The 144,179-nt window shown below is 39.5% G+C and overlaps 4 protein-coding genes across 22 annotated transcripts; 2 read left to right on the plus strand and 2 right to left on the minus strand.

Moving 5' to 3' along the window:
• Positions 1-9,880: 9,880 nt before the first annotated feature.
• ITGA6 (integrin subunit alpha 6) lies at positions 9,881-58,867 on the plus strand. Of its 2 annotated transcripts, none has more exons than XM_080620519.1 (25): positions 9,881-10,454; positions 31,294-31,421; positions 31,824-31,903; positions 33,707-33,962; positions 35,234-35,365; positions 37,718-37,928; positions 38,374-38,567; positions 38,712-38,800; positions 39,536-39,663; positions 41,387-41,482; positions 41,963-42,024; positions 46,629-46,786; positions 48,330-48,485; positions 49,181-49,296; positions 50,232-50,421; positions 50,524-50,607; positions 50,769-50,848; positions 50,993-51,070; positions 51,173-51,275; positions 52,370-52,543; positions 53,511-53,609; positions 53,981-54,091; positions 54,175-54,273; positions 54,696-54,821; positions 57,722-58,867. In XM_080620519.1, exons 1-25 carry the CDS (start codon positions 10,294-10,296, stop codon positions 57,878-57,880), a joined length of 3,270 nt encoding a protein of 1,089 aa, XP_080476645.1. In that variant the 5' UTR covers positions 9,881-10,293; the 3' UTR covers positions 57,881-58,867. The 2 variants fall into 2 exon arrangements, 1 of the variants encoding a protein (XP_080476645.1); XR_013957147.1 differs by having other exon boundaries at positions 10,205-10,454; positions 54,696-56,064; positions 57,722-57,849.
• Positions 37,702-64,913, minus strand: LOC308222468 (uncharacterized protein). 17 transcript variants are annotated; one of them, XM_080620534.1, is made up of 8 exons: positions 64,774-64,913; positions 61,903-62,022; positions 60,973-61,121; positions 60,792-60,894; positions 59,831-59,966; positions 58,997-59,053; positions 57,648-57,773; positions 42,458-46,263 (listed from the first exon to the last, which is right to left on the minus strand). In XM_080620534.1, the coding sequence occupies exon 8, from the start codon at positions 45,363-45,365 to the stop codon at positions 43,821-43,823; it is 1,545 nt and encodes a 514-aa protein (XP_080476660.1). In that variant the 5' UTR covers positions 45,366-46,263; positions 57,648-57,773; positions 58,997-59,053; positions 59,831-59,966; positions 60,792-60,894; positions 60,973-61,121; positions 61,903-62,022; positions 64,774-64,913; the 3' UTR covers positions 42,458-43,820. The 17 variants fall into 17 exon arrangements, 16 of the variants coding, with proteins under 16 accessions (XP_080476652.1, XP_080476660.1, XP_080476655.1 ...); XM_080620529.1 differs by having other exon boundaries at positions 64,718-64,854; XM_080620528.1 differs by having other exon boundaries at positions 60,973-61,384; positions 64,718-64,854.
• A 170-nt stretch (positions 64,914-65,083) lies between these two features.
• On the plus strand, positions 65,084-79,491 carry PDK1 (pyruvate dehydrogenase kinase 1). Of its 2 annotated transcripts, none has more exons than XM_080620537.1 (11): positions 65,084-65,394; positions 69,363-69,504; positions 70,983-71,054; positions 71,682-71,866; positions 72,171-72,260; positions 72,699-72,776; positions 74,791-74,867; positions 75,559-75,657; positions 76,609-76,719; positions 77,902-78,015; positions 78,148-79,491. In XM_080620537.1, exons 1-11 carry the CDS (start codon positions 65,217-65,219, stop codon positions 78,286-78,288), a joined length of 1,287 nt encoding a protein of 428 aa, XP_080476663.1. In that variant the 5' UTR covers positions 65,084-65,216; the 3' UTR covers positions 78,289-79,491. The 2 variants fall into 2 exon arrangements, with proteins under 2 accessions (XP_080476663.1, XP_080476664.1); XM_080620538.1 differs by having other exon boundaries at positions 65,084-65,334.
• Positions 79,492-82,732: 3,241 nt separating this feature from the next.
• On the minus strand, positions 82,733-125,004 carry LOC308223096 (neurabin-1-like; the record flags this gene model as incomplete). Its single annotated transcript, XM_080621742.1, has 18 exons — positions 82,733-82,900; positions 84,264-84,452; positions 89,092-89,208; positions 94,875-95,070; positions 95,657-95,728; positions 96,118-96,202; positions 98,767-99,100; positions 99,853-100,004; positions 100,848-101,031; positions 101,112-101,208; positions 102,825-103,054; positions 104,822-104,875; positions 106,732-106,875; positions 107,350-107,470; positions 107,661-107,765; positions 108,272-108,392; positions 108,858-108,990; positions 123,400-125,004. The coding sequence occupies 18 exons, from the start codon at positions 125,002-125,004 to the stop codon at positions 82,733-82,735; spliced, it is 4,107 nt and encodes a 1,368-aa protein (XP_080477868.1).
• Positions 125,005-144,179: the final 19,175 nt, after the last annotated feature.

Here is a 144,179-nt window from a genome sequence, read left to right on the forward strand (position 1 = left end):
GCTACCTCCTCAACGCCTCCACAATGGGCAAATCCCTGCAGAGGGTGATTTGTGGTAAAGGTAATGCAGTCTGTCTCTTTCAGGGGTTAATCAAGAAATCTTTTCTTACTTTCTTCACAGGCCGTGCCCCTCTTTCTCAATGGATCTTGATCTTTGGGATAAAAATAAAGAATGGTGTAACACAGCTTGCCAACATCTTCCTTCTCATGTGAATTGATTGTGGAGGATGTGTGTGGGCACATGTTCTAGTCTTGATTTACTAATCACATTAAAAATCAAACTGCAGCTTTGTTGAAACTTGTCTTGCAAGGTACTAAAAGCTGCTGTTGACTTACTAATAATAATGAAAAAGGAAAGAAAGATCTGGCTAAGTATTAACCTCATGCTAACCAGAGTAAGACATTCCCTGAACTGAGAACTGAAAGTCTTAAGTTTTGTGATGCCAGAAAAATAAAGAGGCTCGATACTTGGATTTTTTATTTTTATTTTTTTCCTGACTCAGGGTGCCCTTAAAGTAAAAATTTACGCATAGGGTTATCTTAAAGTATTTTATCCAGGAGGCTGTTTGTTAGACTGAATTGGTCGGTTTGAATTTTGTGTTTGTTCCCCCCTTCCAAAGTGTTTTCCAAAGTTTCCACAGCAAAAAGTTCTTCTATGGCTATTAAAAAATTATTAGGAAGAAATCAAATTCAAAGGACTGCTGTGCTTGTTCTGCAGGAGAGTCTTACTAGAGATGTTATTTCTTTTGAATGTGTTCACATTCAGTTTTATATCCTGTTGATCCAACTTTTTTGTTTATGCTGGTCTGACAAAATAATGCTCCCAGTCTTCAGGCTTTTCTGCTCCATTGCCTTGCTGTTATTATATCACTATATTATGATGATGATATGACAGCAAACAGCTCTCCAGCAACTGTTCCATAAAGTCACTGACATAGCCCAGTCTGGTTACATTTTGGAGCTCTGAGTCACAATGTTTGGACTTCTGGCTTTTATACTTTTTGTATATTATTATATACTTTTTATACTGTTTGAAAGTATTGCCCTTGCAAGTGCCCTGTTGCGAGCATTACCATGTGAGTCTATACGAGGCCAAGGTGCGTACATTCTGCAGGAATAAAAATCATTCAGGCGTTCCAGGAAGGATGCGCAAGGTTGGATAAAGAAAAATATTAGGAAATGTGACAAGAGCTGTGGCAGCCTTGTCAGAGCTGCTGTTTCTCTGCAGACCACAGTCCCATGCTGGCTGAGGTACACCAGCAACATTCAGCTGACAGTGAGTTTCCATGCCCCTTAGGAAAAGACACCTGTGGCCAGCAAAGGAAGAGAAAGCTTCTGAGGGATTCACAGAGGGCAGGTCTGTTGTTGGGTGGAGATACTTAACATACCTTCATGACCTAGACTGAGGTACAGGAATTAGGGCTCACCGTAGCATCTGTAAAGATATATATGTATATATTTATTGCCACGGTTGGACTGGTTTTAGGTACCTGAGTTGTTTCAATACATTGTGTGATGTTATCTGCAAAAGATGAAAGAACTCAGCTACTTTACATATCGAGTGTGTGTTAAAATAACTCTCACAGTGGACTGTGGCATGGGGCTTTCTTTTCTCCTTTGTACCTCAAAAAGCAACAGACTACATGTAGATGGGGAGCAGGACACTGTAGCTGAAGGTAGCAGATCACCTTATGATTATGTACATGAAGCAAGAATTGCCAAATAACACAATAAATACACTGAAACTATGCAGCATTGCCTTTCAAATTTCAGCAAAAAGCTGCTGTTGAAAATGAAGTAAATCACAATGAAAACAAAAGTGGAATAAGGCTATGCACCCAACAATACTAAGCATGTATAACAAATTTATCAAGAAGTAGAACTGCTGCTAAGCAATGTGGCAATTTGCTATTAAGACTACATGATGCTATAAGACTTATTTCAAATGTACTTCCAATTTTATTATCTACAATAGAATATTTTTATGTTCCTACTTTACCACAACATTTTGTCTTCTAGATAGGGCCAGTCTGTTACCTACACATCTAGGGAAGCCTTCTTAATTGACTTAAATATTAATTCCTGTGCTTCATCCATAGTTGTGCTTGTGAATCAGAACATGGTTAATGGTTATGCATAGCTCCTTTCCCGACATGAAACAGATTATTGGGTGATGCAAACTTGCCCCATAAGATTGATACCCGAATTTTTCCTTCTCAAAGCAGCTGTCATTTTGGCATCCAGAGGCTGAAATAAACTTGGCATGCAGCCTCAGGAACACAGGATCCAAAGGGCTTGCAGTCACTGCTGACAGACACAGGCTTGTACCATGACCTGATCACACTGCCATGTGCAGCTGGTCAGCAAGTGCTTGTAACATCTGTTGATTGTTGTTTACTGTCTGCAGAACACTCATCTGCTCAGATTTCTTTTGTCGTTGTGGCACACCTGGTGGATCTGGTAGTTGTACTCCCACAAATAACAGGCAAAATCGGTTCCTTCTCCTAACAATGGGCAGCGGGCTCCAGGGGTGACAGTAAAGGGTTTGAAAACTGGCATGTTGAAGGTTGGAGTGGAATAGAAAGAACTCCTGGAGTCTTTAAAGCTTATGTGAAAATCAAGTGATGAGGTGGAACAGCAGGAATTTTTTGACACTGAACACTTACTCTCTGATAAGTACAGCTGCAACCCACACTGTACTGCAAAAATTCCCAGAGATGGAGAGTTGGGAAGCATCATGAGGGACATTAGTGCTTACCAACAATGAAGCATGTTTTTTACTAACATAGCGTGTTACTCACAGCATGGGAACTGTCAGCCAAATATGCATATGTTCTGGTGTCCCAGCTCAGCAGCTGATAGCTGTGCAGAACCCAGCTTGTGAATTTTCAGATTTAGATGGGGCTTTTGTAACAAGGCGGCAGCGGAGGGAGAAAACCAGATCTGTCTGGTTCTGCTGCAGCTTTCCTATGTGATACTGGAGCACTCTTTTGCCCTGTAGTGGACCATCAATCTTTTCTGCTTGGAAATGGAGATTATAACGCTGCCATACCTCACAGGGGAAGAGTGAAAATGCCTTGAGATAGTCCTCTATGTTCTGCATGGAAAACACATCATTATTGTAGAACAACTGCATTTTATTTGATTAATGTTAAGAACCGATACACAGTAAAATGGATCAACGTACCTTTATTTGCACTCAAGAAGCAAATAAACATGACTTGATCTAACTGCCACTTAGGTTGCTGAATTGCATAAAAGTGGACCTTGATCCTTGGAGATCCTGACTGACTTTAGGAAAAGCTGAGTAATAGCAACTGATGCATGCATGTCACTCAGTGTGGTCAGAAATTCACAGAAGTTCACTTGCTTGTGTGCTGGAAAACATACCGCTTGGTATGTACTAAACACACACCCACAAGTGAAAAAAGCAATATATGTGTGCCATGCAAGAAACGATATGAAAGGTACAGTCCTAGTGAAAACTGAGAACTCCTCTCCCTGGCTGCGTCATCTTACATTCCTCACTTGTTCATGTTCCCAGATGTAGAGATATGAGCTTCAATAGGTTTTGGGTCTTCTCTTTGAGACTGCTGGTGTGAGATACATGTAAATAAACACGGCAGAGAACTCCAGCACATACATACAAGGACTGTTGGTTGCAGCTGAAGAAAATACATGTAATTGTTAGAATGTGTGTTTTAGAATAGTTCCTCTTATCACATAAAATAAGGCTGGGCTTGTTTAAATGTGAATACTATAGGAAAGATCAAAACCTGATTTTTAGAACTCTCAGACAATTTCTCCTGACAGAATCAAGTTGAAGAGAATGACCAAGTAAATGATGGTCTGGAAAGAAACGTTAGAGTAGTTACAACATGTGGAAATTTGTTTGTGCCATAAATCTTTCACCAATTTATTATGTTATTGGAATAATTATTTAAAATTCAGTGCCTTAATTCCTGATTGCCTACAAGGCACAAGTTATTTTGCCTTTTCTAGGAAGGGCACTTGAAGTTTAGATGTATAGAAATATGGGGAAAAAATAGTGAGAAAAATGAATACACAGTGAATAGAAAATTTAAAACTACATTTGAAATATTTCCAGTATCATACAAAAATTTGCACTTCTATAATTAATGAATGGCCTTTCCTTCCTTGCTCTTGATTTTAGTTGTTTACAACAAACGAACTAAAGAACAAATATCTTGAAGTCAGCAAAGCCAACACAGCAGCTTCCATAAAACCCTTTGCCAAACTGATTAGATTTGCAATTCACCCACTAAGCCTACCCGGTCATGGCAGCATCACGCAATGAATTTTTTCATTGAATAAAACTGGACTTGCAGAGAACTATTGTATTTTCTTTTGTATGAATACTTCTGTAGTGCTTGTTTAAACATGAAATTAACTCATGCGTGAGCAGGCTTAGTCTGGAATTGGAAAAAAATCTTCCTGTTAAACTTAATGTAGTTGTTTAATAATTAAACAGAAGCAGTTAATTGGAAAATGGTGCATATGCCGGCAACCCTCAGTCTTTTTCCTTTGAATGTAAATGGCTAATGTTAGTGGCTGGCTAAAGAAGTGGTATTAAAAAAAAAAATCTTTGGATAACAGGTTTTCTTAATTTGTTGATTTTTGTAATTTGTGGGACTAAATAAGAAAGTATCTGACAGTTTTTGCATGTAAAATAGCAGTACAAGTAGACTGGCATAAGGGTAGAAGAATCCTTTGTTTCTGTCTAATAACTTATGGAGCTCCAGAAACTAAAGGTTGCACTGCTCAGCAGGGAGCTTATGAGAACTACAGTGTGTCCTCAGCCTTCACATAACTGCTATTCACATCCAGGCAGAGCAGGGAGAGAGAACAACCTGATTTTCGTTCAGATCCTGGGTGGATTGGCCTTTTACAGACTTTATTTAGGATTCTTTTTTTACAGCCTTTGCATAATTAATATTTTCAGCATTGTTAGTGAGCACATCAGCAAGTGAGACTTACTATAACAAAGGATTGGATTTGTTCATTATGAACTGATTTATAAGACTAAGATTAATTAAAACGATATATTGTCCAGAAAATAGCTATTTTCAAAAAGAAGACTGTGCTCAGTTCTACCTCATCCAATTTGTTCTTGGGTTAATCTAAAGAGAAAAGTGAATACCTTTATTAGATTATTTTAAAAAGCCTTCTATTAACAAACTAAAAGTGAAGAGCACAGAGGAAGAATCTTTCTGAGGCTGCTAACTTTAGAACTTAACTATGGAGCAGCCTCTGCTAACTCTGTCTACAGTGTCCTGAAAGCCATGTTTAAACATGTCTTGAACACAGGTCCTGTTGAATCAGTGGCAGACATGGTTTAGTTGACATGTGAATGAGGTGGCTGTAGTGCCAAAACTGCAAAACTGTCACAGACAGTGACTACTGAAAAACTTAAATCTATTAAAAATCAAACACAAAAGTCCAATTTCTCTGCATGGTTCTTGTCAATCACTGGACACTCCTGTGCTGAGTGACTGGGCTTTACCTCCTCCATGGAAGCAAAACAGCTAGGTCTGATCCAGGACCTGATGGGGGGAGCAGGTGTTACAAGTCTGGTAACAACCAAGCAGCTGCTTCCACTAATCTGCTGCAAGGGGAGTTGGGGGTCTCTGTCATGCCATGCTGTGCTGTTAGGATAAGCTAGGTAGTGACCTAGTGACAAGATTCCTGAAGTGACCATAATTCCTGGTCTTGTGTTTTGCAGACTCTGTCCCAGGGCCAGGTCCCCTGTGTTCAGCATCCTGTGCAATGCTTGGAGGTAAGTGCTATCAAGGTTGTGTGGAGTTGTGCTTTGGGCGATGGCCAAACGCTATTTAGTCAGAGTCTGTGTGAGCCAGGAGAACAAAAGTGTTTTGTCTTGGTCAGTGATTGTTTTTGGCTCTTGATGGAATCAAAATGTTATCCCATGAAGGTTTGCTTTGCTTCCTCAGTTCCTGGAGAGAATTTCTAGGGGGATCCTGTGAATATCTTGCTTGTAAACCTCCTCTCTTCCTGCCCTGCTCCCTGCTAGCACCTCCCCAAGAAATACCTTGCTTGCTGTTTTAATCTCTTCTGCTAGTCTATGAGCAATAGTTGGCTGCTTTGGCCCAAATTGTTTGAAAGATGCACATATCGACAGACACTGAGGGAGTGTTGGCTCAAACTGCACAAAAGTTTGTATGGGGTGTTGGGTTATGTCTCTGCCCTGGTGAACAATGGTACAAGACAAGCAAGGTTTCACATGCAGGATAGTGTTGCAGATCAAGGACTATGCATGATATAGATGGGTCTGGGATGTTGTCAGTGCTACAGGTTTCACCCATGGTGATATAAGAGATTTGAAGATATATATGTCTGGCTGACAGCGCCACAAAATGGGGCTGCAAAGGGGCATGTGATGTGTATAATGATGTTTAAGCTTAGGCTGCCCTTACAGAGGTGTATGTAACTAGTGAATTGGAATACAGGCACATGTTAAAGATGACTGCAATTTTATGCCTTAGGAATCAGTAATTTTGAAGGAACATCCTTAGTTCCTTCCACAGCAATCCAAACTATGCGTGTTTAGTTCCCATTTGTCACCAGCATTTCTCTGATCTCTGCCTAGCTACGCTCATAAAGTGCCTCCAAGTATGTTTACAAAGATGTTTACTCTCCAAACCCTTCAGGCTGATCATTCTGAAACTACTTAAGGAATGTACCTGCCAATTTGGCTGGAAAAATACTCTATGTAAAAGACAAAGAGCTGCTCTGTAACGCTGGTTGCAATCTTCACCAAAATTCCGAGTCTGGATTGAAATATTTCTTTCAACTCCTATTTTTTATTTGTGTAATACTTCGTATATTATATAGACACATTAAGTTAAAGCCATTATACTAAATGTTAAATGCTCAGATTTAAAGACTTCACATCTAGAATATTGTGTCACATTCTAACCAATTTGTCAACAGAGGTAAAGTATTTTTACTTTGCGAGCCAGTAAAGAATGGCAGAATGGTGTCTGTAGTTGTTTTAGACATCAAAGAGAAAAATGAAAGTGTTAAGATGGCAACATCTTCCTCTGGAACTGCAGTTAATCTGATCCAGATATAGCCACAAGTGAGAGCTGCATTTTAGTCGTCTTTCTGAAAAGATAGTAGAGAGAGAAATAGCGACATTCTTCATTCAGTTATACAAATACACTGAGTGTCAGTTCTGTATAATTCAGAATACCAAGTGTGTAAATATAAGTATTTTAACACACTGGCTTCTAGATTGTTCAGAGCAAAATATTTTCCTTACATGGGGATGAGTAGTTTGTCTCCCCTACCACCGTAAAAGCCTTTATCTTCTGTGCTGCTGTTCTGCTAGTCCTAATGTCATTGTTAACAGAGAGCCAGGAGCATTCAGAGGATATATTGGCAAAAATAGTCTGACAGCACTGGCTGCATAGAAGTTCAGCTGTTTATTGTAGCTGTTGAGATGCATCCGTTCAATGAATGTAAATTTGGAGAACATGCAGTCCTAAAAATGGTATGTGTATTGTGTTGAGGAGGAACATCCGGAAGGTTGATCCAGGTGACTAACACTTAAAACTAGTTTGTTTCTGAACTGAAACACCTCTGTAGCTTTAGACCTTGCACAGTGAACCAAATGGTTTTGGCCTGTATTATTTTTTCATCTGGAATTACCTCAATTATAACATCAAGCATTTTTTTTTTTTTGTAATGAAATGGGACGGGGATGTTTAATATTTTGGCTTTTCGGGACCATTTAATGTGCTGCATTAGAGCCGCACAGCTGAGCATCCACAAGTTGTGTATTTCTTTGCGTAGTATGTTTTGTTCATATAAATGATAAAAGTTCAGAAACGTAAAGCATTGTGCCTTGCCTTCCTTCTAGGGAAAGCGTAAAATGTCTTGCCAAGCTCTAGCTTTTCCATCCCACCTCTTCTTTTTTTCCAGAATTTATTTTCTTTTCCTTTGTAATGAACTACACAGTTGTATGGAGGAGGAAAGTACTGCTGGCACTAAGGCTTGCTCAATGTAGACACAGCAGGCAAACACCTTGTAGCCCTTTGGCTGAGCATCGACACACCATTAATAAGCAGACAGCTTGAAAACTCAGCAATAGCAGAGCCTTTGTTCCAAAAAAGAGAGACAGCTTTGATCTGGCCATCGCCTTACTTGGACTTGCTCTGTTATTCTACATAGCAGAGCCTTCATGTTTAATTGGTCATCATACCTAATCTTGGTCCCCCTTTATATAGGGGTAGTACAAAAGAGGAATTCCCAAAGTACATGTTAGTTGTAGATAACCCACAGCATGTTTGTTTTGGAGGAAGAGCAAAGGAAGGAAACTGACTTTTTTTTTTTTTTTTAACTTTTTTTTTTTTCTCTCTCCTCATCTAGAGCAAATAGAAATAGTACAAAATCATGACAGACCATCCAAGGTAACTCTGAGCTGCTTGTGCGTGGTTCTGCTCTACCCTGTATACGGTCTATTTTTGTTGTTCCTGCTGTGGTCACCTGGGACAGGTTTTAATATAACTATGTCTTGGAATGCTTGTTACTGCATCTGGAGATGAGAAAACTCTTGTCTCCCCTCAGCACCCCCTGTGGGTAACAATAAAAAGGTACAACATGCCCAAGCAGCAAGGTTAGAGGGAGGGAGAGGAAGAAGTCAGATGAACCTAACATGCCAGCATCATTCAGATGGCTCTGAATGAAAGTATTTCTGTGATTCCTTACACAAGCTATTGAGTACAAGCATTACTTAAAATAACTATAGTTACTATAAGAGTATTACAAGCATGCAAGTTTCAATGGTCCCAAAGGGCAAACTGCTAAGATTTTTTTTTTAGTACAAACCTCAATGCTATTTTCAAAGACCTGTTTTCAAATCTTTACTAATTACTGTGAAATACATGGCTTGTAGCATGCCTGTTGGTAATTAGTCTGGGACTCTTCCCTCTTATGGGTCCTTTAGTTAAACTAGAGTACGGTGTTTATGCCAGTTGGGTTTTCTGCTGTGGCAATGACTGTGAAGTGACTGAACACTAGATTAAGACCTTGAATGAGTTGGGCATGAAGAGCAAGCAGGGAAGGACTCTATTAGCAATAAGTATCTGGGAGCCTAATTTAACAATGTTTTGTTTCCACATTAGATGCACATTTCTGGTGTGTTTTCTCCTCTCTTTTGATCAAGGGTGTTGTGTTTGGACTTGAGCCGATGACGAGTCTATACACGGAGTTATCCTAGAATAATTACTCAGGAAAAAGTAGCCTGGATTAACTCCATGGGAGCAGAGTATTGTTCCAGAAGGAGTTACTTGGAGTACCAACATATTTGAGTGCTCTGTCTCAATTGCTCTTTTCTCACTTTCTCTGGAATCTCTTGAATGAGAAAAGAAGCTTCTGTCTTCATGTTCTGGATGTCAATAGAAAAGAACAAGGATAAGGTCATGCTGCTTGGCACTTGTGAGGTTTTAAAGGCTTGAATCTTCTTCCCTAAACCAAAGCACTAAACCAAGATTCTGTTAAAAATAGACCAAAACCTCTCTCTTGGGTGGACGAAGTGCACTAAGGTATGCTAGCAAATACCCTTCTGGAGTTACGGGTGCAATAAGCATTAGACAAAAAGATCTGGGCTCCAAACCCATATGTTGTTTTCAAACCATTAAAAGGTAGGGTTAAGGAATTCTCAGATGTATTCAGAGATAGGAAATGCTGGAGGAGGCTCATGTAGTCTTGAGACTTCTGCCCTCATGTGCTGTCTTGAAAAGTCTGGAAAACAGAGATACATATGCACTGGGTTTGGGTTTTTCTTCTTTTTTTTTTTTTTTTCTTAGGGCTGTGTTGTTTGGGTTATACAGACTGAACGCTGCGGGGTCACGCCACCGTATCACCCAGACAGTACCCAGTATCAGTACCCAGACAGGTGCCAGCTCTTATCGTGCGCCGTGGGGGGATCTCTTCCGCTTTCCCCCTCGGCCTACGGCCCAGCCCTCACCTGCGCCCGTGCCCGGCCCTCGGTACCGCTTTGTTTTCGCTCCTGAAAACAGAGCCCACCGCGGCTGGGGTTCGCGGGAGGCGGCGGCCCCTGCTGCCCTTCCCGGGGCCGGGGGCCAGGCCCCAGGGCACTGTGTGCCGGGCGGGGGCCGGGCAGCCAGCGGAGGGCGGGGCGGGGCTGGGCTGGGCTCCGTCACAGCGCGCGGAGCCGGCAGGGCACAACGGGCGCCCTCAGCGCTGGGAGCGGCGGCGCTCGACAGCAGGTTCCTGCGGCCGGCGAGAGCAGATGGCGGCCGCGCTCCTCCTGTACCTGCCCCTCCTGCCGGGGCTGGCCGGCGCCTTCAACCTGGACACGGACAACGTGATCAGCCGGCGCGGGGAGCCGGGCAGCCTCTTCGGCTTTTCCCTGGCCATGCACCGGCAGCTGCAGCCGCAGGAGAAACGGCTGTAAGTACAGCCGCGCCACGCCTGGCCCCGTCCCGGGCCGCCCGCGGGGACCCTCCTCCCTACCGCCGCCGGGGAGCTTCTGCGGGCTGGGGCCGACAGTCCCCCCTCGGTGTCCCGCTGGCGGCGGGGAGGGGATCAGAGCCGGGGGAAGGGGAGCTCGGAGGGGCGGGCGGCACCTGCCGCCGCCCGCGGAGTGCTGCTGCACCGCAGGCCGCCCGGAGGCAGCGTGCGTCGGGCGGAGCGGCGGGGACGTGCTGGGAAGCGAGGTAGCGCCCCGCCCTCCTCGGTGGCCTGCGGGGGCCTGATCGACGAAGGGGGAAGAGAGCAACAGCCCCGCCGGGAAACCTCCCCACCCCAGCCGCGACAGAGGTGTCCTGCGCCGGCCCCCCGGAGGGAGCATGGGGAGGCTGGAACATGGGGCGGGCTCCCGCGGCAACGCTTACCTCCTCCGCCCGTGCCCCGGGGCTGCGGGTGCCTGTCCAGGCTTTCGGGTTTGTTCTCCATGCGCATACCCGGCTCGGGTAACGCCGAGGCTGCTGTTCAAGACGGAGCCTGTCCGGGGTGCAGGTGGGAGGTGGTAAAGGAAGACGGGAAATACAAATCAGTGTTGGTGGCGCATGGGTGGAAACTAGGAGCTTCTCTTTGAGAAATTCGGAAAGTAAGGCTCCTTTGTATCTCTTCAGGGTCCTTGCCTCTTCGTGACCATACCTTAGCATTGCCTTGCCCCACCTAACCCGTAGCACTAGATGAAGTGTGTCTTGTGTCAAGTATTATTACCAAATAGATGTGTCTTCCCCAAATATTTATTTTTAATTAAAGGGAAGACAAGCCCATAATTCATACAGAGTTAATGGGAGAAGGAAGCTGGAAAGAAATTGTATTCTTTATAAAGTTAGCTGAAAAACTTAAAAAGTCCTGTAGCCCCTTTTTTGCTAACACTCACCTTCTGTTGGTTTCGTCAAAATTAGTGTGTAAAGCAGTATAAATCTCAAATGCCCACATTCATTCTTCCATCTAGTAGACTAAATGGCTAATGGTATCCTGGAGAAGGAAATAGAAATCTGTGAAGTTCTTTTCAGAACCTCAGAAGCCTTTATCTTAATTCTTGGTGAGATTACTCCTAACATTGGTCTCAGTTCTAAGAAAGTGGTGCCTGAAGCTTGTTAGTTTCCCACTGTATTGTCAATGCTGGTAGAATGAGTGTGTCAGAGTATGCAGACAGCCAATTAGGAGAAGTCAGTAGAAACACAAGTGCGGTCACAGTATTCAGGCTAGTCTGAAATATTTGGCTGAAATGCTTCAGAGATGGCTGCTATGAAAGTTCTGTATTGTATGTATAGCAAGTGCTTCCTCAGGCAGTCCAAATCTGGGGACAGAGCAGAGCCAGATGATATCTGCCCTGACTGGGCTTTCTGAATCCAGGCTTTCATGAGAAGCAAGTGTCTCTGTTAGAGACAGAACCAGACTAGAGAAACTGCAGTTTATGGTGTTGTGCAGTTCTGATGTCTTGGCCATTTTAAAAATGTATTCATGAGTTTTAGCATAAAGAATTTGAGTGTTACCCTGGGTAGCTGGTGGGTAGTGCCCTTGGAATGAAACCATTTATGTCACGCAGGCGTGTTATAGTCACTTTGAGCATCATTTTTCCATCTGTAAGAGTAGTAGTGTGTGGCTGTAAGAGCACAAGACATTAAACATGCTGAACTGAAACTATCTTTCATAGGGACGGAGGTGTGTTTGGCTCATTTTGCGTAAGTTCTGTCTCATGAAACAGATGGGAGTTTTGAAGGGGAAACTTGAAGTGAACTTCCTATATTAGGCTGCCTATTTATATTAGATAAAAATGAGTGACACTGAACCAAATGATATTAATATGAATATGATAATAATATGAATATGATATAAATATAAATATAAATATATAAAATATAAATAAATATAAAATATAAATAACTATAAATATAAATATGAATATAATATGAAAATGATAATTAATATGACACTAATACCAAATGATCTGTGTTTCTGTTTCATGGAAATCATGTGCAGTTTCTAAATAGCTTGACTCTTTGTAAGTGGAACAAATGGTGTCTGCTGTCCAGATACTGGTGAAGGTGGAAAGTTACGGGAATGGAAATCATGTCATATCTGTACTGCCAAAGTGGTTTTATGTACAGCTATCTTTTAGTTAGAAGTATTTGTTTTACCCATTCTTCTTGAATGGATGCTAACTTAAAGGCTCAGTTACAGTCTGAGTGTGAGCACTGTTAAGTAGTTGCCAAAAGTACACAGACCCCATTTCATCATTGAAACTTAATGAAAAATTATACTTGAGTGCTCATCTGGCAGCAACCCCCATTCCAAAAACCCTGCCAACCTGAGCGCCCCTATACCCCTCCAACATGTTGCAACAGGCATGTGCAAGATCAGTCAGTCCTTGGGAAAATGAGCAAATGAGAGAAGGTGAAATGCATGAATTCTTCTTAAGGCCTGTTTTAGTCTGTGGCTTAGAGCAAGGCTTGGTAAAGCAAGCTAAATGATGTATAATTTTTCTCTTGTCTTGCTTAAGTGGTTTTTAAGTGAAATGGTTCCCTCTTCCTTACACTGGATAATTCAGTGTTAAGAATTACGAAAATCCTCTATAAAAATGAGGGTGGAGAATGCCTAGGAGGTGTGACAAATACAGGTACAGCTGCAATAGCCCTTGTTTAAACATGGTATTTGCTTTTGATCACCTTTTTCCTTAGTCACAGGATACTGTGGATTGTGTGTTAGCTTTGAATGGCAATCTTTTAATTTATTAGCATGAACTACTAATGCCACGTTTGCTAACAATGAATTACTTAGCTCCTATGGGTACTTCATTCCCTATGGGTACTCTGTGGGTAGATGACTGTTCAACTGGTGCCAAGTGTAAGGCTATGGACTAGTAACAGGATTTTGTTTTTGTTTGTGAGCATCTTCATGTGAGAAAAGTTGGAATGTTTGTCAGTTGGAGAGGAGAAAAACTGTATTAATTCACAGTGACTGAAAGTGGACTGCTAAAGGCATGTGGGTGTGAAAGACAGCCAAGCACAATCTTAATGTGCATCAGGGGAGCATTAATGTTGGCAGTAGTAAGTGCAGCCTGCCTGGATTTCTGTGTACAGTTCTGGTTCACTGTCAAGCACAGTGAATCAGGTAGCAGAAAAGCCTAATGGAGCTCTAAGAGAGCTGAGCTTACTGCCCTGGGTAAGATTGCTCTGCCTTTAATCTGTCAATATGACAAAAGTCTGGTTCTGTGAGGGGATGGTGGCACAACAGCAGTGTGTTTTGTTGGCAAACTGGGAAAAGATTTGTAACTTGGAGGGGCCTTAGGCTTTGTGACAGTGTAGCTGTACGAGTCATGTGGTTAAAGCTTAAGTAGTCCTGTGATTGAGAATGTGAGTGTAGCTAGATTTGTAAATGGGGACTATGCTCACTGTATATGTATTAGCTACTATATATTATAAATACATTATGATTATAATGAAGATATTATTACTAGCTATTCACTTTATATAGTGACTGTAGCTACATGTATAGTTTTATAGTATATAATATCTATATAAATTATATGCAGGTACACCTACTCCAAGTAAGATGTCCAACATGTCTGTTCCAGTTCTTTTTAGTTGTAATTCACACTGATTTAAGCACGTAATCTTGAATTAGAACACAAGCCCCAACTGGTATATAACTATTACTGGTAAGTAATTCTGATACTATTTTCAGTGGAAGTATGGAGCTGAATTCATGTAGGCTTCTTGGTATTTAAGGCAAAAAGGATGAAATTGTAGTAATCAACGTTAAAGATCTAATCAGCTGAAAAGCTGTGTGGTTGAAAGTTGTGGATAGGCGCTTTATGTGAAGACTGCGCTGCCCATTAGCAGCCACAAAGTTCTAAAAATTGAAATATCTTACTGTAACTTGTGACAGATTTTGCTGATACTGCATGTGTCTGCTGTGAGCTGTTATATCAATACATAACAAAGTTGCCTTAGGTCAGCAGGACTGCTGACATTGCTGTAGTGCATCCTTAGTGGTATTGAGCCACTGCTTCTGTGTTGATTGGGGGCTTGTGCTCACATACGCTTTGCTCCAGCAACAAAAGAGATGGATTATGCTGGTCTGCAATGGAAAATGACAATTTCTGCTTGCAGAGGTGGTGTAGAGTAATTCGAGCTTCAGGTAGGAAAGGAGTTTGTCTATGTTTGAGATTGATGTCCTGTGGCAAAGGTCAGAATCAAATGAAGCTGGGAAGGAGGGAGGAGTAGTTTAAAAGTTTCCCTGTAGTGCTAAGTGGAAAGAATTTTGAAAAGGAGAGGATCCATCATACTAACATCCTGGGTGAGAGAAATGGGAAGATTAAATCTACATTGCATAAGGGGGAAGAATGTGGAATTTCTGTAGGTGGAGTCAAACTGCAGAAAGCAGGCTTTTTCCCAGTGCTGTTTGTGTTGTGCTGTGGGCAGAGACAAAGCTGACAGGTTTGCAAGCGAGGTGCCCAAAAAATTGGGAACTCTGTCATATGTCACTATCTAACTCCATTTTTGCAGGTGTAAAAGAAGAGGTCAATGTTGTTGTTGTTGTTTTCCTCAAAGGAACAGGGAAGAATTGTGCACTTAGTCCTGCTGAACTCTACCAAGGCAAGAAAAGAAGCATTGGGCTGGTACACACCAGGAAGTTAACACTAGTGTAACCACTTCCGTCAGTGTAGAGAAAGGAGCAGACTCTGCAAGCAAGGCACTTGTGAAATCGCAGGTCATATGGCAAAAACATGCTTCTGATGGCCAGTTTAGTCCAGGTGGCTCTGAAAAGGCTGTGTCAGAAAAGATATGATATGGTACAGTCCTTTGTTAGCTGTGTGAGTTGACAGGTTCAGCTTCACTGCCATGTTAACTGGTGTGACAGACGCTCATAGCGTAAAGCTGGCCTTCCCACATAAGTGGGAAATCTCTTATCCCAGTCCTCCATCCCATGAGAAACTTGCTCTGAAAGAGGTCATATGCTTTTCAGATAATGTTTTGGTTTTTTCTAAAGTTACCTGTAAGTACAGAAGAATGTTAAATAACCCTGTGGAAGATGTGTTATTTTTCTTATGCTGGTGTTAAGAATTAATAAAATTCATTGCTGTGCCTAGTGTGACCCTTCATGAGTAAGGACTGTATCATATGCCCTCTGTCAGCAGGGATGATAAATGGCCTGATGTGCAGGCTACAGCTTTGAGTAACAGCCTAGGCTGTCAGCTTCAATTACAGCTCATAAAATTGTTATGCTCTTACTGGAAGATGCTTGTACCTGATACAACTCCTTGGTTTCATAGCTTTTTATTTTTACTTACACCGAGCCTGATTGATGTATCAGTTTCTAATGTAAGAGGTACCATGTCTTTGATGGGGTTACTAGAGCATAATATTTACAGGGGGAGGTGATGACAGCTTTAGAAGCATTTTGGCTTAGGCTTTCTTTCTTATTTTTAAATATCTCATTAGATGTGAATGGAAATTTGTGGAGGCACAAATTCCTCTCTCTTCAGGCTTGTGCATTTGGAAAGAGAAGGCTGTTCCGAGAGCATTAAAATGTAAGTGATGGCTCAGTTAACCAGAATTGCTTTAAGTTTCTCTCATTCAAGTCTGTTGTAGTCACCCCTTTCTAAAAGGATAGAATTTATACCAGGTAGTTCCTGGTTAAATAATATTAGGATATAAATCAACCCTGATGAACACAGCATATGCTAGGCCAGTGAGTGCTATTGTGGCCAAAGTATTAGAAATGTCTTGGAAAGAGAGAAACTAAATCTTGCATCCTCTAAAACTTGTAAGGTTAAAAAAGTGTAACTGGAACAAAATAGCACAGTGCAGACAAGGACAGACCTTGATCTCAGGAAGGAGAAGGCTTTTTGTCTTACTAAAGTGAACAAAAACTAATGTACTGCACAAATACGAGTTAAGGACAAAGGAAGAGCATTCTTTTTGACAAGTTGTGTTTTTTAGCAGGGGCTGTGGGTCCTGACAGCTCTGCTTAATGATGCTTATAGACTGGGCAGAAATCATGTTTGGAAAGACTGGCAACTGTTCTCTTGCTTTTCAAACCAAGCTGGTGTAGACACACACAGATGGGTAAAGTAGACCCGTCTGTGTGCGTGTCTGATGTAAAGCCTTCAGTGAAACTGTCCATTGTGTACTCCATTGTGGAAAGCACTTGCGGTCATTAACGGGGTTTGCTCTAAATACTGGGGCGGGGGGAGAAGTCATTCTATACCATCCTACCCTGACATATATTTCAGTTTGAGAACTGCAGTTGTAAGTTAGATGGGCTAAAATGTGTTTGAAGAGCATAAGCCCTTACATGCAGAACCTGAGGTGGAAGTGAGCTGGAGAAGCATTTCTTTATGCAGTACCTTTGATGCAATGCGAGGTGGGCTCCTGGAGTGCAGACTGCGGAGTGTGTGCTGTCTATGCGCTCTGCCTCAGTTCTCAGCTGCGTGGGCTGGGGCTGAGTGAATCAAGGCTCTGTGGCACTGGCATCCTGAAAGCCTCTGCTCACAGACAGCTGCTTGCAGCTCATTGCTGCCATGATCTTATGGACTGACTGGCACAAGCAAATTTATGGTGCTGTTCAGACTTGAAATGTGACCACATCAGCTACAGAAGGGTAGAAAGTGAGTGAGTTAGAGAGAATATTGATCAAAATGCAGGGGTGTAAAGTGAAGCATTCAGTCATCTGAAGTACGAAGTATGCACAACACAAGGCCTGCTTTCTGTGTGCTGCTTTGTTCCAGCAGCAAGATTTGGAACAGAGGGACAGAGCAACGACCATTATCTATGAGCTGGGATCTTAAAATATAGCACTTCTATTTGAGGGTATAGTTTTCTTTTGGTTTCTGTTCTAATTTTCTGGCTTTTCTGAGGTCTTGAGAGCAGCAGAGCTTTTGGTAGTGTTGGTCTTGGAGGCACAGCTGTGTCAGAGTTATTATTGGAAGATGTGCTACATTTCTGTATCAGTTTCACTCTTGTGCTGGTTACCTTGATGATGAATAAGGCTCTTTAAGGTGGCATATACTTTAAGAATAAACCCAGGCAATGCTACCATCAGGTACGAATCTGTCTTCATTCAGATGTGGAGTTTCATGTACTGCCTTGTCTACCTTTAATAATTTAATTCACCCATGTAGATAGTCCTAATTAATCCCTCCCTTCTTTTTATTGTTGCAGTCTAGTAGAAAAATGGCTTTTACAGGGGTAGGAAATAGTCTGTGTTGTATCTTCTTCAGAAATGCTGGCTAACCCTGTCAGTCTGCGCCTGAACTGTTTGATCAGTCCTATCTGTAACTGTTCAAGACATGTAAATCTTCATAATGTGACTCTCAAATTAAGTGTTTTTATTTAATTAAACATTTTTATTTACATTTCTGAGAAGTCTTTTTACTCTTGACTGCTCTCTAATAAATATTTTGCAGTTGTGTAGGCTCTTTCATCCTAAAATCTCAAGATCATAGAATCATAGAATAGTTAGGGTTGGAATGGACCTTAAGATCATCTAGTTCCAACCCCCCTGCCATGGGCAGGGACACCTCACACTAAACCATGTCACCATGGTTTAAATGACAAATGACAGACATATGATTTGGAACACAAGCCCATTCTCAGGTCTGAAAATAAAAGTGCCTCATTTTACAAAGATTTAATTAGAATAAGCCGTCACCCTATTAAAATGATCACAAACTAGCAGGGGTTTCTTTGCTACTCCCTGAGTGTTACTTAAGAATTGTACTGGAGAATAAACATGTAATTTTAGTTTGACCTTTCTGTTTACTTTATCTCTCATAGCACACTACTTAGCATACTGCATAAGGCAGACGAAGGTATTCACATTAAATCTGGGCTACCTAGTTTTGTTCTAGCCTCCTGATTTATTACGTTAAGCACTTCCCTGACATCAGAATTAAATGAGACTATCAATAGCTGGATTTGGTATTAATGAAAAAAGACATGATCTAGGAAGACTTATCTCTTACATGTGAACATATCCAGCCTTTGGTTCAAGCTTAACATGACTAGAACAGCGCTCTTAACTTCCTACCATCCTCAACTCTCCCTGTTACTTCCTTTCTCTCTTCCCATGGTACCATTGCTGTTTCTGCATTGTTTAAGCATAATCCTCAGGTTCTTTTTACCAGACTAGGTGTAAAATCTTGTAGGTTCTTTCTAGGTAACACTGAGATAGAGACTATTCTATCAACTGGTATGTAAATCTCCTGTTTAGGCTTTCATTAGCTTTTGCTGTGATTATTCAAATAACCTGTTCCCTGGCCTTAACAAAACCAATCATTTTCTAGCCAATGGTTTGGGCAACTTAGACCTGTCTTTGCAGTGCTTCCCTCTTCTTCCTTGACTTCTGCCTCCAGTTTCCATTCCTCTGCCATGTCAAATTTCAGTTGCTCATCTTCATTTTTCAAGGCCACGCCAATTTTATTCAGTGTATGTGTCAACCTCGTGCAGGTATGTATGACTGGCCAAGGAGACCAACTTTTCACCAGTCAGATCTGCAAGCAAATAACTCTTCTTCCTCCCTCTCACTGCTCATCACGGTCATGTATCGTGATACTAGCTCTTTAACTGTAAAATAGGACTGAAAAGGAGAGCAAATCACTGTTAATGGTGCTTGCTAAGATGAGTGCAATTTTCTGTGTAATATATGTTACTAATGCTGCTAATGTTAATTTGTAAATAACAGAGAAAACCCCAGAAGCAGGACAGGTGGGTTGGCTTCTCATAAATGTTTTTCTTAAAGGATATCAAGCAGAGAAGAATGGTTTACTGATCTAATTTGTTGCTGTCTGGATTCTCCACAAAATAAACCAGAACATTTCCCCAATTAGTATACTGGATTGCCTGGCATGTTACAGCAGTAAATTGTTCAGTAGTCTGCATGGGCTGTTTTTGCCTCTGTTAAACCCTACTCACAACTCTTTCCGTGTGTGCCAGAGCAACTGCCAGTTTTGTAAGGCATGCAATCTGTTAAGTTGTCACAGGAGATACCTGATTCATTTCAGAGGAAATGCTGTTTAAAATCAGTTTAAATGCTTCAGAACCAGCCTGGGGCTGGATAAATTGTTTAGCCATAATTGGAAAAATGGCCACATTTTGGGGACATATTCTGCAGAATGGACAAGACAGAGATCAGGCTGTTGGGCAAGTGCGTATTTAAAACCAAGCAAAAATCTCTACTACTGAATGGGCAGATGGTCTGTACTGTGAAACATTAGCTGGAAAATTAACACCTCATAGTGGTATTTAGCAAGGGTAGGTACAGTAACAGGCACACAAATACCTGAAGAAAGAACTATATAGAATTGTCTGGAAAACATTGAATAATTTATTAGCATTGGATATCGTTGATTGAAATACGTGTGAGGAAGTTGCTGCTTTGAAAGTAATGGCATGAGAATATAACCCAGAAAAGCAAATGACCATGTGAAAATAAGAAAATCACTTCCATTTTTGATTTTTTTTTTTTTTCAGTATATCAAAAATAACTGGGTTAATAAAGCTCCTTCTACAACTTCAGCATAAAATGTACTGTGTTCTTGGTAGAAAAACATTTCCCATGGGTTTAAGGTATCGAGAGTATCACATTTTCTAGAACTATTTTGAGAATTCTATAACTTGCTTTGGAAAAGAGAATTGCATTTATGTTGTTTTGAAAAGCAGGTCAGATGTATTCTGCTGTGAAGTATCTGAGATTAGATTTTGGTATCAAAATGGTAGTAAAAGCCAAAAAGTTCTGGTTCTTACACTGTGATTTTTGGAGCATTTGCTATTGTGAAGTGACCATTTTCGGCTCTGGAGCACTGACTGTTTTCCTTTCTGACAGAACTGCATCTAAAAATGTCATTTCCTAATACTGATTTCCATTAAGCAGTTGTACTAATTTATGTGAGGATGTTTTGACTGTGTTTGAAGGTCTGCACTGTCAAGAACAAAAGCAAGAGGGGTTCATGGGATGCTCCCTGTCTAGATGCTGTTCACAGCGTAAAAAAGTACCCTTCCAGGTACATGTATGGATCCTGTGCTGAGTTTCTCTGTCAGCTAGCAAGCTTCTGTTAACTTTTCAGCTGTATTCTTTGTGTTTGTTTCCCACTTTCAAGGAGCTGAAAGGAGGAATGGCATACCTTATAGAGCCAGAGTGGTGTTTCCTTTCTAGTGAAGATGACTGACAATTTTTTCAAGTGAAGCTGAATAGACTTAGCTCCTGCCTGTTTCAGCTCCATTGTTATCCTCCATCAAAAGCAGGTCTATAAAATGTATCCTTAAGAACCAAAGGAAACCAGGATTGCAGATATGCTGGGAGCAACTCACCCCTGTAGTGCCGAGGTTGTTTGCTCAGCAGCACACGTGCGGGTCAAAGGTCTGAGGGAAATTCATGTTTACCCTGGAAGTGCTCAAAAGTGGCAACCAGCTGTTGCTGATGGCAGGAACATTATTGTTGTGTGTAGGTGAATTTTCTGCATCCTTCTTTTCTCATAGCACTTTTCACATTACCCTTGCAAAGGAATGACAAAAGGTTGGTTATCCTTGCGCTTTGTCATAGGTGCTGACAAAGCTGCATAGTGGTTAAATCTGGTGGCTTAGACCGGAGTGATACGTAGCTGAGTCTCTGAAGAGAGATCAGAGCTCATAGTTAATTATCCATGTTTTGTTTAGCGTGAAACAAACCTTAGGTGAAAAGTCAGATTATTTTCTTGGCCAAAGATGCTAAAATCCATCTGGCAATTTTTTTCTTGTTCTGTAGCCAACCCCTGTAGCTGCTGCTACAAATCCAGCACAATCTCTGTAAGCTTTTCATCCACTCAACTTACCTTTCTGGCACATCAGTGTTTGATGATTATGTAGGGTGGCCGCAGAATACTGCTGAAGAGGTAGGTTTCTTCTGTGCTCCCAGTCAAGCTGTATTCCTCCATGTAGTGGAAGAATACTTTAGTTGTCAGATTAAATCCAGCTCTAGTAATAGCTGCAATACTGTTCACACAGCTTTCAGCCTATGGGAACATAGGGTGTTAAAAATACTTGGAAACAAATAATTCCATGTTCTGCTCAAGTGAGAATGTTGGGAGTGGTGAAAGATGGAAAAAAATTACTTGTGAAGCATGTGTACATGTGGAGGGGGAGCAGTGTATAGTGGAAGAGAATGCAGTGGGTTTCTTGGCATAGTCTCAAGTAGAACTTATTTTGCAAACAGAAAAATGTTGTTCTTAGGTTTTGCAAACTGGTTGAAATTCTCAGAGTTTGTATATTCCTACTCCATAGAAAAATACAATTGCTTCTTCTTCCACAAGTGTGTGCATGGAGACGTTTATTGTGAATATATGTTTTATTTCTGTTGATCTGTTTCATCACTGTTTCAGTAGCTGCATGAAACATAAAAAAAAAAGGCTTCTGAAGTGTCCCAGCTGCATGGGCATTTGTATGACTTGGTTCTCCTACGAAAATACCTCATTGGAGGGATGTTTTTCCAAGTGATTTGAATGTGTTTTCAGTTAATTTGAAGGAGTGAGGGGCTATGTGTTAGTAAGTATATGCAGTAACACATCTGCTTTTGACATTCATGGCCCAAGGAAAAGTTCACTCAGACTGTGAATCCTGGTGTTTAAGCAGGACCATATGGTTTGTTGTGGTTCAACCATGGTTGGCAGCTAAGTACCATGAAGCTGCTTGCTCACCCCTACCCTGCCTGAGTGAGATGGGGAGATTGGAAAAGGGAAAACCCATGGGTTGAGATCTGAACAGTGTTTAAGAATTGGGGGAGGTGGGGGGGAGTAAAATATATTCACAACAATAATAATAATTAAAATGGAAAGGACATACTGTGCATGATGTGCTGTGGTATTGAATATCAGGTTAGGTGTCCTGTGTCTGCTCCCTCCCAGCTTCTTGTGCCTGTTCTCAATGGCAGAACATGGGAAGTGGAAAAGTCCTTGACTTTTGATAAGTGCTACTTAGCAACAACTAAAACATCAGTGTGTTATCAATGTTTTTCTCAGACTAAACCCAGAACAGCACTGCATCAGCTACCAAGAAATAAAAAATATCCCAGCCAAAGCCAGGACATGGTTTTAAGACTAAAAGAATAATCTGAACTGTGCAAGTGACTTTCGGCTGTTGAGGTGTGTGTTTGCTGGCTGTTCGTGTACTTGTTCTCTGAAACATTCGTTAGGGCTTAGGTATCAAGAAGGTCCATGCCTTTCCTACAGGTGTTCTTCAGCCTGCTTGCACAGGGTACCTCTCTGTGGTGCCATGGGCTTATGTTGGCAGCTGGGAGGGCACAGCTTATCTTGGAGTGCCAGTGTTGGTGTGGTGTGGGTGAGCTTCCCACTGGGGCTCTCACTGGTGCATTCAGTCTCAGCTGAATGTGATGAACTTCTCTTGTTCAGATGGTCAGATGGTGAGTCCACTGAAGTCGCAGTTTACGATTTCTGTGGTTGTGCACTTAGTGCGGGAGGTTTCTCCCTGTCTTGTTTTTTCCCCCCTACAATTCAGAGGGAGAAGGTGTTAAGTCTGGAAAAAGAGCAAGTCTTATAAATTTGATACATGGGTGAAGAAACTACAGCTTGGGTTAGTTTGGGGAGCAGTCACTCTTCGAATACTGAAGGGCTGTGGGATTAGTTGCTGTAACATGTTGTATTGCCCATTGATTCTACTGTGAAATGCCTGTCCCTCTTACTGTACTTTTTTCATGCCTTTTAATGGTTTAATTATAGTCATAAATGAAACTGATGTTCTTCATTCAGTGAAAGAAAGAGAGGAATGACATTTCAACACAAATATGTTTTGTGCTGAATTAAAACTGCTGCAGGTTTTTCTAAAATGGCTTTTGGCATGTTGATGAACAGTATACGCCTGTTGGTTGTTACCTTTCTAACAAGTAATGCCTTCAAATACTGACTGAGAGCACTGTGCTTCCAGATTACTACATTGGGGGGTGGGGGAGGTAGGGAGAGGGAAGTCTGATCAACTGTTTCCATATTTGATTACTTCTGTTTGTTCTCTAAAGCATGTACCTAGTAGGGATGTGATACTCCTTTCATTTTTCATGAACATCAGACGGAGATGGCATGTGTAGTGGGGTACAAAGACAAGCCCTGCAAATGTGAAGAAGTTTAAATTTGAATTCAGAGGTTTTCTATGGCATGAATGGCCAGCATCCCAGGTGCAGGAGACTGATTCCTATTCCTGATTTCTGTCATGCACTTGCTTACTTGAGCCTTAGAGTGAGCATGTCTACAGAACAGCAGTCAGCACTGACAGCAGCGGGGATGGGCAATTCATTCTTTCTGTGCTGGCAGGCAGCTGAGACTGTTGGGTCACCCCTGCTTTGTTGCAGCCACCCTGTCTCACTTGTCCTGCTGCTGCTGGGACCTGTGCTTTAACCTTCAGTGGAGAGTAATTGGGTTGTGCCTGAATGACTGGTGGGACTCACATGGTTTCAGTGAGCCCCATGCAGACAAGGTGGTGTGGGCAGGAAGTACAAGGGCCTCAGCTCCCAAGTTTGTTTCTTGAAATGGTGCATTTGTCACTTCTCCAGTTAAGCTCCATGTTAAATCCTAAAAGGATTTCATGCAGTAACAGGCACTGCTGTGTTAGAAAATGTGAGTGAAAATCCTTTTACTGTTATTTCTTCATGCTTGGGTCTTTCTTTTATATCTGAAGCAAGCAGTGTATAGCTGGTAAGGCAGAAATTAAAACTGTACGTGTTATACAGGTTTCACTTGCTATTTGGCAGTGTGAAAAATGTGTGAAGTATCTCCTGGTTAAAGCCAGAGAGTGGTGCCTGAAATGGAAAACTTCAGTCTGAAACATGAGTTTGGAGCAGACTGTACTGTTTCTTGTAGGAAAAATGCTTTCTACCAATGAAAATGAGACCTGCAAAACCTATTTCAAATCTGTACAGGCTGGGCTCTAGACTGTGATGGGAAGGGGTTTGTTTTTACATGGGACTTTTTCAAAGGCAGTACGTGGCCTTTCTGGAACAACGGGTATCTGTCATTCAAGTTTTACTTTGTAGTAGCTTGCCCTAGTCCTTGTGCTGCTTTTGGCTTTTTTTTCCCAGCCTCTCTCATAATCCACTTCCCAAAAAGACTGAATGAATAAGATAAAATCTGTCCTTCAAATGCCAAGCCTCTAGGCGACAGATTAATGGTGTACTTGGCCATGGCTTTGCACTGGTAGTTGGAAAATACAACTGTGGAGTAGCAGATTAGGAGAATCATCAGTCACTCAAAATAGCTGCTAACAAACAGGCTGGTAGTGATGGGTATCTCTTTAGAAAGCATCGAAAACAAGTTCCCTATTGACATAGTTACTGGCTGGATTTGACTGGGAGAGGGTTGTTTTGGAGAAGCTGAGTCCCATGATCCAGCTCCAGTTCCCAATAGCAGCTGAAGTGCATGGAGGGACAGTCTCTCTGTGCTCGTTAGTCCGTGGTTGTCCTGTCGTGTGACTTGTTTCTGTGGTAAGAAGCCAGATCTGGGCACAAAGCAGAGGTGGTGCCACCAGTATTCAAACACGGTGACTGTCCCATTGACCAACTTAGTTATGTTTAAGTATTGTGGGGGTAGAGATGCTCCCATCCTCCCTGCTCGTCAAGTTTAAAACGTGTTGAGACCAAACCAGTGCAGAGGACTGAAATTACAGCTCCCAGGAGGGCTCTAGATGTCCATGCTGAGATCAGGGCTCTCTGCCTGCAGGCTGTAAACATTTGATAGTCAACTAGTGACTGTGACTGGTGATTTGGTAGTAAAATCTAATCTAGATATGAGATAGTGGTAGTTACTCTAATTTCTTCATTTTGTTCAATGCAGTGAAAATCTTTGCAAGCCAGTACCGGGAGTGTGAGAGGAAAAGGATGCCGCAGTTTATCTGTCTAGTCAGAAAGATGTTTCATAGCACTTAGCTTCATCACTTTCCAGATTTTCACACTCCTTGGTGTGTATAGAGTCTTTCTGAAAACACAGTGAAGTGCCAAATCTGCAGTGGCAGCACTGTTATCTGAGAACAGCAGCTTTAAACTGGACACTTGTGCTCAATGAAGGTTGCAAAATCGGGAATTACTTACGCCACTGACTGTTTTGTTCTGCCTGAACATGGAAATGGCTAATGGTTCGTTACCCAGGAAACACTTCCAGTGGTTTCTGCTCCAGTCTGTTCAAGCTCAGAGCTGGCACTATTGGTGCCTTGCTGTTAAAGAATAGTAAAGATGTGCCTTGTTTGGGGTAAAAGATACCATGGAAAAGGAAAGAATTTAAGGAATGAAGGAAGCTTTGGGAGATAGCAAAGTGTGAGCTCAGTGCAGACTGTGGTATTTTTTGCATTTGTTTAAATCAGAATGTAATTTACTCAATGGAAGCCTCTTACTTTGAACAGGATTTGCTTTCAAGAAAATGTTGAAGGTACTCTCCCTCCTCTGACTTGATTTCTTTTGATTGTTTATTCCAAAATAGAACTGTAATGAACTGCTGCTGCTGGTTTTGTTCTCTGAAGTATGTTGTAAAAATCCTATGCTGCTGTAGACAGTTCCAGGATGTAAGCGAGAAAAAGAATTTCACTGCAGAGTGGGGGAATACTTCCAGGAGCTTGGAGGCTTTCTGGGTTTCTTTTGATATGGTTTTCCCATCTTAACTGCAACATTCCTTTTGGAAGCAACCAGGGTAGTTTCATGAGCAGTGTTGGAGGGAGTTCAGATAGCTGTGAGCTCCCTGTTGTTTCCATTAGCTGAGAAGGAGCCACAGACACCTACTGAACTTCTCAAGAGTTACCATGGAAAGCAGGGAGGGTTTTAGAACCTGCACCCCACTGCTTAATATTCTGCAAAAAATGGGAAGCCATTTCTGTTGTATTTTGCTTTGGATTTTAACAACTCTTTAGGGCTGCTTTTGATTATATTAACTTAGAGCCTTCTTGATGTTCACCCGCCTGATCTTACTGAATACTGGTCAACAGCAGTCGACAAACTGAGGCCTGATTCCTGCCTGACTGGGCAGTGAGTTCCCACCTCCTTCCACTTCTTGGAAATGTGTGGGTTTATAAAGAGTGTTTTCTGCATGCAGTTATCCACAGGGCTGGTCCAGCTCTAGATGAAGTCAGTAAGATGTCTTAATGCCTTTTCTGAGGCTTGAGTGGTGCTCGTCATAACTGATGAAATGGAGTTTCTGTTGCCTCAGCTGTTCTGGTCAGGGGTGATGTAATACTACAGTGGTGTGGCTGGGATCACCTGCATCTGTGCAATGCAGGCACCATCCACCTGAGCCAAAATTGCGTCTCACCGAGGTCAATTAAATTGTCAATACATGGCAGTCCTGGAGCTCTGATCCTATAGGATTATCCCAGGTTTGGCCATGAATCAGGGTTATAGGAGAGTAAATCTGTCCCTGGAAGCCAACAGATGCTCATAATTGGCAGTGGGACATCAGTCATTATCACGTATCTCCAAGAAGTAGTTAAGAGAAAGCAATAATTTATCTAACTCTTAACTAATAGAGCAACAGGACTGATGGATTTGGTTTGAAATTGGAATTCTAGTTTGAAATTGGAAGGCACATGCTTCAGTTACGGGATATAACTGGAGCCAAAGAGCTTTGGGGTTTGTGCCAGGGTATGAGAGAATTCTGATGTTTTTTTTCCAACATTATGACTTGATAGACGCTTCTTCTAATCTACAGAAATGTAACATAACGCACTATTAACAGAAGTTAATGTAACACCTGTGCAGTCTGATTGGCTCAGGGAAAACCTCGTCAATTTATAGTACATATTTAAGCAAGATGAATGAGGAAATCAGGATTCAAGTAGCACAAAGCATCTGATTTGTACATGAGGAACAGTAATATTTTTTTGTCTGACATTTAGCTCATGTTAAACATAGATACTAAACCATCATAAATAATGGATAGCTAAGGCTCCATCAGGAACAGATGCTCAGGCATGTTTGTGCTTTGTGGGCTGTATGGCTGAGCCTCTGTTTTCTGCACAGGAATAAGGCAAACCTGCCATGGGATAGAAGGTCAGTAAAATGTCCACATGTTGGAGTCTCTGGGGTTTAATCTCTGATTCTGTAGTCTTGACATTGGGGCATTATTTTGGTATCTAAGTATGGATTCTGGAGCCTGACTTGGGCATTCAGACCTGCATTGACAGTAGTGACTGTAGCCCTTGCACACCTTCAGGAAGAAGACCCAGTGAATAAAATGCTGTGATCATGGGTGGAGGGAAATGAAGAATTTGCTGTGGTCAGTTGTTGTTTGCAGAGGAAGTTCTTGGGTTTTATGTCAGTGTTTCATCTGCCGATACAAGGAGATAGCGATAGCCCGGAGAGCACCTCCTTACCCCCCCTTCCTTTTGCAGAAAGAGGTTTTCCTTGCCACTGAGAAAGCTAAAATGGAACATGCAAAAAAACCTGACTCGCTTTTGGCATAATGAGCTCCAACTTGATTGAAATTCTTCTATTAAAATGCAGGCAAGTAAGTAGCTGTACAGTAATGACTGCAATGTGTCGTCAGTATGGAAGGACTCTGTTGAGCACGTCGCACAGCTCAGTGTACAGGCTGATTCATTTGGACTGCTGCAGTCATGCTGAAACTCATCCTGGTACATGCTCTGTGTCACACTTCCTTAGTTAGGTGCACACTTTCATTTTAAATAAGTAATTTGGCTTCTATAATAGAATTCTGATTTTTCAGACAGACCTCTTGAACAGTGGGCAGTGAGAACAGCAGCTCTGTTGGTCACAAGTCACAATGTGCATGGTGCAACATGCATGATGTGTTTTGCTTAATTTATTCAGCCAGAGACTAGATGCACAAACTTAAGTCCATAATAATGTTGATGATCCTCATAAACATTTATAATCCTCATCGTCTTTAACTTGCCTTGCAGAACCTGGAAGCAAAAGTTTAATCTTCTCTGCTGTGGTCTTTAGGGCAGACAATAGTGGAAAAAGTACAGAGGAGTTACGCCACTTTTTAACGGGTATTTTCACTACTACTTGAAAATACATTTCAGGATTTACCATAGTGTCCGCCTGAACTGTTCTAACCCTTTGCAAGCGCCTGCTCATGGTGTGTGCTAGTGTGCGTGTACTGTGAACTGTGTTGTAAGGACTTGCAGTGATGCACCTGACAGGATTCAAGACTTTTGTGTTTGATGAGCCTTGAAGACAAGTGACAGGATTCCTGACACAAGTTCTTTGAAGTCTGGAGGGTTTTAAACAAGTCTGTCTTGAAATACTTCATTTACAGTGGAAAGTAACTTATGCAAGATATGGTCAGGGGGCATGAGCACTGGGAGGGATGTAAGGATGCCCGTTTCCTTTGAGGTCATGTTGGATTGACACTTTCTTTTCTTCAAAGAAGTCTCTTTAAAGAAGAGATTAATGATAATTAATTAATTATTTAATATTTTAATAATTAAATAATTAATTTTAATGATAAAAATCATTTATTGATCTCATCAGGTGCCTGTTTGAGATGCCACAGAACATTTGGGGCATCTTATGGCAGGTGGCCCATCTTTCCACTCTGTCTTCTGTTGGCTGCACTGTTTCTTCCCTGATGCTTCCGTAGGTGTCCCCTCTGGCTGAATTGCCATCAAGATCATGGTATATTATAGAACATCATATTTCAGTTGATCTGGAACCACTGCTGTCAGTAGTATGCAGATGGGTGGATTAAACCAGATTAAGTATTTCAATTCCAGAAGCCTTAGTTGTGTTCACGGTGTTGAAACAAAGGTTTCTGATTCAATTTCTGTAAGTGAAATTCAAGAAATGATTTTTACCACCAAGCTTGGAATGAAAAGGTAGAAATAATAAAAATCTTTATAAGGGAAATCAGTGCCTCTAGTTTCTTAAATTTATGGTTGTTAATGTAAAAAACCCCCAAATATATATACAAATCTCATTGTCTTTCCCTGGGGCATAACAGAACTGAGAAGAAAATATATCTGTTCCCACATCAGGACTATCTCAGAAACAGATGCTTTGTGAAAGAGTGACTGTAGGAGATTACAGTTAGATGCACTGTTGCCAAAGTTAGAAATGGAGTTATTAAATGGCCTTTCTGAAAGCGTGTTGTTGTTTGGGTTACAAACTCTTGTGATGACTGCTTCGTTTCTGAAGAAACCTTTGAAAATGATGCCAGGCATATGTAGGGGGAAGAGAAGGAAACACTTTAAACCAGAACCCACCCACATGGTGTGCCCTGATCTTATGCGTGTACCAGGCAAAAGTGAGTGTTTTACCTGAAGGTTTCACCCTGCAGGGGTTTACCTTCACAAGGGCAAATTATGGATTGTGGGAGCATGTATTTCTATGAAAGTGGTGAACACTTGGCTGGTGTAACTTTCTGCTTATAAAAAAAGTGTGTTTTCTCATAATACATCAGTTTAATTTTGTGTCTCATTATTCAGTGACACTGAATAGCAACTTCATTGTTTTCTTAATAACAAATTATGTATTGATCATAACTGATGCAGTCTTAACTGTTAGATATGAATAAAAGTGAGTCTTGTTTTTAGTAAGAAAAGCATTCTGAGGGACAGCACTGTGCTGTAAAACATGCAGAAAAGCTTTTCTCTCAAGCAAAACTCTATAGCTGAAGCTTAAAGAGGGTCAGAGTTCATTTTTGAGCCTTGTGGATCCTACTGTAGTCCCAGATTGTCCCTCCTTGACAGGATAATGTCAGGCATCTCTTCTGTCAGATGTTTTGTACCAAGGACAGGAAGCACATGGAGTTTGGTCCATCCATCCATCACACCTGCTGTGTTGCACCTGTCCACATGCTGTTCTCATCCTTGTTTTTTCAGCTGAGTGTGATGTTTCTTGTTTCTTCACAAACTGTTGCATGCTGGTTGTTATTAATTTCAGTTATCTGCTTGAGGGACAGCTGTGCTTTGTGTGTGTCACTTCAAAAAAGCATAGGCAATGTAAGATCTTTTTGGCTGAAACCCCTTATTTTTCAAGTAAATATGTCTACTGGTGATTTTGTGATAATGCTCGTGGGGGATGATGCTCATGGGGATGCAGGAAAACAATTTGCTTTATTCAGTTTTTAAAATGAGAACCTTCCCATTTGATTACCAGAAACAGTGTCTAAGGAGGGCTTGTTAGAGTGGCCTTTTTATAGGAGAAGTAAGTCCTTTGTGGAATGGCCTGTTCTTGATGAGACGTTTGTTGAAGTACATTTTCAGCTTCAAAATGGAGTATCTGGCTAAAGGAGTGAAGAGGGGAAGTGCATGTGTGTACAGAGCCAGCTCAACGAACACTTGCTTGGGCCAGGAGGGATCTTGCTTTGCATGACGATACTAAAGTGCCTGTAAATTCAGCCAAACAGTAGCACAGGACTGGTGTAAAATTAGAAGCCAGCCCGAAAGCAGTTGTATTCACTGTGTTGGGGGGCTGTCGTCATTTAAGTAACAATACTTTTCCCGCCCTTACCAGCAGGTACTATAAAGGCAGAAGACCCCACTGGGCAAACTGACAGAGGAGGATGGTTTTCACACAACTACTTTTGTACAGTTGTTATAAACTGCTCCCAGTGAACACTGTCACAATAACAGCAGCAATAACAACACATCCACTACTTTGCAGGTCCAGTAATCACACAACTGTTACTGCTTTACAGGCTTCTTTATTTTTGTTTCAGGAACCATGCTGTGATGTAGCTTTTGGTCCATCTTCACATGTTTGCATGTCAAACCTCTGGCAACCTGGTGAAAAGACTATTCCCTCTAGCAGATCCATTGAAGTTATTTCTCTTTCCCTGCAGATTGCTGGTTGGAGCTCCTCGGGAAAAGGCCTTTCCAGCCCAACAGGCCAACAGAACCGGAGGGTTGTACAGCTGTGACATCACATCTCCAAATGCACATTGCACTCGTGTCATATTTGATGAGGAGAGTAAGTTCTTCAGCACTTTTAGATTGAAACAGTTGTTTAATTCCTCTTATCTGATGTGGTCCTTTCCAAAGGCATCAGTTGTTTTGATGGATTTATACGTAACGTTTTTCGGATCCGAATAAGTTGTAGCTTAATTGCTAAGATAGTAGCATGAGATGCTTAATTCTGGGTAGATTTGGATGTTCTTACTCTTTCATAAATTGATGTGGCATGAAGTGATAGTCTAGAAGTGTTTAACAAAACTGGATGCTGTCTGTGATGAACTGTACGGACGCTGCCACCTGCAGGCTGTCCCATGTACTGTACGGAAGGCCTGTCACGACAGGGACTGTTAAAAGAAACAAAAAGGAGAATAAAGTATTTAACTGTTAATATCTGAAGCTGTGTTATGAAATTCTGCAGCTGATCCGAAGATGGAGAGTAAAGAAGACCAGTGGATGGGTGTAACTGTTCAAAGTCAGGGGCCGGGAGGAAATGTGGTGGTAAGTCCAAAGGTCTAACGTAAAAAAACCATTCTTAGTCTTCAGTAAATGTTGTGAACGGGCTGTGTTCCTATACAGCTTTCTGAAATGTAACTTCCCGATGTTTGCTCCTGTGATTTCTTCTAAGGAAGGACTTGTATGTCTCCCCAGCACAGTAAGACACTTGAGGTTGTAAAAGCTTTAAGTTATTTTTCTAACTGTGAGTTAGCCTTTCTTTATAACCTTTGTAACAGCCTAGGGTGGGCAATGCATTTTCAGTGTGTCCACTTATGGTTTGTTTTTTGTGATATGTACCTTGTTTCTTTTAAATGCCACTGGCTACAGAAGTAGGGAGAAATAGTGTAATGAGGTTGTAAAAGTAGCAAGATGTCCTCTGTTTTTTAGGATGATCAGCCTCAGTTTAACTTTCACCAGGAACTTTGAGTTGCTCCTGTGAACTAGTAAGTCCATTGCAGTGCAGTAAGAACACTCCCTGGTCTTTATTTTATACATTACAGAAAGATTTTATATAATACAGAGAGAAAAAGCTTTCAGGAGTTACCAGAGAATGTTACTTTCTTAGCTCATTCTCAGTTAAATAAACCTCTCCTGGTACTGTGGGACACTGGCTACATCATGACATGGTGTGCAGTGAGGCTTCCCCATCTAATTATGTTCTTGCAAGTTAATATCTGCAAGATATTTGCTTCCCAAACTGGAGGCAAACAACTTCAGGGTGTGAATCTGGAGTCCTTTAATGATAGAGGCAGAAATAACTTGCCTCAGTCTGCTTCAGAACCCAAAGAGAGAGAAGAGCAGACAGAGTTTCCTGCTCATTGAATAATTAATCATCAACTGATGCGGTCTTTGTAAATGGTAAGTGGGAAATGCACTTACTAGATGAGGTGTGGGCAGCCTGAAGGTCACTGTGCAGCAGGGCAGTACTGCAGTGCTCTGAGAATGGAGCACCTGGACACTTGCTTAATATTTAAGCCTTAATAGGAAATGGAGAAAAGGTGCATCAGCTGAGAAACCTGGTTTGCTTCTGCTTTTCACACACCTACTGCATCTGGTTCTGCAAAAAACACTGCTGGCAAAGGAGTTAGATTGTTCCATCTCTTCTTACAATGGTTTGGTGTTTACACCACTTAACCCAGGTCTGTTCATCCTCTGTGTTAAATATTTGATTAGTATTATGTTCCCAGGTGAATAGTCTAAAAGGTTAAGGAACAAGTTGTACTCAGTGCTGCTGCTCTGTCCTAGTGACAGTTATTCTGTAAGTGGAACAACCAACATAGGAAATAGGAACAACTTCCTTCCTTTTCATTGGAAGAGCTTTCAGCCTCTGCTTTAGGGCACTTTCCTGGCAGGGGTGTGTTTTAGGTAGTCTCAGGTAGATGGTGGTTGAACCAGCTTCTCATGTTCTGCACAAGCATGTACATCATAACTCTGCCAGCTATGGAGAAACAGACACTTCTTCCCTTATGAGAGAGAGTGGTTCCCTCCTCACTTCTTGAAGGGGAGGCATTAGGTATCAGGGAAGGCTTTAGGGCTAAACCTCTGAGGTCCCACAGAGAAAAGGGATTTAATCATGTGGCCTTACTTATCCATGAAGGTGGTTGCTCTCACTTGTATCCATAGATGCCCAACTTTTCCCATGCATTGCCCATAGGGAACAGTGAGCTCTCTGCATTGCAACATGGATGTGTCTACAGATGACTTGCAGCACTGCTAGTATGAAGTATTGCTAAAGGAGTCCAGCCTTCTTTTGATGACTTGCATACAAACATACAGAAAGCATCACTTATTTCTTCTATCTTGCAGACATGTGCACATCGCTATGAGAAGAGACAGTATGTAAACACAGTGCAGGAAACCCGGGATATCATTGGAAGGTGCTATGTGCTGAGCCAGGATCTCACTATTAAGGATGATATGGATAATGGAGTATGGAGTTTTTGTGATGGTCGTTTAAGAGGCCATGAGAAGTTTGGTTCCTGTCAGCAAGGTGTTGCTGCTACTTTTACTAGAGACTATCATTATATTGTGTTTGGTGCCCCAGGCACTTACAATTGGAAAGGTACGAGCTGGCTTCCTTCCTGCATATCCTTCTCATTTCCTTGCTCACAAGGGTTGCATCCTCAGTTTTCTTTTTTTTTTGGGGGGGGGGGGGGGGATAACAGGAATCTAATTATTTTATCCTGTTTTCACAAAATGTATGCTTCTGTATCACAAGTATTTACTGATATTCCTTTCAATATATTTATCCTGCAATAGTCTCCATTTTGTTCTTTGTGACGTCTGTAGAAAATAGGACTTCCCAAAGTACATACTGGAGGATTGCAGGAAGATAGCTGAACAGAGCCATACTACATGTATGCATATCTGAATCCATGGATAATCTGTCTGATTAAGAGCCAAGTACTCTCTATCATCTAGGAGATAATCCAAAACTGAAGGGGGAAAATAACCATGGTTTTTCTGTTGGTTTATATTGAGAAGCATCTAAATGGCCAGCTCTGTCTGAAAGCGATTTTTCCTGTCACACTTCATTAGACCAACAGCTGTAAATGTTTCCCTCTTTAGAACAGCTGATCCTTGAACCATTATGGTTTTCCCTCATACACCTGTGCCTGCTCTGTGAACCGTGCAAAATCTTTGAGTTAAGCTCTGGCACAAGGTGTACTTTAGTGAAAACTTAATCTTCCCCATATCTGTCAACAAAACCTGACCAAGCTGAAACAGCATATTGAGTTCACACACTGCTTGGCTTCAATTGCAGAGCCAGTGCTATGACAGTCTGTCAGTCATAGGAGTACTCTTATGTATCACGGAAAACATGCTTGTGCTTGCCAAAATGTTAAATACTCCCCTTGATAAAAGGGGAGCACATATTCTATCAACCAGTAGCTCTTTTCCTCATAAATAATGTTTTCTGAATACATCACCAGTGATTGTCATGGCTGAACAGTCATTTTTAATTATTTCTTTCTTTAATTCCTGTGTATTTACCTCCCTTTTAAGAGAGACACTGAGGTTAAGAACTATGGGATGGGGATGGTTCCTGACCATGTTAGTGCCATGTGTTTGTTGAGAATTTCCTTAGTGTCCCATGTTTTCCAGATCATTGCATGGCCTCCCTGGAGAGCAGCCTGAGTGGCACACAGATAGAACGCAGAAATTCATTGCCTTTTGAAAACGCTGTCACCCAGTGCATTATTCTGTGTTTGTCCCATTTAAACAGCCGTCACTATCTCATTCATTGTAATTAACGTTGTTTGGGAACCATTTATCTGTTGTTTTTCTCCTTTACCATTCATTTGCTTTTATTTTATCATTTCATCTCCCCAGGGGTGGTTCGTGCAGAGCAAAAGAATCAGACATTTTATGATCTGGGTATCTTTGATGATGGGCCTTACGAAGTTGGTGATGAGAGCCGCCAGGATAAGAATCTAGTTCCTGTTCCAGCTAACAGTTACTTAGGTAGGATTAAGTCCATATGGTGAATCTCTTCAGGCATAAGTGTTTATTTGTTATCCCAGCCTGGTGTGATGATACGAAATGGGAGCAGAAAATGCTTCATTTGTGGACCCTGTAATGTGTTAACCGTTTTGGCTAATTCACATCTCCCTCCACGCCCATGGGCCAGTTTTGAGTGTAAGGTGATATTCTGCTGAGGTATTTAGAAGAGCTGATAATGTAATGAGAGGTTTAAGAGCTGTGGTGAGGACCTACAGATTCTCAGGGAGTGATTATAATCACTCTGATGGTTAAGTACAGGGTATGGAGCTGTAGTTCTGAGTCACAAGGCCTTTGCCATGTAGTATTAGAGGTTTATAAAAATAGGAGTTTCTGGGTATAAGGTCAAGACAGTGGCTTCTCCCTCCTGGTAAGTGCGATGTTTTTATTCTTCCAAGTTTCTAAATCTCCAGTGGCCTGCTTACAAGTCTTTATAACACCATAATATGAGTAGTGTTTGTATGTAAAGTGTGTGTGTGTTGCAGGACATGAGTCTCTTGCACTTTGTGCATGCATGAAAGCAGAAATATGCCCTTAGGCCAGTGGACATTACTGCACACCAGTGAGGTACTTCAGTGCAGAGAAGAGGCTGCGCTGCATTTTTGGAAAGCTCTCAAGCGTGAAGGACCTTTCTGTTCTGGTGCAGGTTTCTGTGGTGTCCTGACCCACCGCTTCTGGCATTTGCAACAAAACCAGTTTTGGCAACTTGAAAATGGAATTTCTGTGTGAGTGGTGGAAACTGAACAGGTGGGAAGGGCATTGCTCATCCAAAAAGCAGAAGCAAGTCAGAAGAGCCAGCTTAGAGCTATGTATCTCTTAGAAGACACAGAACATAAACTTCGTTAAATATCAGCAGTAATTACTGGGTGTAAAAAATTAAACTCATAAGAGCTTATGTTAGAAAGACAAACTGCCAGCCTCTGCTGGTGAAACAGCAATTGGTGCGGTGAGGAGTGCTGCGGAGGGTCTTTTGCTGTGAACAGAGCAATAAGGACTTTTTGTCGTTCCCTAACAAATGCATTTATCTCCTACATGTAGATGCTGCCTTTGATGTGTCACAATCAAAACCACTTCCAGGCAAGCCTGCTGTGTACTGGCATTGCTATTCCTTCTGTTTAGACAGTAAATAAACACGGTTATAGCTGCTTTGCTTAACTGCTGTTTTTTTCTCTTCAATCTTTTCACTTGTGTGTACAGGTCTTCTGTTTTTGACAGCTGTATCTGATACTCATCCAGATCAGTTTGTATACAAAACACTGCCTCCCAGCACACAGGTGGACAACTCAGTGGATATAATGATGAATAGCTACTTAGGTTTGTGACCACCTGAGGTGGCAGCATCTGGTCAGACATAATCTTCAGACCTGTGACATGATCCTTTCCCTTCCATCCCCTCCTCATGTCAAATACATTGCAAGTAAAGCATGTAAACATTGGGATTCAGATGAAGAGGAGCTTGCAAAATAACATGGTTTCAGAGAAACACTGATTTGTCATGCATTTCTCCAAACCTCTCATCCCTCCCCCGGATGGGACTCCCTGAATTCTTCTGAAACTGCCTCATTGTGAACTGCTGTAATTGAGAATTTTCATGGTAGTGGTGAAGTGTTTCAGAAGGGAGATTTCTGTCTGCTGGCTGGTATCTTCCTTGCAATGACCGTTACTACTTCATTTTTTATTGGATATGTTGGCATATGCAGTGTGTTAACTCTTTTATCAGTTTTGATACATTTAAAAATGTATTGACTTCTATAAAGAAGACGTAGAACTAAATCATTTGAATGTGTCCTTTAGAGCTGCTTACATCAAAATTGCCCATTTCACCATTATTGTGTAAGCAGATTCTCAAATACTGTGTACATCTTTCATGCGAGATACTGTGCTTGTGTGGTACATTGTGCATGTTTGCAACAGAACAATACTGACTTGTACTTAGCAAGGTTTAGAATAATTTTGCCAGAGGTGAACCATTTGTGCTATATTCAAGTGGTAAGGCTGGTGTTCAAGTTCTAAGCTGGTACGGTTAAAAATGATCTTGTATTTGGTGTCTGCGAAAAGTAAATCTGGGTGAGCAATGCAGTAATATGTTTTGTGGAGGAAATACTTAGATGTTATGTGTGGAGGAGTGTAGACTTGTAAAAATGGATCCACCAGTCCAAACAGAAATGGAGAGTTCCCAGTACATTGTACTCTGTTTTAGGCAAAACTTCCATGATTCAATATACCACTTTAATATAGTAGGAGAATTTATTTTCCCTGTCAGCAGTAAAAGCTGTCAGTTTGTTTGTTCATATTTTATTTCTTTCTCTATTAAAGGTTTCTCTTTGGACTCTGGAAAAGGAATTGTCTCCCAAGATGAGATGACTTTTGTGTCTGGTGCCCCAAGAGCCAACCACAGCGGAGCAGTTGTTCTATTGAAAAAAGAGAAAAACCAGAGAGCGCTGTCACTCGAGCACATGTTTGAAGGAGAAGGTCTGGCCTCCTCCTTTGGCTATGATGTTGCTGTTGTGGATCTCAACAATGATAGGTATGGCCTTGGTAACTCCTATAATGAAGGATGGCAATCTGGTCTATTTCTGCTTTGATTTTCCACGTTAGAAATACAAGGAATGCCAAATCCCATCTTCCATGTTTTGCTGAGGGAAATGGTGGGCACTTCAGAGAACCAGTCAGGATACAGTCTACATTTCTAATTACAGAAAAGAGTTTTATTTAAACAATCATTGAAAACACAGAAGGAAAAAACAAATCCTATACCTGATGAAGCCCTAGAAGATCCTCGTATGTCATAAAGGGAACATGAGCAGTTGGTAGTATCGGAGCTGTTGTTGCTCAACAAGCTCAATGTACTTTTCAGCCCTTGTTCAGCAGCTCTTTGGCCAGCTGACCTTGAGACCATGGTCCCATCAGTTGATCAGTCATTTTTCACAGTCCTGTAAAAGCATCCTTTCCTTTTTCCCTTTAATTCTAAGGTGGCAGGACATTGTTATTGGAGCCCCGCAGTATTTTGACAGAAGTGGAGACATTGGTGGTGCTGTCTACATCTACATTAACCAGCAAGGCAAATGGGACAGAGTAAAGCCCATTCGCTTAAATGGAACCACGGACTCCATGTTTGGTCTTGCAGTTGAAAATGTTGGGGATGTTAATCAGGATGGATATCCAGGTGAGTGAAACACAACTGCTGTACAAATATATGGCACTTTTTTGCTAATGCCAGACTTGGAACACCCCGTATGTACCTTCAGCATGATTGCAGGCTGCAGAAAGAGCACGAATGATTTTAGATATCACCACTTATTTTCAACAGATATTGCAATAGGGGCTCCCTATGATGGTTTTGGCAAAGTATACATTTATCATGGATCCAGGAATGGAATAAACACAAAACCAGCACAGGTAATGAAATAACCATTACTATACAGAATTAGTCTTGCACAAAATGAATGTCAGGGCTATCCTCTTCTTTTCCACTGCTTTTAGTGGGTTGGGGACATGCAGAAAAGTCACAGAGCCCTTGCATTACTGACCAGAAAGTTTAGGAATGCTTGATTTGAGTACACATTCTTGCTTCCTGGGCAGTCCTTTGGCAGTAATAACATGTAGAGAAGGAAAAAGGCGTGTAGATGGGTAAGTCTGGTTTCTGTGAAAGAAATTCGGGGATTTTAAAATAATTGGTGTGTTCATTTCCTCTTGCACTACTGCTCCTTCACTTTCCTTTTTAAGAAGAAATTTTCATGCCTTTTTCTTATTTACTTGAGGACTGCTGTGTTCAGTTTGCAAGGTGAGAATGGAACTTGATTACGCTTCCTAGAATCCTGTAAGAATATTTTCTAGATAATTTTTCAGTTTCAAGTGCCTTACTGCATAAATGCCATAAATAAAGATAAGCTAGGTTACATTTCTGTGCGAACCAGTAATTTCTGGTACTTGCTGCTACTGCACAGTAAGTTCTTGGAAGAAAAGCAAACCTTGGCACTTCAGTTTATTTACCTGAACACAGAGATCCCATTTCCTTGTATCTCTCTTATTTTTTTTTTTCTCCTGGCCATGAGTCAATGATGTTCACTTGTTGCTTATTTTGCTTTTAGAGCTTTTAAATGTCTGAATTCCCTCAATCTGTTTGATCTTTAGATTCTTGATGGTGAAAAAACAGGCACCAATTTTTTTGGTTACTCTATTGCTGGAAACATGGACCTGGACAAAAACTCCTACCCCGATATTGCTGTTGGTTCCCTTTCAGATTCTGTTTCTGTGTTCAGGTATTATATACAGAACTGGTATTATATGCAGAATAATACAGAACTGGTGTTGTATACAGAACCTACGTTTTAGGTTTAGTTTTTTTTAAAGACCAGACTGCTGAGAAGTAACACACAGCTGTTTGGCCTGCAGTGCATTTTTTTCTTCTAGAAGTTGGAAATTCTGGAGGGAAAAAGATCCATAAATTGGTTTGTTATTTTAGCCCTTTCTTCCCGTTGAGCAGCTTTACAATCAATACAGGATAAGAGGGTGAATGTGGACAGTTACTGTGGAGCGCTGATGAGTGTAGTATATCTGTACCCTAGCATTGCCCAGTGATAACTTACTTGGATGCTGATGTCCTTTGATGGAATTAAGGGTGATAAATAATTCTTTTGCCTTAAGAAGAAGAAGTTAATGGGTACATTTGCTAGAGCTTTTGTTTGCTGCTGTTACAGATCTAATCTTGCTTTATCGAAGACAGAACAAAACCAAACCAAACCCCTCTTTCGTAGCTGAAGATCCAAAAGCAGCGAGGCATACGGCCTTCCTGATGTTGCACTGGGTCCATGAAACAGCTTTGAGACAGCCCTATAGACAGGATCCTTTGGATTTTGGTGGCATATGCCTTACTTACGGATGAGGTCATGGTCTTTTGCAGACCTCTGCCTTTTTTGCAGTTTAATGTACTGTGAATCACTAGTAATGAGCAGGAAGAGGACTGTCTCCTCATCAGAGCTGTGACTGCTGCGTCAGCTTCAGGTCTTTGGTGGTTGCTCTCAGGTCCCGAAGGAGGAGGAACAGAAACCCCGCAACAACTCTACCTTTCAGACAGGCCACCTTTCCTACAATTTGTTTTGACCATCCCATCTCTAAGGTCTATAGTGTCTGTGTACCTAATTGGACTGTTCTTAAATACACTGAAACAGCAGCCAACAAAAGGCACTCACGTTGCTTGTGGAAGAGAACAGAGTAGGTGGAAGGGAGGTCGCTTAGATTATTAAGTGTTCTGCTTACTCAAAAGGAGCTTTAATCATTTGCTGATAAGGGCAGTATGAAAACTTTTACAGAGATGAGAATGAAAACCTTTGTAGTGGCCAACAGTGGTGGCCTGCTTAAGAGAAATTTGCTAAAAGAGGAGGAGGCGGCTTACTGGCCATTTTAAACAGTGCTTAGATGCTTTGATGGGATCAGCTCATTCGTTTGCTCATGAGAACTGTCTTTTCTTGTCCCTTCCAAAGAGGAAGAGAAAGGAAAAGTTGTCAGGCTGAATTATGGTTACAGCCTACATGCAGAGGAGTCAGGAAATGAAAACATCTTTTCCCACAGCCACCCAGGCTCCACATTAAAGCTGTTGTGAACATTAATCTCAATGAACTTCAGTACCTACAGCAGTTCACACGGGCTGAATTACCATTGGGGTGGGAACCATCACTGTGAATTTTCTGGTTTTTATACATGTGTAAAATGACAACCACAGCGACACGTTAACATACCGTGCTTCCCGTGCAGGCATTTAATTGCGATTGTGTTGGGTTTTGTGACTCACTTTGCTTAAACTTTGAGTAGTTTTGTTTCTAACCATTATCAAAGCTGAGTTCTGTTCCTGGGGTGCCTGTTGTAAATCTGTGCAGGCATGGAGGGTGTCTGGGATTCACATGAATTACTGCATTGATCTTAACAGAAACTTTTCCTTCTTGTTTTACCCCCTCTTTTGATTCCCCATTTTTCCCCCACATAAAGATCTCGGCCTGTGATAAGCATTAAAAAAAGCATTACAGTACAGCCTGACCGAATTGATCTGAAGAAAAAGAACCCCGAGGACCCCAATGAAATATGGTAAATTAAAAAAACAAGCAGCAAGTGTATCAGAAGCCTTGGTGTCTTGGGTTTTCTGTTGTGATGATGTTAAAGTAGAGGGCTGTGACAGTCATGCAGGTTAAGCAAATATACCTACATGTGATCATTTTGACCTGAATTTGCTATGACCACTTTGCTAAGCACAAGGTGTGGAATTGTTCTGTTCATAATGTCCATTTTTGAAAATGAATGTCACTTTGCTATTTCAGATTTTTAACACTTACCAGTATCTTACTTTGAGCAGCTCTCAGTAGAGATGTAAGAGCAAGTGCCAGAAAATATTTCTTCTTATTGCTTATTAGTCATTTTTTCTTGCTTTGCAGTTCTGTTTACTAAGCAGCAAATTGCTGTTGTAGCATGAAAGCCAGAGTCATAAAACTGATAATATCAGTCAGTGGACTGTTAAAACTTTTCAGCCTGTTGGACCATGCCCTATTAATTTCTTTGCTCTTTTTACAGGATGGATGTAAAAGCCTGCTTTCAGTATACTGCAAACCCCAGTGATTTAAATCCACGAATAAGTAAGTTTTGAAGATAAATGTTTGTCTGTCACGTGCTTTGTGTTTTGTTGTGGGTTTTTTTATTATTATTATTATTTGGAGCATGGAATCATAGAATAGTTAGGGTTGGAAAGGACCTTAAGATTATTTAGTTCCAACCCCCCTGCCATGGGCAGGGACACCCCACACTAAACCATGTCACCCAAGGCCTCATCCAACCTGGCCTTGAACACCGCCAAGGATGGAGCGTTCACAACCTCCCTGGGCAACCCATTCCAGTGCCTCACCACCCTCTCAGTAAAGAATTTCTTCCTTATATCCAATCTAAACTTCCCCTGTTTAAGTTTGAACCCGTTACCCCTTGTCCTGTCACTACAGTCCCTGATGAATAGCCCCTCCCCAGCATCCTTGTAGGCCCCCTTCAGATACTGGAAGGCTGCTATGAGGTCTCCACGCAGCCTTCTCTTCTCCAGGCTGAACAGCCCCAATTTTCTCAGCCTGTCTTCATATGGGAGGTGCTCCAGTCCCCTGATCATCCTCGTGGTCCTCCTCTGGACTTGTTCCAACAGTTCCATGTCCTTTTTATGTTGAGGACACCAGAACTGCACACAATGCTCCAAGTGAGGTCTCACGAGAGCAGAGTAGAGGGGCAGGATCACCTCCTTCGACCTGCTGGTCACGCTCCTCTTGATGCAGCCCAGGATACAGTTGGCTTTCTGGGCTGTGAGCGCACACTGAAGCCGGCTCATGTTCATTTTCTCATCAACCAACACCCCCAAGTCCTTCTCTGCAGGGCTGCTCTGAATCTCTTCTCTGCCCAACCTGTAGCCGTGCCTGGGATTGCTCCGACCCAGGTGTAGGACCTTGCACTTGGCATGGTTAAACTTCATAAGGTTGGCATCAGCCCACCTCACAAGCATGTCGAGGTCCCTCTGGATGGCATCCCTTTCCTCCAGCATATCAACCGAACCACACAGCTTGGTGTCATCAGCAAACTTGCTGAGGACGCACTCAATCCCACTGTCCATGTCACCAACAAAGATGTTGAACAAGACTGGTCCCAACACTGATCCCACAGAATCACAGAACATTAGGAATTGGGACCTCAAAAGATCATCTAGTCCAATCCCCCTGCCGGAGCAAGAACACCTAGATGAGGTTACACAGGAATGTGTCCAGGCGGGTTTTGAATGTCTCCAGAGAAGGAGACTCCACAACCCCCCTGGGCAGCCTGTTTCAGTGTTCTGTCACCCTCACTGAGAAGAAGTTTCTTCTCAAGTTTAAGTGGAACCTCTTGTGTTCCAGTTTATACCCATTACCCCTTGTCCTATCATTGGTTGTCACCGAGAAGAGCCTGGCTCCATCCTCGTGACACTCACCCTTTATATATTTATAAACATTAATGAGGTCACCCCTCAGTCTCCTCTTCTCCAAACTATAGAGACCCAGCTCCCTCAGCCTTTCCTCATAAGGGAGATGCTCCACTCCCTTAATCATCTTTGTCGCCCTGCGTTGGACTCTCTCCAGCAGTTCCCTGTCCTTCTTGAACTGAGGGGCCCAGAACTGGACACAATATTCCAGATGTGACGGACACCACTTGTTACCGGTCTCCAGCCGGACATCGAGCCATTGACCACAACTCTTTGCATGCGGCCATCCAGCCAGTTCTTTATCCACCGAGTGGTCCACCCATCAAATTGATGTCTCTCCAATTTAGAGACAAGGATGTCATGTGGGACAGTGTCAAAGGCTTTGCACAAGTCCAGGTAGATGATGTCAACTGCTCTACCCCTGTCCATCAGTTCCATAGCCCCATCCTAGAAGGCCACCAAATTGGTCAGGCAGGATTTCCCCTTAGTGAAGCCATGCTGGCTGTCACCAACCACCTCCTTGTTTTTTATGTGCCTTAGCATGCCTTCCAGGAGAATCTGCTCCAAGATTTTGCCAGGCACACAGGTGAGACTGACTGGTCTGTAATTGCCCAGGTCATCCATTTTCCCCTTCTTGAAAATGGGGGTTATATTTCCCTTTTTCCAGTCGTCAGGAACTTCACCTGACTGCCATGATTTTTCAAATATGATGGCCAGTGGCTTAGCAACTTCATTCGCCAGCTCCTTCAGGACCCGCGGATGGATTTCATCAGGTCCCATGGACTTGTGTACATTTAGGTTTTTAAGATGGTCTCGAACCAGATCCTCTCCTACAGTGGGCCTAGGGTCCTCATTCTCACAGTCCCTGCGTTCGCCTTTGAAGACTTGGGTGGTGCGGTCAGAGCCTTTGCCAGTGAAGACTGAGGCAAAGAAGTCATTGAGAACCTCAGCCTTCTCCAAATCCCGGGTAGCCAGTTCTCCCGATATCTTCCAAAAGGGGCCTACGTTGTCCCTAGTCTGTCTTTTACTCGCTACATACCTATAGAATCCCTTCCTATTATCCTTAACATCCCTAGCCAAGTTCAATTCTAACTGGCCCTTAGCCTTCCTCACCTGGTCCCTAGCTTCCCGGACAGCATCCCTGTATTCTTCCCAGGCCGCCTGTCCCTGCTGCCACCTTCTATAAGCCTCTTTTTTCCTTTGAATTTTCCTGAGCAGCTCCTTATCCATCCAAGGAGGTCTCCTGGCCCTCTTGCTGCACTTCCTTCTAGTTGGGATGCAACATTCCTGAGCTTGTAGCAGGTGATCCTTGAATAACAACCAGGAGCCTTGGGCCCCCCTGCCCTCTAGGGCTGTATCCCATGGAACCTTACTAAGCAGGTTCCTGAAGAGGCCAAAGTCTGCTCTCTTGAAGTCCAGGGCAGTGAGCTTGCTGCACGCTCTTCTCACTGTCCCGAGGATCTCCAATTTGACCATCTTGTGGTCACTGCAACCAAGGCTGCCCTGGAGCGTCACATTTCCAACCAGCCCTTCCCTGTTGGTGAGCACAAGGTCAAGCATGGCACCTCTCCTTGTCAGCTCCTCTATTACTTGCAGAAGGAAGTTGTCTTCCACACAATCGAGGAACCTCCTGGATTGCTTGTGCCGGGCCGTACCTTCACTCCAACAGATGTCAGGGTGGTTGATGTCTCCCATGAGAACAAGGGCCTGTGAGCGTGAGGCTGTTCCTATCTGCCTATAGAGCGCTTCATCCACAGATTCCTCTTGATGAGGCAGTCTGTAACAGATCCCCACAGTGATGTCCCCCATCGCTGCTCTCCCTTTAACCCTGACCCACAAACTCTGTCGACTGCTCACCCGTCCCCAGACAGAGTTCCATACTCTCCAGCCTATCCCTAACATAAATAGCAACTCCCTCTCTCCACCTGCCAGGCCTGTCTTTTCTAAAGAGCCTGTAACCTTCCATTCCAACACTCCAGTCGTAGGAGCCATCCCACCATGTTTCTGTGATGCCTAGCCCTCAGATTGTAGTAACTAACCTCAGACTGTGACTGTCAGATGTAAAATGTGACTCAGTACTCAGGTCAGTCAGCTACACCATCTGTATTTAGAGTCATGTTGGTGTGTTACGAAGTTCACGACAGACCGAACTGAAGTTTTCTAGGTAATGTAACTGCCAGTGAGCCAGAGGCTGCCATACAGACTGACACCATTTTGCTTCTCTAGGTTAGTGCTGCTTTAGAAAGCAGTTTTAAAAGCCCATCTTATAAATCATTAGTAAGCATTATTTCTCATTGGAGACTTACCATATAAAACAGCGTTCTGTATTGATGAAAATGGTTTTGTGGAAATAGGTAATGGAAATAAAGAGATCTTTGTATTAATAGGAGCCTGGAAGACTGTCCCAAAAATATAGTTAGAAATGTAAAGCATTAGTTTCTCATGTCTCCTGTTTTTTCTCTTGTTAAAATGCCACTGTTACTACATCTGGGAAAACTGTGTAGGATTTTGAGAGGAAATGAGAAGAATTTTAAGCCCAAACCTCCTTCTCCTCTTGTGTGGTCTGGAGTTTCTCAGTTACTTGTCAAATCCATAGGATATGCCTGAATAAGGTCCTGGTCCTTCAACAGGTCAAGTGCTTCCAGCTCTTAGAGGCTGCTCTCGTGTGCCCATCTGCACGCTCCTGAGGGCTGGAATGCTCAGTGCTGTTGCCATCCTTTCAACATTAAACTGGCTTGGTCAATACGTAGATGATCAAAAGATGTAGAGAGTTCAGATCTGTCAAAACATGCCTTGGCGTACAACTAGAAAGCTGTACTCACACTTTTGCTTTTAGTGTTGAAATTAACATTGTGTCTTGACCTCAAAACCCTGCTGGCTGCTTAGGTACCTTTTGGAACAAAACAGAAACCAAGGACAGGCAAGTCAGAGGATTCACAAAGTTTTGTATCTCAGCCCTCTACTGGCTCCACAGCAGCAATTACAGCTCCTCCAGCCAGCTCTGCATGCTGGTGAAGTAATGGGGTACTTTGGGAATACAAGGTTTTGGTGTAAAAGTTTCCTTTAGGTACATGGGCAGGGTACCTGGCCCTGCACTGGAGAGGGGCAAAATAGCTGAGAACAGTTTGTGAAGCCCAGCAGTAGCTGGAGCAGTTTCCCAGAATAACGTTGTAAGGTCATACTTGATGAAATTAAAGTTCTTTTTAACAAAGCAAGGGTTCTTTTTACAGTGACTTGCTTTATTTCTTCATCTAGAGATCATGTACACATTTGAAGCAGAAAACGAGAGGAGGCAGTTAGGCCTGCCGTCCAGGGTGCGGTTTAAAGACCACCTGTCTGATCAGTTCACTGCAAACACAACCCTGAGGGGGCAGAACTCAAGAGAGTGTGTGACAACCAAGCTTGTACTGCAGGTAAGGCATTTTATTTCATTTAGACCCACTGAAAACAAAAGCACACTCTTTTTTTCAGCCTCATGGTACCTTTGTATCTATCTTAGAAGTCACATGCAGTATAAAGCTTTAAAACTAGAAAACAAACCCTAATTAAGTAGAACCTTACTATTCTCTGCACGCATGCTGCTTCTTCCTGTTGCTTTTCTTATAAAGCATGAATAAAAGTCGTAGCCACTGCAGCAATAGAGATGCCAAAATGGAGAGCTGCTTCCAACACAAGTAATTGTTACAGAATTTAATGGTGTCACTGGCTAGGAAAAGAATGTTTTGGAGGGGATTGAATGGGCAGGACGAGAAAGCTTGGTAAGTGCTCTCTGACTTGGCTGCTACAGCAGACTTTAAAGATGGCACTGTTCCAGGAGCTGAACAAACTCTCTACCTGTGGCTCAGCAGTAATGAGCCAGCCTCCAGCATTGCTTTTGACCACAGCAAATTAAGCAGCTTGAACTTAACGCAACAGAATTAGAGAATGGTTTGGGTTGGAAGGGACCTTAAAGATGACTTAGTTCTACCCCCCGTGCCACAGGCAGGGGATACCTTCCACTAGACCAGGTTGCTCTCAAAGCCCCATCCAGCCTGGCCTTGAATGCTGGCAGGAATGGGACAGCCACAACCTTCCTGGGCAGCCTGTTCCAATGTGTTATTTTACTGTTGTAGTGTGAATTTCATTTGCCTGAGTTACCATGTTATTCCTAGGAATTCTTACCAGTGAGAGAAATCATCACTGGGAAACCAGCCAAAAAACCCAAACCAGCCAGCCAGTAGGGCTGGGCTCCTTATGTTCTTGTGCCTTTTTAGAAAATGCTGGGTTTCTATATAGTGAATAGTTTCAACAGTGGTAGATCTGCTCTCGTGAGATCTCACTTGGAGTATTGTGTGCAGTTCTGGTGTCCTCAACATAAAAAGGACATGGAACTGTTGGAACAAGTCCAGAGGAGGACCACGAGGATGATCAGGGGACTGGAGCACCTCCCGTATGGAGACGGGCTGAGAAAGTTGGGGCTGTTCAGCCTGGAGAAGAGAAGGCTGCGTGGAGACCTCATAGCAGCCTTCCAGTATCTGAAGGGGGCCTACAAGGATGCTGGGGAGGGACTCTTCATCAGGGACTGTAGTGACAGGACAAGGGGTAACGGGTTCAAACTTAAACAGGGGAAGTTTAGATTGGATATAAGGGAAGAAATTCTTTACTGAGAGGGTGGTGAGGCACTGGAATGGGTTGCCCAGGGAGGTTGTGAATGCTCCATCCTTGGCGGTGTTCAAGGCCAGGCTGGATGAGGCCTTGGGTGACATGGTTTAGTGTGAGGTGTCCCTGCCCATGGCAGGGGGGTTGGAACTAGATGATCTCAAGGTCCCTTCCAACCCTACCTATTCTATGATTCTATGTAGCAGGAAAGATTTAGCTTTAGTGCTTGTTCTAAAATCGACAGCAAAAGCTAGCCTTTGTGTTGCTTTTTCTTCTCTGCACTGTACACTAACTATGACCTTTAAAATATTTCAACAGGACAAAATCAAAGATAAGCTACGACCCATTCCAGTGTCAGTCACTGTTAAAATTGCTGGCCTGGAGTCTAGCTCACCATCCACAAGAAAAGACAGAGCACTTCCAGATCTGATACCAATTCTAAATTCAAATGAATCTGAAACAAAGACCACAAAAGTAAGCCTTTGATATCACGTTTTCCCACAAATCTGCACTTTGATGGATCACTGAATTTTACAAACTGTGTAAAGCTAAATTATGACCAAAGGAAATAACTGCGGTGGCACTGGATGTGTAACTACTGGCTTATATTCTGTATTTGTTTGTAACTTGTTACAGAATGTTATGAACTAGATCCTGTGTTTCTTTTGCAATAGAAGTGGAGATAGTATATTGTCCAGGCTGGTTTGGTTTGGTTTTCTCTTCCCTCTCCACAACAAGTTTAGGAAGAAATTTACTTTTGATTAAAACTGGAAATCCATCGTCTCCTGCTGTGAATGCTTGTCCCACATCACAAGTAATGTACCATTTAATTTTTCCATGGTTAGGATGCTGTAATGGCATTAGAGCTCTGCAGCAGTGGATATATAATTTCCTTAGCACTCATTGAAGGCTTAAAGATGTTTCTCCTTATTAGAAGTGTACCTCTTGCTTAGAATTGTCTAACTTTGCCTTTTGGTCACATTTAAAATTCTAAATTATCAGCACCAAGGGCTATGTCTCACAAAAAAGTGTCTTGATGTGCAAGAGTCAGGTTAAAATCTTACTCTATCCAGAAAAGTGTCTCTGATGCTTCATGCAGTGCACATCAGGAATCTTGTTTTAAGCTATTATCATATGACATGCAGTAAAAGTCCTTTGACTTTATTTAGGTGGAGTTCTTAAAAGAAGGATGTGGAGAAGACAATGAATGTCACAGCAATCTGAAACTTCAGTACCGGTTTTGCTCTAGAGAAGGAAATGAAGACAGGTTTACTTACCTACCAATGTAAGCCTTGATTAATGCAGTGCTAAAATTCAAATTACTAACAAGTGCTTAAAAGAACTTCTAGGAGAGGGTTTTGGGCGATAGAAGAGCTTTGTTCTGTTAGTCTGGCAGAGACAGCCCTTTGTGGCTGTACTCATCTGTCAGGGTGAGGAAGGTGGGGGACTGGGGGTGAGCTGTAGAAAAGCAGCAATGGTGGTACAGTCAGATGGATACAAGTGACCACAACTGTGCACATGTGGGCCAAGAGTTAGAAAAAGGTTTCTAACCCTTGGAGAAATGATTCTAAGCCAGCCTTGCAGAAGTTTGTGTGTGATACTATCAGTATATATACTATAATATATAATATATATTACATATAAAAAGTGTTAACTATTTCTGAGTTGAAATTTGATTGTATGACATGATATACTATAGCCTAGTAGCCCAAGACAAGCAGTTACAGAGAAGTGAACAGGAAAACGATTTCCCAGTAACACACACTTGACATGCTGCTGCATCCCTCCACCCTGGAGGGCCAGTGAAACTGGAAAAAAGGAAGTATGTTTCTTTACTATCAGCAGTCAGTCACCTTTAGCAGTGAGTGCCACAGCCTGAATCAGAAGCCAAAACCATACACATTTTGTAAGAAAAAGTAGGTCAGTAAACTTATTGAGGGAAAATTCACCACTATTACACGTGAGCCAGAGGCAAGTGCTGGTTCAGAAATACTACAACCTCTTGATCACCTGAGGGGTGCATTGGTCTGTTCTGTCCTGGTAACTTTCCGAGACGAAACACTAGTCTGGGAAAAAAAAACCTCTGACCATTCATGTGTTTGTGGTCTAACAGCAGTTCTTCCCTAATGGAGAGAATTGTATTTGGGCAAACCATAGTAAGCAACAAACTTTCATACCCATTTGTCTAATGCACAACCCTGTATACTCTTGTGTCTGTAGTGAAAATGGTGTGCCGGTGCTTGTTCTGAAAGATCAGAAAGATATTGCCCTGGAGATAACAGTGACAAACAATCCATCTGATGCAAAAAATCCACGGAAAGATGGTGAGGATGCGTATGAAGCTAAACTAATAGCAACTTTTCCAGACAGTCTGACATATTCTGCATTCAGAGAGATGAGGGGTTATCCTGTAAGTATTTTTAAGAGAAAAGCTACTCAAATTTTAAATATTTTCAGCATATTTTGACCTTTAAATGTTTTTATTTTGACCTTTTAATGTTTGTTTCATCAGGAAAAACAGCTAACATGTGGTGCTAACCAAAATGGCTCTCAAGCAGAGTGTGAACTTGGAAATCCTTTTAAAAGGAACTCCAATGTAAGTTGCACCTGTTTTACTCAAGTTACAAAATCCGATTCCTGATGCAGTTGTCCAAAGTTTCTGTGTGTCATAATTGGAAATTTGATTTGGATCTGTCCTTTTAACTCTAAAACTTGATGGTGTATTTCTGTGATACTGTATTGTTACTTCTTGTCTAGGTAACCTTTTATCTGATCTTAAGTACCACTAAAGTTAATGTTGATACAACAGACTTGGACATCGATCTGAAGCTGGAAACGTAAGTTTTCTTTGTGTGCATGTGCTGTGTTTTATATACAGTTGTAAACGATTTGAAGTAACTTGCTAAATTCATAAAAGCAGTAGTAATGTGAATACTGCCGAATCTGTAAAATTAAACAGCATTGTTTCCTTTTCATTGTAGAACAAGCACTCAAGTGAATTCAACACCAATTACAGCTAGTGCTAAAGTGGTTCTTGAATTGCTTTTATCACTCACTGGGTATGTGTTGATAGCATAATGAATGGGGGGTTGGGGATGACAGTATTGCCAGAGACTTGATTAAAATCTGCTTGTTCTCCTTCCCCACCCCTACCTGAACAGAGTTGCTAAACCTTCTCAGGTGTATTTTGGAGGTAACATCATTGGTGAGAGTGCTATGAAATCTGAAGATAATATTGGAAACCTCATAGAGTATGAATTCAGAGTGAGTAATTTATATTAATGCCAACAGCTGGTTTTAATCAACAGTTTATCTCTTTATGCATATAAATACTTGAAAAAGTTGCTGGATGTAATTGGACTTTCTTCATCCCAAAAGCCTGACTTTCCATGAAGAAGAACATGCAGTCTCACTGCAGACCAGAGCTTCTTTTTAGGCCTTAATGGGTTATGGTCTTTTGAGTGGCCTGAGGCTCGCTTGATTTTTCCAGAGCAGTTCATGCACATTCAGCTGTATAGGGTAAATCCCCACTTAGGTAGGGAACAAAACTGAAACCCAGAACCCTAACTGTGGTGTGCTCAGGCCATTAGCGAGACAGACCCACAGACAGTGAGTATGCGTACTTGCTGCGTGCAGGACTGAGCAGGCAAAAGATGACACTGTGGGAGCCACTCTGAACGTTTTGGGTCTATTTCACTCTTGGTCTTCTGCATAATTAATAAATTAAGGAGAATGGTAAGAGAGAGAATTTTTGTTCTGTAAAAAGTGTTTATCAGCAAGAGAGTGACTTTTCCTATATCATTAACACAAGCCACTTTGTACACAGTAGTTTGTCAGGATTAAAGTCCGTCTCTGTCACTACTTTATGTTCTTCTGCACCTGTATGTATATATTAAAGTAGAAGCAGCTAGTAGAAGCAGAAGTTTTAGAATGTGCTGTCATGAACAGTAACATCAAGAAAGCAAAAAATAGGTTGGGAAACAACTTCCAGACTTAGGAGAGCAACAGCTGGTTATCTTTCTGTGTCAGAGTTCCTGGTAAACTTGCAATTACCTCACTTACATAACTGAATGGTCTGTTAACTCTAAATTGGAGTTGTTGTTGTTTCACATGAAGGATAGATTTCTAAAAATCAACACCTTAAACTTGATGTTAGGGAATTTTAATCCTTATGTTTCAACTCTATTTATTTACTTGCTATCCAAGCATGCTAGTTTTATGCTATTTTCGACTTTCATCTGCTTTGAAATTTCTTGTTAGCTGCATGCTTAAAACTTGCCCATCAGTAACAGTTTGATCAATAAGAAAAAATCCCTTTAAAAAGTATTTCACAGTTTACAGAATGTTTGTTTTAACAGGTAACTAACTTGGGCAGACCACTGAAAACCTTTGGTACCGCTTCCCTGGATATCCAGTGGCCAAAAGAAATTAGTAATGGCAAGTGGCTGCTTTATTTGATGAAAATAGATTCCAAAGGATTGGAAAAAGTCTCCTGTCAACCTGAAAGTGAGATCAATAGTCTGCGTGTTGTGGTATGTTACCCTGTATGTCTTCTGTTCATGAATTAGTGAAACATGAAAGTACTGCAGCATGTGGCAGTAGGGCATCAGAACCTGCCTCCAGAAGGGTTTTTTGTTTGTCTTAAGCAGCTCACAAGCACAATATATGAACAATGTATTAAGGGTTTAGCTTATTAGGAGACTTCAGCTAATGAGGATAATGTGCTTAAGGACTGATAATCTGTCATCGTGGTGGGTGGTTTTGCGATGGGCACTCCTCTCATAAGCTCTTACAGGATACAATCACTGCTTTCACAAATCTCATCAACATTATTGAAATCTGTTCACAATAAACAGTAAACATCCCCCCAGCCCAGGGGAATTCCATGTGCTTTTATTAACAAGAAAGAAGCCAGCTTGCATTTAAATTTCCTTATTTACAACAAATAAGAAAAAATTTCTCAACCAAGTGTCAGGCACACGGAAGCGCTATATCTAGATTTGATTTTCTTTTTCCCCCATATAATCTTAAGATCATTTTGGAGGAGTTCTAATTTCCACCATTACAACTGCCTGCACATAAGCCCATTCTGGTCAGATCACTTCATCCGTTAATGAACTTTCATTGTGAGTGTAATTAACATACAGTTAAAAAAATCATCTACTGACCCTAGCAGAATCTTACTCTTTTAGCATAGTAACATTAATACTCTTTATATAGAACAAAAATTAAAGTAACGTCAAAAGCTTTATAAATCTAAACCCTTGACCTATTAAAGAAAGTAATCAGTTGACTTCTCTAGGTAATCTCAAATTCTAGTAGTTGTCCTGACTCTACTATTGGCAATAAATGTGGGTAAGTAGGGATATATAATGATGTCAACTCATTCTGATCTTGGAACAAGAAAATACTCACGGAACTTGTTTCTCTGGTTGTATGGGGTCAGATTTAGGAGATACTTGTGATAGATAAACTACTAAAACTTTTTCTTTCTTTTAGGAATCCCATAACTCAAGAAGGAAACGTGAGGTTGCAGAGAAGCAGACTACAGACAGCAAAACACTTTCTTTATTCTCAGAAAGAAAATACAAGACCTTGGTAAGCATGTTGCTCCAATGTAGTCTTGTCAGACACCACCCTCTGCACTTGTAAGAAGGCTTTTCTGAGTTTGCCAGGGTGAGAGAAGGTGCTGCTTTGTTTTTGTCTTAAATCCAAGTATTAGTTCTCTAAAAATTTTCCCATTTACATTATTTGCTGATGAGAGAGAAATGGGAAAGAAGTTCTGCATAATTACCTATGTTAAAATAAATAGGTAATTGCATCTTCCTTGTATTTTCTAGTTGCTGTCAGTGCAAACAGAGTTTGGTTCCTGCACATAAATATGCTGCATAGAATCCAATTTTTAATCTCTGGATTAAACAGTTTGTGAGGATATGTTTTTATTTACATATAGAAATTTGTAATTGCAGGACTGCAATGTGAATGCACGCTGTGTGGACATAAGATGTCCCCTGAAGGGTTTGGACAGCAAGGCATCTATAGTGCTGCGTTCCAGGCTGTGGAACAGTACTTTCTTAGAAGTAAGTCCCCTTACATGCCCTTTCTGGAAGGTCACAGCTGTTTCCTGTTCTGTGTCTCATTTCTGTGTTTTAATTTGTAACAGGAATACTCCAGGATGAATTATCTGGACATTCTTGTTAGGGCTTCAGTCAGTGTTCCTGCTGCAGCTAAGAATGTTAAGCTCACAAATGAAGTTGCTCAGGTAGGCTGAACATTTAGTACTAACCATACACTATGGTTGTGATGTTTCCAGCTTAAATCAAAAGTTGGGGGGGGAAAACCCAAACCAAACAAAATCGCATATAACCACCACCACCAAGCCAACCAAAGAAAACCCACCAAAAAACTACAACCAAACAAAAGAGAAAATCCCCACATTTTGAAGTAGCTAGAAGCTTAACTTCTTAATCAAGTTTTGAATTATCAATTGTTTTTACCTTTTAATTGGGTTGGATAAGTTCACTACCATATTTAAATAACACCAGCAGGAACTTTTCCTTCAAAAACATTTTGTAGGTGAGAGAGAGAAGGCATCTTGTTAAAGACTATATAAACTGTAACAATATATTAAACATGGATCCTTCTGACATACTCTTTCAATCTTGATGCATTTCTCTCCTTTAGGTGCGTGTTACTGTCTTCCCTGCAAAACCAGTAGCCCTTTATACAGGAGTGCCTTGGTGGATCATCGCAGTGGCTATTTTTGCTGGCATATTGATGCTTGCCCTGTTGGTATTCTTACTATGGAAGGTGAGTTCTTATTCATCTGGTTATTTTATATTTCCTGGTCTTCTACAACTGACAAGACAGCATAATAATTAAGCAAATTATTAAGTATTATGGTTCATATTTGGGTCTCAAAATAGAGCAAACTGCCTAAACCATACACTGCCTTTGAGTCTCAGTTTTACAACATCTGGAATTAAAATGGTTACATGGGAAGACTTGTTACAAAATTTTTCAGTTTCCACATCCTCACAAGATAAAGTATTTTGAGCTCTGTGCAAAACTTGAATCAGAGCCTATATTTACTTCGATGTGGATGGATACAGCTAATGGGAGCTTCTGCAGTTAGGTGTAAAATTTCATGTGAACTACCTACAAATGTTTTAGCAGGGCTTTGTTCCCAGTAGCATTAGAAATGCCATTAAACAGACAGTATCACAAAAGACAATTTGTAAAATAAAAAGTTAAGTACCTATTTTTTAACTACCTTTGGCATTTTTACAACCAATTGTGGTTCCAAGTATAACAGGGCAGTCCTTTTAGTTTTTAAGAGACATAGGCAGGTAGTATGTGCTGTTACAGGACAGCACAAGGTTACTCAGGATATTCTTCTTAACCTGTTCTTTCTATCTGTCACTTACTTTGTTCTGGAGAAACTGCAGCAATTAGCTCTGCTGAGGAGCTCCTATTTGCTGCAGATTACTTCTCACAGGATAGTTCTGGTTTCCTGTGCAGTAGTCCACAAACATATTTTGGTATAGACTTCCTTCTGTTCTTCACTGCCAGCTGTGGACCTACTTTATAGTAGCTTTTCTTAAAAACAAACCAACCAACCCAACCCAAACAACAGCTGCAATGTAAATTTAACAAAGTGCTTCTAAACCAGTGTATTTTTACCTCAGGTTATTCACAGATTGAGTTAGTCCAAGAAGTTCTCAGATCTAGAAGCTGCTGAGACCTTGTGATTTTTTTTTTTTTTTTTTTTTTTTTTTTTTTTTTTTTTTCCTGGAGGGCATGGGGAAAGGAAGACTGCAAAGGGATAATGGGAAGACAGTTCAGAGGTAATTTAAGTCAGTTTTAATAGGTTTGACTTCTTCCAGTCCACAAAAATTGACTAAATACCTTGCTTCCTTGTAGTGTGGTTTCTTCAAGAGAAATAAGAAAGATCATTACGATGCCACATATCACAAGGCTGAGATCCATGCTCAGCCATCTGATAAAGAGAGGCTTACTTCTGATGCATAGTATTGATCTACTTCTGTAATTGGTAATTGATGGTATTTTTTTAATGTTTAGCTGTGGCATATGCTCTGGTTGTTGCGGTGGCTAACTATGGAGCTTTTATTGCATACGTTCTATTAACTTTTGGATTTCAAACTATCATGCTTGCTCATTCTGTTGATAGATTTTTCTCTTTTGGTGCACGTGAACATACACAGGCATTTACCTTGGTCTAAAAAGCTTCTTGTTTATTTCTTTAGCAAATGTTGATTTCTTGGAATGGTTTTTAGTCTTTTTTGTTTCATTTATGTTTTAGCAGCACAAGTAAGTTTTTTAAGTTTGAGAGATGGTAATCAACACTGCAGAGCTAAGAAACAAAGCTAAGACTGTGGACAACAGATAAACTTGCTTTACTAACCTTTAATGCATGCTAATAGGTACATGTTGCTTATAAAGAAAAGGGTTTTCATAATGAGAATTGCTGTGAAAACATCTGTTTTTCTTCAATTCTAAGGTATACTTTTCTAGGAACACACTTTCTTCTGCAGAAGCTACTAGATGCATGATAATTTATGCTCCTAGCAACCTTTATTCAACTTGGGATATTTCATGCATGTACATTATATTAATAAGTGATGCTTGGGATGAGGGGGGGGGGAGGAGTAATTAACTAAAATATGTCATATAAATGTTTAATGAAATCTTAACTAAGCAGTGGCTAAAGATTTGGCCTGTGTCTCAGTGCAGTTTTTTAAATTCAGTCCCATGTAAGTTCTAGTATTTTTTTTAAAAACAAAACAACAAAAAAATCCCACAACAGAAACTGAGCAATAACCAGCCAAAAACCCCATCACCACAAACACTGTGAACAAAACCACTTTAGTATTTTTCCCTCTAGCAGTACCTAATGACAGCTGGATGGCACAATGTCTCTTAACCTTGACATCAGTGACCCCTGAGCATGTGAAGTTCAGTATCTACCCATCATCATCTCTGGAACTCTGTGGCCATAACTCCATTTTGTTTTGAAAATTAATTTTTATCTATTCATCAATATTTAAAATCAGTTTTTACAGTGGCTTTGAATAACTTGCAGGGCACAAAAACTGCACTAGGTTTCGTGTAGAGAGACTTTCTGTCATGGCAAATTACAGAACTTTCCAATTAGGTCTTTTTATCCTATGGCAAACTCAGCAAGAGCCATGTTCTATGGGTAGTTAATTCAGGTGACTACAGTTGAGATGGTGCTTTGAAAAACAAGGCCCTCATGTAACTTGTCTTGAAGGTCCTGGAAATCTTTGTTTGTCTTTAAAATATGCCACTGTACAAGATGATACCACCTTTGATTCAGAAGAATCAAGCTTTCCTGAACTGTATCTACTGCTTTGCGTAGCATTACATTCTATATGATTGAAAAGCTTTATAGTAGACTTAAAAGACTTGTAAAACAAATGCAGGAAGCTAGCAGAGGGAGTATTTCTAAGATATTAGATTGCCACCACATTGTCAGACCATGCCATTTGTCTTCAACTGCTGCTTGCACAAGTAATGTACACCCACTGGCTCATGTTTTTACAGCTACATATACTACATTTTTGGTCTACATATTTTTGTTTTCAATTTTCTTACCTGTGCAGAACTTATCTCTGTAGTACTTCGGCAGCAACTTAAATCTAATCCGTTCTTTTTCTTCTCTGCTGTAGTGTGGGTTCTTCCAGCGTTCCAGGTACGAAGACAGTGTCCCCCGGTATCATGCTGTAAGAATTCGAAAAGAAGAGCGACACGTCAAAGATGGGAAATACAAAGAGCTCGAGACAAAACAGTGGTTCACAAAATGGAATGAAAATGAAAGTTATTCTTAGAGAAAAATTCTTCTCATCACAAAGTTCAGAGAGAAGTTAAAGTTTTATTAATGGAATATTGATGGAGTTAGACCTATGAACACTATTGACATTCACCATTCGATTGTAGATATTACTACTTATATTGAGGCTTCTGTTTGCACAGTTAACATTGCTTCAAAAGACTTTACTTGCATTATTTAATTTCCAGACTGCCTCTTTCCCCCCTTCAAATATAACTCTCACTTCAGAAGATGCTGTGTTGATTTGGGGTCTTTTCTGCAAAATATACAAAACCACTACAGCAGACCTCTTCCTGTGATCCTAATCTCCTTCCTAGGGATGCAAGGAACGGACAGTTAAGGTCAAGATAAGTTCTCCATCCTTTCCTCAATGCATAGTCCATTATAAACACACAGTTGCCTTAACACACATTGTGCAAGTACACTTTGAAGACCTGCCAATCTACTTTAAACTTTGCCTACTGCAGTAGTTAGGGCTTAACAAAAAGCATTGTCTTTAAATTACATGTGCAATAGGTCATTTTGCTCAAATTGTGTGACTCTTGGTCACAACAAATAAATACAGGTTTGTTTTGTTGGGGTTGTTTTTTTTGCTTGTGGTTTTTTTTTTTCTTTAAGAGGCTTGAGTATTAGATGTACTTTTTGTATATACAAATTTTAGTCATTTTTGTATTTATTTTTGTTATAAATCATTGTCTTTGACTGTTAGGCCAAAGACTTAACTGAACTTTCAAGTCCACTGTGTTTTTGAACTTGAGATTATGAGACCTAAGGCTATCACTGCATTTTAGTAAGTCCCTGAAGGTGCCAATGCTTTCTAAAATTGTAAATATTTATTCCAGTGATGTGTATGGGGGCTTTTTCCTGATACTTGTCACTTTATGTAATAGGAATCATCAGGTCTTGTAACATGATCTGTATATTACTTCAGACTATCGAACAATTTGGACACCAAGCAGAAGAAAGGGTTTTAGATACAGTCTTATACTTACTGCAAGTGAGAGGTTCTCTGGAAACAGCTTTCCAGCTTCGTAAGAAATTCCTGTTTGGCCAAGGCATTGACTACTGCAGCTGTCACATAGCACTTGAAGGAGGCTCTACATGCCCAACTTACCTTAACTAACGAGATCTGAGCTGATCCATGTTGAGACTACTGAATTGTCCTGAATACCTGAATGTTGATAAAAGTAGAACCACAATGTTGTGTTTATCAGTAATCTAGTTATTGTAACATAACTGCTAAAACTATTTAAAGAGTTTACTTTTTACCCATGTTCTAAAGCTTTGGTACTATTTAAGAACAAAGATTTAGTTCACAGTTGTTTATTCCATGTGAAACAGAATTCTGCTCAAAAAGTATGCATGTTAAATGCTAGTAATTTGAACTATGCAAAAACCTCTTGGTACTTTTTCCCCTCACAGGGTGAAAACCTGCTAGGAGGGCAGCTGTCAAGTGTCTTATTTCTACTACTAACTTTGAACATATCTTCTTGAAGGTGTGGTCACCTAAAAAGTTATGAGAAAAAGTGCATTAATTTAATAGACTCTTCTTCCTTCCATTAGATAAATCTCAGTATGTTGTGACATTATGAACACTTACACGTGTATTTATCTGTTACCTGGTTTTTGATCTTTTATGATTCTAGCTTATTTGCTGAAAGGCTCAGCAGCATCAGAAGCCAGGCTAGTCAGAGCTAAGCCTGACAAATAGCCTTGGATTTAAAAGCAGGTTGTGTCCCTCACCTACAAACGTGAACATTTTAGCAGTGTTAAACTGCAAGTTCTTGAAAAGTAAGGCCTGTCATTGGTATACGTTTATCTCAAATTTTTCTTGTACCAGGTAGCAGTGCTACATTCAAAATTACCTGTGGATATTTGTATAGAAGTGTGAAATAAAATTTTTTTTTTTTTTTTATTAAACATTGGTTTGGCAGTAGTGATTTCTTACCATAATTAGCTGAGGTAGCCATAGCCAAGTTCACTAGAAGAATAAGGTGGAAGCTGCAAGCTGTAACCAACTGTCTCAAGCTCAGTATTGCGATGACTGTGGATGTCCTCCCCCATGCAAAGGGCAGATAAGGAAGCTGCAGGAGATAACATGCAATCTCTTGCTCACAGACTCTGCTGTGCTGGCTGCTGTAGTTCCCAGCATTAGGATGAAGCAGGCTCTGGTAAAGCACCAAGTTTCAGCTCCCATAGGGCAGACCTACCCTCTCCTCTCCCCTCTCTACACACTTCACCTCTGCTGCCCAGGGTACTTAGAATGCATGTGGTCTTCCAAAAGCTCCCTGACCAAACAGGTGTTTCTGTAACTAGGAAAGATGGATGCATCCCCCAAAATTAGTTACGGACTTCACATACCTATCTGTAATTAGCAGTGGAAGTTTGATACTGATAGTCACTTACATGATTGCAGGGTACATCTTCAACTGCACCAAAACCACCCCCCAAAACCAAGACACTCCCTGGCCCCAAAACCAAAACCAGGAAAGCCAAAAAGATGCAGAAAAACAACAGAGGAAACCTGCAGTTTATCTGCATTTTTAAGACACTAACCCTCAGAGGATGCTTGGCTCACCTTTGCTGGGAGAACAGCTAAGTAGCTGATAAGAGGAAGTACAGCACAAATATAGTATATTAGATTTTATATATGCTATATAGTACTAGATGTAGTATATAATACAAACATAGTAGTATAGTACTGTATAGGTAATTGTATGCACATTGTATATATATGCATACATAAAACGTACTATATTAAATATTTATTTAGTGCTTGTGTTTGGGTGTAGTAGTGTGTGTATATATAAATCTATATATAAAATAAACACACTACATAGCCTAAATAGAACTCTAGTAAATTGCAATATCTTCACATATATTTAATTGTCACAGCACAGGACCCATACCTTATGAGAGAAGCTTTCAGCAGAAGGGATATCACAGCATCATTCCAGTCATCGCCTCTGCAGAAGTTAAGTTATATATGGAAGAGGAGACAGAACAGGGTGCCTGTACACAAAACCCAGGAATCAGCACGTAATGTGAAGAGCAGCTTTGGAAGCACCAATCCCCACTTGAAACACCCACCTTACAATGCTATCTCTGCAGCAGTGTGTTTTAACTAAAATGAACAGACTACACAGAACCAGAAGGCTGCTTAGATACAACCAGCTGAAATAACTTCTCCCAGCACAGAGTAGGCAACAGGACAGTGCCAGCAACCAGTCTGCAAAATCCTGGAAAACAAACTGTGATGAAACAACCTGGTGCTGCTCTAAGCCAGAACAGGCACATGTACATGTCAACTTGCCAAACAATGTACTTGTGGCTGACAAGAAGAATGTGAACAGTGGTGCTGCATAAGCAGTTGCTTCAGTTTTTATGTCAGTCCTTGGTCATCTTTAAACGTCCATTTGTCTCCCCCCGTTGTGGATTTGTAATTAATACTATACACCTTTTATAACCTCTTCATAGCCTTGATGGAGTCCTAGCCAAGATCCTGGTGAGAAAAACACAGCAATTGCTTACCTTGAGAAACTGCCACAGAAATCTGCCTTAACGCCCCAGTCAGGGTGTGATGCTGTTGCTGTACAGGGCCTGCCATTTGCGTTTTCCACACTCAAAGCTAGATCCTGTTCCTCCTTAATTTTCTAGCTCTAAGGTGTCCTTGCTGCTGCTTATCTACTGCAGAACAACATACAGCCCCTCTCACAGCTGACATAAAGCATTAACTACTTATTTTGTCCTCACCTCTCAGTGTCTTCAGGGGACAGGGGAGGAACGGACAGAAAAGTCAACTACTTTTGCCAGGAGTGTATGAAATAATGCACAACTGCTAAGTGGATTAAAAGAAATGCCTGTGGGGTACTGCTTGGCTTCTTGCAGTAGAGGGGACCAACAGCTAACACAGCTAAGCAGTGTTATCATTGCCAATGGCTTACGAGACAAGCCTGTGGCTGATTCTAAGCTTAGCAAGGAGAAACAGCATAAAAATTGCCATCCTGGACACAGACCCACCTGAATCAGCATCCTGACTGATGACAGCCAAGAGTTAAGCGGCATGATGGTGACACTGTGCTGTTCCTGTTCCCACAGAACATTAGTGCTCAACTTCAGTAGCTATGTAGTGTAGTTGTCCTATGGAAGAAGTCATCCATGATAATCATAAAATTTCTCCAACTGCCTTCTGATCTTCAGTCACAAAGTTGAACATGGCAAGAATTCACAAACTCCAAAGTTCAGTTATATACTGAATAAAAATAGATGACCCCATACGTATGTTCTTGAATCTACTACAATTTGATAACTCATACAGAAACCCCTTCATATTTCTGACCAACTTTGCTGCCATTTTTGTATCTTTTTATTTCTACTCGTAAAAAAAAGATACCAAAGCCACATCAAGCCAATCCTAAGAATTTTCTAGCATATCAAATCCCTAAGAATAATAATGACAAGCCTTTGTGCAGAGTAAGTACACAAGCAGAAGAGAGACATGGACAGGACAACCAGACGACTGTGCAGACACCATAGCAAGGCATATAAACCACTGAAAGATAAAAAAAAAAGAGATATTCTATGGATATCCATACCTGGCAACTTAAGGTTTTTTCTTTATCTATAATGTGCCCATTTTGGAGGAAAGGGAAGAAAAGAAATAAGTACTAGTATATTCAACAACCAAGAACAGTGACTTCCAGTAAGGGGCTATTTATAGTATTGCCTTAACAAACCAACAGCTCTTTCTGGCATACCCTGCAAGAGTGCTTCCAACTGCCTTATTAAAGCTTACATTGAAAACCAAAAATAATTAAAAAATTAAAAGCGTAATGCTTAGATTCAAATTAACTGCTATGTTTTCAATTATCTCACAGTCTAATTCGTTCTGTCTCATTTAAATTACGGATCCAAATGTATTATAATTTCAGGAACACCAACAAGCAGGACTATGAGTAGAAAAATGCCAGATGACAAAAATAACGCATTTCTCCTTTTTTGCTTTGTGTGAGATTTTACAGACTTTGGCACATCAGGACTCCAGCTCATGTCACACTGGATCGGATCAGAGTTCACATGGATCAGTTTCTGGTCAGTAGTTTGAATAAGACCAAGGCAATGCCTTTAGGTAAACAGAGGTTTGTTCTGCTCTGAACACATCATTTAAATAAATATCCACAATTTCTTGCCCACAGTTACTGCTCACCCAGCATGATCTTCCCTGAGAAAAGTGCTCACTGTTTACATTATTGAGAATGGGCTTACAAAGTGCAATGCTTTATTTAGCCTCTGACAGCCCCTGCTACATCTTCTGCTTGGGGACTGATATCCAAATATAACTCCAGGCAGTAGGCCAGTTTTTAAGGTATGCCGTTAAGCTGAAACATCAGGCATCAGGACAGTAACATACAGGCATACAAGATGAAGCCAACTCAGAGCCATCATAAGAAATTGCAACAATTTACAAACACCCAACTTACTGCTTGTAGGCACTGTTTTAAACTAGTGCTAGTTCACAACTGAGAGGCCATTATAAAATGGTTTTAAAGCACAGCAATTTGTAAGTAGAGTCTCAACTACAAACTCAAGTTACTGTTTGGTGCTTCTGGGGTGACCTACAAGCAGCAGTACTGCAAAACCTGTCAGTAACCTGTATGGTATAGAAGACTTGCAGAGACAGATAAGCTGTTGGTTCACCCCATTATCCACCATTCCCCAGCCAGAACAGAACAAGCCATTCATTTCTTGGCACAAGATGGAGGTACAGCCTGATTACAGACTAGATGAAGCAGTTCAATCCTGAACTACTGCTTCATTTTTACACACTGCCACTGGAGGCAAACTAGATCAATGTTTTCTGTATTTCAATGCAACAGTAAAAAAACCCCAACACCTGAACAACAAACCCAACACCTGAATTCATTATGGTATCTTCATCTCTCTAATGGGCGGCTTCAAGCAAGCCAACAGTGGGCTGAACAGACCAATGTGCCAGAAACAGCAAACGGTTCCCACTCTAGCGGAGACCATCTATCCTCACTGTCAGGTCATGGACAACTCACAGGTACAAAACACATTACAAGACACATTTAAAGGAAACCAATCAACATATAAGAGTTGATTTCATATGATAAACTTATGCGGCAAATACAAGCATCCACAACAAAAGCAGCAAATTATATAGAACCAGATCTTCTATTGTACTGTATCATATACAATTTGGATTACAGGATTCAGTATCTACTGCAGTACGCTTATAATAACTCTTAACTGCCCTTTTTAATGTTCTAGATATTTCTATCCGGATAGCTCAAGAAGCCATTAAATACCACTGTTTAGTACCTCACATACTACATTAGTATCCTAACAGCCAATTGATTTAGTGTGACATACGATTCAAGTACTCTTTAACCAATAAAGCCATGTATTGTGCTAGCTGACAGATCGGGAGTATACCTGTGCAGACAGAAGCCCTATTTTTCTCTTTTCCTTGTAGCCGAGACACATTATCCCTTCCCTCCTTTCTACCACCCGCACGCTACAACCCAGCGAAGGGACCCCAGAGCCCGCAGTGCCCCTTCGCAAACCACCGCGCCGCCAAGCCGACACGCACACGGCAGTTAAGCCACGGCTGGAGCCCCGCAGGTGAGACGCTGCCCTCACGCCGGCCGGCTGCGGTGCGAACAAAGCCGCTACTTTTGGAGGTTTCCGCAACCTCCCCTGGCAGCCCCGCGGGTCCCCGCCGCCACAAAGGCGCCCCCCGCCCTGCCCCAGACCGCGACGAGGGGCAGCGGCAGCCCCCCGCCCGTCCCTCCTCCCCGAGCCCGCCGTTTACCGCGCGGGCCAACCCTCCGGACAGCCCTTCCACAGCGGGGTGCAGACACAGGGTACCGTTCGGCCTCGCTAGAGAAACCGCTGCCTCCGGTCTCCTCACGGTTTCCTGCTCCGTGAACGCCCCTCAGCTCGACGCGGGGAAGGCGGCAACGGCCGCCCCCGTACCACCACCACACGTGCTCGAGGCTGGGCTCTTGCACGGAGCGACCGCCGCCTCCTTCCGCACACAGACGAGACACAGCGGCCGCTTCAGAAGTTGCTACTCCGCCCGCGTGGACAGAGGTGCTCTCGGCTCGGTGCACCCCCCCGCTCCCTCGGAGCCGCCCTCTCCTCCGCCCCATCGCCGCTGCGTGGGGCTGGGCCGTGAGGAGACACCCACGGCTTCGGGCACCTCCTCCCGGTCGCGCGGCAGAGGAGGCCGCGGCCTGGGCAGGGGCCGGGGGAGCTGGCGTGGCGGGAAATGGCGGCCAGGCCAGGCTGAGGTGAGACGAGACCACGCCATGAGGCTGCTGCGCGCCTTGCTGCGCGGCGCCTCCTCGGGCAGCATACCGCAGCAGGTGGACTTCTACTCACGCTTTTCGCCGTCGCCGCTCTCCATGAAGCAGTTCCTTGACTTCGGTGAGTCCACACCGGGCCGAGCTCCGCTCCGCACTGGGCCGAAACACCGCCCGCCCGCAGGTGCTTCTGAGGAGCGGGGTGTGTGTGTGTGTTGTGTTGTCTGGCGGCCCGGGCTCCCCTCCCCCCGCGCTATTCCGCCGCGCTCGTGCTGTGCCTGCAGCTGCTTCGTGCGGTCCTTTTGGGCAGGAGAGGGCTCTGTTTTCTTCCGGGCGAAGGGAGCTCAGCTGCTTCCTTACCCAGGGGCTGGGACCGGGGCAAGGTTGAGATTCAGCTGAACACTCCATGTTTGGCATCGCAAGACCTGCGGCGCTGGGGAGAGGGCGGGGGCAGCTCCGAGCATTGGTGCTGTTGGAGCGCAACTCGGAGAGGGGGGATTTAGACTAGGCATTAGGAAGAAATTGTTCACTGTGAGGGTGGTGAGGCCCTGGCACAGGGTGCCCGGAGAAGCTGTGGCTGCCCCATCCCTGGCAGTGTTCAAGGCCAGGTTGGACACAGGGGCTTGGAGCAACCTGGTCTGGTGGAAGGTGTCCCTGCCCGTGGCAGAGGGTTGGAACTGGATGAGCTTTAAGGTCCCTTCCAACACAAATCAGTCTATGATTCTATGATGCGTTAAGCTTTTTGCACGCTAGCAACGTGCAGCCTTGTGAGGTGTACCAGGCACAACAACATTGACCTTGGCTGGTGCCCGGGAGCTGAAACAGTCATGACCCCAGTCACATGCCTGTGCCCTACAAAAACACCCTACCCAAAGGTTATCGTTGTAGAAGATGTGTGAGAGAAGTACCCATGCTGGAGGACTGGGAATCTAGCCTCAAAAATGAGTACATCAATAACAGGATACTCTTACACTCCCCATTAAAACCACTTGTAATGCTCCCAGGTTTGACTGATGGCTTGGAAACAAAGAGGGTCACCAGAATTGTTCTGCTTCAGAGCAGACTACAGAGAGAAGGGTCTTTTAAGTCCCACCAAGACACTTTTTCAAAGCCTCTGGATGGAGCCATCCTGTAATACATTCTGTTTCTGTACCCAAGGCACTCTCATGTGCATATATGTTTACATAAATGTTGTATATAAATATTTAATTAGTTAATAGTTGTATTGCTTTTTACATTTTTGTAAGTAAAACATAGCTGAGAACTAATCCTAGAACCCCAAACTTTGTATAAGTAGGAAGACTTACAAAGAAAAGTTGCTCTTAACTATCCACAGTAATTTCATCCATCTATTCCGTGTTTCATACACTGCAGTAAAATGTGTCCAGTATTTAAAACTCCAGATTTGTACAGATTTGTACAGAAACCCCACCATATATTCTGTTGCTACCATACTCTTTAAGTGAAGAAGAATCGTGCAATTAAGAGTTCACCTTGACCTGCATTATTTTACCACTAAAATACCAATAAAATAATGCTTACCTTAACCTTACCTTAAAGGACATGGAACTGTTGGAACAAGTCCAGAGGAGGGCCACGAGGATGATCAGGGGACTGGAGCACCTCCCGTATGGAGACAGGCTGAGAAAGTTGGGGCTGTTCAGCCTGGAGAAGAGAAGGCTGCGTGGAGACCTCATAGCAGCCTTCCAGTATCTGAAGGGGGCCTACAAGGATGCTGGGGAGGGACTCTTCATCAGGGACTGTAGTGACAGGACAAGGGGTAACGGGTTCAGACTTAAACAGGAGAAGTTTAGACTGGATATAAGGAAGAAATTCTTTACTGAGAGGGTGGTGAGGCACTGGAATGGGTTGCCCAGGGAGGTTGTGAATGCTCCATCCTTGGCGGTGTTCAAGGCCAGGTTGGATGAGGCCTTGGGTGGCATGGTTTAGTGTGAGGTGTCCCTGCCCATGGCAGGGGGGTTGGAACTAGATGATCTTAAGGTCCTTTCCAACCCTAACTGTTCTATGATTCTATGAACACAGGTGTTATTTTCAAGCCACAGTATTTCCCCATATCAGAAGTTAGGCTACATTTTTTCTGTGAATCCCTGAACATAAGGTAAATACAATCTTGAAATTTTCTTCCCTCTTTTGCTTTTAATAACAGTAAAAATTAATAAAGGCAAAAAATTAGGAGAATGCAAGACTTTAGACAGTATCTAAGACATTCTGTAGCCATTATAATCTGATAGTGTTTCCATCTGAGATATTTTTGGCTCCTTTCACTAGAGTGAGAGCAGTCAAAGAGGAAATCATAAAATCTGGTAATGCTAAAAAAAGAAAAGTCTGCTTCTAGTTCCTCTAGGTTTTGATCCAGCAAATGAGATATTCCATAAGCAAATTTAGGTCTGGATCATACATGTCAGTCATATCTTGGGTTATAGGTGCACAGTATTTTCTGTAGGAGTCTCATCCATTCCTTGATGGATACAGACAGACTGTAGCTGCACATAGAAGCAGTCATTTGCCCATTCACTGAAGTCTTGCATACCCTAAGCTGTCTTCCATATATGACCCCAGATTGCAAAGATACAGCCTCCAGATAGGAAACTAATTTGTGGAATATCATTTGCTGAGTATATGAGGCATTTGAAGATGATCTTTACATTCTAGTACCTTCAATCTGACTTGTGCTTGAAATTTTACTTGAGAAAAGAGGCAGGCCAGGAAGAGTCATTCCTGAAATGCAGTCTGACTAGGGAGAAGTATGAAAAGTTTCTGGGCAGAGGTCATATGTAGGCAATGCATAATCTTGGTGTCACTGGTGAGGAATTTCTTGTCAGCTATTCACTTTTTTAAGTTAACCAACATTCTCTCATCAGTGTAGTTTGTAACATATGAGTCTGCATGCATTAAACTAAACTTCTCCATTTCAATTTGGTGAAGATTTTTACGTTTATGACACTCCAGCTTCCTCTTTTCAATGTTCCTTCCTTTAATCTTCTTCTCAAAATCCCCCTTGCCAAATGGAATAAGTGAACTGAGCAGAAACACCAGAGTTAGTTTTTAGGAGTTACCTGTTGTGAAACACCAAGCCTGAGGTATGTACTTCTTTGCAGCAGATGAACAGGTTAGTAAGTTCAGATGCTGTTTACATGATGAAGTCTAGAAAGAAGTCTGGCTGAGAATAAAGTACAGCATTTCTTAGTCTCTTTCTCACTCAGCAGCCTCCTTTCCCACCTATTAAAACAAGCGTTGTGGGAGTAAATTTAAGTCTTGATCTTAGTAACCACATTTACTTGCCATCCCCGTTTAACTGCCACCCACACAGATCATACCTATCCTTACAAAAGGATAGGTGAGTGGTCAACAGATGCAGTAATTTAGCTTTTAGTTTTTTAAAATGTAAAAAAATTATGAAGTAAATATATGGGAGATCTGTCATAATGACTAAGCACTGTAGTTGTTAATTAATTTCTCTCAATATTCATTTGAATTCATTCATCTGTCTTCTGTTCCTGTAAGACTGAATTTAAACTACAACAGATCTAGCTGAAAAGGAGATAAACATTACAGAATTTATTGTCTGTAAGTGTTCCAGTATGAGTTATGGTAATTCAGTTAAGATCAGTGATCGAGAAGGGTGTACGGACCATACTTTCTCAAGCATCGTTCCCACATAGTTTCCTGTGCTGGTTTCATGTACCTCTCTGACATGCTCAGAATGACATACTGTTACAGTCAATGTTTGCTGCAAATAAAATGAACTCTTTACATGAATAAAGCGGTATTTTAAGTTGAATAGTATAGATCTGCAACTGTTGCACTAGTTTCCATTTATATATTGTTACCACAACAGGGCTGGTAGGTTTCAATATGAATTTACATTTTGAAATATAAATAGGCTGCTGCTGTGAAAGAAATACTGGCTTACCAGGCTGGCCGAGTCAACTTTAAAACCAAACCACAGACCTCTTATGCAAGAAAGTAAGAGTTTGTGTAGTTCTCTACCATATGTACTTAGAATCATAGAATAGTTAGGGGTGGAAAGGACCTTAAGATCATCTAGTTCCAACCCCTGCCATGGGCAGGGACACCTCCCACTAAACCTGACTTTATTCTGATGTTGTCATATATTTATTTTGGTCTTAGGATCTGAAAATGCTTGTGAAAAGACTTCATTTATGTTTCTGCGACAAGAGTTGCCTGTGAGACTGGCAAACATAATGAAGGAAATAAGCCTGCTTCCGGACAACCTCCTGAGAACACCTTCAGTTCAGCTGGTACAGAGCTGGTAAGAAGAGCATACCTTCAAGGGTGATCTTATGTGTATGCACATGTTGGAGGAACTTGTTCTCTTCTAGAGAAAGAACATTTCACATACTTGTTACATGAATATCACTTATTTAGACTGAGTAAATACCCCAATGTGACATAAATCAGGAACTAAATTTACAGACTAGGAAAAAACCCTAGGAGCAACTAGAGAATCCACAAGGGAATTAAAAATCAAGTAGTGCAGAGAGTCATGTATGAGAATTCAGTAAAAAAACAAAAATTCACCAGAACAATGTTTAATAGGGAACTTACCTAAATTGTAGAAGCTAGTTGAAGAAACCAACAGAAGCAGTCTAAAGCACAAAATGCTTGCAGAAGGTAGTAGTAACCATTTAAAGGACAGGTTGTTGCAATTTGAGAGTAAAGGTGCAGCAAATACAAAGAAAGAGCAATGCGAAGCTCCCAAAGCCAAACTATGTAAAACAACAGAAGGAATAAGAGGCTATTAAAATAAAAAACACATCCTTTGAAAAGTAAAATTTGCTTTGAGGTAAGGAACTTGTACGTAAGCATAAACTTCTGTAAGATGAAAGGAAAACAAAGAGACTTCTTGGCAACCGCTAAAGGCACAGGCCTATTTGGAAAGACTTTTAAAGTTAAGAGAACAGAAAATCTGCCAGTGAATAGTGGGATTGATTAGATTACTGAATATAAAAAGAGCTATCAATGAAGATGGAGGCTCTTAATGAAACATGAATGCTTAAATTCTTATGATCCTAAATGACATTGATTAAATGGGAAATGAATTCCACATGGACAAATGCAAAATGGAGCACAGAGAGGAACGTCCTCTCCCTGTATGTTTGCTTGCTTACAATGGAAAAAGACATTTTGGTGCTACTGGCGATATTTTTCTGAATGTGTCAGTTGATGGGCAAGAAGGCAAATAGTGTTAGGAGCTAAGTAAAAAATAGGGAGGAATATAATTGTACCACTGTGTTAGCCCATTATTCCTCTGAATTACATGCAGTTTTAGTTGCTCTGTCCTGAACAGAAAAGACCAAGAGGCATAATCAGAGGGTTGGAACAATTTCTACGTGAGGAGAAACCAAATAGAATTCTTCAGCTTGGAAAATACACATCTAAGGAAGGAGATGGCAGAAATACTTAAATCATAAACAAGCTCGGAAGATTTTCTAATAACAGGGGGCTTGCTGGGGCTGCAAATAAGTGATCACCTACTGGGTTTAAAACACAAGGAAGATCTCTTATGCCTTCTGATTAAATTGTTGAATTCATTGCTCTGGAACTTTGGAAGAAAACATGAATAGATTCAAAAGGGATCTAACAGAATTCTCAGGGGATAGGTCAACAGGATACACCAAATACAATGATTTGTAAACAAGCAACTTTGGAAGAGCATAAATTACTAACCCAAGGGATCTGGGGAGGCATATTAGAATTGGTCTTTGTCACGTTTTCTTTCATTTAAAGGTATGTCCAAAGTCTCCAGGAGATCCTTGACTTTAAGGACAAAAGCTCAGAAGATTTGGAGGCTGTTCATAGGTAAGGATTTGCTGTCACATTATGATGTTAATGTTATGTAGAAGAACTGGCAAGAAAACAATAGCTTAAGAGAAATCTCAGCTATCTCCCATCTTAAAGAACTGCAGAAAGGTCACCACCTGTTCCCAAAATGAGGATGCATTAAAGTATGAAACAAAGCACTTCTATGCCCTGTCAGTCTGGCCAGGGCTTTTTTTGGTACACTAAAGAAGCTATGAATATGTTAAACTTGACCAAATGTTTACCAGTTCCTTACTTGCAGTGGTGGAACTGATTTATGGCACTTTTCACCTGTAGAGTAGGTTTGTTCATCCCTGGCTGACCCTAACTGTCATTTGACAGGCATGGGATGATCTGCATGAAAATGGTTGGCACAGTTTTCTCTTTTTCTGGCAGTAACCAAGATAATAAATAAATAATAATTTTATAAATAATCAGTAATGGTTGAGTACTGATTGTTTCAATGCTAGTTGCTTGAAATACGCTGTAAAGACTGACCTGTATTCATACTCTGTAGGCAGACCTGTGATAATTCCTAAGTATCAGTCTTCTTTTTGTAGGCAGATACTGTTTGCCAGAGTATTAAATTCAGTTGAAAGTGAAATACTAACAGTGTATTCATTTTAGTTTTACAGATACAGTGATAAAAATCCGGAATCGGCACAATGATGTAATTCCTACGATGGCTCAAGGAGCGATAGAGTACAAGGAAAGTTTTGGCATCGATCCAGTGACCTCACAGAATGTGCAGTATTTTTTAGACCGTTTCTACATGAGTCGCATTTCAATTAGAATGCTCCTTAATCAACACTGTAAGTGCCATTGTAGCAAGGATGGGAAATGAAACCTGTGCTATGTCAGTATATTTTCCTTTAATTTTTAAGTGCTTAATATGTACTTAAGTGCTTCTTAGAAGTATGCTATTTGCCTCATTATTTATAAACTCATTCTTAATACAGTTCTTAAAATACTGAGTAATAGCAGGCTTTCAAGTATGGTGAAGACTGGAATTACAGATTGCCTATACATTTATATTTAGAAAACCAGAAGACAAATGAAAATTATAAAATTATATTGGGTATTAAATAATATTTTCTTTTTTTTTTTTTTTGGCAGCATTATTGTTTGGTGGGAAAAATAATCCAGCTCATCCAAAACACATTGGAAGCATTGATCCTAGCTGCAATGTTGTTGAAGTTATTAGAGGTAAAGTCAGCAGATAGGAACAAGAATCCTGAAAACTTACACAGATGTCTGTAGAGAGAGCCAATACACATCTTGATATTTATATATTATATTATATTTATATTATATTTATAATATATTCATATTATTATTTATTATTATATTATTACTATATTACTATATTATTATATTATTAATTATTATATTTATATTTATATATAATATATATTTATAGTCTTGATATATATTTGTATACATCTTGATATTTGTATACTGTCTAGTTCTTGCCTGCCTGAAGCAGTTTTGTCACTTTTCCCTATAAGCTCAGTTTTTGTGAGAAAGTACAAAATGTTCCTGACAGCGCCAAGTATTTTAAATTCTTGGTTTTCTTTTTAGCAAACTATAAGGGAGAAAACTGTAAAGGAGGGGGAAATGTAACTTTCTGTGTTTTTATTATAGATGGCTATGAAAGTGCCAAAATACTTTGTGATTTATATTACATGAGCTCTCCAGAACTCATCCTTGAAGAGTTGAATGGTAAGTGGATATGGGATGAGGCACTCTCTTGAACATAGTTATGGCTTCTTCTAAAGTAGCTGAAATGTTCTCCTTACACTTTTCATGTAGTTAATGTGTTCTCTATACCTGCTGTCATAAATAAGTTGATTGGTTTCTATTTTTTAAATCTGACAGAAGACTTTCCCTATTTCTCCCTTTAATTGGAAAACTGAAATCAGTAGAAAGATTTTTCATGCTACAGCTGTTGATGTAACAGATTTTAGCAGCCTGCTTCCCTCCCTAATGTTTCTTGCATGTCTTTACCCTACACTTGTCTATTGTATCTCACACTTTACATTTCTTGTGACAATTTTTAAGATTTATACTAAACATTCCATTCTAATTTCTCTTGCTTATTCAGCTATCATGTTCCTGTAGTTGTAATTAGATGTAGTATACTTGAGTCATAGTAAAAAATATTTGGACATTGGCTGACTTGCAAAAAGCTTACATCTGTGTTGCTATGAACTTAGAGGTCAGCTGTTGCGCTCATAATCCTGCAGAATGCTGAAGAGCCTTTCTGACACTGATTACTGGAGTACTTTTAAAGATACTAAATTCCAAGTTCAACCAGACCTACAAAAACAAGCAATCAAAATTGCTCCTACAAATAATTGCGAAAGCCAGATTGCAACCACAGTAACTTGGCCTGTGAAGCTAAAGGCAAAGGAAGCGTGACCTTGAGTACACATCCCAGATTTTCTCTTCTTACTGTACAAAACTTGTCATTTTTTATCTAGGTTAAAGGGTTTACCTCTCTGTCTTTGGGGCATGATGCTAAAAACATTTGTAGGAAACTGTCAGTCACACTAGCTAATTCTCTGCACTGAGGGGGTCATTTAATGGTGTAGGTGCTTCAGAAGCCAGAACAAACAGTTCAGCATTTATAAAAGGAGTGACCTTTCGCTCAGTGAATTGCAAAGGCAAGTTAAATCTGATCCAGGCCAAATGCATATTCCTTGCCCACAGCTGAGAGTGGAGACCATTATTTAAAAGTTAGGCATGGGATTTGGGGGTGGAGGCATGGAGGGAAGCAGTTAACTTGAGGATAAGAACCAGACATGTTTTAAAGTGTGATTCCCATCCTCCACTTCCCCTACCCTTTATCTTTGCTGGGTACATAATCTGTACTAGATCTTTTGACATAACTAGTCTTCAGCATTTATGTTCATAAAGCACTGGTCACTAACAGTCTGGTGAGAAATAATTAATTTGTTGAACTGAAAGAACAGCCAGCTGAATTTTCTGAGCAACCTTTCCTTAATTTTCAATATAAGGAACATATTCTCATGATGTATTTTCTAGAATTTATTCTTTAAAAACAACTTTGAAAACTATACCAGTTTTCTAGACAGCATGTGTTTTTTGTTCATTTCTAAATGAATCCAAGAATAGGCTGTGCTGTAATTATTATCTGGTGCATTTGTAAGATCATAAGATAATTCAGGTTGAGAGGGACCTCAGGAGATTTCTAGCCTGACTTGCTGGAAACAGGGGCAGCTATAAGGTCAGACCAGGTTGCTCAGGGCTTTATCCAGTTTGGTCTTACAAATCCTTCAAGGATGATGACTGTATAACATCTCTGGGCAACCTGGTTCAATGCTTAACTGTCATGGTGAAAAAGTTGTTTCTCTGTATCCAGTCTGAACCTTTGTTATGTCATTCACTGTTTCTTGTTCTCCCAGCACTTGAAGAGCCTGACTCTATCTTCATCATAACATTCTCACAGGTTATTGAGAGCAAATATTAAATAATAAATAATAAACCAGTAATGCCACGATGGGTTTTAAGATTAGTTTCTGCGGCAGCAAGCACATTTGAAAATCTTGAGGATGACTTCTGATTAACATACAACTTCTTAAAAGATTTCTGTTCAAATTTTCCTTCTCTGATAAATTCTATCAACAATATAAATACACATTTTGGATTACTGTGGAAATGAGTAAAAGATACCTAGTTTGCTATTTAATTACTTAGTCTCTCTTTCCTCCAGTTAAATCACCAGGACAGCCCATGCAAGTGGTGTATGTGCCATCACATCTCTATCACATGGTTTTTGAACTTTTCAAGGTCTGTGTACTTACCATTACATGATTCTTTTATACATCTTTGTTTACTGAGATTGCATTTGTTTGGCTTTTTGAACCAATTCTAGATAGCAGTGTGTTTTTGCAAAGCTGTCTCTATTTGTCTGCAGGAGAATACCTAAATTGTACTATTTAGACAAACAGTAACTGCACAGAAAATGAACAGCTTTGGAAGATACATCTCCTTTGCCTAGCCATTGAATACATCTGAGTCTTCTGAGTAGACAGCTTTGTCAAAAAGTCTTAAGATGTTTTATTAATTAATGTCTGTATTGAAAATAAGTGAAAATAAGATACCCAGTTTGTGGGACATCTTCAAGTCTGGTATAATGTGTAACAGGTCCTGTAGAGCTTTCCTCAACCAGTTCAGTCCTAGACTTTTCTTGATATTTGTGTCATATTACACATACTATGCATTATAAATAATTGACAAATAAAACTGTACATTAAAATATTCAGATGTTCTAAAAAAAAAAAAAAAAGTCTGTGTATTCTAATAAACTACATAAATACTATACTGAACAAGCAAGAAATACTTCAAAAAAGCTATTGTAAAACCACATGCTTTTGCCCCGATTCTGAAACACGTGACAAAAATAACTTTCTTAAATTGATGTTTGAAGAGAATATGTAATTGGTAAGAACAGGATTTATGTTATACTTGAAAATTACAGAATGCAATGAGAGCCACCATGGAACATAACGCTGATCGATGCATTTATCCTCCAATTCACGTACACGTCACGTTGGGAAATGAGGATTTAACTGTGAAGGTACCCACATTTTTGATTATTTTGAAGGTTATTTTGATTATTCCTCCTCCCCCACTCTCCATCATAGACAGCATATTATTAACTTTAGCTGGTGATCTGGTTCCAACAATAGATTCTGTGTGATGTAGTAGTATGTAAGTAACAAGACCATTATGGAATTCCACATACTGCATGAGTAGGAAATTCATTAAGTGGTTGCACAGTCACACTAAATGCTCTGTAACAGAATTCTATACTTATGTCATACTTTTGTCTTCACTAGTTTACAAGCGAGCATGACTAAAAATAGTATTGTTCTAAAAAGTAGCATCTTTCTAGAACTGTGATATCAGCATTTTGTATGTGACAATGACAGAGCTATGCAGGTATGAAACAACTGAAAAAAGGGAAATAAACATTGTCTATTCCATGCAAATCAAACCTCCCTGAAGTACAGTTTGCAGAGTAATTTCTTCTTTTTCTGTACCAACTGTAAGCATGGGCTTTTTCATAGGTCTAACTAAACCATAGCAAAACAACTCTTATGACTTACTCCTTCAGTAATAGGTTTTAATAGACTGTATTTAACAGGCAGTATTCCTGAGAAATAAAGATAAAAATACACAGAACCTGGTATTTGCTAAAAGCTATGGATTCTAACTTCAGACAAAATTGAGTTATGAACAAGATAAAAGCAATGCACAATTTAAGTAGAATTTTTCTGTTTCCAAGAGATTATGAGTGCTTCTTATGGTAGTATTTTATTTAAATTGTTTGGATAAGGGATGAAAGGGAAGGATTCATCTATCTCTGGTCACTGCTGTAGCTGAGAATTTAAGAAAACCTATAATGTAATAGTGACAATTTATATTATGTTTTACCTGAACTTTCTCTGGATCATTGTTAGAGAGTAGCTGTCTTTTACAAAAATGTATTCAGAGACATAATGCTACATATTCCTTCTTAATCCAGATGAGTGATCGTGGTGGAGGTGTACCTATGAGGAAAATTGACAGACTATTCAACTACATGTATTCAACAGCACCACGTCCACGTGTTGAGACATCTCGAGCTACACCTTTGGTATGCAAACCTTAAATACCTTGTCATCTTAGATATGGTAAATTGTCACAAGAGAAGCCATTTAGACAAAGCTATGAAGTACTGATTTTATATATACAATGAGTATCATCACCATTGCAACAGTAGAGCTTAATTCAAGTATTTTTCTGAAAGCAACTGACAAATTGCATAAAATCCTAAAGTACTAAAAATTATTTAAACTTGTTCAAGATTCTGTTTTTCTGCAAATATACAGATCGGCTGCCTCAAGCAGAACACTTAACTATGCTGTATGCAGTGCAGTAAGGACAGGATTAAATTCTTTTGGCCACTGAATGAAAGGAAAAAGTTATTATCAGTGATTTCAGATCAAGACCCTAGTTTTATTTGTACTGCGTATCGAGTTGTAGTATTCCCCAATCCTCCCATCCAGCAAGGATGAAGGTAGGCAGATTATTACAGGGCATACGAACAATCTTCTTTGGTCTTGTGTGAACTTAATAGATGCACAAGAAATAAAGCTGTAGGTCTCAGTGAGAAGCTCTTAACAGCTTTTCCAAATTTATTCTCTCACATTGCTTCATTCAAAATGTGTTTTCTAAATATATATAGCGTTCCACATTTAGATGACTGTGCAACTCACTAGGTCTTTACAGAGAAGCGTTGTGTATGTTCATTGAGAGATTACCTCCACTCTTTTGTAAACTAAAAAAAATTACACTTAACATTTCAGGGCTATGCCCTGCTACTGCAGACAGGGCTTGATAGAATTTTCATATATGCTACAAACTCATAGACATTGCTTCTTGGAACTTTTTTATATATATACTGATGATGAAATGGATCCGACGTAACTACTTAGTGTTCTTAAGATTAGCGGCTCAATAAGGCATTAAGACAGACTCAGTACAGATTTCTCTAATGGTATAATCTCTTCTCAAAAAGCTACCATAATATAAGAAGTGTTACCTACCAGCCCTGTCTGACAAAGAAATATAACAGTTTTCTCATAATCACTATCATCCATGCATAGTTCTGTTTCTGGGCTGTATAATAGTAGTTCTGGGAGGCATAATAGTTAATATTTGAACGCCTCTCATTGTCAGACATCATGCTGAGTTTGTCTATTTACCTATTAAATTAAACCAGAAAACACCACTGATTGATGCAATTAACGAAAATACACTTTTTCTCCTGGATCAGGCTGGATTTGGTTATGGCTTACCCATATCACGTCTGTATGCACAGTACTTCCAAGGAGACCTGAAACTGTATTCCTTAGAAGGCTATGGTACGGATGCAGTTATTTACATAAAGGTATGATGTAACACTGTACTACTTTAAATTTATCAGCAACACTAATCTAATTGCTAACTAACAAGGAAATCTTTGTTCTGTTACCATAACTGATTAAAAAGAATTGTCAGCTACAGTCTTCTCTTCTTACAGGCCTTATCAACAGACTCAATTGAAAGACTCCCTGTATATAACAAAGCGGCCTGGAAACACTATAAAGCAAACCACGAAGCGGATGATTGGTGCGTGCCAAGCAGTGAGCCAAAGGACATGACCACTTTTCGCAGTATATAGCTTTTTCCTCAACAGTTCGTAAGAAGTAGTTATGTCTGTAAAGGGAATTAAAAAGACCTGTTTTACACACCAAGATGCTGAACCACACTTGATAGGTGTAAGTAATTTTAAGTGGAGTAATAGAAGGCTTAATGTAATTACTCTTTTCTGGAATAAAAAATCCCCTAACAAATCAAAACCCAAGAAAACCCCCCAACCTGTACATATGTTTAAATTTTAAGTGAGAAGGTCACAGTTAATTTGTTCCACTTTGTATTTTGTAGATAAGCCAAGGGAGCAGTAATTTTGAATTTTATAGGGATCAATGCAATCTATGCCACATCTGGTGAGAAATGTATTAATTCATATAATTACAAAATGTTTTTAATAGAACTATTGAAAAATCTCACCAGAGCATTTTTCCATTACACAGTATTACAGGTTAATGGAAAAACTCATGTCAGAAATGCTGAGGAGCTCATTGCTATACCTTTGCACGTGTATAGCACTTTTCTACTCTTTAAGCATGCCGAAGCCTGATTTTGCGAAGTTAGTTATGTTGCCTGCACACCTTGCCTACATTGAGGCTTTTCCAGATGTAGAAATCACACTTAGGTCTGTGGAGATTTAAAGAAAATAAATCAGTTCTAGCTGCTACCACTGGTATAATGTATCTCAGGTATGGGGTATTGGTCATATTTCTTTGGTTGTAATGTGAATATTTAATACATGCGCAAAACCTTCCTTGTCATGATCCTTGTGAATTAGCAAATAGTGATAACTTGTGTAAAGCTACGCTGTCTTGCTTCTGCTTATACTTCTGTATGTATCAAAATGCAGTATCAGTGTTCTAGCCCTACAAAGATCTCAGATTCGGGTGTGTCAGGTTACAGCTGTAAATGAAAACTATTTTAATAAACAGGTTTTTAAAATTTGCCCTTAATAGGGCATCTCTATTGCTTTGACAATGGAAATTACCTTCTCAGGTGTATTTAAGAAAAAGTGGAATTAACAGTTTTCAAAAATACCTTTGTATCTGTGATGTGCTTCTGGCTTCATTTATGTAGTAACTGGAAGTCACACTATAACATCAATAAGGTAAGCAGAATGTGTTTATCAGTCAAAGGCAAACCATCAAAACATACTGCAGAAGATAGAGGGGGAATGAGTATTACATTTCAGGTACAAAGTCTTTATTTTAATAAAGGATTCAACTTCTTTCAATGCCTGTTGTGCCAGCTTTGTTCAAATGGTACACATCTATGTTGCATCTTGATCCCTGTCATTCCTGAACATTTGAGGGCTGCTACAGTTAAAGACACCGAGAAATAATTCTTCTCAGTTAATACATTGCATGTAATTCTGTGATTTTTGTTCTGCAGCAGACATGCATAACCCCTCTAAGAAAGAATAAGCCTAAATTTTGCTAGTTTCCTATCTGCGCAGAGCAGAAGGCGAGGTACCACAAGTGAAGGGAATAGCTGGCATATTAGAAGTTAAAGTCTTGCTATTCTAGTTGTAGTTGAGACAGACTCAAGATTATCACCTGCCACCGCCCTAGCCTACTTCTGCCAGACAATAAAAACGGTGTTACACCCTGGTCAAGGTAATGTAGGTCACTTTAACAGGAGTGATTTACAGAATGGGCTGCATACACCGTTAAATTAACACTGAGGGAGGATTAATTGCCACTAGAACAGTTTAAAAGTTACCTGCTCCACTCAAGCTTGTGCATACTTTGAGAGGTCCCTATTTTAATTCTTTATAAGGATGTGAGGTGGTGACTAGCATGCCTTTTCCATGTGCATAGCTACATGGATGTCAGATGGATGTATGTGAGAAATTCCTCATATTGTAAAATGGAGCCTGTACAAAAGAGGGAACACTTGCAGCTACTGCTTTTGCTGAAGTAAAGCTGAAAGTTACAGCAAGGGATTTTAAAACCTTCACTCTGAAGCTGAACATTCTAGCATTTACACTAATTTTTTAATGTATTAACTAACTTAATTGAACTGACTTCTGTAATATCTGAGAAATAAAAGAAGCGTTTCAGAAGAAAAGCTAATAGTTTACTTTCTAGAAAGTCTACTGAAGTATTTCAGATGGTATTATCAAAATAAAACCTCTTTTGTACTCTCAACTAGCAACCAATTAATTCTGATTATTAGAACAACTTGCTGTGTAATATTTGTATTCATCTCCTCACCCACCACCCGAATGATTGTGGTGAAAACAAATGTATACTACTTCAGTTTATAATGTTTAACCCTACTTACAAGTTTGATCTTTGATTACTGTTGATTTAAATAGATGTTCATAAGAATTTATGTGTTCAATATTTTCATAACTGTACTGAAGTCATTGCTAGCACACTGGTTAAAGTTGAAGTGAATCACTGTAGAAAACTGGTATACTAGCTCAGCTATCCAAATGCTGATATTAATAGTTTTGTATGTAAATGAGCTCAGTCTGGCACTGTGAAATTAATCTTGGTTTGCGTTAACTTAATTTTCTTGAAAGAATCATTACATTTATTCATTAAAACTATTTTAAAAATTAATCTTTCAGCAGTTGGGTGATTTTATGGCTTGGTACTAGGCTATGTCAGTGGAGCCACCCTTCTTGTTTAGCATCTGACAGATGTTAAATGCTGTGGTCTGTGACAGTCATGCTCAGGTGGCAGGTGAGTTTACCATCCCTGCTATGACCCCCATTTAACTACAACAGCTCTGCACACAGGCCAACCTTGGAAACAATGATTTGTACTAGACTCCTTCCCAAGAAACAAACTCTTCACAGGTGCAACAATCAGATCACTAGGTTAAAGGAAAAACATAATACATAGTTTTATCAATATTCTCTGTTTAGCTGAAAGCACTTAACTGAGAAATAAACTGAAGAGTGGGTTTACATATTTGATCCTAAGCAGCTGATCATTCCGTACTTCTAATTCCCTTCTCTTTTATCAGTAGGGCAGCATTCCTCTTTGGCTCAAGGTCTGTAAATTTGGAGTACAAACTCAAAACTACTGGAAACAAAGTAGATAAGTTAAATCTTGACCAAAGAATTGCTGGTTAACGCACAAAACTGCAAATTGAACCTCTTCTTAAAAGTAATTATTAACAAGATTTCAAACTTTATTTTGGAAATGCACAGTGTGCAGAAGCATTTCCATACAGTCCTTTTGCTGAACTTCATAAGACATTTATATAGAAAAAAAAATAACAACTGTGAAACACCCAACAGTGAAGTTCATTCATTTAATTAAAATGAAAAACAGTCCACAGATTTAAAGGAGAACTTGGTCCACATAAACAGGTAATGTAAGTTTTGTTCTATGGTGGAACAGATATTTAAACTAGTCTATGTTTCTGCAATAATCTAATTAAGGAAGTGCTGTTGTAGTAGCTCTAGAAAATAGTATGTAAATAGACAAAACACCAATTCATGTTCTAAACTATTCCGAGAATCAAATCCTCCTTTAAAGAGAAATAAACTGTAGTCTACAATTGAACATTTAAGTACAACGCAGAAACCCAGTGCTTCAGTGATAATTTTCCCTACAATTTTTCCCTCAGTATTTTAAGTTTGAAAAACAGTATAGTTTAAAATTAGCAAATATATAAATTTGGTCCGCAAAAAAATCTTGTAGCAGGTAGAAAAGAGAAATACATGTATTGCAAATTGATCGCATTCATAGTGTAAATCTATAAAACTATGTATTATTTAGGAAAAATAGGTTAAAAAAGATCTTATTTATAGGTTTAAACCTTGTCCCAGCACCATACGGGGCGTGTACAGAAAACATTATGTTTCATGTATGTAGTTTGTGAAAATACTTTTCTTGTTATTTTCTCAGTAAGTTGCAACACATAAAATTCAAACCCAATATGCTACTCCAGTGAACTTTGAAGGAAAATCCCAGAAATACAAGAATTTAAACAAAATAATCCATAAATTTGAAATACATGCTTTCTTTTTAAATTAATTTGACATTACTGTTTTCTTAAACTTAACTTTTACTATACATCTTTAGTTGCAACAGATAAACAGACTATCACAGACTGAATTTGTTGGCAGGATTTTTCTACTGTCCCTCTATCAGGTTCAACTCTATCAAATGCTGGTTGACTGATACTGGAATGATTTTTAATACAGTATTCTGCTTTCCCCAAACAATTTCAATGAGAAGGGCATCTGAGGTCTTAGAAGCACAAATACTACTTAAGGCAGAAAGTTAAATTATTGTCTATTAGTACAGGCAGAGTCAACTAGGAATAAAAATACTGAAAACATTTCATTTCATTGGGTTGTAATGGGGAGGGACCATAATTAAAAAGTAAAAAACCACCTACCATGTGAAACTGTTGCACTTTCCCTCCTCCCTCAATTATACAATTATATACAAATCTGCTGAACTTCCTCAAGATGAAGCAAGTCTGCACTAAAATAAAACAGGGTCATTTTAGCAGCTTGATTCAAGACTGGTTACCACTCTGCCGGTCTTGCGAACTTCTCTCTCCTTCCTTTGAAACTTTTCCTTCTGCTTTTCCAGTTTTTCTTGTGTTTTTCTAATATCCTTAATTTTTTTCTTTATTGTTGATCGGTCATTTTGACTGGAAACTCCCAAAGCCTTTTGGGGAGAAAAAAAGAAAGAAAAATACTTTATCATTATTTTTTCCAACAGCGCTGTCAACAGTGTGTGTGTGTATGAACAGTTTAGGAAAGTGTTACTCATTTTGCTGCTAGACAGCCTATATATTTGAAAAATAACAGCCTCAAGAGCATTGTAAATGATCATCTGGGTTTCAAAGTAAGTAAGGAAACCAGGGCCTACTACTATTGTGAAATAACAGCTTCTTGTTGCATTTTATAAACATGTAGACACCTGGTAATTTCCAGCAAATAGCACACGAAGTAGTAGTGTCAAAATATTTTTCTCTTTTCGTACAAGTGGAATTTATATTCGGTAACTACTCTTTGATTTTTAATGTTAAGGACTTTAAAGTATTATTAAAAAGTGTATCCCAAGGTAAACAGCACACACTGATTTCTGATCAGCAGGTGGCAGTACCCGATTCCAAGTTACACACAGCACTCGATCATGCTCTATGGAACGCTGAATGGCATTACGTATCAACACCCAAAGTTCCCCACAGTCAGTCATTTGGTAGACCATTAACGGGTATTTCATATGTCCAAGGAAATATTTATCTAACAAAATACAGGACATTGTGTGCACATGTATTCTAAAATGCAGGTATATTTTGGAGGCTGAAGCTAGACACTTTCCCCCCCCTCCCTAAAACACTCAAAACCTACTACAGATCATTAATAATTTGCCTTATGCCAGAATATATAGACCAATAAGCCTCATTTTAGTCACACATCTTGCCTGCCCAAAATGCAGCCCGATAATCTAACAAGAAAGAAAAACTGAAAGTTTACTAGCACTGCGAGGGTATACATACCACACAGCTTTTCCAGAGGTAAAATGGCAAGAAAAGGCTCAAAGAAAGATTTACACTAGATTTTTTTTTAAGCAGGACTAAAATCAGAAAACATTTAAAAGGTCATCAGATAGGATTTTAGCCTTCCCAAGGAGCAGATGTGAAAAAACGATATTGCTAAAACTGGATCCTGAATTTCTGTGCATTTGGAATGGCTGGATCTTGTTTTCATATGACCTCATGCCAAGACTGAAGACATATATATCAGGCCCATTTAGGGAATTACACTTACTTTGATTTCCTCAAGATACAAAAAAGGAAGAAATATTGTGTATTTTTATGAAAAAATGGCTAAAAATGGCTTGTCTTTAATTGTACAATCAATTACTAAGTTCTCAGCTAACTGTATCGTCTCCGTGTATTTAAAAAGCGAAACTCTAGCCCCTAAAAAGTCATTAAATAGGAAAATAGACTGTAAGGTTAAAAATATGTCTGAATAAGCAGTGAAATTCACAGTTAAAAATCTATCCTGGGATATTTACATACCTTTAACTTCTCACTGTCGAGCTGCATTAACTGCTGTCCATCTATGTTCATAGCTGTGAACTCTGTAATATACTGCTCCATGTTCATTCCCATTAACCAGTGGCATACTTGCTGGGTGGTCCATTCAGAAATAGGTCTACTGTGCCATTGATTTTGCTTTCCTGTTGTTGTAAATTCATCATCTAATGCCTAACGAATCGAGAAAAGTCACTGTGAGCAATGTTTTACTTGACTATATATTGAATTCCAGGTGCCAATTGAGTTTGATTTACAAAACACACTCTTAAACATACTTTAGTGCCAAAAGTACTTAAGTTCTTGAGATCACAGCTTACAGCCAGTTTGCCTAGGAGTATGCTATAAACAAAAAGACACAACATTCAACACAAACTTAAGTCAGAATTAAAGAACATAAATGGTTTTCTCTAAGAAATTATATAGCAAAGCATTAGCTTACATTTGATGCATTCCAACAATGAAGAAGGTTCCTCAGTTAGTTGGTTAAGATAGTTCAATCCTAATGTTATATACTGCCCTACACAGCACCAAGGAGAATCAAGTAACACTTCAACTGTGTTGCTGATTAATGGTAAGTAAAGGAAATCCAGAACAAAAGCAACTCTAATAGTTAGTAAATCTGGTGACTGTTCCAGCTACAGTTTTACTAAATTTGGTACATTTCTAAAAATAGATTACTGTGTATTCTTTCATCTAATGCCATCACATCAACATTTTAAAGGGTCTGTCTAGTAGAGGGCCATTTCAGAAACATAAGAGCTTGTGGCCTTCCACTGAAAGTACACTTTGTGAGTGCACGATGCTTTTGAAGCTCCCTCAATTTCAGCTGGCTTCTGAGGGGAAAAAGGTACTGCTGTTCATCCTGAAGCACTCTATGACTTCGTTACAAAAGAAAAGCCACATAAAACAGAGCTCAGTGTCTGTACAGAAGAAATTCTAGGTGTGATACTTAAATCAGTAACATCAGAGTCACCTGAAGTTTTATTAACTATCCAAAATGATTGAGTACAGGCTGCATTAGACTTGCAGACTGCTCCACTAGGCAGCTTCCACTATTTATCAAAGATAGCTGCAGAACAGCAGACAGTATGTCCACTTTTTAAAGCGAGCTTTAAGCATGTCATTTGTAAACAGAAAACATAGAAATAAGCATCTTCCTAGTGATGGATCTGGGACATGACCCTTGTAAAGTTCCAGATGAACAACTACAGCTCCGAATGGGAGAGATCTCTAAAAATCCAACTCCCTTGATGGAAAATTTGAAAGAGTTGATTCAATGTAACAAAATAATTCTGGTGACTGCAAGTGAAAGATAGCAATACCTAGCTAGGCTTGTCGCATGATCTGATAACTGGATCTGAGAGCACAACATAGAACACATGTATCGGGTGAAACAAATACAATTTTAAATTTCTGCTATATCAGAGGACTGTAAGTAATGAGAAATGGCTTTGCTTTCCTTGGTGTGTGAAACAAAAAGACAGTGGTTACATTAGGAGGTAGTGCGGTTAAGTAGGAACAAGTCTGTAGAGCAGAAGAGTTTGTGCTGATGTCCTAAAACACATACTACAAGCATTTTCACAGATTTTTCACTTCCAAATAGCCCTGGTATGGTCACACACACTCAATGGCCACTAGCAGCTGGAATGTGCTCCAACAGTGTTCCTGGTACATCTGATTTGATTTCCAAGATAAATCACATTAAGACAAGACAGGACTGCCAGGAGATTTACTTCAAAAAATGAACTCCTAATCCACATTAAAATGCTTATGTACATATAAAGAAGTGTGAACACATCCACCTTCCTGATGTGCAGAAGAAGAGGAGCAATTTTCATAAAATAGCCACAAAGGGCTTTAGAAAAGGTTTTGCTTGAAGTGTTCTATACAGCATCTGTATGAAAACTGGGGCACAGTGAGTTTTCTATGCAAGGTATCAAGCTAGAGATGAGTACAGAGAAACAAGATTCACTGCAAGGATTATTAAAAGGAATTTCAAAATGCCAGTTTATTTTAAAACATTTTAGATAACAGTACTCTCCAATCTGATACTGTAATAGAAAATAGAGATTGGTAACTTTTAACTTTGTCTCATACTAGGCAAGCATTCATGGATAATACATTAAAAAGGGGACACTTTTTACATTATAAGTTTGACCTGTATCTCAGATTTGTGGCTGATCTATCAGCAGCCAGAAATACTAAATATATATAGCCACATGTGTATTTTTTTATATATATATTTACTATTACCCTTTGTGGGGGTGGTATGTGTATACGTCTCTCTATAGACATCTCCTTTACACTGGAAAACGTGTTAAATGCTGTATTCTGGTTGGAATTCACAAATTCTATTTCATCTGTGCTAGCCATGCAACAAGTTTGCTTCTGCAGCTTCAGAATGTAAGTATTTGAAGAAGGTGTACTCTTGTCAAAGAGGCCCAGATTCATTCACTTCACCAAGTGAATGCAGTCTCCCAGCAAAATCCTGGGGACTCTCTGCACCAGTTCTCCCAAGCAGCAAGGATTAGAGCAGCTAAAAGATATGTCATGGAAGACTTCCAGAATGAGCTAATAATTCTCATCTATGCTTTTCAGCATTATCAGTTGCTTACAAACTCCTACTTCATATTGGTAAAGACACAACTCTAAAACCAGATGAAGCTGTACCAAAAACTGAATTGGTGTTGAAACACTTGAACATCACCTCACAGAAGTGAACAGGAAGATATTTAATCCTGTGCAATTTGAATTTTTCACACCTGAAAGTACTTGGGTTGTTGTTTTTTTTTTTAAGAATATGAATAGGAAAGTGGAAAGTGTAGAAGAATAAGGTGAAGAACACTGATTTTATGAGTAATTATTGATCATTAAATAACACATCTACATATTTTTTTCCAGTCCCCTACTGTTCTTCCAGAGACAGAATGACTGTCCCAAGCTGGCTGTACATCAGAGTTACAGTCCCCAAAAAAGCCACGGCACACACACATACAAAAGATCAGCTTCAAATTCAGAAAGCAGAACCAAAAGTACTTGTAAGATGTGGAAGAATAAGAAAACCATGTGCTGCTGCATAAAAATCCAGATGATTTTAAAGCAAATGCAGAAATACTGAAGACTCTGAAGATAAAAATATAAACTCCAAGAACACACCAATGCCATCACACCATTTAACAGATTAAAGGAGGGTTAACCAGCTAGCCTGCTAACCTGTGAGCGGAGGTCTCTTTCCAGGATTTGTAGGGCAAAACGCTGTAATGCCACTCCTTTGAAAGCAGGGGTTATGTGGGCTAGCATGATCCCTGGATGGGTTCATAAATGCCCATCAAAAAACAAGCACCAGGTAGAAAATTCTACTTGCGAAGAGCCTAAGTTAAGGATTACTATGATTGCTTTCTTTTTCCTAGAACTCAATGTATTGCACTACTAAATCAAGAAACCACAAGAACAGAACTACTTCCCTGCACATATACTGCTTTCCAAAAGAGAAACCAGCTCAGAGATATTTATTATTAACCTCAGAACAGACCCTGATAATCAATATAATTACTGAAAAGGTACAACTTTCTCTTGTCATATGTATAAGCAACGTGAATGAGAGATAACACTAGAATCTGACTAATCTATAACAAAAAAAAGCTCAAATCATCACTTTACATGTGCACAATTAATGACAGACAACTTTTGTTTGAATTTTAGAATCAGAAAGTTGTAACGTTGATCAAAGAACAACAGTCAAGAAGATATTAAGGTCTGTTAAAATCTTAATGACTTCTACTGCCTGAAAGTTTTAGAAACACATGTTCCGTTCATGAACCATTCTATTCAAGAAACAGCAGGGAGTACTTGCAATGGTAGATTTAATGAAACCAGAGGAACTCCAATTAGTATCTATGACAGTCATCTCTGATAAACATCTTCAAGATATTAATCCACTACTGAAACCTGTAATCCAGTTATATGATTTTTGACACCCGATTTTATGTTAGTATTTCTATTGTAAAACTGTTCTGACTTCCTATATATTACTGGAATACTTTAAGATTTTCACCGAAGCCTGGTTTGAGATAGTAAATAACAAACCCCCACATTCATGAATCACCATGTAGTTTTTTCTTCAAGCATTATCACTATCAGTTTGGCAAGCCCTCCAACTCATTTCTGGAAGATGACTGTTCTGACTTTAATGACTCCTCCTAGGCTATAATGGATTTAATCTATAATGATGCACACGAGTCAAACATTGCATGAAACAACATCTCAGAATGTTACCGAAGTGTAGACTTTAGGTTTCAGCTGTAGCCAAAAGAGCAAGTTCTCCAGGGTAACGACCACTGACCTTCAGGTATCTAGTTTCTACTTACATATCAGAACCATTATAGTCTGTCTTTTTATCTTGCTTTTTCTTTTTCCTTTTGTTTGCTTTTACATAGATGAAATTTTATGGCAAGACAAACCCGCACAGATATGAAGGCAAGGTCAAAAACACTGCAGTTTTCGTTCACCCAGGAAGTTGCTTTAAATTAGTGGAATAGAATGGTGTTAAAATTAGAAACTGCAATTTGATCAGAAAGAGTTAATTCCAACTGCTACACTATAACTAGGATCAGAATACAAAAGGCTGATAAGGCATCTACTAGTCAGTATCCTTAGTTCAGTAACAACTCCTGATTCTTTACAGTGTTCTTCAACATTCAAATATGGAAACAGCCATCTAGTGTCACATTACACACATCTGTTTCTATTAAACATGCTGTAGTGTGAACAACAACATCAACAACACACATATACACACTTTGAAACTCACCTCATTTGAAGAGAAGGTTAAAGTGTGTGAACGACCTGACAGATTTGGCTCTGTCACTAACCCTGAAAGTTCACAACTTGGCTTGCTATGGTATGTGTCATCTATGACAACTCTACTCTGCAAACAAGTGGAAATAACGTTTTATTAACTCACTCTTTGGAAAAGCAAGTCATAAGGTGACATTCTAGTATTTTTTTGTTAAAAAACAAAAATAAACCAAAGTACAATTTAGTTATCTTTAGATTACATATGAAAAGCACTCATGACATCAAGCATCTGACTTGTTCTTGTTAAATTAATGAATTCAAGAACACAGTAACAGATTTAAAGCAATATCCCCAATAAGAGCACCTTGTGTGGAGAACTGGTCATAACCCCAAATGCCGTTTAATACACAAGGAAATACATGTGGTTACTTTTTCAGCAGGCATACCACATTCGAGGAGAAGCAATTTAAGACTTATTTGCTGGAATTATTCATACTGAGTTTGTATTCCACTCAAACCTACACGAGTACTATGAATGTGCTTCAGAAGGTGCTGTTCTGTTGGTGAGATAAAGATCAGTCCTAATTGTTTACTGTCATTAAGATTCCCAGGGCACAGAAGTGCCCCCATAAATTCCAAAGTTTCTGAAACAAGAGCTAGGTTTAGACTTCATAGTGGCCCATTATCGAACCACTGCAGTCAACAGAGAAACGAATAGGCTGTCCCTGCCTAACACACATTGAGATTTGGAACAGCAAGGAGCTTTCAGAAGCTTGCAGATCAGGGTTCAAACTAGTTCATGAATAGAGAATATGGAGCTTGCCTAAGGACAAGCTTTCCAAAACTTTAAATACTGAGTTAAGATATTGTATTGCTGTTCATTTTAACAGCTTTGATGAGGGTGGTGAAGCACTGGGACAGGTTGCTATAGAGGTGGTAGATGCCCCATCCCTGGCAGTATTCAAGGCCAAGTTGGACGGGGCTCTTGGCAATCTGATTTGGTTGAAGATGTCCCTGCTCACTGCAGGGGCACTGGACTAGATGACCTTTACAGGTCCAACTCAAATTATTCCATGATTCAGTTTTGAGGTGGCTGCATTTGAGGCACAGAATCATGTAATCTGAAAATTACCTTGATATAAAAAACACCACATAGATGTAAAATATCTTTAGAAGAATTTTTATAATAAATGGACTGTATTAAGCTATATAAAATCTTTATAGCTAAAGTACCAAATAGTGTAAAAACAGTATGACAAAGCTGAATATTTTAGAAATTCAGCAATTATTTCTATGTCTTTACAAAAAATGGTTTAACACTGTAAATCTACAGAAATTATGTAGTTTGACAGCCTGAACAAATTATTTTCAAAATAGAACACTCTTACGAAATGAAAGATTTTAAAAAATTTATTCTTTTAATAAATTACTATTATATTTTTTAAAAAACTAAGAAATTAAAGTTCAGGTTAGAAATATGACTAATGTAAGAACTATCATATTGAAAGAATGTAAAATCTTCATAGCATTTACTGTTTACATTTAGTTATTACACTTAGTCTGTGTTTAAAGGAAGCTTTTGGATCTGTATGCCTGCCTTTGCATCTAAAAAGCAGCAGGATCTAGGTTCAAACTTACTCAGCGGCCACTACATGCACAACTTCAGGCAGGTTACCTGAGCAGCTTATGACTGAAGCTGAAGAATACAAAACCTCCCCAGATGCTACACCTGAAAACTTAACAGCAGGTTTGGTAAGAAAATCCTCCTAAAGAATACCAATGTATGTGTTTCACAGAATATTTTCCAGTTTGGTTACCTCCATTTCCAACTCAGATCCTGACCTCTACATTATTTTTCTTTAGTGAGTAAAAAATAACTCTGCCAAAATCATGCCTCCTACTTTTACCTTTCTAAAATTTATTTCTCAGCACTACCTTGTGTTGTCTACAAACAGTAAGAAATTATTTACCGTAATTTTCTCTATGTGTCTAATCAAGTAACCATACTTTATAAGGATGCCATACTATATCCCTATATGCATAAATAATTTGAGATCCTAAATTAAACTGATGTTACAGACATTTTTCTTCAGTAAGTGATGCTCCTATAAGTTACTGAACTTAGAACTACGTTTTTGCAGTTGTATTCACTGAGTACTTCTGTATTTGTGTCCTTGATTTAAACTTGATGTTCTTGTTTAAACTTGATTTCAGTTTAAACTCAACTTTAAATTTTGTTCTGGCCTTGGGTTCAGGGTGGATACTTGATCTTTGCAGTCCCTTTTTCCTCTAAATTACTGCTACACATTTCTAATCTTAAGAGAAAAACCAAAACCAAACCAAAACCACAAAACCAAAAAAACCCCAAAGAAACAAAACAAAACAATACCCAAGGAAAAATCCACCATAAACCAACAAACAAAAAAACCCCAACAATCCCAACCCAAAGCACAACTTGAGTTTTTCTGCTACTTTTCATAGGGTGGTACTGTACATAACTGAAAAACGGAGTTCTTATTGCCCATGTAGATTATTTTATAAGTTACATTATATTTTAGGTGCTTATTCAGTCTTTTAGATGTAAAAGGTATTACCAGAAACAACAGACTACTTTGTCCATCAACCTATTCTCCAACTAATTTCATCCCAAAATGAAAATCTATTCAGGAGCTTTTCTTTCAGCTACCCTCAGTTCATTCCTTCTACCTTTGTAGAGCAATCAAGGGCAGTTCAGAAACAAAGCGGTACAAAAAAAAATACAAAAAACAAGCAAACAAAAAAAAAAAAAGGAATAAAAAAGACAGGATGCTATTAGAGAAAAATATTTAATGAGACTTTAGAAAAAAATATGAGGAAAACATAACCAAAAGTAAAGCATGTCAGCACCAGCTGTAACGTTTTCTCCTCCCCCCTGCTCCTATTTGGTTTAAAGAAGTAGTACCTTCCTTTTAAGGATTGAGAGCCAGTTGCAAAGATTTTTTTTATTCTGGAAGAGCACAGAATTCAGATAGAAGAGGTTTTATAGGTATGCTTCCTAAGGTACTAGGATATAAACAGTTTACATCCCAGTGCTCTTCCTTGCAGCTAAAATTAAACACTGCATACACCTAAATATGGGTGGCATGTACGTGTTTGCATTGTATCAATGGGACTAAATGAAGCAGTAGATTACGTAAAGGGCCTAATTTACAAACCGTGTAATTTAGAAATCTCATAAGGCTGAACAGTCTGCAAAACTCAGATCACAAGATTTTAGTTCTTGTGTTTCCAGCTTTCACAAGGAACAAGAAGTTGATTCATTAGTTTGCCAAATTAGAAGTTTAAGACTAACTTCAGTATCATTTTAAGAAAATAAAAACCTTCTAGGTATCATAATTTTGAAACGCAAATTTTGCAGAAACAGAACCCACTTCAAATTTAATTCCTTACACCAGCAATATTAAAACTCAACTACAGAAATTATAGACAATGCAAAAGGCTCAGTACAAAAGTTAGAGATTTTTACATGACAAAGTTCTTATGTTAGGGCTTCTATTTTTACCTGCTCTTTAAGAAACATTTTCACCTGATCATATGGGATACTACAGACATAAAAGCAATACATATTACGGAGTTAAAGTCAACAAAAAGAAGCATTCTTTCTTTAAATTCTGGGAAGATGATTTTGTCCCTGTTGTTATGTTCTTTTAGTAACAAGACTCACTGCTGAGTGGTCAAGCACAGTTCTTTTTCAGTTTTAATGTCTTTTCATAGTGAGGTTTACCAGTCTTGTTATTGTAGTGCAAACTTAATGATCCACTGCAGGTTAAGATCTACAAAGATTAGTCATTCCAAGCAGTAGCTACTGTCTCATTACTGTCTTTATAAAAGACCCCAAATGTTGCAAAGTAAAACCAGCTTGACTTCAGAAAGCTTGAGTATGGTTTTAGGATTAATTAAGGTATGAGAACATGTTGTTTAACAGGGTCAGCTTTCTACCATTTTATAAAGCAGGAAGACAGTTGAAGACTTGTATATTCTTCCAGCTGCTGGTTTGCAACTGGCACTAAAGAAAAGAGCAGTGAACTGCAATTACATACTGGAGCATGAGAAGGAAACAAAAAATAAAACAGTAGGCAAGAAACCAGCTGGAAGGTTAAAGTGATAATCAACTTAAATGTACAATGATGACAAGAAAAGGCTATTATTTCAAGACAACATGGAAAGGAAAAGAGCATCAAATCTGGTAAGATCTATACCTTTTTGACTGCCAAGAAAAGCATCTATATAAACATCATTAAGGGGTGCTTAAGCACATTATGGGAACTTATAGTAGAAATGCAAGTGGGACTTCTACTATGCTCAGAAAAATTATTTGAATCAGAGAAAGGATGAATGAAGTGGGGACAAATGGGTTCTTCTGAAACAAAGACTTCGAAAGCTAAACTAATGAATGTTTATCTATACAGAAAACATCTCTTGGTAACTTTGCTATAAGCCTATTAGGAGATCAGTCATGCACTCCCATTTAATCAAAAATTGTACCAATTTGTATGCATACCCTCTTCAACATGGATCTTGCACTCCCAAGATCCTTGGGTTATTTACCCAAGAAACATCTTTTGGTCACTGCATGCTTCAACAGAAGCAAACAGCATAGGAGCTGTAAATGCATAAGACTGACACATAGTGGACAGTATTCTGTAAAGTGTTAGTGTACTTCAGAGATTAAAAATTTCTACTCAAGTTCCTGTGCTATGGTAAGCGGTTCTAAAACCACTTTACAAACTTTGTGTGCAGACAGCTTACTCCCATCATAGGGACTGTAAATTAACACTAAGAAAACAAAACGTAATTTAACAAATTGCCTTTGCAAATTGTCAGTGACTTCATGGACTACAACTCGGAAAGTTTCTCTTCTAGACTTGTGACTCACTTCTCTTTAACAGGACAGAGAAAAAGGAAAAGGTGGAAGGGTATTTTAGACAACCAAAGTGAAAAAAAAAAAAGTGTGAAACTCAAAAATAGCTTTCAAGGTTACTCAAATAGCTATAATTTGACAAAATCCAAAGGAAACAAGAATGGGGGTAGGTTAGTAAGATTGTTAGTAACAGTCTTACACTGAAATGGGTTTTAACAAACTATTTAGACAGCACATTTCTTACTTTTTACAGCCATTACTTTCCAATAGTTTAAACTGTGAAGATGGTAACTTTATGATTATAGACTGAACTGTTTAGTCTCCTTCTTAAGACTTGGTTACAAGGCTTTAAATTACTAGAAGGCTATCTCTTACTCAGAAGCAGTTGCCTAGAAGACACATCTCTTGGCTTTCAATACTAAATTTGTTAATGAAAACCATCCACCTGTTTGGCACTTCACCCCTACATATCAGTACGGCACGAGGTAGTTGGCAAACTGCCTGGGAAGCTGACCTCTATTTATGTACACTTCCTCCAAGTATTAGACTATATCACACAGGTAAAAAGATTTGGCTTTTAAAATTATGCTGTCCTAAAGCTAGCATTACCTTTAGCATTATAAACCAGTGAAATAACATACCCTGTGACTGTTCCCTAGATGCTATTCCAGCCTGAATAGCCTCCACTGATGCTTCAACTGAACAGGAGGGAATGAGAACACTCACACAGTTTCTGCTTGTGAGGGCTGTGAAGCCTCAGCCTTCTGCAGCACTGTTTGGAAGAGGGGATGTGGTCAAGGACTAAGTCAGCAAGCTTCCACATACTAAAGCCTAATATTTTTACTTTATCAAGATGTAATGCTTAAACATTCAAAGCACAAATTAGTCATCTTTACCTTGCTCTTATTCTTCTCTTGACCGTGTTCACAACTGTCTTGCCCACTCTGAGCGAAGTGCGAGCTGCTACTAGAAATCTGAGACTCCTTGTGGCTATCTCCAAACCAAGAGAAAGGCATGCAAGTAGGAACAGGGGAATCTGAATCGGATGCAGACAGATTGTTGCCCGAGTCATCCAACAGCTCTCGGGAACCTCTGAAATAAGTAGATTAAATTGTGGTTAAACAACAAACCACCTCACCCTGTCCCCAGACACACAACCCACGCACAATACAACAAATTTGAAACACACACCACTAATTCTTATCCTTTCCATAGCACAATTGATAATTACAAAGAAAACAATTCTTGCCTTTAAATTGCCATCCAAAATAATTTGAATTATTGAACAACACAAATTTAAGTGTTTTTGCAGATATTTCACACAATTTAACAATTTCAAATAATTTGCTAATTTAACTCAACATTAAATTAACTCAACATTAATCTTCCTAAGCAAGATACAGTTTTTGTATTTAAGATAGGGCACAAAGAGTTAATCTTCTGAGCCACTTTAAAATGTAACCCAGTTTTATTGTTTCCTCTATACTATTCTACGTATTTTTCTTTATTCAGGAGATTAGAAGCTCACTTCCATATCATCTTATCAATCATCATATTCTACCACTGTTATACTTGAATGTACTTTAAAGTCAAATAGTAATGATAATTTTAAAACAGATACTTAGGTTAAAATCTTTAGGAATACATCATGTATGTATTAAACAAACAAAACAACTACCTGCTATCCAGAGAACTTCTTAGGTTTTCTTTTTCGTGTTTCCTGCCCTTGCCTCCAGATTTCCGTAATCCACTGAAGTAAAAAAACCCCACAATTTTCATAAAGCATTTACATTTACACAGTGTGACTTTTTTTTAATTAATAAGCTAGTTTCTACATTGATTCCAGCTGTTACAAAAAGCCACATTTAGGTTGTTGTACAAAGCACGATTTTACTGATTATGCACGTAATTAAAAAAAAGTACTGTCACTCATCTTTTACTCAAAAACCATGACAGAATTATGCAAGTACTTCCAAGGACCACATATAATCAAAATAAACACTAAAAATGCTCAAGAGCTATTGTGTATTCAGATAAAAACCAGAGAACCCCAGGAAATTCTTTGAGGGAAAACATGATACTCTCCAAAAGGAACATTGAAACCCATTTGTTTCCAAATGAACACAAACAAAATCTCACCCAAAATCTGGAAATCTCCTTTTGGACTTCCCTGATGATGTTCCTTCATTTGTTTCTACTGTCCTATCTTCATTCTTCTTTTCTTCTGCTTTTCATAGTGGGGTGAAAAATAAAAATGTTATTCTAAAAAGATTTGCAAGTTTCAAGTAATTCTGATGATGCTTGTAAGTAAATAAGATACTAAATTATGAGTAACTTAAACTTGCATTCACACATGCAGATACTAACTGAAAATACTACAGCCATATGAAATAAGTTGTTCTCAGGGCATCTTCCCATCATTCTGGCTGTGCTGTACCATTGAAAAATGGCAACACAACAGTTACTTATGACTGATCAAAAATATTGTTTTTGATAAACAGTAATTCTATACCGTCTACAGAAAGAGAAAACATACCACAGCATTTTGCTTCAGTGAATTAAACCAAAACGTAGTTTAAGATAGGTTTATGAAAAAGTACCTCTTTCTTTTGCAAAATGTCAACCTTAAAATACACCAACTAGGTAACCAGTATAAATAAGGTGCTTTAAAGAAATCCAGTTTCAAAGGAACAGCTGAGCAAATACAGCATTCAACTGTCCTTTACTACGCTTCAAGTATTATAAGATGTTCCTTTTGCATTTTTTTGTGGTTCAGTAGCTAGCCCAGCTAGCTAATTGGAACATGGGCTACAAATGCAAGGTGCTATCCAGTAAACGTGCTGAAACAACATGATAGCCAGTACCTAGAGAACAGACAGATCCTAATAAACCAAGTTTCTTGGAAATAGTATATAAAATGCGACTATTCTGCAGAAATAATTGGGACTTTGAAGCTCCTCCAAGACTGTTGCATAACTAAGCTGCCTATGAAAGAGATGAAGCCTGCTTTTTGTGAGACAAAGTAGGTTTATAAGCTCTGTCTTCAAGATGACAACTGACATCAAGTAATGTACACAGATGCCTTCAAGGATCAGAAAGAACAAAAATCATGTTCACTACACAAAACTGAGGGCAACTATCAACACCCATCACCTTTCCTGAAACATATAAATGGTTATCATAAATTTTACCTGCTGGACAGTCGGGAGAGGTTTCCTTCCCTCCCCCCTTTTTTAATATCTGCTCAGTAGTTTCTGATCAGTATTAGAACTTTATCTAATTAGTTAACCACTACTTCTAAAAATGTAACATCCAATAAATTATAACTACCAGTTAAACCGATTATTTTTTCTGTCAGCTTAAATACAAACCCGGAAGAATTAATTTTAAGACTGACATTTGTTTCCACATCTCTCTCCAGAAGAAGTATTCTAAGAAAAGGGGTAATTTCTAAATCGCAGTACAATAGGTTAAAGTACAGACTGATACATGAATGGATGGGAAGGTAATAGAAAGGATTATTTCAATGAAATAATAGGTAGACATTTAAATATGGTTAGAATGCAACAAGCTAGCATTTAGTGCCATTTTGCCTACAAAGAGCAAGCTTTCAATACTAATCCTCATCTTTGATGTACTGCATTAATTAGCTCTTCCAGTGACTGCCAATTTTAGGAAAATGTCTACAATGCTTTGTCCATCACCAGAAAAAATGTAGAAAAGAAAAATCACTTATATATGAAGTAGTTGCTTGGTAAATTGTGGGCGTTTTGGTTTTGGTTTTTTTACTAACAGAAGCTAGGGTAGAGAGTAGTTTTGTTTTAGACTACAGAAACACATAGAATGAGGAGAGTACAAAACAAATCCTGTTTTCAGGGTATTAAAAGAAAGGTTTTGTCTGAGCAGTACAGAAAAGACAGCAAATATAATCTGCTTTTATATATTGTGCTAGCTAACTAGAGGATATATCAAGCATTTAAAACATTTTATCTGATCCCTTTTTCAATTATACTTAAGAAAAAAAGCCAAATATTTCAACCAAATGATGATTAGTAGTGACTAAGCTGATTATAATACCTTCAACCTTTTCCTAGTGAGAAATATCCTAAGAGGGCAAGATGAATAATGCAGTAATTCCCGTAATATTCAGAATCCGTATCTTGTTTAAACACCTGTATAACATCTGGAAGTACAAAGTCAACACCGGGAATCAGGAAATCAGTCAGACTTACTCTCCAATATACTGTCACTTAAGAGGCTAGTGTTCTGCAAAAATGCCTTAGGACCTTTACTGGTTATCCACAGTCAATTACTTAGCTCCCCTTTAGTTTATGTCAAGGCAACCATTTAGACTATCTAGATTTATAGGTCTGAGCTTTTACTAAACTGATTTAGACTTACTCTTGTCTATACTTTTTATTGAAACAGCATTTATTTTGGAGGCATCTTTTAGATTCTTGGTGCTGTAAATTATTTCAGAAATGTTGAGCTTTTGTAGAAATTTGGTAATGAACTTGTTGCAGATGGAGGAATTAAAAGGATAAGCTTATTTTCAGAACATACTACTACTACTTACTTTCAATAGGTAAAAATAGAATACAATGAACTTACATTTTGATAACTTTAAACTTTCTTGAAGAGTTAAGAACTGGTTTTAGAACAGGTAATTAGTTCTGTAGTCAATTCACTTTCCCTCAAAGTAGTCTATTGTTCAATAATAATTTCTATCCAAAATCTGTAATACTTTAGCCCAAAGGATTAAAATAATAATAAACTCTTAAGTTTTACCCTTGGCTTCTTTGCCTTTCCCTTTTGCTTCTCTTTGCTTAACATTCTTGGAATACCCTTGAGGAGAATTTGGAGCCATCTCTTCAGGAGGAGGTGAACGAGTGGTAGTTGTGCTATTTTCACTGTTTGGTTTGTGTACTGGAGAAGAGTGTGTGGAAGCAGAAGGACTTGACTCTAGAGGACTTTCTGTGCTTTCTGTTTGTTCAAGCTTTTCACTCTTTCGATCTATGTCATCCAGGTGTGGGAGAGTTAATTTTTCACTTATTTCTAAGGTCTTGGTTAGGTACACAGAGGAAAGGTCTCTGTTGAGAACAGCATCTTCTGAATCCTCATCCTTCAACAAATACAAAAGTTATTTTATGACAAACATGACAGATAATAATTTACTATCTGATCTTCCACTAGATGTATGGATATACTGTACTACACACAAACTTACTCAGTTCAGAAAATTTTAAGTTACATACACAGATCTTTCTGCACATCCCAAATCATCTTTCTCCAGCCAAGTCAGAAATGTTCTGGTATATCTTGGCCATTCTAATTCAATGCAACCACTTTTTAGACTAAGTGAAGTAGCTCAGTCTTCTCCCTCTATGACAGGCTATTTCATATACTAACTATATACACCCTAATTAACCTGCTTTCCAGAAACACGCTAGAATATTTTATTTGTATACTTTTTGTGGGCTTAAATGATTATTTATGGAACAATGAAGCATTTCAGAGCGCTTACTTTTTGAAGAAATTTGTTAACTAACTTGTTTCAGATGAGAGAATTACATGATAGACAAACATATTTCACAACATACCACTGTAACTATACCAAAAGCTTTCAGTAAGTAGAAGCAGAACACAACAAGCTTGTGTGTTTCTTTGCTAACTTCAAATCAACATTTCCAGAAAGAACATATCAGAGATGACATGTGGTATGAACCCAAATAGGGTTTTTCATTTACAGCATAAAAATATGATGCTTTGTCACAGTCTGAATGAAGCACGGGCAACACTTAAAATTGCAAATACAGATAAAACTGAACATACTTTCAGGCTCCTGAATGCATAATTATCCACCAATATCGGTACCTGCAGATCTGCAGTCTGCTGTCCAGCCCCAAGTGATTCTTTCAGTTTTGATCGAGAAGGTGGCTGGCGTTTTACTTTCAAAGCAAGCTGAGCTTTTGCTTTGTGTGCGCTGGTGTCTAATCTGGGAGTATCCCCAACAAAAGCATCAAAATCTGCAACAAATATGTATTATTTAAAAAAAACCAAAAAGTCCAAAACAACTAGTAGGCAAATTCTCCAACCCACTGTTCAGAAAAATATTCAGAAGTTACATCACAATTATTTTACCTGTTAATCATTACTACCATTTCACTATGTGAAAATACCATTTTATATAATATTATAATATTTTAACATTATGGTAGCAATTTTATTTTTTTAATATATATTTCTATTCAATTTCTTCAAGAAAAAAATATCCATCAGATCAGGATATAATTGTATTATGGCTTGAAAATGGAATTTTACTCTCAAACAGGTGAGAATTTGTGCCCAAAATGTACTTTCCTGTCCTTGTTCTTTAAGACTTTTTAAAGTACATAAGCATCTACTACATCTTTTAAAAATGTCCTCCTTTAAACCACCATTGGATATTTTATAACATTCTAATTCTATAGAATTCTAATTCTAATTCTAATTCTGATTCTAGACATAAAATTACAAGACAAATTAAAAAGCAGCAAGTTTTGGTGTAAATCATAGCTTAAAATCAGTGGGATTTTAACTGACAAATCTCAGTGGTTTAGTCCCACTAATACTATCAGTTTCACTAACAGAGAACCTGAGGAACAGTAAAGATGTATCTCTCTCCACCTATCTCCTCTTTCGCACAGCATTTAAGAAATACATTACTACAAATACGGAAAATGTTGGGGGACCTAAACAAAAATATCCACACTTGTTCAGGTCAAACATTTACCCCGTCTGTAGGAAATAGCAAACAACTTCTTTTAACAACTACTACACATATAACTATTAATTTTTATTAAATGCAAATCAAAGATCCTATAACATACCAGAAATTAACATATCGGAAGAATTTAGTCTGTCTTCTGTTGATTCAGTTTCTTTTTCTTCTTTAGTCTTCAAATCTTCATTATATTGGCCTGGACTTTGACAGACATCTTCCAATAAACTGCCACCTCCAAACATATATGGCATTCTCTCATATACTTTTAATTTACTTTCAAGCTCTGAAATCTGCAAGAATTAAAATTCAGAAGTGAAATACAACTCTCTGAGAATGCAGAAGTCTATTTCAAAATATAATACTCCTTTACTTTTTCCTGATATACTCTCAGCTGTTCTGCATATTTCTGGTCTCTCTCTTCAAGTAGCCTTGAATGATCTTCTTCTTTTTTCATAAATTCTGTTTCTCTGGTGAAAAAAACGTACACATATATATGAAACAGTAACATACAGAAATGTAGAAAAATACATAGAAATACACACAGTTGCATTTACTAAAAAGCACTGTAAGCAATCATTGAAAAAAAATCAAGTCTCTAACGTATAACGTATTCATTAATCTTGTCAGGTCATAAAATGACTTACGTATTTGTTTGCTCTTACTGTCTTCAAAAGAAAATATATACGACATCACAATTTACTCTGGGCTGAAAAAAGGATGTGTTGCAACACTTTTACTACAATGTTACAACCATCTCTCAACCTTTAAAAGTGGCAAGTTGCATACACATTTAAAGCATGAAATATATGCATGACTGCAATCATTACATCTTAGACAAAGATATATCTCTTTTCCACAAAGATACATGCACACATGGTATTTTCTTTCCAAAAGCTATGCTAAACTTCTTTATATGAGAATAAGTTGCATTTCAAGTTTTTACTTGGTTAATCCTTCAGAAATTGCAGTGGCTGGTTTTACAAAAAGAAACAATGATTGCAGGAAGGAACCAAAAATAAAAGCTGCTTTTTTCCTGCAAGTCAGATGGAATAACATAAAAACACAGCAAATAAGCATAGAATATCTACACAAAATGCAAAAGCTTCAGAGACAGTCAAAGGACTAATGGGCATTTGCAATACAGCAAGGAAATGGAAACTAGCCTGTTAGCAGTCATTTTAACGTACTTTTGAGCTTCCATGTGGATAAGCTTGGGAGAAGAGGGGAAAGGAGACCTTTAAAAAGCTCACCAAAAAGTACTTGGAAAAATAACATTTCCCAATGTGGATTACAGACCTAAAGATAATGAAAACTACCTTTAAAAGTAAGTAGCAGGTGGAGATACTTAAGATACGAACCACCAAGATCAATGGTTGTGTTCTGTATTAACAAGATACTTCTACAAGTATTTTGCATTTAGCTCCTGTTTAGCTAAGAGGAAAAAAGGTAGAACAGACACCTGTATGACAACAGCCATACTGGATAAGCAATATTACCTGTACTAAAAATCTCAAACATGTTAACAGACCAAACATACTGTTTTCATGCTGCATTTTGATGGGCTAGGTACAAAACCCAAAACCTTAATTCTCAGAATTCCTTCTACTCCCCCTACAACTCCTAATTCAGACTGAATCACACGTATCTGGCTCTTATTACATATCCTTTGATGCCTACTCTATTTGGAACATCTAAGTTTGTCAAAACTAGAGGGTTTTTCCACAAACAGCAAAAGGTATTGCCAAGTACCTCATGCCAGATTTCAAGTAGTCCTTCCAAAAGTATAGACGTATTACAGTTTCTCAACTAAGTTGTTTTAAAAAATTGTTATTGAAATAGAAAATAATTTTTCCTAAGCTTAGAATCAAAAGCAGCAGCAAAATTTTTGAAGAACCTTTCCAGAAGGTGGTGACTTAAGGTAGGTAAGAATTCAGCATCTATAGCCCATTGCTTCCCTAAACTCTGACAAAATACAAAGAAAGTATGTTAAGCAAAACCTAACCTCAGGTATTGCTGTCAGTTTTCCCCATAATATACAAAACATACAAGCAAGAAACAGAACCTGGGATATTGGGGTACTTACTTTTGTTGATAATCTTTAAGCAGTTTCTTGGCCTTGCTGTATTTCTTTTCAAGGGCATCACATTGTTCTTGAGTTTCTTTAAGATGCTCGTTTACTGTTTTGCATAAACTCTGTGCCTCTAACCAGTAGGTCTCTAACTTCTTAATTTTCTCTTTGCTTTCATCTAAGTTTTGCTGAAGTTGGGCTCGACTCAGTTTCCATTCATTTTTTTCAGCTTCAACAATTTTTAACTGAAAAAATTGATACTTAAGGAATTAATCTAAACTAAAAGATGAAATAAAAACCAGCTGTTTATACACATTCAGGTAGAGAATAGCTAATAGCCATTAAACACTTATCTGTAATATTAAAACAAGACACTGAACTTTTAAAGAACTCTTATCAACTCTCCCAACCATTGCTAATCCAAGTAAGTTTAGAACTCAAACCCGAGAGTTTTCTACTGCTTCCTTATTAGTATTGCTTCCTTTTAAAGAGATAAAATGAATAAGACCTTTATTGTTACTTGTTATTGATTTATTCAAGACCTCACTACCTCTTTCTACCTCTGGAGAGGCCTATTTTGGTTACATGGGAACTGGAGATACAGGATCTTAACCTGTATAAGACAAGCTCCCTGTCCTACTACATTGTTACCAACAGTTTTTTGAACAAAACTAATGAAGCCAGCTGATCTTCCCTGGTACTCTTCTAGACATTGGTCTTCCTAATAAACTATGATGCATCCATGGTTTGCTTTCCTGGGGCTAATGCAGAAAACCACCAAACATTACCATAACAAAAGAAAGGGATAGAGCCCCTTCAGCTTGACAGTAGCCACATTATAAAAGGGAATGGTAACATGTGAAGTTCTCCAGGCCTTGCAGGAGTGAGCAGACAGGGTATCACTTAAGTATGTCCACACCTCCTTTGGGGACACCATTTACAGAGGAAATCACTGCTTTTGATGCCAGTTACGATCACTGCTGGTGGAAGAGAGATCCTGAAAGGACCAAGAATTTCTTGAATTAAAAATGGCAGAGTGAGTTGCACTAACACTAACATTTTAAATGTTTTTTAATAATCCAGATGGGCCAAATTTCAAGAATACTGCAAGGACAAGAAGCACTGTCAGAAACCAAAATCAGCACTATCATAAGAACACAAAGAAGTTTTGGTTGCTTGCTTCTCTACACTTGGAGCTCTGAAAGTTTGCAGAGTGCAAGAAAACCCCCAACAGATACTGTTATTCAAAATCATCACAATCTGCAGCACTGTTCCCTCCCCACTTGCTACCTGACCCCAGCCATGTGCTGCAATTTGTCCACTGAAGGGCAATGGAATAAAAGCATCAGCTCACCTACAACAAGTATTTCCAGAAAAAGGCACAGATCTCCATCAGTGGAAAAAGCAGCAAGAACAATAAACCCTTTCCCAGAGAAAGCTGAAGCGTTGAACCAATTCTCACAAGGAGGGGGGGGGGGGAATCCAAAAAAGCTGAAAAAGGCTCTCTCCCCAGAGCATGTCAGAAATTTGAGAAGGGAAAAAAGAGAAAAAAGATAACTTTCTGGTAACAGAAAGCTGGCCACGAACCATCGTCTGTTAAGTGCCAAGTCTATACTAAATAAGACAAGTTCTATCCACTGAAAACATTCTTGTATTTGTTTGGGAGCTTGTTTCATACAGTACACCATTATATTCAGTTCTACTCTAAGCAGTAATGCTGAAGCATTCATTTTATAATAGCACAGGGGAGATTTTGAGGTTGGGTGGGTTTTGTTGGGGTTTTTTTTGGTGGTGTTGTTGGGATTTATTTTATTTTTAATTTGAGCACAGCTTTTCAGTTTAGAAATGCCTGTCTAGCGTAACACACAGTACATAGAGCCTGAGGCTTAAAACAGATTGCTGCCTTCTGCATTCAGCCTATTCTTGGTAAAATTTGTAAGTTGAAATAAGAAAACCCAAACCAACCAACACCCTCTACTCCCTCCCAATAATAACATTCTCTGCAAACTTACTCTCTCCTTCAGCTGATTCACTTCAGCTATTGTTACTGCATGTTTCAATTGTAGCTGAAAAACAAACAAACAAATCATATGGACGCACACAAAATGGCATTTGAAATCCTAGTTTTAATTATTTGTCCATGATTTCCTTATGCTACAATAAAAATGGTTTGAGGAAGAAAGTCAACTTCTTTTGTCAATTACAGAACTGATCATGAGCTTTTATTAAAAAGTTGAACTCAAACCCAAAAAGTTCCATGGTATATTCTATTTGCTACAAAAATCAATTCATGACCACCTACAGCTAAAAATCCTACACTGCTGTATAGACAGTAAGAAAAGTGGGTAGGTTAATATAATATTTTAATGTGCCAAGACAATGAAAAAGCAGCAATATGCTATTGATGACAACCAGTACACAGACTCAAGTAAAATTTTACCAGTACTAAGTATTTTTACTTACCAGCACTTACAAATAAACATACTGGCTTTGTTCTAAAATTAAGCCTTGTATTTTACACCACAAATCTTTATAGGATTATTCAAAATAAAAGCTACACCTAAGCCAAATGTAAAGATTATCCTTAACATGTCTTAAGAAAACAGCGCAAGTGCAAAAGAGCACTTTTTTTGTCAACTATTAGTTAATTCTTCTATCTCCCTTTCCATCTGTAACCCTGGGGTGGTTGTTTTTGTTTGGCTGGTTTTTGTGGTTTTGGTTTGTGGGGTTTTTTGTTGTTGTTTTGTTTTGTGACACAGCATAGTGCATCAAACACACAGTAAAACGAATCCATGACTAGCCTTCATTTAGATTGTTAATAACAGCACAGTAACGATTCTAGCTGAGAATTTAATTGTATTCTAAGTAAATATAGCAATTATGAAAAGATGCTGTAGCCTGCTGTTATGCTTCCTAACCTATAAAAACTGTAAATGTTCTCTAGTGATCAACAGCCTGAAATGTCAACTTCGCAACATCGTTATCAAGAGATCAGACTTAAGGTCTCCAAAATATTGATCCTTTACTAAAATAAGCTCTTATATGCACAATGGCATCTGACAAAAGTTTATTTGCAGTATATTTTTTCCCTCCAGAGTGAAATGACAGGGACTTACATTTACCAAAGTAGCCCAGACCCCTAAACGCCACAGACTACACCACTTACATCCCCACCTAAATTCCACAGACCTGAATAAATCAAATGTGCCTATTTATAAAAACCTTGGGAAAAGGGAACCCAATTTTCCAATTACATTAAGTTGGGATTCACAGTCTGGAACGCCCTATTGGGTTTACAAACTCATTACCTCCAAAAAATACACCATAAAAAAACCCCAGAAGGCATCATCATTGAAAAAACCCTTCAAACAAAAAAAAAATGCCCATCTACAGAATAAAGTGCAGACTTCAGGGACTACAGCAAGAGATCAGCTGTATATTACTTGTCTTCCTGAAGAGCATCTAACAATCTTCCCGAAGAGCATCTAACAATCACTAGAGATCTGCCCCACCACGCTCCCCCCATAGCTAAAGCCATTCTACTATGCAGCAAATAAATACGAAGTCCAATGGGCCAAAGAAGAACTAAGAGAAGCATCATACCTATTTAATGCAATGTTCAGACATCACAACAGGGAAGGAAGTGATGTTGGGTTCTACTGCTTGTTTTCAAGGGTTTTTTTAAACTTCATTTAAATCAAAAGATCATTTAATATAATATAAATATGTACGTGGAAGCAGGGATCAGAAAACTGCAGAAGACCTACATTTCAGGGGACATTTACAGAGATTTATGGCAATGTTGGGAAAACAAGCTCAAAAGCACAATGAGGGGGACATGTAGGAGATTATATCCAAATTTTACAAGGTTCAGATGCATCCCGATCCATCACAAAGAATATTTAAGAAATTGCCACCACACCTCTTTAAATTTAAGAAGAGACTGTGCCGAATCCATATCCAGTGGTAAACCAATATCTTCATTGTCAGGAAGATCAAAAACTTCTACAGATTTTCCATGTAAATGGGACTCATATGTATCGTCATCATCATCATAGTCATCATCCTGACAAAATGGGAAAATCATAAAACACACACACACACACTTTGCATTATGGTAGCAGCAATAACAAAAGCACACAGGAAATCCAATCAGTTGTAAATTTTTTCTCAACTCCTTAGTATTCCTTTTTAGTTTCTTACACCTAGGATAAGCGTTGAAGATGACTTGCAGACACCTTCATCAGTGTTCCACAAAAGAGCTGAGTAAGCCACACATGAAGCAATCACACACAGCTGATACTTCAAAAAAACCTTTTGGATTGTTGATAAATTGGGAGGATAGCAAGTAGCGATAATCACGTGCCTTGTAATAATAATGTATGAAGTTTGCAATTTCTGGTTTTAACAAATTACCTGTTTTATCTTTTTGGGTTTTTTGCTTCAATTTGATTAAAAAAACAGCTACTCCATTTTCCAAAGTTAATGCATGTAGTGCTAATGTACTTTTAAAAATATGTAGGTATGCATGATATTTTACCTGCTCTGTATCATCATGAACATAGTGCTGCTCATACAGACATCTCTCCTGCTCTAAGGTCTCACTAATGAGGCGTGCTACTTCACTCTGAGTTCCTGGCTTCTCTCTGCCAATCAGAAACCTGCAGAAGACAAATAAATTATTGCAGCAAAAAGCTTAAGATATCCGTAAGAAATTAGTTTGCCTTACTGTTGCATTCAACAATGTCTTTGTAAAACTTTCAGATTACAGTTTTTGTACTCTCCATTAATGAAAAATGACAAAATCAAAGTGACAAAGTCAAAGTAGTATTTAATAGAAAACATACATACCTCACCGTGCCTTTGGTGTTTTTTAGTACAGTGGCTGCAAAGAACTGAGTAACTCCTACTAGACTTATGCCATCAACCTCAACAATCTGATCATTTACTTGAATTCTGCGAAATAAATAAATTATTAGCTATCAGTTCAACAAAAATATTTTGGCTTAACAATTTTTTGACAAGTTTCACTGAAAACTCACTAGTATTTATAATTAGAAATTATGAGTCTCAAAAAATTAACTGCTTAAAAAAATATCTTGGTCCTCAGCTTCTGTGCAGATCACCTATTAAAATTCACACACTATTTGTCTTTCTGGTTTTTCTACTATTTACATAGTGATTGGTGATTTGGGGTGTCAACATAATTTTGTGGCATTTTTGCACACAGGCACATTCTATGTTGTTCTTACATATGCTGTAAGCAGATCTATGCTTATTTTGCAAAAATATTCCCTATCAAATAAAACCCGTTTAAAAAAAACACAAAGCAGGAATACAATATTTATTCAGTTACACTCAGCTTTTATACTTATATTCACAGTAATTAGCATATCCAATGAAAACAACTGTGCTCAGTTAAAAAGTTGTAAAAAGCATAACCAATTCAATTTAAAACTCACCGTCCATCTCTCTGGGCAGCTCCACCATCTGTTATTGTTTTTACAAAAATACCTAGTTTTTCCAGTCCCTGATCAGCACCAACTCCCATTCCAATAATACTGATGCCCAGGCCACTGTCACCTAAGGGATTAAAGAAAAAACTTGTATTAAGCCACATAACACAAGAAGCAGTGAGCTGCTTCAACATGTTCCAAGTCCATCCTCAAAAAAGATACGAAAATTCACTTAAAAAAAAGGACATGTTTTCAATCTAGATGCTACTTAAAGCCTTTTTGTTCTGTAGTTATGACTGCCTATTAGATTGAAAGCTTCATGAGAGAGCAGGATCTATGAATTGTACATATTTAGTGCAGATCCGTCACTCAGTAATGTAGCCTTCCTAACTTCAATTAAGTATGACAATTCGCAGTTAGTAGATGCCTGTCCAGTTAATGTTCACTAAATTCTACACAATCAGCCACAAATGAAAGCCTGAACACACATGCAAAAATTCAAGACCTAAATTCAGGGAAAACAGAGTTTAAAATTGCTTTTATCTTTTGTGCGCACAGTATCTCTTGCAAATGTTCAAGGTTTGATTTGCACCTTTTTCAATTTCCACAGGAAACACTTCCATTTTTTCCACTCTTTTCTCAAGTTCATACTCAGCTGAGGCTGCCACAGGGTCAACTTCTTCATTACGTCTATCATAGTCTTCATTTGAGTAAGTACTGAAAACCTAAGAAAGGTAACAAAACTGGTTTGAGTGCTTTCCCATCCCATTCCAAACATGATACACTCAGAATAAAATCAGTAAGGAAATTGAAAGGGTATTTTTAAAGATCAAATTTTCTAAACCATCATCAATTTAATAAATATTTAATAAACCCTGCTGCTGTCAAGACAGTTTCCAACTTGCACAGAAGTCACATTTTCCATTTCAAAACATTAGATACTCTGTGTGTTGCAAATGCACCAAATAGTTAAAAAAAAAAAAAAAAAAAAAAATCAGTCAAGGAAATCAGTCATCTCCTCTTTGATATAGTGTGACTTTTTTTTTTTTCCTAGAACTACATTCCCCCAAATCCTTCTTCCTCTCTTCTTCCCTCCTCCCACACCATCTGCCAATTGCAGTGCTTCCAACAGATGCAGTTTTCTGATTTTGCGAGGGAATCATGCAGTTTCCCAGGAAAAGGAAATGCCTTGTTACACACATCACTATTTTTAGGAATCTCTCCAGCTGAATTTCTGAATCTTTAAAAATACAAGATAAACAACACAAATTAAGACAGAAATCTAGAAAGAAGAACAAGTTACTTGTAACAGGGTGAATTTTACTTACCAGCATGTTTATTAATTTTATTTAAAGACATAAGCTAGTGAAAAAGAACAAACGAAAAAATACAGAACCCCAATTTAGCTGAAAATCAAGGTTTATCTGCTTAAGTCACTGAGTGTTTTACTCAGCATCACTGTAAGATTAAAACACCATTATGGACTGCAGCTGCAGCAGCTACCCCCCAGTCAAGAACATGCAGTGCTAACACAAAGTTAATGTACGCTGGCTTACTATGTTTCTGTAATTTTTGCATTTTCCCACTAAAACTACCTAGACAAGTAACTGCAACCATGTAAATCAGGCAATTAACTGTAATTAACATTGTCCCAGTGAATTCACATCTGTTAGTATATGGTGTTAGCTCTGCAGGGCAGTAACCTCAGACATAAGAAAGCAGTTATTGAAACAGATTACCCAAAAGCACCTAATAGAACTCAGTATTTCCCATGGGGAACTCACGGCTTCACCTCCAAACTACAGCTAGAGGATAGTTTCACCACATTCTGCAAAACAGCTACTCTACAAACATGGCATGGCCATATGGCAGTCCAGTAAGTAAACAAGATTAAATGCACTTGGCTGAAAGGGAAGGAAGAAACCCACTCTTGGAAGCCTTATGTTTCCCTCAATAAAAGAACCTTTGTGAAAAGTTGTTCTTTGTAAGTCTTGCTTAAAGGTACATAATCTAATAAACTCCTTTGGACTACCATACAGACAGCAGTGGGCAACAACTGGACACAGAAAGACAATGGTTGCACTTACAGTACCTATCTTCCTTAAACTTTACAGAAAAATTTGCAAAATAGACACAGAAAACCATCCAAATGGTCTCAAGTATCCTTCGTCTAGCACTGTCAGAAAAAAAGGCAGACAGGTTCTATAATTTAATCTCTCTCCCCACCCCCAAATCAGTAAATAGGATATGAAGCAGAAGCATTCCACGAGGCACTATTCTCCCTTTGGAACAAGACCAGCCTAGCCTGGCTCCTTTCCAACCCAATAAAAAAACCAAACAAAAACCAACCAACCAACAACAACAAAAAAAAACCCACAAAAACTCGCAAAAAACAAAACCAAAAAATCAAAACATAGTCAAGTTATAAGAAGACAAATTTTAAACTAATAATAAAAAAGAAGTTCCCGAGTGGACAAATGCTAACCTGGTAATGAGAACATTTGCGTTTTTGAGAACAAATCAAATACTGGGGCATTAAAAAAAAAAAATCAAGTCTGCTTATTTGTAAGCACACATGTGACCTAGTATTAATAATATGACTAAAATATGAAAGATCAGTAACTACCAAAAAGCTGAATGGGCAAAATGGGGAGATTGGTAACAGTCCGTTTTGGATACACTGACAGCTTATTTTCCTGACTTTTTACAACCCAGGGGTCTAACTCACAAAGCAGAAGATCATGCAAGTAGTCACTATCTACTGAAGAATTACATTAGCAAAGGGATGATCGGTTCCTTACACAAGCCTTTCTAAAGAGCTGGAAATGTCAAGGAAGCAAAGTTGCATCATTGTAACAGCACTACATATGCTGCAAGTCCTAGGCTGACAGCACTAAAATATCTCTGGAATTTCTAAAAATTACTGAATATTTTTCCAACTTGGAAGTAACAGCATTGTACTTGCAAGTCTAATGGAATTAGCCCATTTTGACACAAAATTGACTATAGGAATTGACCGCCTGCCTGGAGAGGATCACAGAATTTAAAACTAGTGGTGGCTTAGATTCCAATGATGTTTATAATTGGTATTCATAAAATAGCAGCACAAACATATATATATGCAAATGAAGATTACTAATATTTATACACAACAGTTTTTTAAGAAAAACCTATCTGAAATCAATTCTGACTAATCCACTAAGAATTCATGCTTTCCTCTTAAGGTAACAGATGGCAAGTGTGTGAGAAAGTTTAGATAATATTCTTAAAACATAACCTCACGACTAAGACAAGATAGACCCATTTCAAAACAGTAAGACGCTCCCCCTCTCTCACCCCTCTCATCTTCAGAAAAATAATTTTGAGGAAAACCATGAATTTACAGAAAATAGAGGAAAAACTTACATATAACCAGAAGCCAAGCACTGCAATAACAAGAACAAAAGAAAGAGCACATTAAGAAAACTATGGCCAAAGAGTCAAGGGCAAAACACAGAAATTTTTATTGCGTACTTGTGGAAACACAACATGATATTCATCTTTTATAAGATGGAAACAGTAAAATTGTTGATACTAATATAGAAAACACAGAACTGCTCAGCAAGTTGCTCTTTCCAAGTAGCAAAACTAACACTAAACACAGCTAAAATGTGGATAATAAATAACACAAGTTACACAGTCTGGAAGATTGATGAGAAAGCTAAACACAGTTCATCCCTGTGCTGTGTCTGACAGGGTTTAGTCACCGAATGCATAAGGGACAAAAGAAACTCTAATCTTACTATTTAGAAGCTACTGCTAGCCAGAGATTATAAAATTATTAGTGTGCAAGTGGTATTAAAAGTTGCTTTAGCAAACACAAGTTATCGTCTCAACATAGGAGAAACCAGATGAATTTTATTGTGGCAACCAGGTGAATTTTACAAGCCTTCTACTATAACTTGTTACATATTCTGGTTAGAAGGTTATATATCCAGAAGGTTAACCTAACATTAATAACTTCCGGATCCTGTCAAGGTAATAAGCGATGAAAACCCTGTTATCTGGGGAGAAGCAAGGGAGGGAATAAAAGTCTTTTTACATTCAAGGCCTCTTTTCTTCAGAATGAATAAAAATAACTTCAATCAAAAAAAGTTCTGAAAGAGAGCTGAATTTTTAAGGGTTATTTGCCTTCAATTGCTAAGATACATAACCATATTTTTTCAAATATATACTTAATACTTGCACAGTAAATGTATTTATTTGGAGACAGAACAAACTGCATTTTTCATACCAGGAAAATTAATAACTTCTTTAATTCAAAACTCAGTTTGTATCTTTCTTTGAAGATGCTAATACCAAGGTAAGCACTCAAGAAAACCCCCACAAAATCCCAACACAGCCTACTGTCTAAAAGACCCTACCACTCAGTTCCTGTTACCATACACAACTACAAATCTGCATTATATCATCTTACTGCTATCACAGAAAATAGCATTATCACAGAAGAACAAGAACGACCTCACTTAATTCAAACCCTTAGCAGCACTTAAAAAGAAAAAGCACTACTTAAGAGCTATGTTAGTTTTAGCAGAATGTTAATCTTGTTAGAGGGTTAACACTAATTCACCACGTGTTTGCATGAAATTGCTACCAAGCCATAAAATACAGCCCAAAGACCTCCACTCCCATATTAATTTCTAACAGATAGATTAGTTGGTGCCTGATCAAAAGCAGAACACTACAAAAGTAATTAAACTTACGTATTGTCGTGGTTTAAGCCCAGGCCGTAAATCAGAACCACACAGTCTACTTCCCCCCCACCTTTCTTCCCTCCGCATCTGGAGGGACGGGGAGGAGAATCGAAAGAATGTAACTCCCACGGGTTGAGATAAGAACAGTTTAATAACTAAGGTATAACACAAATCACTACTGCTGCCACCAATAATAATAATAATAATAAAGGAAATAACAAGGAAGAGAATACAACCGCTCACCAGCTGGTACCTCACCCCCACCCCGCAGTGATCCAGCCCTTCCAGGAACTCTCAGTTCTATCCTGGGCATGATGTTCTGTGGTATGGAATACCTCTTTGGCTAGTTTGGGTCAGGTGTTCTGTCCCTGCTTCCTCCTGACTTCTCCTCCTCCCTGGCAGAGCATGAGGCTCACAAAGTCCTTGGTCAGGGTAAACATTCTGACCAGCAACTGAAAACATCAGCTTTATCAGTATTATTGCCAGGCCAAAAGTCAAAACCACAGTGCTGCACCAGCTACTAAGAAGGAGAAAAATGACTGCTGCTGCTCAACCCAGGACACGTATGAAGAAGCCAGTGATTGCCCAGAAAGGCTCCAAGCTAACTGGAATGGGAGCAATATCAACATTTCTTTCATGTTCTCAAGTCATACGGCAGTGTTTGCTGGAAAGCCTCACAGCACCTGCACAGGCAGTTTAAAGTAACACTTCACAGCTGAGAGAGGCACTTGAGTGTTACTGACACCTGCACACCACACCTAGCAATGACTACACCAGTTGGTTCACGTTTCTTCTGAAATGCTATTTTTACTTTTAACATAAGAATTCACTGACACTCAGTAAAGCCAAGCATTCAAAACACAAGTGGTTGCTCAGGTAATATTGTCTGTTAGTGAGCATTTTCATCTTTCCACATTGATATGTCTGGCAAAGTGTGAAGTGCCCAGGCAAACACAAATAATCATTTGAAACAGTAGCACTGAAGTAGGACTGAAGTATAACGTACACTTTACAGTTTATTCTTACAATCTCGCTCTTCAGTTAAAGTAGACATCTCATTACTGCTATTCACTCTTCCCTCTGTTTCTGAAAGCTCCATGGTTAGTATTTCATTACCACTACTTGTTATATTTTAAGTGGAAAGTGACTATGCCTGATTTTAGTCAACTCATGCTATCAAATCCTTTAATCAGCAAACAGAAATATTTTGCTTTAAAAGAAAAATAAATAAATAAACCAAACAAAATCCAACAAACCCACACTTTGACTCTTCTTCAAAGAGTATTCAGAATGGTTAGTAACTGTTAAACAGGTTAACATTATAAGCCATTACACTCGATGTAGCATGTTCTGTTACCAAACAGGTGGACAAGCAGGTCACGCACACTTGTATGCTTATCTTGTAGCTCTGCATGACAATCAAAAACCCCAACCACGTCAGTTTATAAAAAGACAACCTTGCTTCAGATCTACCATAGAGACAATTTCATCATAAATTAACCAGGATTTTACCAGTGTTACTATTCTCTACTTAATTCTCAATAAACCCAGTAAAATATATCACAGTATCACAGTATCACAGTATGTTAGAGATTGGAAGGGACCTCAAAAGATCATCTAGTCCAATCCCCCTGCCAGAGCAGGAACACCTAGATAAGGTCACACAGGAATGTGTCCAGGCGGGTTTTGAATGTCTCCAGAGAAGGAGACTCCACAACCTCCCTGGGCAGCCTGTTCCAGTGTTCTGTCACCCTCACTGAGAAGAAGTTTCTTCTCAAGTTTAAGTGGAACCTCTTGTGTTCCAGTTTATACCCATTACCCCTTGTCTTATCATTGTTAGCCATTGAGAAGAGCCTGGCTCCATCCTCATGACACTCCCCCTTTATATATTTATATACACTAATAAGGTCCCCCCGCAGTCTCCTCTTCTCCAAACTATAGAGACCCAGCTCCCTTAGCCTTTCCTCATAAGGGAGATGCTCCACTCCCTTAATCATCTTTGTCGCCCTGCGCTGGACTCTCTCCAGCAGTTCCCTGTCCTTCTTGAACTGAGGGGCCCAGAACTGGACACAATATTCCAGAGGCGGTCTCACCAGGGCAGAGTAGAGGGGAAGGAGGACCTCTCTCGACCTACTGACCACCCCCCTTCTAATACACCCCAGGATGCCATTGGCCTTCTTGGCCACAAGGGCACAGTGTTGGCTCATGGTCATCCTGCCATCCACTAGGACCCCCAGGTCCCTCTCCCCTTCACTGCTAACAGGTCGTTCTCCAACCTATACTGGAACCTGGGGTTGTTCCTGCCCAGATGCAGGACTCTGCACTTTCCCTTGTTATATTTCATCAAGTTTCTCCCTGCCCAACTCTCCAGCCTGTCCAGGTCCCGCTGGATGGCAGCACAGCCTTCTGGCGTGTCAGCCACTCCTCCCAGCTTAGTGTCATCAGCAAACTTGCTGACAGTACACTCAATTCCCTCATCTAAATCATTGATGAATATATTAAATAATACTGGTCCCAATACTGACCCTTGAGGCACTCCACTAGATACAGGCCTCCAACTGGACTCCGCCCCATAGACTACAACTCTCTGGCTTCTGTCCTTCAGCCAGTTCGCAGTCCATCTCACTACCTGATCATCCAGGCCACACTTCCTCAATTTAGCTATGAGGATGCTGTGGGAGACTGTGTCAAATGCTTTGCTGAAGTCAAGGCAGACCACATCCACCGCTCTGCCATCATCCATCCACAATGTTATTTCCTCATAAAAGGCTATGAGGTTGGTCAAGCATGACTTCCCCTTGGTAAAGCCATGTTGACTGCCCCTCATAACCCTCTTATCCTTGACATGCCTTAAGATGGCATCAAGGATAAGGTGTTCCATCACTTTTCCAGGGATGGAGGTGAGGCTGACCGGTCTATAGTTACCCGGGTCCTCCTTCTTGCCCTTTTTGAAGACTGGAATGACATTTGCTTTCCTCCAGTCCTCAGGCACCTCTCCCGTTTCCCAAGACTTGGTAAAGATGATGGAGAGTGGTCTAGCAATGACTTCCGACAGTTCCCTCAGCACCCGCGGGTGCATCCCATCTGGACCCATGGATTTATGGATGTCTAGATTGCTCAACTGGTCCCTAACCCATTCCTCATGGACTAAGGCAAACTGCTCCAGTGACCTGGCTTCATCTGAGGTCTCAGGAGTACAGTGCTCTTCAGGACTGCCTCCGGCAGAGTAGACAGAGACAAAGAAGGCATTCAATAACTCTGCCATCTCAGTATCTTCTGTCACCAGGGCACCCATCCCATTCACCAGTGGGCCAACCTTGCCTCTGGTAATCCCCCAGCTCTGCAGCAGCAAAAGCATCGGAGTTAGCAAGAAAAACAACATGGTAACTGTTTCAGTCAGGTTATGCTACCTACTCCAGAAGGAGAAACACTCTCACTTTCAGGTATTTTGCTTTTAAATCCCAGTAAAAGAAATACTGAAGACAGAAAAAAGCATCCATGAAGATTCAGTGCATTGATTAAATTTTTTTCTTTTCAAAACATTCAGAGCAGGCATTAAGAGATGATCCACATTCTCCCTGTGTGGAAGCAGTGCTCTGCTGTAACATGGCTGTACTTCACCACCATCTCAGATGAGGTGGCAATTGCTCTCTGGCTGACAGAAAGAATGAAAAATTCCAAATAAATAGGATATATAGGATATGACCCTAAATATGATATGAAGAGGCAAAAACTACTCACAATATCACATGAAGAGGGTCACCCAAAAAAGTCTTAGCTTCTAAAAGGCTTTGTATATAAAGAAAGTGATTCGGTTATGAGCATCCATAAGCTTCATAGGTATCTTGTTACCACCAGTTTAAGCTTGACTATCCAGAAGAATTAGATATATGTGCTTATTTACTATCCATCAAAACAATAATCCTGACCTGACCAAATCCAAATAGCAAGAAAATTGGTAAGAACAACTTCAAAAGAATAACAGTGAACATAGAAATAGCCTACCTGTTTTCTAAAGGCCAGAAGATGAAACAACAAAATAACCCTGCCATACCTGAATTAACTAATCTCTAGTAATACTGTCACTAGCAATGACCAATACCCTGGGTCTGAAAAGGAGGACCATGAAAAGGAGACAAATTGGAAGGCAATGGTGGTAAATGATTGAGAAATACATGCAAAGAATTTTCATGTTTCCTTTCGGAATAATACTTCATTAATCAATAAAAATGTAAGAACCCTGCAAAAAACTCTGCACCTTCATGATCTCAAGATTATGTCTAGTCAGATAACAGAGGCACACTTTTTACTGATGTCCTCCCAAGTGTTCACCTTCTCTGTTATGTTAGAATTATACGAAAAGGGATGGGTTTTTTCCATCAAAAGGTAAACAACAAACAAGTTTCAGCTACTGCCTGTTCATTCTTTAACAGTCTAGGTTAAGTATTCTCAGCTGCTAATAATGGCAATCCTAACCAAAAGATGCTGAGTATTTCAGAGCTTAACTACTGAGATAATGAACTTGTCTCCTGCAAAATTGCTTCTCTTTGCTGACCTTCATCACCTCCTCAGCATTTCTTCTGACTACATCTCCCATGAAACCCTCAATTGCCTCCTGTTCACCCCTTTTCCTCCTTCTTCTCCACAGCTATTCTCAAAGCAAAACAGATCACAGGCTGAACATGTATAGTCACCAGCTAACATGAAGTAAAAAAATAACAAGTAACTTAAACTAAAGCTGCAGCCCTGCCATCAGCAAGGGCACAATCTGCAACTCTGATAAAAGTGCAATTTTTTCCCAAACCAAGCAGTATTTTTAAAATAACTTTAAGAACACCTCTCTCTTCCTGTCAAATCTGTGTGAAATTGCTAGGAGTTTAGAAGCTAGAGGGTATGAAAAAGGAGTGAGGACAGACAGGTGATGATAACCTGTCATGCTTACTGCCACTTCATCTGACATCCATAACCTCAGTGTTTTTATACTTGTCTGTAGTTCTGTAGCACCATCAACTACATCAAATAGGGCAGCTAGGATGTCGTATAACGGCATCCAGGGAATAATTCAGTTAGAAATATATTGAGATATTAATGTAAAGAGCTAATCTGCTCCAGCAGCAAGCCAAGATATAAAAAGATATTCTTTGCTTTTCCTGTTCTGGTTTAGGTTTCTGCTCTACAGCCCTATACCCTGGACTCTCATCCAAAGATTCTTGAAATGCCAAATCAATTTACTACTGTGAATGTTACGTATCAAATATTTCCTAAAAAATCAAAACAGAAAACATGATTAAAAAAAAATATTAAAAAGAAAGCTTGAGATGAAAGTGCTTCTTTCTGAGTAGATGAACAAAGGTCATGGAATCAAAACATAAAGACATCAGAAATATTTGATATAGAACTTTCTAAAGCCAGATAAATCTATACACAGAATTAAACGCATTTAGGCTTCATAAACATTTAACTTCTTAATTGAAGTAAGAGTTTAAAGATTATCTTTCCTCAAAACCAAAAAAACAACAACCAAAAAAACCCAACTAACAAAATTTTCACACACGTGTGTGAAATATTCCTCCAGTTAATATCCATGTTTTTTTCTTACTGTTAAGTTTAGCCACCAGGAAATGCCATACTCTTAGATGCAAGCAGAACACAACAGGGTTACTTTTTGTGAAAAGTCACTGAAAAATACCATGAAGAGTTTAAATTTGAGATAAAAATATGAAGAAAAATTTTGATGTAAAATTACAAACATTGTAATGTTGATGCAAATGATAAACAGAGCTTCAAAGCAAAATCTGAGCTGCAACACACAAATTGTCATTGCAAAGATCCCAAAGCACAATGAAAATACACTATTTGTGCCAAGAAAAAACCAAATTACCTCACTTCCCACCTACAAATCAGTTCTGCTAAAATCTACTCTCAATTTAAATCTCTGTTTTCCTAGAACAACCTACATCCGTGTCACATACTTGTTCCTTACAATACAGATTGACCAATGACCAACAAATAATTGACCATTTATGCAGTAAACAATTCTCTAATTACTGAAGAAACTCCAGGGGTTTGGTATCTTCTACTAGTTTTAGTGTATTTTGTATCCTTTTCTGTGTATGATATCACAAGTATAGAAGTTACACTTCAAAAATCAGAGGATGTATTAAGCTGAAGCACTACTCTGCAACATTAACAGTGTCCAGGAGACTACACATTGATGTAGAAAAACGGCATCTCCTAGAAGTGGTAAGCATTTACAGATAATGCTGTTATACAGGAAATCTAATTCAAGTTATCCTCATTTACTGCTTCATTAACATCCACAGTAAGCAGTTCTGTACTAAAAAGATTAAACAGAATGCCAGCCTGAACAAGATTACTGTTTGTGCCCCAGCTATACATAAAACAGCTCTATTCCAATGCAAGACGAATGGCAATTTTATGAAGGATTTCCATGTTCTCCCAGAAGCAGCAGATACTTGGCTGGTTAGAACACCACACAAGCTATGAAACCGCTTTCAGTTTCCTTATTTAAGAAGTAAGTTTGAGCATCTGCTTCACTGTGACAAACATAAAAGTAAAGCCTTTATGAAGGTTTGGGGTTTAGTTTCTTGTTTTGTGGGTTGTTTCTTTTTAAACTGTGCTCTTGACTTAGCGATCTTAAAGTATTATTCACAAAGAGCTGGGAATTGACACTCCCATGTAACATAAACTGGATAACACTGCTAATTAAAGAGAATTATGGAAGCAAATACTACCTGTACTATCCTTTCAGTTTACCTGAGCTACAGGATTTCTATGGATCATAAATCATTGCAAGAGTTAGTCGCAGTGCTATTAAAGGTTTCCAGGACAAAGTTTGACACAGTCAGAGGTAAAAACATCTCAAGAAGTCAACTTGGAAATAGGCATTTGTTTTCCCAATGGAATGTTTCAAAATTACAAATGTCAAACAGCACTCAGTCATTACATTTATGTTAATTAAAGCTTTCCAAGGTAATCATATAATTGAAAGCAAGTTTTATCTCTACATTACAAAAGCAGAGTGAAATATAAAGGGATGATAACACAGCTACCTGACTATTATTTGCACTGTCTGTAATGCTGATTGTTTACATAGTTTATTCAGAAAATTTCAAGGCAAAGACAAATTCAGTTCCGTTGCAAATACCTTGGACAGCTGAGTGTGCTTTAAATTCCTTACTGGCTTCATATGTGGCAACAAGAGACTATAAATAGCTCATGTACCATAACACAAACCCAGTCAGTGAAGTTCTGCTAGTAACTGTGCAGTATCGCTCTCTTTACTACTGTAAGAAAAACAAGCAACCAAGGCATAATGCTTCTTAAGGTCTGCAGAGATCAAAGAGCAGCAGGACTTAAGATACAGGTCACCTGCAACAAATAAGAAATCTTCCCACATGTAATTTCTCACCAGCTTCTACAGAATTGAAATTTTTACCTTAAGAAGTCTCATCCATGCTTATTTTCACAGGCACAGGGCAACACAAAACAATGGAATAGTTGTGTAATTATGTCCCATCTTTTCAGAAATTATTAAATTATGTTCTTAAACCCTGCTACAGATGTCAACAATTATGGATCTCTAGCATAGGTCAGAAGTAGTGCTAACATTGTTAGCTACCATACACATGATGCCCTGGGACCTTCACAGTCTCCTTTAACTCAAAAAGCCTTGACAATTTTACAACTGACTAGAAACTTCCAAAACAGAGATATCAATCAAGCTGTCTTTGTTGCTGCAGCATAAATACTCTTTTTAGGGTGCCTGTGTGTTAAGTTATATCCATTGCCTACATACATATTCAACTTCTCCTTTGGGTATATCAAGTACAATGGTCAGAGATCCATCACTGCAGAACCCTGATGATCTGAGAACGTGCTTTTTCTTGTCCAAACACCTTTTGAATGTTTTGAATTCTCCAACTCTATCAGACACCTGCTAAACAGCAACTGTGAAAGCCAGAGATGGTTTCTTCATAATCACTAGAGAGGTGCAGAAGGAAAGCAGCAAGAATGCCAAGGCCAGCCTGGCCTCTCTCAGGAGTGTCAGAGGAGGAAAGTCACAGACTGTCTCCTCTAGTGGCTCCGGATGTGTGAAATGGCACTCACATTTCAGTCAAACTTCTTAGTCTAAATAATGCTGAAAATAAAAAGAAGCTACTAAAATACATCTTGGACCAGGAACAATCTGTTGCTACGACTCAGGATTTTCTGGTTTGGTTTTTTTTTTTCCCCTCTTCGAATTGAAGATAAACTAAAATCTATGCATAAAGTCAAATAAGAGAGATTTCCTTTTGGGAGGTGAAAGTGTGATTTCCTACAAATTTACTGAGATATTAAAGGTACATTACTAAAAAATATTTGGGGGAAGTAGAAAAAAAAAAGTTGGAGAATTCTTTAGTTTACAGAGTACCAAAGCTGAAAACCATATACCAGGACTCATTCCCACTAAGTATCATAGAAAATATGAAACAAAAAGGCAGACACGGGGAAAGAAATCCTTACTTACTCATGAGGAACAAAGGGGGAAAAGCTATTGAAAATGACATACAGAAATAGATCCCTATACTCAGTACAGGGAAGATACAGTCAAGTTTCACTGAAAAGGGATAAAGGAACGCAAGTATCACAAGCTTCAACTTTAGGGCCTTAAAAAGAAAGTTCACTGACCATACTGCTATAAAGTACCGTGTATTCTGCCAATCCAAGTGTGGCACTATGGCAAGAACTATGTTATTTTTAATGGAAAACTGTTATTTTTAATGGAACAGTTGCTACCAACCATTCATCTCTCGGCTGTGTAATTGATAATCTGGTACAGGTCAGTCCCTGTGGCTTTCAGAAGCAGCTGTAATTGGACAGTGCTAGTTACCAAAAAAACCTGAGTTTTATCTACACAAGAACTTCCACCACAGTGGCACAGAGACTTCTGCTAGTGCTTTCAACTAAATCTGGCATAGACATAACAGAGAAGGCAGGAAAAGTCTGTTACAGCCACTGCTTCAGTAGAATTTCAGCAATAATCAGTAAAACCCTGCCTACAGCAAGTAGGGTCAATGAACATTCACTTACAGTAGACTCTACATGGCACTTTCCTCAGATGCGCAGTGCATAAATGCAAGGGGAAATGGACTGATGCCCCTCAGGCTCTCCCACAGCCCCCATCAGACTCATTATGCAGCTTCCAACAGTGGCACTCTCCCCTTCAGCGCTCCAGGTCACCACTAAAGCAGCATCAACTATAAGAAAGCCATATAAAGTCAGCCTGTCTATGGAGAGACTATAAAAAACCCACACGCAACAAAACTCTCATTTTGACACACCCAACCCATTTTCTGAGGTACAGCACTGGCATGTGTTAGCAAACTGTGAAATCACAGCTCTCCACTGCAGGAAGTACAGGAGTCAACAGAATTTTTACATCCCTCTGATCATTAAAAGCAAGCCCTGACTCTATATGAACAAAGTGTAAAAATTGTTTATTAAAGATTACATTTTTCATTCATGTAATAGTAGAAGAAATATGCTTGACAAAGCCTGGACTGTTTTCCATTCCATCCTGCTCCGCATCTCCCAATTCTCCTCCCAGACTTCAAGAGGCACTAGAGTAACTGAAGTCTGCAACAAGACTATGGGTAAATATGGTTTGAGTTGTGGCCTGACTTATTTTATAGGTATTTTTGATGAGGGAAGCTCAGACACCTAATCTTTTTGTTAGCATTGTAACTTACACTGTCCCTGGTTATCTGGTTTGCCCTTTTTGTAACTTCTTTGCCCTTGTAACTTCTGCAACTTCCTAACTCCAAAATGCTAGTGGTAACACTCCTAAAGCTTGCTCACCAAGCCAGGATAAAAATTCCCAAACGATATATGTATGGTTATTATTGGAAAGAATTCCAAACCCTTAAATAACAGGAACCAGACATGGTATTTCTCACAGTTAATTCTGACAACAAGTCTGAACTTGATTCTGAAGGTTTGCTATGGGGGTTTTGCTGTTTTGTTTGGGTTTTAAAATTTTTGTACAAAAAGTAAAACTGACAACATCCTTCCTATGCAATGCCTCAATTTTAAACAAATTAGGGCATGTATTAAAGGTCATGTCTTTGTATCTATTCCTAAAAGTTTAGCATTCCTGAAAACATCAAGTAAAATCTCATGTTTCACTACACTATCTTGTGAAGCTGCTGTGATTCAGAAATCACTTGTGACTAATTCATGAATATTCTGAGCAAGATAAGTCAGTTTTGAATAAAAGCCATAAACTTTTAAAGGGTTTTTAGAGCTTTGCAAAAAGAACACCATAAAAAAGTATTCCCTAGGTCATTCTGACTGCAAAATTATGAAGAAAAAAAATATAGAAAATTCAGATGTACTTACCTTGATGGGAGCTGTTGAGAACTTGACTTTTCGGTCTGGCTGAGGATCTTCCTCTTCAGAAAGTCCAGGAAACTCCTCATACTCACTGTCATACATACACTCCTCCTCCTCTCCCTCCAAACTTTCTCTGCCTTCAGGCCCTTGGTTTTCTGGCTCGGTGTCCCTGTCATCATCAAAAGCCACATTCTCTATTCCAAAAGCACTGAAGTCCTTGCTTTGCTTTTCCAACACTTGCTCCTCTTCTTCAGTATCCCCTTCCTGTTCTAGAATATCTTGAACTCGTGTAACTGAACCATCTCTCACAGACATCCCATTCCTTTCTTCTTCCTGGTGTGTCTCGCTACCTTCTGTAAAGTCTTCTACCACTTCCAAGGAGTAGTTGCTCTTCTTCCCTTCCTGAACTTGACATATGAGCAACTGATCCTCTTGAACAACGTGATCTTTCTCCAAACCATCTTTTTCATGCCCTGAGGTTTCATCTTGTGTAACCAGCTCTGCACAAGTCCTCTCCATGGGGGAAACCCTGGAGGGAAAACCATCTGATCTCAGCTGAGCTTCCTGACCAGATGCACTGCCCATATCCCACAGGCTTCTCTCAAGTACCAGTTGCTCTCTTTTGTCTTTTCCAAGTGCCTCGCTCAGCTCACCTCCGAGGATCACAGGCACTTTGGTGGACACAGCTTTCTCCTGACATCCTTCAGCAACAGCAGATGAATTCAAACTGTGGTGACCTCTCAAAGGGTCCTGATCCAGAGGACTAGCATTTTTGGAAATATCCTTGGATTCGTCAGAATCACTGTCACCCAGAAAACTTTCCAGCCTCCTAGAAATGGGCCCTGCATTCAGGAACGAGGACTTGGAACCACTATTGGGAGGCTGCTGCTTCAACTCATCATTACCTTGTTTTTCAACTTTCTCCAGCGCAACTGGAGGACTTGCTTCTGTACTAAAACTGTGGTCCATCACACTGCTGCAATCAGAAGCTGAACTGCGCCTTTTCTTATCCTCAGTTCTTTCACTTTTGCTGGGGGAATACCTGTCCACCGAGCTCCGCTGTTTTATATTTCTCTCAAATAGCTTCCTGGTCTCCGAAAACTTTTCTGCCAGGGCAACTTTGTCCAAGTCTGATTCATCGTTGCTACGGATGACCTTGTCGGCAGCAGAAGGCACAGACAATGAATCCACAGGGCTGCTGCAGGGGCTGGTACTTGTATTAAGAAGATTATTTTTTTGGACGAGGAACGATGGGCTACCTGGAGAAGGTCCATACTCTGCTGCTGTGGCCCGGCTGATTAATTTGGTCTCAGCAGGTGGACTGCTTTCACAAGAGGGTGTAGAAGAGCCTCCCATTTGCAGAAACATACTTTTGATCTTGTGTACCCTATTGCCATAAGTGGCAGCTCTGCCTCGACTCTGTGGGTCATTTCCCCCTCCATTGGAAGAGGTGCTCAGCTTCTGATGCAAGCCCGTTTTGTTGGAAGCGTTTTCGGGATTGTTTATGCCATCAAAAGAGCATTTGATAGCATGGAAATCGGATTTATAGGCATTTCGGTGTGGGGAAGCACTTCTTAAAGTCCTCTCCCCTTTGCCTTCGGTTTTCATCATTGTCAGAGAGAAAGCTCCCTCGACTCCTCAAGAAGAATGGGAAGGACGGCTCCCAGGCACAAAGCTTCCACCCTCCAACACCTGGCAGAGCAGAAGATCTGAAAAGCAGCTTTTCACTGGGCCGGCCTCCCCGCTCTCATTGAAATGGAGCGCAGGGGAGTATACGTGGAGAGAAAGAAATCAAAGCGCATAAATCGCCACATCGGGTACTATCCCCAGCGCGGATCGCGGTATCCAGAGAGCCATCTGTAGGGAGGCAGACATTTCGCATTAACGCGGGGCCCCGCCGCTGTGTGACACGAATCCGAACGAAACTCGGGGTGGGAAACACCGCCCGAGATCTCTCGGCGGGATAAAGCCCATTGTGTCCGCGGGACTCGCGGACCCGGCGACTCCCGCTCGCCCGGTCACCGACCTAGCGCTTCCAGCGGGGGATGCGGAGGCAGGCAGCCCCCCCAGCCCCCCGCCGCTCCCGCCAACGGCCGTCCCGGGCCGGGCCGAGCTGAGCCAAGCCGGGCCGGGAGGCGGGGGAGAGGGCAGCACCCAGCCCTTCCTGCCGCCCGGGGGAGACTGGGCCCGGGCCGAACCCGCCGCACGCACCGCGGCTCAGCGGGGCGGAGGGGCCCTGGTGCCCCGTGCTGCCCGGAAGGGGGGAAGCAGCAAGTTTCGGCCCCAAGTTGGGGTTCCCCGTGGCGGCGCCTGTGCGCCGGGGCCGCCGCGGCACCTCGCCCCGAACTTTCCAACCCAGCCTACCTGGGGGCGGGGGTCCCGCCAGCTCCTTCCCCTCAGCGCTGCCGGCCGCCCAGCGGCCGCGCACACCACGCCATCATTATCCGCCGCCAGCCGCCCTCCTTCCTTTCTTCACTCCCGCCCCGCGCTCCTCACTCCACCTTCCTCCCGCCCGCCCCTCAGCGGTGCCGCTCCAAACCGCCGCCCGCCCTGCTCTCACGCTGCAGCGGCGCGCTCCGCCGCGCTGTGTCTCGGGCCCGCCCGCGCGCGCTCCCTCGCTCGCACACAAAGAGAGGGAGCGGCGGGCGCGCCCTGGTTGCGGTCGGCGTGAGGGAACAGAGGGGCTGGGGGCGGCGAGGGAAGCGCCTCCCGCGCTGGGATATACCACGCGGTAGCGGGATGCGGGTTTCGGGTGATACCATGTCGGGGAGGCGGCGCTGCTCGGTCACCTCTGGCGGGTCACTCACCGGTCCTGAGGCCGGGTGAAGCGCCGCGGCTGTGACTGGGAACGGCGAGGCGAGGGACGGCGGCAGGAGCTGAGGCAGCGCGGGCGCCGCGCGCTATTTTTACAGTCCGCAGGGCAGCGCGGATCCCGGGTCGCGGCAGCTGCCACGGCCGAGGCTCTGACAGTCGGAAGTAACAACAGCGCCAAACAGTCCTTTTTTTACCCTCTTCCTTTAAAGAATGCCGTTCTTAACCGCTCCCGAGCAGGCAGCTACCAAACCCAAGCGGAGGCACATGGCCGGGGCCACTACCTCGCCCTGGGAGGTACTAGGCTGGTGGCACGTCGGCGTGCCCGCGTAGGCCGATGGGGCGAGCTTGCCGCGTTTCCTCGCACTCTCCTCGGTCTCCCCGAGACTGCGGAAACGACGCCCGTCATCGGTGGCCTCAGGCAGCGATAACTGCTGTTTTGCAAGCACTGTTGCGTATATTCAGGTCTTTCCTTAGTCCAAATAAAAGCACTGGCGTCAACCTATTTATCGGTTAAAGGAAGAATTCGGATGACTGCCTGATCTCTAGTGTAGATACTTCCACAGGGCATACGTAAAACCCACACGAAGTCATTAAGAGAGCACTGGTAGTTGCCAGTTATTTGGCAACTGTCATTACCAAGTTGTGTAACAATTATTTATAAGTCTAAGTGCTCTTCGAAAAGAATTGTTTCATCCTTCATTACTCAAATCAATGGTGAAATACATACATTCTCTTAGACATCCCAGGTGACTTTGGCTTAACTGGGAATCACAATGCCCAGAATATTTCACAGCTTGATTCAACATCTATGGTACAGTTTCAAATTGGTCTTAATCAAGGTTTTGCAATATAATTGTTATTAATGTTTTGTTTTTCTAACACAAAGCGAGGGCAAAGTTGTTGAGACATTGTTCTGTGTTTTCAGATACCACAGGGACAGTGGCATTTCACCAAGACTTGTCACTATAAGTCTTGGGCACACTTGGAAACACCATTTCAAATAGAACTTTTAATACAGATAGTTTCACTGTAAGAGCAACAAATGTTACTTTGAGAATACGTAGGTCTTATCTACAACAAGTAGTGCTTATTTTTCTCCCACATGCTCCTGAGTGTTGGTAGATTGGGTTGAAATTGCAGGACTTAATCACCACCTTTCAATAAATTGGGCTGCAAAAGAATACCAAGTAAGTGTTTCTTTGACAAGCCAAAGGTAAATGCAGGGTTGCTCAGCAGCTTGAACACCTGGCAGAGAACATTCTGCATGTTGCTTGGGGAGCCTGGCAGTACATAGGAGGCTGTTCAAAGAAAACAAAGGCACAGCTCTGGAACAACATAATAACAAAGCCCAAAGCTGTTCTAAAGAATGCCTAGGGAAGTCAGAGGCCTTTGTGCTGACTACAGGAGGCTGGAGCAGGAAGATACTCTGATGTTCTTCCATGCTTGAGAAAGCAGGAATTTTAATTACAGTTCCTGAAAACAGATTAAATTGCATCAAAGGTCTGTTATTTCCTTACAATTTCCCATCCTCACTAGGAAAACATATTGGTTATTTTGGCTAGTGGTGCTGCTTAGGAAGGACAATATTTATCAGGGTCAAATGATGTCTAGTGAGGGAAGACTCTAGACTGTGTTCTAGGTGAACTGAAATGAAAGAAATAATAGAATTGTCTACAGAAGCAATGATTTTAAAGACCAGCAGAGCTCAAGATAAAGACCTTTGGAATTTGAGCAAGAAGTCTGGGAAGGTGACGTAGTTTATGGTTTCATCATAGTGAATAACTGCAATAAAACCTGGGAAGAGTAGCTTATGTATTCAGTCTGTGATGGTTTCCTTGAAAGATGGTGAAACATCAGTGAGTAAGTGAATGGTTTGCACTGAGCAAGAAGCAACTATGTTTTGTCATCTAAGCTTATTAAAAAATAGGAGTTTCAAGGGGGACCTTGGCAGCTCAAAATCTTTTTTGGGGAAGAAGGAATCAGTGTTGCTGTATATGAACTCATGAATCTAATAAAGACAAGCAAAGGGGAAAGTGTTTCAAAGGAAAAGAAAATTGAGGGCACTTCTGCAAGCCCAGTTGTTCAAGCTGCCATGGAGGCACAGTGTTTATTTCAATATTTCATTCTGATTACAGAGGCAATATATGTGCAAGAGGAATTAATTTCTGTGGTCATTAGAGAGTGATTAAGCATCTTCTGAATGGAACAGGGTTCCTGTGGCTACTCTTGTCCCACCTTAGCTGTTTGAAAATCCCTCTCCTACTGCACACATGTGACTGTGCTTGTGGTTTGGGGGAAATGTTGACATTGAGGAGCACCATACATTTCCTATGAGTATATAAAAGGAGTGTCTAAAACAGAACTGAGCATGGAAAAGTATGCTCAGGAGGTCTGGATGAAAATGACATTCTGTTACTGGTATGAAATTATCTCGTAAGAAAGATCCAATAAATACGTAAATAGGTGAGCTTAGATAAACTGTCATTGCTTAGCATGGCTTATATTCTTTCAGCTTGTAAGGGCAGCCATCCTTCTAGCCTTTAGATAAATGATTAATGTAGCTAAAATGGGGCATGTATTTAAATGGACTGGGTTAATATTTATTGATACTGTTGGATTCAGTTGCTGCTGTTCAATCAATATGATTGTAAGAAACCATTAAGTACATGTTCTACACCAAACAAGTTTGAAACTGGTTTCATCACCCCATTAACATACTTTAATTAATGCATAAAAATTTTGCTCCTAAGTCTTTTTAGAAACCAAAAAGCTTGATTAGGCAATGCTTTGGCTGGGGCTGGATGGTAAATTCTCTCTCTGCAATCCTGCATTACTGATCCCTACAACTGACTGGGTGGAACACAGCCGAGAAGGAGTAAGTGCCTCCCAGGACAGGGAGAGCTCAACTGCTCCTGTAACAGTTCCATGTTGTTATGGCCAGTGATCAGCTAAACTGAAGAAGCCTGCATAAGTCAAAGCCATGTGCCCAGCATCCAGCGCAAAACTTAATTTCCTGAATTTTTTAAAAGTTTTCTGCTTTATCCACAATTTAGTTTTATCATGTGATTTGAAATGCAGTCTCACCAAATTTTCATTTAATCTGTTTAACATTTTAAGTAGGACAAGTCAGTGGTGTTTTTTAATACTATTGCAAAAAACCAGGAAGAGAGGGAATAATTAAACATTCAGAGTTCCATGACTATTTCTGTATATTTTTGAAGTTATATTTTAAGAAAATATTTTTCTATCATTTAGGAGTAATTAAAATGTTCTGGAAATATTTCAGTCATACTCAGTATAGTTCAAACAGCAATTTTGAATCTGAAATACAGCACCTTCTGTAAGTTTGGTAGGCAATTTTGTGATATTTATCATTAGAATTAAGAAAGCAATCTAATTTTAGAAGACTGTGCTTACGTTAGATACAAAACTAAAATGGCAAATAGCATTTAAAGCTCATTACTTTGTAGCACTTCACAAAAATGAAACAGAACTAAAGTGTAAATTGTATTTCATGGTAAAGAACATTTGATCAATGAAGGAGAAGCAGAAAGTTTCAGAGCAGATGAGGAGACAAATCATTTCATAAAGGCAGTGCGGCAATGACTGTGGACAGATATGAACAAAAATTGTCAAGAAAAAAGCTCAGTCTAAATATGTTCAAAGCCATGAAGGACATTTCCAAGGCTTAAGGGCTAGACCAGCCAGGCTGCCATACAGTACCATGTGAAATAAGGATGTAAAGATATCCTAGAATAAAGTGGCAAATCAAAACCAGACCACCACTAGTGTAGGACTTACAGTATGTAATGGTAAACTAGGGCAGATTTTGGAATGGGGTTCCTCTAACAGCTTGCATTTTGTGTAGAACAGTACACTTGCACAGCAGGACCTTAAAGACTAGAAGTACTGTGGGTGAAGAAATGCTCTAAATACATGAGCTAATTAAATTTGACTCAGTTCTATTCATATTGTGCTGGATAATGGGGTAATTATCTACTGCGCACCAGCAGTGCCACAGAGAAAGCTTGAGACATCGCTGTGTCTGTCTTTGCCATTACAGATGATGTTCAATGTTTATTTTCATTTCTAAAAGTGGAGCCACAGTGTTTTGGGTACATTAGTGCCTGTTCCAGATTTTGCTTCTCTTTCCTCAGATTGCTCCCAAGTACATTCAAGAAGCAGTTGGTAAAATACAGTAGTTCAAATTGAAATGGCTAACAGCAGTGCCGTAATTCTGCAGCTTTATTTTTGGTTTCTTCCAGTATTGCCACCTCAGAGGCTACTCCATTCTCTCATTCCATAGTCAGCTGAGTTTTAAAGACAAAGCTATCTGAACAGAGCTGTCCTTACTAGAAGATGATGTATTTTATAGGCCTAATGTGAAATACATATCCTATAACTAGCACTTTGATGATGAAAAAAACATTACCATTAGCACAAACCTTAACAAGATTTATATTTAGTGTAAGTAAGTAAAAATACTATACTGTTGCCAGCAAACTTTAGTTAGAAAACTATCATACTGAGCAGTGCTATTGATGAGGTTTCAAGCCTCTAGGCTCAAGCCCTCATCTTGGCTGGTTCTCTCTCATTGCAGCATTATTTACGTCACAGTAAACTTTAAATTGTGGGATATGAAGTGGAATTTTAGAAACAGAAGCAGCTCCAGCAAAAGAGGGCTGCCCTCTCTCATTCCCAAACATGCCTACCATGAAAAGCTCATGGGAGGGGCCATTGTGGTGAATAACACATCAGTGTCCATCTTGCAGGATTAACTTTTATATAACAGTATTTTCTTTGCTGCTTGTTCACTACAAGACAGGTTCTTCAAGGATAGGGCTGTCTGCAGAAGGGTGAATTTAATTAATGACTAGTTCTATTACTTCTTCTACAGCCCACCCAGGATGCTGTTCGCCAGAAATGCTCTCGTTTAATACCCTGACCACATATTCTGGCCACAGAACCATAAATGTTAAATGAAGGTTGGTGGAACATCACTGAAACCTGCACTGAGCACAGTTGGCTTGCCATCACACGTTCCTGATGGCCTTTGAAAACTAAGAAGTGTTTCTTACATTACAGTTCCAAGATACGCTGGGGATAAATTTAGAAGAATCTCTTAAGTCTCCAGAATCTCAAGGTAAGCCTTAAGGTAAAACACTGGCAACTGAATGTCAGAGTTGCATTAAAAGAAAAAAGTCTTTATTCCCGGGAAGGCTGAACAGAGGACACTTGAGACTTTCCTCACCTTACAAGCCTCATTTCTGAAGTGGCCAAACCAAGAAAGCCACTTGCCGCACTGGCAAATTCACAAAAGAAAAAGAACAGGGGAAGAAAGAAATTACCATGTTGTAGAATTGTGTGGGACAGTGGTTCAAGACCATGCTGGGTTTCTCAAGCATGATAAGCAGATGTTGGTGTGACAAGGATGCCTTAATGACAGCATTCGGCCAAACCCTGTTGGAACTGAGAAGTCCATCACTCCATTTTTCAGCCTGATAACTGGAGCACTGTTGACACAGCTTTGTAGCATTTAAAGGATTTTAGAAAGTGAAGTTTGTAGCTATTGTTGATTGTACTGATTTCCAATGCAAGAACACTTAAGCTGTCATATTGTCTCTGTGTGTCTCTGAGTGTCTCCTACTCTGCAAGGACTTTTGAAAACTGGCCAACTGGTTTGATCAGATTTGACACAGGCTGGGGGTTCTCAACAATAATTATGTTCCTTCCAGTTCTGTAAAAAAAGGCAGCTCTAGAGAGAGAAAGCAGAAAGAAAAACCTTGTAAGACAAGGGAAAGGTTACAGCAAGAGATCACCCATTAGGAGCTAGAGAATTCCATATAAGCCACACAAGACTAAAACCTGATGAATGTATTAGTCACAAGGAAAGCCTTATTTTGAAGCCTGCATCTCTTTCAAAACCAAAGTCAGTCAACCAAGAGACACACTGGGAGGGTAACTGGCTTCTAATTCTGAAGTTCACAGTGCAATTTCTTACTCTGATGTGCTAGTTTCTGTCTAGCCAAGAGTTTTATACAAAACCCAAAGTGTTTCTATACAATAAAAGTGCAATCTCTGATCTGAGTTACAGTCAGGAACACTATGGAAATCATGTGAAATAAATCCTATCTACACACAATGGTGATTACTTTTTAAATAACTCAAATAACATAGATCTGTGTTGTTTCATAGCACTATTTGAAATGCCCTGTTAAAAATACCTATATCACAGTTATACCTATCTATGTTTACATAACACACTTAAGAATGTATTTCTGAGTTATGAGATAACCTTTGAAATTAAGTCCGAATAAGATCTTTTAATAAAAACTATAGTTATATATAAGCAAAGAGACAAGTATATAGAGATTAGGGGTTAGATTACAATATAAATCTAAACCATTGCAGTTTGAAAGCAAATCAGAAGCATTCTAACTACATATCTTTTATACTGAAGTAGTAGTTACGTTAGAAAAAGCAAATAGAACGATCTTACACATAGGTGAGCTATTTCCATCAATTATCAATAATTTCAAATAAATAAGGCAGTATTTTGAAATTGTCAGTCCAAGTGTTGCTTGATATCACCTAGGTTTGGAATATATATCCACATATACACACATAAAATAACTCAGTGTTACAAAACCAGAAAATATGAAAGAAACTGAGCTTCAAAACTCAGATTTTTTTTTAAATAGGTAAGTATGAACGATAATTGAGTCAAAATAAAGACAAAAGGAGGAGATAAAAATTATTCTCTCTCTTTCTTGTGTAATTTATATTACATACCTGAATTCTATGTCTTGTTTTATCTGGTACCTATCAGGACAATTTCCATAAAGATTCTTTGTAACATTATAGGAAATGTGCATTTTGCAAGCCTTATGTAGACAGAAAGTAAGAATCAATCCCTCACAACTCAAAGTATCAGCAGTTATGTTGGAAGTGTGAGGGAATGGCATTAAAAAGGCATTTTATGCAAATACTAAATTCACATCAACATTTTCAGAGAAATAATAATTATTTTCCAAATCTCTGAATGTAAAATAGCTTTAAGGGTAAAAATAAGTCAATAAGTTTGACTTTCCAAATAAAAGCATTCCTTTTTTATTTTGAAAATAAAGTTCTCATTTTAAAGCATTTTAGAGGACAAAACTATAAAGGGAAACATTTAGGCTAAAGAAAATATTTTGCATTAATAGAAACTGATTTTAGTTTTTTAGAAAAATAAAACCCCCTGCATTTTACTTGAACTGAACCTGTTTTTCCTCCCCTCATTTTTATTTTAGCCTTTGAATCCAATAATACATTATCCAGATGTATCAAGAAATAGCAACCTTATGACTAGAGTCTTTCCTACCATAAGTCCTAAAGCAAGTGAAAAAGAGAAACCTGAATTCACCAAATCCAAGCAAACAAGTGATCTCTCAGAAACAATCATCAAGTTTTGTGCTACTCTAAGACGACTGAAATAATAGTGCTTGGTGCATAGAAGGCGTTAGCTCCATACGCACTGGAGAAAGACCTGCCAACTGCCTGTGCAAGAATCTGATCTAATTTAAAAATTGCTATCAGATCTTTGCCTTCAAGTATCACTTTAAAAATAGCTTTAAGAACGTCATTAGCAACTGGTGGATTGTCACTGTTTCAGCAACTACTACTAAGGGATTCACTTTGACAATACATTGAACCAATTAGACATAGTTAAGATGTTTATCAGTACTCTCTGGGAAGATAATCAAAGTGTCTGTTCCTTGTATTGGGAGGCTGAAGCTTCTGATTTCGTAGGAGTTGAAACCAGACTGGCTGATTTCCGAGGCGTCACAGCTGGAGCTATTTCAGATTTTGCTTCCTAGGTTTTCTGACTGCAAAGCTGCCAGCTTGTTTTGCACTTCTTATTTTTGGAACAGAAGGACGAGAGGCTATTCACAGTAACTTGTTAATGTAGGAAGTATCATTGAGAGGTGACTACTAAACTGAGGTCTAAACAACTAAATGTGCTTTAGAAACAAACTGTTATCAGTCCTGTAATCATTCATAGTGTCATTCTTACAGCAAAAGTCAATGGGTAGGTACCCATACAAGTACAGTGAAATAACTGAAAAACCACATTCCCTCTGAAATTAATGCACTTTTGATGAGGGCTTGAACCAGACAGGTTCATAAGATTCACCCCACATATTCATTTGGTGTATCTTTGCCTCCTAGCCAGCACTCAGGCAGTGGTTTATCATCACTGTGATATCATCTATAGTACCGAGGTGGCAAATCCACAGCCTTCACTGGCCCTCAGACAGCAGGTCTCAGATTCACAGCACAGGAAGCAAAACTGGGCAACTCTCACGTATGGCTATGCTGAATCACAGGAAACCAAGGAAAGCTTCACATTCATTATAGACTTTCTCCACACTGAGGTTTAAACCTCTAATAGCAGAGTTACAGGCTGAGCCTGAAAAGTTGTACTTTAATCTGGTCATAACAATTGCAGTTTAGGTTACAGAAAAGCTGATTACAGCAACTTAGTTTAAACATGAAAATAAAACCACAGAGCTGCTCACATGGATGTCTTATGGGGTGAGTAGATGAGTAGAGCAAAACATCACAAGACTTAACAGAAAGGACAGTAGAATCAAGAGAATATTTGCCTTGGGGCACAATCTAGCTCTGAGAGATTTACTGTACCTATAGCTCTAGGTGTATGTTCACATACTAAACACCAGAGAGTTGGAGATCTTAGCCTTGTGGTAAAGCCTGCCAGCAAAGTAAATTATGCTGTGTTTGTAATCACATCTTTCCAAACACTGGTATCCTAATGAGACTTTGGAAGCGTCTGTCTACAAATTAACACCTACCAGCAAAAAGCAAGTCCTTGTATGCTGGTAATGTGGCCCATTTCCAGGTCACACAGCAATCTGGTGTGCCTTTGGAAAGCCTGGTTTGGAGGCATGGATGTGCACTGGATGATTTTGGCTGTGAACCTTTCCACCAAGTTATTCCCCAGTGCTCAGGCTCACATTCCAAACCACTGAGCATTTTTAAGCAGCTGCCCATTTCTTAGTGTCAGTAACAGTCAGAAAATATTTCTTGCTTCCTAGCTCCTAAGTTTCTTCCCAAAATGACTTCTGAGATGCAGACTAGGCAACATTCAGCTCTGTAGTAATAAAAGCTCAATAACTTGTCGGCTTGTGCTTTACTTGTTTGAGAAAAGGGAGGGTTTTTTCCTGACCCAAAATGCTCCCCAGTACAGCTTAAAATTAAATTTTTCAAAGAATAAAACTTACACAGAGTAATTTTTGGGTTGTTTTACTCTCACTGATCTTTTTTCTCTGTTGTAAGAGTTTTGCACGGAAGAGCCTAACTACCCATATTTTCAGGAAAAATAAATTGTCAGTTCCATATACATAGCAAAGCCCTTGAAAACTATTGCAAAAATAGTATCTTTCAAGCATATATGAAATATACAAAAGGCATGTGATATGGAAAAGAAGTTGAACTGAAATAAATAGAAATATGCCATGCTCTAATAAAATAAACTAAATTGATTTACTTAACATTCAATTCACATTAGACTTTACAAATGTTCAGAACATGAGCAAGTTAACTCTACTAGAATTAGACTCTGCAGATTTGGACTCACCACAGAGTAGTGCTCCTCTGTGTGCCACAAAGACTTGATTCACATTTCACAAACCAAGGCAGAAGTGTTGTGCTGGTTACACTTGGTGTTTCCCTCACACCCATCTTAGGTGATGGGAATGAGCATGGCTCTGCCAACACTGGAACCACACTCACAGACATTAGGGAGAAGTTTGACCCTTCCTTTCTGTGGTATAGGGAATTTCAGAAAAAGTACATGATGGGAGTGCAAGAGTGAAGTATTCCCTTTAAACTTGTTTGATTGCTATCATAGAGAGATATAAAGTTCTTATTAGATGTCACTCAGTGAGAACTACCTACCTTGTCCATTGGTCTCCTTAGCTTATTCCTAGACAATAAACACTTATAGTCATAAAAAGTTGGCATTGTGCTGCATCACAAAGTTTCTTTTCTCCTTTAATGCAGACTTATGTAGCCTGCCTATATAAAAAAGAGGAATTAGGAATTCTTTGAAACACCTCCTCTTAAAATAAGACACTTTGAAAAAAAATTTAAATACACATTTGTCGTGATGATGTCCATGTGAAAAACCTGTAATTGATCACAGCTATGGCCTTTGCTACATTTTCTGCACCTTGTAATCTGCCCACTAACCTCACATCTCTGTGGGTTGCTTCTCATGCTTCAAGCCCTAAGCTAGGCACAAGTACAAATACAATCAGAAAACATTTTTCTTCTTACTTTGTAATTAATTTGACACATAAAATAAGAAACTTCTAGTTCAGAATGATCTGAATTTTTTGATGATTAACTGCTAAGAAAAACTTCGATCATCAAAAGAAAAAGAAGTTACCGTCTTCCTATGGCAGTTATTTCTATTCATGCTTTTGCTACTTAAGGGAAAAAGAGTTTTGGAAAATATCCTTGCAAGGAAAGCACTTAGACACAGACCAGATTTAAAATCAATAGGTATATCTGGCTTGACTTTGCTGGGTTTATGGACTATAGAGCAGATTCATGGTTTGTGTAGATAATAAGTCTGAAAATTTATTCCACCCTCTGTTTTACCCATCAGATGCAGCCATCAAAGTGGCCTCATCACATCCCAATGGAAACTGTCATTCTATGCAACGTACTTAAATTTATTGTGTAAATTTATTATATACCCCATAGCTTCATTGTTTATCTTCCCTAATTCTGTATTTTATCCTATTTTGGAGGCTTCTTTCTGTTATGCAGTCATGTCATTAGCCTGTCTAGACCACAATGTGAGGTCACCATCATACCATCTGTTAAACTTGTCTGGGTGAGTGTGTCTGCTACTCAGTTCAGCTCAGATATGATTAGAACATTCCCAAAAATTAGGGTAAGTCAGGCCAAGTCATATTTCCCAAGCATACTACAGGTAATAGCTATACTATTACAGGTAATACAGCTAGTGTTTTGTTGTAGTTCTATTATAGAAGCCTTTAGAAGACATGTCAAGCTAAGTTTGAAATATTTTCATCTGAATATCAGAGTTCACATAAAAATTAGCATATTTGAGTGCCATGGAATTGCTGCATTATAAGTACTGGTACAAATGTGCAAAAAAAGCCTGAGAACAGATATCAGGAAAAAAAGCTATATATTGATATTCTGACTGACACCAAGAAAGACCTTGCACATACCAGACCATGACCTCAGTCAGATGCTGGGGAAGGGAAGGCACCACTTGGTATGTTGTAAAGATACCAGTGTGGCTTCTCCATATATGGCTCCAGTGTTTCAGGGCATACAGACTCATCAAAGGCAAAACTTGCAAACTTGTTAAGTTTGATGTTCACAGAAGCAAAACAAATATTGATAGAGAACTTCTATTTCAACGTACCTTCCAATGAACTGCATTGTCGTGCCGGTAGAAGTTGGTCACATACACGTGTTGCAGAAGGTGGTGAAGAAATATACAGTGAGGGCTTCTTTATCACACCTTGGAGTCCATCAAGGTGGTTGACACGTTATTCTACAGAGAAATAAAACATTTGAAGTAAAACATTATTTCTAAACTGTTCTGTCAATGTAGAATACTCTAGTTTGAGAACAACAAAGTGATATCTGTGAATACTACTATCACTAAAAGAACATTGGCAAAGAAATACTGGTCAAGTTTTAAAACAAAAAGAGCAGTGGCTTTTTTTCAGTGTTCATTGTATTACAAATTTTTTTAAATTAGATTATTATTATGAATACTACATGCAGAAATCCTGAGTAGCACTAGACAGAGTATATGTTGATTTTCTTATGAAGTTAATTTTTTTGAGGTAAACATCTTGCCATCATTGCTGCTAGCTGTATGATGTGCTTGTTTCCAAGGAAACCTAGATTTTATTTACTTCCATATTTTTGCTATACAACTGCATATAGTTTGACATTCCTCATATAAACCATATTCTCATAAATAAAAAAAAAAGAGAGAGAAAAAAGAAAATCTGTCACAAGTTTTTACCTGAACATTGAACAAGCAGCACCAAATTTATCTGCACAAAGGAAAATGCATTTTAGAAAGAAAAAAGAAATATTGCTAGATGTTTGCACAGATATAAGCTAGGTCCACAGGGGTTTTCTAATCTGTATTTCCTTAAATGTTTTAATTTTACTGACAGTTGTGGAACTCTGTCTTGTCAGGCAACTTTTGTTAAAGAAAAAAGTATTCTCCAATAGTCTCAAATGCACTCAGTGCAATTCACGTCTGGCTTTTCAGAGAACAAGCTCAATTAAGCAACTGTTTCACACTTGTTGCAAAACTCAGTGCTCTGTTAAGAAGAAAGTAAGAATGACCTTCAACAACCTGGACTTCAATGATAATGGAACTACCTGGGAATTCCTTGTCTTGGCAGAGACGAAGTGCTAGTGCTAGTATAGGCAACTTGACACGTTGCCTGTATCTGTCTGAAAACACCTGTGTTAGGGCAGCACAAAAATAGTTCGCTTCAATGCCCCAGGGAATGGAGAGTAACAGTGCTTGCAGTTGTGAAGGAATGGGGATGTCTTGGATGCATTGGGTCTCCTTAGTAAGAAAATCTGCTGAGGGTGCTCTCAATCCCATTGTTGCCAGCAAAGATGTTGAAAAGTGCTGGTCCTAATACCAACCCCTGAGGAATAACACTTGTCACTAGTCTCCACTTGGACATTGAGCTGTTGACCACAACAATTTGAGTGCAGCCATCCAGCCAATTCCTTATCCACCAAGTGGTCCGTCAATTAAATCCATGCCTCTCCAGTTTAGAGGCAAGCATGTCATGTGGGAGAGTGTCAAAGGCTTTGCACAAGTCTAGTTGCAACGTCAGTTGCTGTTCCCTTATCCACCAATGCTGTATCCCCATCTCAGAGGGCCACCAAATTTGTCAGGCACAATTCTCTCTTAGTGAAGCCATGCTGGCTCTCACCAATTACTTCCTTACTTTCCATGTGACTTTCTCATGTTTCCTTAGGGATGGGAATATACATTGACCTCTCCGTCCTGTTCCTGAAACAGTTTTTTCGTTATGCAAGTTTTGCATTTGAATTGTGTAGAGTTACATATCAGTAGATATAGCCTTATTTAAAGGGCAGAAAATTCCCAGATTTACTAAGTAATATGTTCACTTGTTTTCTAACAAATCCTATTAGTTCACTTCAAAATACTTTCATCTTCTTAAACTACACTCATGACACTCTGTTCTGAGGGCCAGTATGAATTGATACCATTTTTGGGAGGCTGTGATTTTCAACTGGCAGGAAATGAATGAAATCAAGGAATAAAAAAAGTTGATTTAGTTGATTTTGTGCCAGTGCGTGGGTTATCAGTTCTGCCAGTTGACTGTCATCCACTACTAGCAGATGTGCTATAAAAGGAGATGAAATTCATTGTTAGCATGTTGCTTGGCGGCCAAAGCCAATTACAGAATGAAGAATGAAGCCTTCCTAATAAAAGAATTTGCATATGGAAATTACATGTATTTCCATATAGTGATAAGCATTTTCAAACTGTTTAAAGGAAGGCTTGGCTAAACTCATTTTATATTACTATGTGTTAGCATAGCTCCTTATTTCATACACAGTACAAATTTTTTAACTATTATATTTTAGTAGGATACTTTATTTCTTGCTGGTCATAGTCCTTATTCTTTGTAAATGTTTTCCAAGATAGAATACATTTTGATACCTCACATTAAAAGTGTATAAAGATTGTCAGGAAGAGAAAAACTTCTTTTTTTTTTTTTTGCTTACAGAACATGAGTTCAAACAGCAGACTGAAATGGGTTGCTAAGTCTGGTGACGATAGACTCAAGGGAGACTTAATAAGTGTTCTTAAGTATACAATAGTTTGCTAATTTGAGGAAAGCAGTACACTCTTTATTTTTTGCCCTTTTCTTAGTGAATATTGTAATATGCTTAAAACAGCAAGACAGACTTAGATTACATGCTATGGAAAGCTTTCCAACATATACAGATTGTGGAGCACAAAATGAATTGAATTGTCTAGGGAGACTGTGGCATCTTTACTGTTGGAAGTTTTCAAGAACTTCTAAGCTCTCTTACGAGTGTTCTAGGCAGAACTGATCCTGCTTAGGACAGGGGATGTAATATATGACTTCTCTGGGTCTCTCCATTCTTCATTTCTATAAACACCCTTTGGGTAGTCCCAGAAGTTTCCCACTAAATTAATACAGTAAATTATTAATTGTCATAGACATGTCATACAGCTTGCATACGGCTTGTCATACAGCTGCATCTACAAGTACTATTGGGCATTATGCTGACATTGTAGTAGTACTACCATTCTAAAGGTATATCATACCGAAATTGCTAGGTGCTATTTGCATGCTATCTGCAGAACACGTCTTGTGCTCTGTTTTAGTTCTGTGGCATTAGCCAGCTTGCATCTTGGATCTGTTTCTTTCACCAAAGAATGACAGAAGTTCATCTATTTTTTTAGAGTAGCAAAGAAAATCTTGCTTTTTTATTTAAGTCTTAGACAAGATCCCTTGTCCGAAAGACTTAGTAGTAATAAGATAGTAGCATCAGTGCCCAGCCTTTTTACTGGTGTTGGTATCATTAAAGATTCCAATGGTATTGCCCACAGCACATTGCAGATCAGGTCCTGTCTTTCACTTCACTGATTTCAGCCAGAGAAGTTAAGGAAACTAAAAACTAGATTTGAATATTTCTGTTGTGGTTTCATAATTGAAGGGGACTGAGGAGATGGGTAGACTGAGACAGGGGTTGGTTTAATGACATTACATTGAAACTTCTACATCTAAAATAAGTTCTAATTTGTACAGTAGTGCCTAAAAATATTCTACTTTAAGCATTAAAGTGAATGTTTAAAAGCTAATATATATGTTACATATATGCGTATACATACCTTTCATTTTAAATGAACTGTATCAATGGCAATATTTAAAAGCATTAAATGCAGGTTTATTAAGGACAGCAGTTACTAGAGCATTATTTCTTAAATCAAGCTTTAAAAACATTCAAATAGATGCAATATCTAGAAGTACATTTGTGTTCTATCCATCAAATACATACTATAAATATATCTAAACAATTTAATTTGCTTCATACTTACAAAGACATATTGAGAACTTTTGTATTCCTTCCTTCCCAAATTATGCTTGAAACATACTTGATTGCTATGGATAGCACAACAGAACCATTTGCACCTTTTTTTACAATGTAGCACACGGTAAATCTCGGAATCTTTTTACCCAAAAAGTCTCACTGACGTCCATAGGAGATTTGCCTGGGGGGTAAAAAAACCCAACCAACCAAAACCAAACAAAGCCCAGCTTCTTTAGATTTTTCATTTGTATGATACTGGAACAACCCAAAACATGCAACCTCCCCCCAAAACTAGGTACTTAATCTGGCTTCAAGGTCCTGCTCTATTCTTTTCTCAAACGTTAAGTAAATTATTTCCTTTCTGTAATAAATGAAACCCAGCTGAAGTGTGTTGCAGAAAAAGAAAAGGGTTGCTTTGGCTGTTTTGTAGCATTCCCATCATGCAAAACATTCATATATCTGACTTAACCGGGCAGGTGAGCCAGAGCCAGTGCTGCCTCAAGTCCACTCTGTTTTTCCAAACAAGTCTAAGATACTCTAAACTCATTGCTAAAACTCACTGGTCAAGTGTGATTATCTCACTTCCCAATCACTGCCAAATCCTCTTCTCCAGCTTCAACAAATGCAGTTTTCCTCACTCTGTACATATAGAAAGCTGCTGCAAGGGTCATTCAACCAACCTATTGCTTTGATCATGGCTCCCCTCCACTGATTCTCCATGATTTCAGACACATGGGATCTGCTGTCATGCCTAGAATCCTAGACTCCAGTAAAATGAAGACTGCTATTGACCAAATTCTGGTCGCCCTCACATAACTGATTAATTTTCAAGGAAGCAGATGTATACACTCTTATGCTTCTCCACACACTGAGTGAGACCTTACATTGTAGGCATCCGCAAAAAAAAAATCATCGTTTTCTGAAATGGCTTCTATCAACTTACCTGTAACTCTAGTGCCTCCAGAAACTGGATAATAGCTTGACTATCAAGGCTGACTTATTTTCTCTTGTTTATCAGCTGTCTTTATGTATTTGTCTACTGGCTCATATTTTATACCCAAGGTATGCCTATGTTGTCTCTCATGGAGAGCTATGAGACTAACTGAAAGGTGTAGTGAGAAGGCTGCAGGTAGATGTACTAAGTTAGGGTTGTTGCTGCAGAAGTATATGCTGCCTTTCAGCAGTATTTACTGACTTAATGATTCTGCTCCCTTCTAGCTTGGAGCTGGCTTGGATCTTAAAGGTACGGAGTGTAGAGGAGCTTGTTCACTTCAGCCTGCAAAGTCCTGTGAAGATCACAAACCCTGAAGCAGGATTCTCTCTTTATTCTGTTTACCCATTACGATGGGTCTCTGAGGCACTATAATGGAACACATAATAAATAAAACCAGTGAAATAATAATAGGAGCTAGTGCATGGTTAATTTTTTCATGGGAAACTGAAGCTCATGTGGGTAAAGATGTAAAGCTCATGATCTGTTTTCAATATTTGTTCAGTGTTCCAACTATTTGCTCAATAGATGAGAACTCCACTGCAAAGTGATAAAAGAATAAAATAACAAAAAATGAGAAGGAAAATATTTATTAGATAGCCTCTGCCTGTAGGCAGGCTCTTGTGAAATATTTTTGACCAGAACTAATTTCTAACAAAGGTTTCTATTTGTTAATAACTCTAAGACTGGCAGCAGACTGGTAAAAGAGGCAAGGACTAAACATGAACAAAAAAGGGCTTTATTTTCGCAGAGAAAGTTTTGGATGGTTTTCAGTTTTTACTTGAAACCTTTTGTGTCTGCAAGAGACTTTTTTTTTTTTAAATAATGAAAACTCAGTTTTCCAAAGGTAAGAGGGACATTTTAGGAAAAAAAAAAAAAAAGTACTTCTGAGAGTAGCCTGCACTAAAGAACAGCTTTGATAGCAAATACTTGACCAGCCTAAACAAGGACCCTGCTTCTCGGGGGAAACTATTTTCATTTTCAATACATACTGCTATTTCTTTCTACTTTGCCCACTGAGATAGACAAGAATCACAGATTCCCACTCATGCCTGGGAGCCCAGCTACACCACTCCTCAAGGCACCAAGCCCCTGGGGCTGTCTGAATAGCCTGAACATTGCAACATTTCATTGAAATGGCTGCTACTCAGTTTTTCATTTCTGAGAAAGAGGAGTTGTGATTTTGCTCCCTAAGTATTGTAGGAGTAAAATAATATGTTCCATAAGAGGCTCCAGAAAGAGGTATTACACTAAACAGACCACTATAAGATCTTTTCATCTAGGATAACGTCATTTTTTGAAGTTTTGGGATACCTATGTTTATCTCTTGAAGTATCTTCCTCCCTGCTATATGTGCAAAGTACCCCCTCCTGTGGAAAAATATGATTTTAGAACTGCTCACTGACTTAGCCAGACACATCACATGTTCAAAGTTAACTGGAGGCGGAATGTAGCAGTCTGTTCTAGCTGTGTTGTGCTGTTTTGCAGGGGAAGTACTGGGAAAACTGTGAACCCTGGATGTAATAGGTAGACTTGCCTGTGTTCATGTCATAAATTGTATACAAAGTGGAAGCAAATGAAAAATAAGGAAAGGAAAGTGGGTGGGTATAGTAGGCTAAGGCAAACAGATTAGTCACTTAGAATTCTTACAGTTGGTAGTTTATTTTCTGCTTCCTGCTTCATTCATGTTGATTTTTAGGTTGTAAATGAGAGTAATGCTTGGTCTAATTTGGGAAGGTTGGGGTTAGCTCATTTTCAGGCTACTCTATGTGTGAAAGCAAGTAGAAGAGTAAAT

This window comes from Psittacula echo (genome assembly GCF_963264785.1).
Source record: "Psittacula echo genome assembly, chromosome: 6".
In the NCBI taxonomy this organism is placed as follows: domain Eukaryota; kingdom Metazoa; phylum Chordata; class Aves; order Psittaciformes; family Psittacidae; genus Psittacula; species Psittacula echo.

What these genes read in the sequence shown, in the direction of transcription:
- ITGA6 (XM_080620519.1), top strand. Translation starts at nt 10,294, where the DNA reads ATGGCGGCCGCGCTCCTCCTGTACCTGCCCCTCCTGCCGGGGCTGGCC. An exon ending in CTGAAACAAAGACCACAAAA is followed by an intron (nt 48,486 to 49,180) that starts GTAAGCCTTTGA and finishes GACTTTATTTAG; the next exon opens with GTGGAGTTCTTAAAAGAAGG. An exon ending in GAGAGATGAGGGGTTATCCT is followed by an intron (nt 50,422 to 50,523) that starts GTAAGTATTTTT and finishes TTGTTTCATCAG; the next exon opens with GAAAAACAGCTAACATGTGG.
- LOC308222468 (XM_080620526.1), bottom strand. Translation starts at nt 45,365, where the DNA reads ATGGCTCCTACGACTGGAGTGTTGGAATGGAAGGTTACAGGCTCTTTA.
- PDK1 (XM_080620537.1), top strand. Translation starts at nt 65,217, where the DNA reads ATGAGGCTGCTGCGCGCCTTGCTGCGCGGCGCCTCCTCGGGCAGCATA. An exon ending in GATTTGGAGGCTGTTCATAG is followed by an intron (nt 71,055 to 71,681) that starts GTAAGGATTTGC and finishes TATTCATTTTAG; the next exon opens with TTTTACAGATACAGTGATAA. An exon ending in CATCTCGAGCTACACCTTTG is followed by an intron (nt 76,720 to 77,901) that starts GTATGCAAACCT and finishes CTCCTGGATCAG; the next exon opens with GCTGGATTTGGTTATGGCTT.